The sequence below is a fragment of the Hippopotamus amphibius genome, chromosome 6 (assembly GCF_030028045.1).
Source record: "Hippopotamus amphibius kiboko isolate mHipAmp2 chromosome 6, mHipAmp2.hap2, whole genome shotgun sequence".
In the NCBI taxonomy this organism is placed as follows: domain Eukaryota; kingdom Metazoa; phylum Chordata; class Mammalia; order Artiodactyla; family Hippopotamidae; genus Hippopotamus; species Hippopotamus amphibius.
Window position 1 is genome coordinate 13,714,243 of NC_080191.1, and position 144,179 is coordinate 13,858,421.

Consider the following 144,179-nt stretch of genomic DNA (forward strand, 5'->3'; position numbering starts at 1 on the left):
CCCATCATGATAACTACATAAAAATTTGTAATCTCTTTGTGTCAGGATGCTTTTGGTTTTTTTTAAATTTTTACTTTATATTGGAGTACAGTTAATTTACAATACTGTTTAGTTGCAGGTGTACAGCAAGGTGTTTCAGTTATACATATACATATATCTGTTCCTTCTCAAATTCTTTTCCCATTTAGGTTATTAAAGAATATTGAGTAGTGTTCCCTGTGCTATACAGTAGTGCAATCAAGATGATTTTGATTTCAGCATGGTGTATTTTGTAATTTTAATTTATATTATGCATGATTAATATCATTTGGTTTATATTAGATATTATTCAGTATTTTTTAATGTGGAGAAGTCAGGAGGAATTATTGAAAATAATACTTTTTATTTATTTTATATTTAAGAGGAAAATTCAGATTGTCACATGTAATGCAAGACATGTCAAGCAGTGGTAATAATAATTACTGTGTAAAATCTAATTATACCAGAATCTCAAGAAAAAAGGGAGTGCTTTCATCCTGAAGTCTCAGGTAGATTCCAAACTTGTGAACGCTTTTGGTTATTCTGCAGGGGGCAGCAAAATCTAGATAAAATAAATACTGAAGGATTACTGACAGGAACTATTTAGTAGCTGGCTTGTACTATGAGCAAGTGGGTGGAATGTACCTGAATTGCTGCAAAATTATCATCATGCTAATTAAAATTCTTTAGGTTAGCAACAGGGGTTGCTTGTATTCCCCTTTATCTAATCTCTTCTTTTATATACACAACTACTGAAGCTGAACAAAACCAGTGAGATAAAATTAACACACAAATTGTTTTTCCTCCCTTTGGGCTGGAAAAATCCTGTTTACAAGGAAAATGATATTATACATAAATATTTATGAAAAACAAGACAGTCAAAAAATTATTGGGTTTTTGTGGAAACTAGCAAAAATAACATGAAGTAGAATACTTAGTACATTTATCTATTTGGAAGATAAAACAGTTTCTGCCATTTGCTATCAGTAATTAATTTTAGGTTGTACCAGGTGAGAGAAACTGACAACTTTATTAACTAGTATTATAAATTAATTCAAATTTCCTATCCATTGTAAATGCTTTCATTTTAGTATGTTGTCAAAAGGTGATCTCTGCATTTTCTTCATCCTCACGAAAATTTTGTTGGGAGGAAATTAAGAAAGCAAAGGGATGCATTATTTTCATTAGGATTCTAGGTGGAAAATTTGATCTGATCAGAGGTATAAGGGGCATGAGTTAAAGTAAATGGCAACATTTTTCATTTAATGAGACATTTCTATCAACCTATAAAATCATGTGATTTTCGAGACTGCAGAATTCATTATGTTTCAGAATTAAATTGCAGTATTTTATAAAAAAAGCCTTACATAAGAAGTTCTTGGGGCTGCGAAGTAGAGAGACGTGGAGTGCATCCCTCTCCACAGATGCAATGGGAATGCACGGAAGGACACAGTCATTCCCACAGAGAACCAGCTGAACACCAGCAGACGGCCTCGGACACCGGAAAGGGCTGCGGAGAACCTGACATAGCCGGTAGGGAGGCATCTACGAGGGCTCAAAGAGGGTGAAGCGGCGGAGCTGTGGCAGACGGGAGGGAGTGAGAAACATTCGGAGGGTCCGCAGCGCAGCTCAGCGTTCCCGGACCGAGACATCGATCCGCGGCTGAACGGAGGGTCCAGGAGCGGGAGCGTGGGAACCGGAGAGCTGGTTCAGGGGGAGAAACATTGTTGCCGGTAGGGTGACGGACCGAGAGGACAGGAGGGAGGAGGTCCGCGGAGAGGAGTGCCGATCTCTGAGAGCTGCCCGGCCATGATGGCGGCTGGAGGCTGCAGGCTCCCGGGCGGGGGGGAGGAGCCGCGCGCATAGCCTCTCTCTCTCTTTCTGCGCCTCTGCAACAGGCAGCGGAGAGACGCCCTGTGGGGCCACAGAAGGCGCTCAGGGATAACAAGCACCCTCAGGCGCTCGGGCGGGGCTAGATTAAAACTCCTTGCAACGCCAGCAGCAGGGAGGCTGCCGAGAGAAAAAAAAAAAAAAAAAAACCAGCATCAAAAAGAAAAAACCCCGAGAGAGGCCCAACTCTAAGACTTTCTGTGTACGCCTGAGCCACCAGCGCCCTCTGCAACAGGCACCTCCAAGCCTGACTGAAGCAACAGTGCGCCACTGCTCACTCCCTCCCAGGAGAAGGAGCCACTATTGCACCCTCTCCCTCCCCACACACCGAGGCTTACAGACGAACAATAAAGGAACCTCTGCTGGTCACAGAATAACGCAAAAAAAAAAAAACCCAAGGCAAGGAGAAGGACACTTACAGCTGAGACGCTAAGGAAACAGAAATAGTAGTATCAATACCTATTGAACTGGTCCATTCGGGGATCAGTTCTGGATTTTTTTTTTTTTTTTTTTCCTTTCTCTTTTTTTTTTTTTTTTTTGATTTATTAAATACGATCTTAGCCCTAAGGGATCTACAAGTTTTACAACATAATTTTATAAGGATATTTTTTACTCTTTTTTTTTTTTTTTTGCCTTTTAAAATACTTCTATATCTAGCTAAGTTTTTGGTAGTACGGACAAAATATCTTTCATACTTTCCTTTCATCCCTTTCTTTTATACACTTCTATTCCTTTCCTTTTCTTTGCATATTTCCAACCACATTACGCTCTTCTGTTCCCCTTTCTTCCAGCCATTTTAAGTTTATTTTATCTTAACATACTTATAAGCAACACTATCGGTCTGCTCAGACTCCTTGCTCTATTCTCCAGATGATGCACTGCCTTGGTATTAATATTAGGCTTTTGTCTTTATCTTAGTTTTTAGTACAGTTGTCGAATTACATTCTGAGAATCTCCATTCTCTCTGGTGGTACTCCAGCTCATTTCTATATTTGATCCTAGCTTACAAAATCTCCCTGGATTGATGTTTGTATGTGTAGGGTGTTATTTGTTGTTTGTTTGCTTTTGCTTTTGTCTCTGATTTGTTCTGTTTCAGTTGTCAATTTCTGCTGGGTTTCTCTCTGAATATCTGATAGCACACTGGGGTTCTGTCAGGTCTTTCTAGAGCCTTATGTCCTAACGGATTCAATAATTGTGTGTCTTATACATGTATGTGTTTCCTAGACTGAATATTCGTCTAATCCAATACTTGGACATTAGTCTGAGGCTTGGACAGTCTTCTATAAACACCTCTATCACCAGGACAAGCAACCCCAAAAGCTTGGACAACCATGAGGAAACAAAGAAACACCATGCAGGCAAAGGAGCAGGAAAAAAACCCACAAGACCAAATAAATGAGGAGGAAATAGGAAAAATGCCTGAAAAAGAATTTAGAGTAATGATAGTAAAAATGATACAAAATCTCAATAACAAAATAGAGAAAGTACAAGAAACAGTTCATAAGAACTCAGAAAAACAAACAGCAATGGATAACAAAATAACTGAAATTAAAAATACTCTAGATGCTATAACCAGCAGAATGACTGAGGCAGAAGAACGAATAAGTGAGTTGGAAGATAGAATGGAAGAAATAAACGCCACAGAGCAGGAAAAAGATAAAAAAATAAAAAGACTAGAAGACAGCCTCAGAGACCTCAGTGATAACCTTAAACGTACCAACATTCGAATTATAGGCATCCCAGAAGAAGAAGAAAACAAGAAAGGGTCTGTGAAAATATTTGAAGAGGTTCTAGTGGAAAACTTCCCCAACATGGGAAAGGAAATAATGAACCAAGTCCAAGAAGCACAGAGAGTCCCATACAGAATAAACCCAAGGAGAAATACACCAAGACACATATTAATCAAACTAACAACAATTCAACACAAAGAAAAAATATTAAAAGCAGCAAGAGAAAAGCAACAAACAACATATAAGGGAAAACCCATCAGGATAACAGCTGACCTTTCTACAGAAACTCTGCAGGCCAGAAGGGAATGGCAGGATATACTGAAAGTCCTGAAAGAGAGAAACCTACAGCCAAGAATACTTTACCCAGCAAGAATCTCATTCAGATTTGAGGGAGAAATCAAAAGCTTTCCAGACAAGCAAAAGTTAAGAGAATTCAGCACCACCAAACCAGCCTTACAACAAGTGCTAAAGGAACTTCTCTAAGTAGGAAACACAAGAAAAGGAAAACACCTACAAATACAAACCCAAAACAATTAAGAAAATGGTCATTGGAACACACATGTCAATAATCACTTTAAATGTAAATGGATTAAATGCTCCAACCAAAAGACACAGACTGGCTGAATGGATACAAAAACAAGACCCTTCTATATGCTGCCTACAAGAAACCCACTTCAGACCAAGGGATACATATAGACTGAAAGTCAAGGGATGGAAAAAGATATTCCATGCAAATGGAAGTCAAAAGAAAGCTGGAGTAGCAATACTCATATCAGACAAATTAGACTTGAAAGTAAAGACTATTAAAAGAGACAAGGAAGGGCACTACATAATGATCAAGGGATCCATCCAAGAAGAACATATCACAATGGTAAATATCTATGCCCCCAATATAGGAGCACCTCAATACATAAGGCAAATGCTAACAGCTATAAAAGGGGACATCGACAGGAACACAATTATAGTGGGAGACTTGAACACCCCACTTACATCAATGGACAGATCATCCAAACAGAAAATAAATAAAGACACACAAGCTTTAAATGACACATTAGACCATCTCGACTTCATTGATATTTATAGGACATTCCATCCAAAAACGACAGACTACACTTTCTTCTCAAGTGCACACGGAACATTTACCAGGATAGATCACATCTTGGGTCACAAATCAAACCTCAGCAAATTCAAGAAAATTGAAATCATATCAAGCATCTTCTCAGACCACAACGCCATGAGACTAGATATCAATTACAGGAAAAAAACTGCAAAAAAGACAAACACATGGAGGCTAAACAATTCACTATTAAACAACCAAGGAATCACTACAGAAATCAAAGAGGAAATCAAAAAGTATCTAGAAACAAATGACAACGAAAACACAACAACCCAAAACCTATGGGACGCAGCAAAAGCAGTTCTAAGAGGGAAGTTTATAGCAATACAGTCCTACCTTAAGAAACAAGAAAATGATCGAATAAACAACCTAACCTTACACCTCAAACAACTAGAGAAAGAAGAACAAAGAAACCCCAAAGTGAGCAGAAGGAAAGAAATCATAAAGATCACAGCAGAAATAAATGAAAAAGAAAGGAAAGAAACCATAAGAAAAATAAATGAAACTAAAAGCTGGTTCTTTGAGAAGATTAACAAAATTGATAAACCATTAGCCAGACTCATCAAGAAAAAAAGGGAGAAGATGCAAATCAACAGAATTAGAAATGAAAAAGGAGAAGTCACAACGGACACCTCAGAAATACAAAACATCATGAGAGACTACTACAAGCAACTATATGCCAATCAATTGGATAACCTGGAAGAAATGGATACATTCTTAGAAAAATACAATCTTCCAAGACTGAACCAGGAAGAAATAGAAACCATGAACAGACCAATCACAAGTACAGAAATTGAGGCAGTGATTAAAAATCTCCCAACACACAAAAGCCCAGGACCAGATGGATTCACAGGCGAATTCTATCAAACATTTCGAGAAGAGTTAACACCTATCCTTCTCAAACTCTTCCAAAATATAGCAGAAGGCGGAGCACTCCCAAACTCATTCTATGAGGCTACCATCACCCTGATACCAAAACCAGGCAAAGATGTCACAAAAAAAGAAAACTACAGACCAATATCACTGATGAATATAGATGCAAAAATCCTCAACAAAATACTAGCTAACAGACTGCAACAGCACATTAAAAAAATCATACACCACGATCAAGTGGGGTTTATCCCTGGGATGCAAGGATTCTTCAATATACGCAAATCAATCAACGTGATACATCATATCAACAAATTGAAGGATAAAAACCATATGATCATTTCAATAGATGCAGAAAAAGCTTTTGACAAAGTTCAACATCCATTTATGATAAAAGCTCTCCAGAAAATGGGCATAGAAGGAAATTACCTCAACGTAATAAAAGCCATATATGAGAAACCAAAAGCCAACATTGTTCTCAATGGAGCAAAACTGGAAGAATTCCCTCTAAGAACAGGAACAAGACAAGGGTGTCCACTCTCACCACTGTTATTCAACATAGTTTTGGAAGTGTTAGCCACAGCAATCAGAGAAGAAAAAGAAATTAAAGGAATCCAAATTGGAAAAGAAGAAGTAAAATTATCACTCTTTGCAGATGACATGATACTATATATAGAAAACCCTAAAGACTCTACCAGAAACCTGCTAGCACTCATTGATGAGTTTAGTAAAGTAGCAGGATACAAAATTAATGCACAGAAATCTCTTGCATTCCTATACACTAACAACGGAAGAGCAGAAAGAGAAATTAAGGAAACTCTCCCATTCACCATTGCAACCAAAAGAATAAAATACCTAGGAATAAACCTGCCTAAGGAGGCAAAAGATCTGTATGCAGAAAACTTTAAGACATTGATGAAAGAAATCAAAGATGACATAAACAGATGGAGGGATATACCATGTTCCTGGATTGGAAGAATCAACATCGTGAAAATGACTGTACTACCCAAAGCAATTTACAGATTTAATGCAATCCCGATCAGATTACCAATGGCATTTTTCACAGAACTAGAGCAAGAAATCTTACGATTTGTATGGAAACGCAAAAGACCCCGAATAGCCAAAGCAATCTTGAGAAGGAAAAATGGAGTTGGTGGAATCAGGCTTCCTGACTTCAAACTATACTACAAGGCCATAGTGATCAAGACAGTATGGTACTGGCACAAAAATAGAAAGGAAGATCAATGGAACAGAATAGAGAACTCAGAAGTAAGCCCAAACACATATGGGCACCTTATCTTTGACAAAGGAGGCACGAGTATACAATGGAAAAAAGACAGCCTCTTCAATAAGTGGTGCTGGGAAAATTGGACAGCAACATGTAAAAGAATGAAATTAGAACACTTCCTAACACCATACACAAAAATAAACTCCAAATGGATTAAAGACCTACATATAAGGCCAGACACTATCAAACTCCTAGAGGAAAACATAGGCAGAACACTCTTTGACATACATCAAAGCAACATCCTTTTTGACCCACCTCCTAGAATCATGGAAATAAAATCAAGAATAAATGAATGGGACCTCATGAAACTTAAAAGCTTTTGCACAGCAAAAGAAACCATAAACAAGACTAAAAGGCAACCCTCAGAATGGGAAAAAATAATTGCCTATGAAACAACGGACAAAGGATTAACCTCCAAAATATACAAGCAGCTCATGCAGCTTCATACCAAAAAAGCAAATAACCCAATCCACAAATGGGCAGAAGACCTAAATAGACATTTCTCCAAAGAAGACATACAGATGGCCAACACACACATGAAAAGATGCTCAACATCACTCATCATCAGAGAAATGCAAGTCAAAGCCACAATGAGGTATCACCTCACACCAATCAGAATGGCCATCATCACAAAGTCTGGAAACAACAAATGTTGGAGAGGGTGTGGAGAAAAGGGAACTCTCCTGCACTGTTGGTGGGACTGTAAGTTGGTACAGCCACTATGGAAAACAATTTGGAGGTTCCTTAAAAAACTACAAATAGAACTACCATATGATCCAGTAATCCCACTCCTGGGCATATACCCAAAGAAAACCATAATCCCAAAAGAAACTTGTACCATAATGTTTATAGCAGCACTCTTTACAATAGCCAGGACATGGAAGCAACCTAAATGCCCATCAACAAATGAATGGATACAGAAGATGTGGCATATGTATACAATGGAATATTACTCAGCTATAAAAAGGGATGAGATGGAGCTATATGTAGTGAGGTGGATAGAACTACAATCTGTCATACAGAGTGAAGTAAGTCAGAAAGAGAAAGACAAATATTGTATGCTAACTCACATATACGGAATCTAAAAATGGTACTGATGAACTCAGTGACAAGAACAGGGAAGCAGATACAGGGAATGGACTGGAGAACTCGAGGTATGGGAGGGGGCGGGGGGTGAAGGGGAAACTGAGAAGAAGCGGGAGAGTAGTACAGACATATATATACTACCAACTGTAAAATAGTCAGTGGGAAGTTGTCGTATAACAAAGGGAGTCCAACTCGAGGATGGAAGATGCCTTAGAGGACTGGGGCAGGGAGGGTGGGGGGGACTCGAGGGGGGGGCGTCAAGGAAGGGAGGGAATACGGGGATATGTGTATAAAAACAGTTGATTGAACCTGGTGTACCCCCCAAAAAAATAAAATAAAATAATAATAATAAAAAAAAAAGAAGTTCTTGGATTATATCCTTATCTTATGTTCTTTGGCTTTATTTTTCAGCTATTGATTTTGTGCTAGATGCAATCAAACAAATAATGTGTGTTAATATGAGACATTGGTCACACTATTTCTTAAGAACCTAATAAACTCTATAGAAGTAAATTAAAGAAATGCAACAATTTATGACCAATAGAGGATGTAGCCTTATGATGTTAAAAGGTAAATGAAATGAGATTTTATTAAAATGGCAAAATCTCAAATAATACTAGATAAAAATTTAAATTGTACTCATTTTTTCTTCTATTTGAAAGCTCATATTAATACTTTAGTGTCTGTAAAGTTTCAATACTAACTCTTTCTTTCTATTTTTTATTTCATATTAAAAATCTTTCTTATTGGGATATTGTATGAGGAATTTTATCCAGTGTACAGTGTATGATTAAATCCTAAATACTGATTTTCTTACATTACAAGAAAATGAAAGATTGAGAGATGGATACTATTTTTAAGCTGAGAAGGTAGATTGATTTATATTGATTCTCCTACCATTTAAGGCATTTTTCAGATCCAGTGTTAATTCTTATTCTGTTAGTTCATCAACATTTCAATGATTTATTAATATTATTGTCTTTTTTTAATATGACAACAAATTATAGAGACCACACAAAGAAAGCTATCTTTTATTTCTAAAATATTGTGCACCATTTTGTAAAAATTACATTTTAAGGGAAGGAAAACCTCCTATCATTAAAGGAAATAGAATTTTCCCAGTTTATATTGATATATTTCTATGTATAGGAGTGTTGTAATGGGCCTAAAAAGAATAAAACCATCTGATGCATTTTAACAAGGACTGAATATGGAAGCGGCTCTGCTAAATTATGAAAAATGAATTGACTTTGATATATTTACAGTTCTATTTCTATTAGGTTTTATTTTATTTTATACTATTGCAAATCTGCTTTTTAGGGCCTATTGGTTCATTTAAGTGAGCAAATTTATAAACCATATTTTCTTGGTAATCTATTTAACCAATCAGAAACTGCTTGCTAATAGCAATAATGCTTCACTGAACTCTTGTCAAAATGAGAAAAATAAGGTCACTGTAGGAACTTCTTCATAAAGCCAAATGCCAGATGTCATTCACTCCCCAAACACTATCCAATCTCCAGAGATGAGGACATACAGGTAAATTGTTGTAATGGAATTGTCTTAAGGAAGTACTCTCTCTGACTAGCTGACCTCGCTGTCCTAACTTAGGAGTTAAACAGATTTGTATACTGAGTGATGTAAGTTCTGATTTGAAATCATATCCTTTCTATGTTCTTAGTCTTAAAAATATGCTTTTGTTAATGACAGGGGAAATGTTCATATGTGAGTGTATGTGTGTGTGTGCATGCGCACACGCATTTCTGTGTTTGCTTTTTAGAATTCTTACTAAACAAGGTACATAGTTGACAAGTTTATGGTGGTCTCCATTTGGCTTAGAATTATATACAACTCATGGTAATGGAATTTAGAACGAAACCTTCATCGAGTTCCACTGATATTTACTTCTCCAACTCCCAGAATAGTATTAATTTAAAAATAATACCAATTCCTTCTCCCTCAATCGTCCCGAAGATTTTAGAATGATTTCTGTGTGGCAAAATGGATACTACTTGTTTTCATGTTTCCTTACTTATGAAACAGGTAAAGACTCACTGGTGTCATTTCTGCTACAGAGCACTTAAGAACCAATTATTCAGAAAGTCATAAAATTGTTGCTATCTCACACAAAAATCTTAAGGAAAAGCTTAGATAATTCTGAGACTCTTATTCGGAAAGAACACATTACTTAGACTATAAAATATACATTCAGCAGTTTGCCATTTGTTTGTGAAAATGCTACTGAAACACCTTTTTGATAGGCATGTGTTCTGAGTCATTTCTAGTGGTAGCTGTTAATGGTGTGCTAGGTTGCACTGAACAGTCTATAATCTTTTACTTTTGTTATTGTACCTATAACTTATAAACATGAATTGACTGAAGATAAAGTTGCAGTAGATCAAATAATCATAGGATAGTTATTTAGTAGCTCTTTTATGTGTACATTGCTCACATTGGGTGGAATTTTAAAACGTATTTCAGCCACTTTTTTTTTCAATTATCACAATAACTCTATTCTTTTAAAAAAAATTGTATTTATTTTTTGGCTGCATTGGGTCTTCGTTGCTGTGTGCGGGCTTTCTCTAGTTGCCGTGAGTGGGGGCTACTCTTTGGTGTGGTGCCCGGCCTTCTCATTGTGGTGGCTTCTCTCATTGCAGAGCATGGGCTCTAGGCATGTGAATTTCAGTAGTTGTGGCATGCGGGCTCAGTAGTTGTGGCACACAGGCTTAGTTGCTCCGTGGCATGTAGGATCTTCCCAGACCAGGGGTCAAACCTGTGTCCCCTGCATTGGCAAGTGGATTCTTAACTCCCATGCCATCAGGGAAGTCCCAGCCCCTTTTTAACAAGTAAGAAAAGTGAGAGTCTTTTAGAGACAGTGGATTACTCAGAATGACATAACCATATGTTTCAAGAACCAGAAACACATCTTAAGTCTCCTTTATTCCAGTCCAGCATTTTTGTTACTGGGAGGGTAGTGTAACACAACTGACCATTACTCAGGCATTTGAGGCTGAACAAGGAGCAAAGCAAATTGATGTTATCAGTGTCTGCCTTCAAATCTCTGACCTGTCACTCGTCAGTGTGACATTCTGTAGTTCACTCAACCTCTCTGATCCTCACTGTCTTATCTGCTAAAATAAAATTGGTTCAGCTACTGTGGAAAACACTACGGAGGATCTCAAAAAAAAAATTAAAAACGGAACTACCGTATGCTTCAGCAATCCCACTTCTGGGTACATATCCAAAGGAAATGAAAATCAGGTATTGAAGACATAGCTGCACTCCCATGTTGACTGCAGCATTATTTGCAATATCCAAGACGTGGAAGCAACCTAAGTGTCCATCAGTGAATGAATGGATAAAAAAGTTGTAATACACACACACACACACACACACACACACAATGGAATTATTATTCAGTCATAGACAGGGAGGAAATTCAGCCATTTGTGACAACATAGATGGGCACTGAGGACATTATGCTAAGTGAGATAAGTCAGGCAGAGAAAGACAAATACTGTATGATCTCACTTATACGTGGAATATAAAAAACAAACAAACAAACAAACAAAAAACTGGTAGAAACACAGAGCAGATTGGTAGTTACTAGAGGCTGGAAGGGTGGGGGAAATGGGGAGATTTTGGTCAGAGTACAAACTATCAGTTAGAAGATATAAGTTCTGGGCATCTGATGTGTAGCGTTGTGACTATAGATAACGATCTGTATTATATGTTTTAAAGTTGCTAAGAGACTATATCTTAAATGTTCTAAGTACAAAAAGTAAGTGGTAATTATGTGATGTGATGGAGATTTTAGCTAAAGCTAAAGTGGTAATCATTGCAATATATGTGTATCAAATCAACGTTTTAGGGACCTTAAACTTACACAATGTTATAGGTCAGTGATATCTCAAAAAAATAGCAATAGTACCTACCTGATAACGCATTAAAGCTTTTAACACAGTGCCTTTCACTTGGCAAATATGCCAGAAATATTTATTATTACTCCAACTATTAGTGCTATTACTATTTTTGGCTCGATTTATATAATGTCCTGGAGTAATTACCCTCTTCAATAAAACACTTAACACCAGTACTTGATTTTTATACCTAAGTCTAGAAAATTCTATTTTTTCCTATATGTGCAGTCTCTTCACTGTGGGTATATATGATTATGTATACGTGGTTACATAAAATAAGACCACATCAAAATTTTTAGATTAAATTTGTTGTCATTTTTTTTTTTAACATTCAGCTGAGTTGATCAGTTTCTCTACAGAGTTTGCTGTGAAATTCTTGGAATCGTTAGTTTAAAATATCTCCATTATATGTATTGCCCCTTGAGCTGTCACTTTTGTTAGATGACAGTTTCTCAAAGGGGGTCCTTATGTGTAGTAACGATTTGAGAAGAGAAACTTCTATGAGATGGCTTTAGTGATGATGGGTAAGCTTCAAAGGTTGGCAAATCAGGCAAATGTCACTTATTCTATTTTGAACCCTGCTTCCATCACTCGAATAATTTAGGTTTCTTTATTTTGTGGTCCCAGAGATCTGTGAAACTCCATTTGAATTAGGTGCTGTCAAAATCATTAAATCTGTCAAGAATTCAAATTACTTGCAATTCAGTATTAAATTTTACTTGTCATTAAAAAAACACTGAAGACAGTTTTCCACAAATGGGGGTGGAAATGTCAAAAACTTCTTAGCTGTAACATTTTGAATAGTAGATTAATGAGTGGCAGTCAATAAACTGCTCTCAGGTCATTTTTCCTCCATGAAGTATTATCTGGAAATAAAAATATTCTGCTACACCCTGAGATTACTTTGTAAATATTTGCATCCAAGAATGGGTCTACCCTTTGAATGGAGGACTCAGGAACATATTTCTGTTGGACAACTTTGTAGCCACAAAGGAAAAATTTGTAAGCTGAAAAGAGGAACAGGTGATCATTTATGTAGGAATGCAAGCTGGTATTTTAGGAGATTCCAAATAGTATCATTCTAAAAATTTTTTGTAATGGAGATCTAAAAGTACAACAGGAAATTCAAACTTCTAATCTTAGATTCAGAAATCCCATTCCTGTCTTTCAACCTCTCCTACTCTCATTTTCCAATGGACCTTTCTTTCCACCCAGTCAAAAATAGACAAGCTCTCGACTCCAGCTGTATCAAATTTTCCCTTGTAAGTTGTGAGGTCTGGCTAGTAAAACGCTTTTTAAATAATGACATTACAGTTTTATTTTCCTATCTCAGCTGTGATTCAGGGCTATTGCACATTTCATGTACTTTTCCCAATCACATCTCTTTCATCCTTTGGTAGTGCTTATCTGAATATTTCCTTTTGAATTTTACTTCAGAATTTGTTTTAAACTATTTGGCAGACCAGAAGTCTGTGAGCTCTTTGCCACTGTGCACCATAACATAAAGGTAGTGATTGAAAGCATTTAGAAACTTTTACAGCAAATTGGCAGAGTAATTTTATGTCAAAATTGAATGTAATAGTAATATGGAATTGATGGCTTGCATTTTTTCATCTAATTTTTTAGCGGTTCAGTTTTTATTTTATTTTCTATAAGTATTAGTTTGTACCACATTATATATTTTTTCAAAATAAATAACTGGTTCTTCACCATAGATAGTTTAGAAAGTCTGTTCTAGTTCATCTCCAGTTTGCTGACTCTCAAATAATGACATTGGATGTTTTGGTTTGTTTAGTTTTGTTCTTACTTCACAATAAAATAGAGACCTGAATGTTAAAACTACAATGAAGTATATCAGTAATCTAGGTCGGATTGAACTTTTTCCTGGACTTGAAGGCCTTGAGCCAAATTTGTAAATAAAATTGCTAGTCTCACCGTTCTTATCAAAGAAAAGCCTGGTTCAAATTATTTGCCCAGGGCCAGAGAAAAAGAAGGCAAAGCAAATTGAGATTGAGAGAAACCACAGTTGCTCATAATGTATAGGGTGGAGCTTGCTCAAAGCAGCTGTCCCAGACCTGCTTGAATTGATGCACTAATTCTAGGCTTTTCTTTTGAAAACTCTAGCCCACCAGTTAACAAAGATTAATAGCATCTCTATCTACCGAGTCTAAAAACAAGAGGTTTTTTTAGCTGCCCTCTATTTCTCCTTTCCATTCCCAACCACAAATAGGTCTCCTGATCCAATCCACTTTTTAATTATTTATTTCACTGATGTATGTGCTTTTTCCAGCTTAAGTCCAGACTCTCATCATTTCTTACATAGAGCATTGCCATATGCCCAACTCATCTCATTACTATTACCTTGCACATTTTCTGGGTCAAAGAATCAGAATGCAAATGTCTCTGCTCTGATTCTCTAGCATTACGGAGCTACTATAATCACTGATTTCTGTTTCTTAAAAGACTTCTCAAAATGATTGTATTAAAGGTTGTAAAAGTCAGAACAAGACATCCTGCATACTTTTGGAAGCTTTTAAATGGAGTTTGGTGTCAACATGGCATCAAACCTTATACCCTAATAATGTGACATCAGTGACAGCTTTAAATCTCATACTAAATGATAGGTTGAGAGGTACCAAGTGCTTTGTGAACATTTATTCTGCATTGCTGAGGAAAGCACAATTCACTGACAGTTTCAGCTCTACTCATCCATAGAAAGCCATTTGACTATAGAAAGAGATTCAGTCTCTCTTTCTCTCTCTCTTTTTAAGAATTGTGTAAGTGAAATGCAAAGAGATCCTATGATTTTTCATTCCAGTATAAATTTGGAAGGTCTTATGTGCAATTATTATTTTGCTGAATGACTCAATAATAGATTACTCTATCTTATTTTAAATTACCATCTGCTGTATATCTACACGGTAAGAGCCAAAGAGTCCTCCTGAAGAAAGACAAACTATTTCCGTATTCTACTAACCAATAATCATCAAGGATCAAAGACTAAAATGACAATGTGGGTGGAGAAGTAGGATGAGAATTTGATTCAGCATGTGTAAACCAATGGTTCTTTCTAGCTAGAGAGTGTCCTTAGCATTCTCCAAGAGTATGTGCTATGGTGGATGGAATGCTGGAAAATATGAAACTATTATTTATGTAGTGTTTATTGGTTTTAAACCAGAAAGCCTGACAAACTTTCTGATAATATGACAGATATTTTTACTCCACACTCTCATGAAAAATGTAGATAGCCTAGAACCTGACTTTTCTATTTATGTAAAAACTGTTTCCAAGTTTTTACTTTAAATTTCATTTCCTTCTATTGTTCACCTTATGGGAAATGGATTAAAGTAAGGGATTAGACAGAATTTCTGAGCTTTTATTGACTAATTTTGTTCATACCATGTAGCCAAAACAGTGGCCTGGAATAAAATAAAAGGAGCTTTTTCTGGTCCTGATTTTTTAATTCATATATTATCATACTGTTCTGAATTAAATTATATACTCTGGCTTAATTTTAAATATGGAAATGTTTTACTACCTTAGATTAAAGTGTCTTAGAGTATTTCAAAACAGTGTGTAGAATACCATGATGAAAAGCAGAAAATTCCTAATGAAACTTTGAAGTAGATGCCTAAAAAAATGACATTTTCTACAGTAATAACAGCAAGCATTTATTGAGCATTATGTGCTGACATTATCACATGTGCTTTACATTCATTAACATATGTAATACTCACAACAACCATGAATGATAGGTACTACTTTATTCCTTACTTTATAGATAAAGGTTTGACACAAGTAAGAGACTAAATTATTTCCCAAGGTCTCACAAATAGAAGAAAGCCATACTGAAAGGGAATGAAGCTTATTTTGGATTTTTATGTTGTGATATTCTTGTTCTAATGTCACAATTAGTATCCTATTTTATGAATATTTACACCTCTAAAAAACTACTTTGTTGTTTAACATGGCTTCATTAATTCAAGACTTCCTTATTAAGAGTAAGGAATGCCTTTACATGATCTGATTAAAACTGTAAGTAAGCCAAACAAGTTCTCTGCTCTTATTACATTTGGAGACATATCAAAAAGTCTGTCCCATTACAGATTCAGACTTAAATCAATTATTTCATGAAATCAATGAACTTGGAGAATTTGGGAAATCAGAATGACTTGTATCATGATCCCAAAATATGCAGAGCATTTGGGGGAGAATAACTTCCTGAGGATAAATGTCCTGGGAAAGTTGACATTTTTGAACAACAATTAAGCAAACAGAAATGAGAAGTATAGTGGTATGACCTGTATAACACAATTTCAGACGTCTTGACTTGTTTTGTAGAGATATTGTTAGGCACTGGTAGATTTTGAACACAAGCCTGTGGCAGATGTCTTGGTGCCGTCTCCTCTTATTTGGCCTGAGAAGCAGTGTGCAGTCTTCTCTCATTTAGCATAGGCTTGATTTCCTTTAGCTGGAGATTTCATCCTGTGGGTACCCACTTGGTATCTTGTCGTTGATATGAAGATTAATTTAAATTCAAGACATCTGAAATTCAAGAAATGAAAAAGAAGTCTTCTTAGATCTTCTCTTACCTGATTTCTGGGAAATGAATTTGCCATGGATTTCCTCTTTGGGGCAGTCTTCTCCCTGGGAAGATCAAGAAGAGTAAATCCACCACACATCTTTTCTCTCGGGGAGTTTCATGGCCATGAAGAAAGAAAGACCAACCTCATTTGCATTAAGAAACATTATCACAAATTTTCTTATCTCCTATTTGTTCTTCTAAAAATCTATTTGTTTTTCTTTAAGAGACCTGTTTGTTTTTTCTCATAGAAATCTTTTCTCCCCATTCCTGTTCTCTTTCTCAGTTAACTGTACATCTCAGAGTTTTAACTGTTTAGTGAGCTAGCTACTTCCTTTGTTATCTTTCATATCATACAAGCAAACCTTTTTACTTCAGTTAATTTAACTTTTATAATTGTAATTCAGAAGCCCCCACACACTGAACCTAAGATGGTAGAGGAAAAGTTTTTTCTCTCTGACAATCCCCACACAGCCAAACCAATATAGATTAGCTTCCAGAAGCAAATGTGTCTGCATATGCAGGATACATACATATGTATGTATGTGGTAGAGCAATGCGGCGTCCATGAGCCCTGCCCAAGATGCTAATTTTCCCTAGGGCTGGACTCCACGTTTAGTATTTTATTGGTCTGGGTAAAGTTTGAGCATTAGTACATTTTTCAGTTTCCCAGTTAAAACTAAAGTTCAGTAGAGAATGGGAGTCCTAAAAATGCCACCTGAAGTTTATCTGTCCTGGAGGCTTTCATATCAAATAATGAAGCTTGGGGCTGTAGAGTCTTATAATGTGCAATTTTGGCTCACCTGGACTGAGTGATATTGGTGACAGAGGAAAAACAATAACCTATCTGGCACTTCGTCAGGTGATAATGATGTAACTATGCTTAAATTACAGTCACTGCTCTCATGAAGTTCACAGTCTACTTGGGAATAGTAGTTTTACATGTGACAAAGTCAGAATTTGTGAGAAGGGGTATGATAGAGACAGATGCAAAGTACCAGAGTAATAAATGATTCTGTTACTCTGTAGGATGGATGAAGTGCATACAGGAAGGAACTCTTGACCCAGGACTTGAAAAAAAGTAGAAACTTGACAGGTAATAAAGAAGACAAGAGAGTAAAAGTTTTTAGGAAGTCAAGGACAGTATGTGCAATAGAGGGACATACATATTTAGATGACTATGGATTTAGTGTGGATGAAACATAAAGCAGAATATAGAAGAGTGACAGGTGATCAGGTTGGCAAAGCTGAGTGAAGCCAGAATGTGGGATTTGGATTCTACTGTAGTAGTTAAACCAGAGTAAGGCAACAATATCTTTCTCCTAGAAGAATCAGCACAGAAAAAATTTTAAAAAGCTTCCATGCTTTTTAGAGCTTCCTAGGTGGTGCAGTGGTTAAGAATCTGCCTGCTGATGCAGGGGACATGGGTTCTATCCCTCCTCCAGGAAGATCCCACATGCCGTGGAGCAACTAAGCCTGTGTGCCACAACTATTGAGCTTGTGCTTTAGAGCCCGTGAGCCACAACTATTGAGCCTGTGTGCTGCAACTACTGAAGCCCACTCACCTAGAGCCCGTGCTCTGCAACAAGAGAAGCCACGGCAATGAGGAGCTGGCACACCACAACGAATAGTAGCTCCCACTCACCACAACTAAAGAAAGCCCACGTGCAGGAATGAAGACTCAACACAGCCAATAAATAAATTAATTAATTAATTTAAAAAAAAAAGAAAAAGAAAGGACACCAGTCCTTTGATTTAAAAAAAAAAATTAAAAAAAAGTTTCCATGTTTTTCAATATTTATTTGAAATGTCAGCAACTTTAAAAAATCCACATGTTAATCTTCTTGAATGTGAAATATATTGAACTGACATATATCAAATGTTATTTAATAAAACAATTTCACTTGAACTCATGGCACACATTTATTTCAAGACTTTCAGAAAACTTTATATAGATTGTGTTAAATATTGTAAGATTCGTTATAGATTAATTTAGTTTAATAGATAATAGGAATTATCAAAGATGAAAAATACAACTCTAGCATTGCATAATGATTCTGTCAGTAAGCTTTTAATGAATGTTTGTCACATTAATTTAATTGAGTGATAATTGTTTACTCTTAAACTTGCTGAATTAATGGAAGAGGTTAAAGGTTACAAATAAATAATTGACAAAAATTTTAAAGTGAAAATAAAAATACTTTATCTCATACATCTGGAAACAAGTTTTCAGCGTTTTAAGATGAGGTTTACTAAATTGTGTTAATTTTCACTAGAGTAATACACTGGTAATGGCCTTTCAATGCATAAAATATTTATGTATAAATATCTGCTCTGTACATAAGTGTCTAAATGTACATAATAATTAAATAACCATAAATCACCATATACAAAAAAAAACTACATAATTGTTTGAAAGCATCAAACGGCTTTGACTTAAGAAACTGAATTTTTAGTTATTTTGCCTTTTCCCACTGGTAAATTTGAAGTGGTATATACTTCAGACAGGTAAAGTTCAATTGATAAAGTGATAGCAGTAATAGTAAATTGAAGGGGGAAGTACTACATACTATGGTAGACGTATCTTGTGCAAAGGAGGAAAATATGATCTCTATGAAAGAAGACTTATATGTAGTCCCAGTCTTAGCTCTTGATAGTATTTTTATAATTGTTCTATACACACAACTACACAAATATGAACTTCATCTAGGGGCCTTGTAATATTTCTCAAATCACATTTAAAAATTTGTACACTGAAAGATATACTTTAAACAAATCCATGTGGAACCACTTTAGTAATTTTCTGTCAATTATGGAATTCCAATGTGGGCATATCTATGATTATCTCTTTTACATTAATAAAAAGGAAGGGAGGGAGGGAAGGAGGGAGGGAGGAAAGGAAGAAAGAAGGGAGGGAGGAAAGGAAGAAAGAAGGAAGGAAGGAAGGAGAAAAGAGACACATTAGGTTTTTCTCTGCAAAATTCACTGAACCTGTACAACTTCACTAACCAAAGATAGTATTGTGTAACAACAGGGAATTCCCTGGTGGTCCAGTGGTTAGGACTCGGCGCTTTCAGTGCTGGGGGGTGCGGGCTCAATTCCTGGTTGGGGAATTAAGATCCCTCAAGCTGTACGGGGCAGCCAAAAAAAAAAAAAAAAGTATTATGCAGCACCATTATAGTGTATAAAAAAGTTTAAGAAAATTTTGAAAAAGGTTTTTTTTAATCTATGATTATCATAATTTAAGATGAATAAATACACTAGATGACCACTGAACTACACAGATAGTAGAAATGAGACAGATTGTTCAGTGTTAGGAAAACTTTGAAATTAAGAGTAAGACTCTGGGATACAACTAGGATGGTATTTTCTACATTACCAAACACACCATGTTAAGGAGAATATTTCAGACCTAGCAAAAACAACACACACACACTCAGCTAAATTGCAGGATAATACCGTGTACTAGGATCAAAGAGTTTCTTGCTAAATGAGGAAATGATTATCACTATGTTAGATGAAATATCTAGCCCAAGTACTAGCTCTTTAGAGGATGGGAAGGCAAGAGAAAAATTAATCAACATTTCTATATTTATTAAATATGTATTAAATATACATCATAAATAACCATATACACTTGGCTATATGGAGAAAATATTGATATGAGTTGAAATTTAGTACAGAGAACTTCTCATATTTAAAGGAAAGATAGTAATATCTTTCTACTAGTATATTTTATTTGAAGAGAAGAGAGGCAGGTCCATTACCACCTATTTTATGTCAACTATTAGCATATATGTGATCTAATATTCAGCTCAGGTGTTTAGAAAAGGACAGATGGTGGAAACAAACCAAAAATTAAGAAAATTGAGTTCAGTCATGTACCCGTTAGCAAATAATTTTACCTGAAATCTAATATAAATACAATAGGCTAAAAACAGAGCCAATTCAGAAAAACAACAATACATTTGGGGACATGGTAAAAGCGTCAGAAAGACAGAAGGCAAAAAAAGCAAGAAAAGTATTTGGAATGCCTGGCTTGAAAATGGTACTAAGCATTATATGCATTAAATTGTATTATATAAGTGAATGGGGTTGGTGATGTTTCATGCCATTACTTGGTGAAAGGAATCAAATAGCTCAAATGGGTTTTGAGAAATCTGTTCAAACCCTTTGCCTAAAGGCAGATGGGCAAATGGATGTGTAAGGTGCTTTTTTGTTGTTGTTGTTCTTGAATATTTCCAAAACCTACCTTACTTATTCCAGTATTTTGTTCTTTTCTGTGTTATCTTTTCTTTATATCTACTCAAAAATCATACCTGTGGACCGTTAAGCATCAGTATGTAGCAGACACTATATTAGACACAAGCAAAAACAGACAAAAATAATTAAATATATTTGACACAACCCTATGATACTTATGATCTAGTAGACTTGTAAAATATATTTTTACATTTGGAGTAGCTAGTATGTAAACCTAACATGTATTTGTTTTAGCTTACATAGCATAGAACTTCCAAGAACTCATTATTACTAAGAAGTGGATTTTCCAAATAAAGTATTTTATATTTGACAAAATGCATGAGCATTTTATAAAATACATTTTGTCACATATAAGATATAGGATTTTTACTGGATTTTTGGAATATAGATATGTGATTATTTCCCTTTAAATATTTTTCCATATTTTTTCATATATGGAAAAAATTGAAATCTGTGAATGACATTTTAGAACACCTAATTTTTAGTATATTGTCTTAAATATCAATTTGCCACTTTTTCTAGAGTATATCATATGTTGTGATATTATATCTATTTGATTTTATATGTAGATTGTATATCTATATATACATAGTTTATATATATGTGTGTGTGTCATATCTAATCACGCATTTAGTTGCATAAAGCCTTGGTAAAATTGGAATTAATCATAATTTCCTAATTTAGTCAACAGTTATTTCTAATACTGACTTTGTGCCAGGTACTGGATGATCAATGGCTCATGAGACAAAATTACCTGTTTTCCAAAATCATCTTAACTCAGAAATGTTATAATTTCTCTCTATGAAATGATTGGAAATTTATCTGGCATTGAATTCTGTTAGATAGAAAATTTTCCAAAAATATTCCAGATTCCAAATTTTAAAATATGAGAATTATTGATGTTTTGATTTCATCATTGATACTTCTAAATTTTAGAAAAGAAAAAAGTGCTACTTAAGTGCCAATACAAAAATAAAATTTTTGAGTTGTTAATGTAAATATTCCAATAAAGATACCCTTCTAGAGGGAATATGGGGATATGTGTATAAAAACAGATGATTGAACCTGGTGTACCCCCCCCCCAAAAAAAAAAAAGATACCCTTCTATAGTATGTTAAAGCAAATACACATTCACAGACACATATAACTACCTCAAAAATAAAAACATGATGTTACTCAGTGTGCATGTCTATAAGGGTGTGTGTAAAACAGAAGGGAGGATGAGTTCATTTGATGATCAGTTTTTTATAACAGTTATTGTATGAAAACATGGATTTTATAACACACCTAGGCTGTGTGATTTTTCTTCCCTCTCTGGAATTCCCTTCCTGCATCTTTCCTCATGGCATGACTTTTTTCATTATTTTTCTCTCTAATCAAATGTTACCTCCACAGAAATTTCTTCTTTGTTCAGTGTGACTATTCATAGCTTTGTTTCTCTTCATACCACTTACAGCCATCTGAAATGATATTTAATTTGTTTTTACTCAGTCTTCTCCTCAATTAAACTGTAAGGTCAATGTAGACAGAGACTGTCTTTTTATAAAATGTAGTGCCAAGAGGCTCACAGGTGGTAGATGCTCAAGTAATGTTACATCATGTGTCAAATATTAAATTAATTAGGGTAGTACTCTGAAAAGAATACACTATCCAGAATATTGACTTGATTCCAAGGCATATTTATCTGGAATGCAAGAGACTCCTTTGTTTTGTTATTAGCTATCTATTTAAGCTTTATAAAATTACTTAGTTTCTCAACTCTAGGTATCTCATATTGAACAGAAGGATTTAGGTGTATAATGGTATTTACTCTTTTTTTTTCTTTAAATTTTTTAACAGTTGGTAGTGTATATATGTCTATGCTACTCTCTTACTTCGTCTCAGCTTCCCCTTTGCCCCCTGCCCCCCCAGCCTCATGTCCTCCAGTCCATTCTCTGCATCTGCATCCTTATTCTTGTCTTGTCACTGGGTTCATTGGTACCATTTTTTTTTTTTTTTAGATTCCGTATATATGAGTTAGCATAAAATAGTTGTTTTTCTCTTTCTGACTTACTTCACTCTGTATGACAGACCCTAGGTCCATCCATCTCATTACATATAGCTCCATTTCATTCCTTTTGATGGCTGAGTAATATTCCATTGTATATATATGCCACATCTTCTTTATCCATTCATCCGTTCATAGGCATTTAGGTTGCTTCCACATCCTGGCTATTGTAAATAGTGCTGCAATAAACATTACGGTACATGTTTCTTTTGGGATTATGGTTTTCTCTGGGTATATGCCCAGTAGTGGGATTCCTGGATCATATGGTAGTTCTAGTTTTAGTTTTTTAAGGAACCTCCAAATTGTTTTCCATAGTGGCTGTACCAACTTACATTCCCACCAACCGTGCAGGAGAGTTCCCTTTTCTCCACACCCTCTCCAACATTTATTGTTTCTCGATGTTTTGATGATGGCCATTCTGACCGGTGTGAGGTGATACCTCATTGTGTCTTTGACTTGCATTTCTCTAATGACTAGTGATATTGAGTATCTTTTCATGTGTTTGTTGGCCATCTGCATGTCTTCTTTGGAAAAATGTCTATTTAGGTCTTCCGTCCATTTGTGGATTGGGTTATTTTCTTTTTTGGTATTAAGCTGCATGAGCTGCTTGTATATTTTGGAGATTAATCCTTTGTCCGTTGCTTCATTGGCAAGTATTTTCTCCCATTCTGAGGTTGTCTTCTTGTCTTGTTTATGGTTTCTTTCACTGTGCAAAAGCTTTTAAGTTCCATGAGGTCCCATTTGTTTATTCTTGATTTTATTTCCATGATTCTAGGAGGTGGGTCAAAAAGGATCTTGCTTTGATGGATGTCATAGAGCGTTCTGCCTATGTTTTCCTCTAGGAGTTTTATAGTGTCTGGCCTTACACTTAGGTCTTTAATCCATTTTGAGTTTATTTCTGTGTATGGTGTTAGGAAGTGTTCTAATTTCATTCTTTTACATGTTGCTGTCCAGTTTTCCCAGCACCACTTATGGAAGAGGCTGTCTTTTCCATTGTATATTTTGCCTCCTTTGTCAAAGATAAGGTGCCCATATGTGCTTGGGTTTACCTCTGAATTCTCTATTCTGTTCCATTGATCTTCCTTTCTACTTTTGTGCCAGTACCATACTGTCTTGATCACTGTAGCCTTGTAGTATAGTTTGAAGTCAGGAAGCCTACTGCCACCAACTCCGTCTTTCCTTCTCAACACTGAGAAGCCAAATAGCTTTGGCTATTTGGGGTCTTTTCTGTTTCCATACAAATTGTAAGATTTCCTGTTCTAGTTCTGTGAAAAATGCCATTGGTATTTTGATAGGGATTGCATTGAATCTGTAAATTGTTTTGGGTAGTACAGTCATTTTCACTATGTTGATTCTTCCAATCCAAGAACATGGTATGTCTCTCCATCTATTTGTATCATCTTTGATTTCTTCCATCAGTGTCTTATAGTTTTCTGCATACAGATCTTTTGCCTCTTTAGGCAGGTTTATTCCTAGGTATTTGATTCTTTTTTGTTGCAATGGTAAATGGGAGAGTTTCCTTAATTTCTCTTTCTGCTCTTTTGTTGTTAGTGTATAGGAATGCAAGAGATTTCTGTGCATTAACTTTGTATCCTGCTACTTTACTAAATTCATCAATTAGTGCTAGCAGTTTTCTGGTAGCATCTTTAGGGTTTTCTATGTATAATATCATGTCATCTGCAAAGAGTGACAATTTTACTTCTTTTCCAATTTGGATTCCTTTTATTTCATTTTCTTCTCTGATTGCTGTGGCTAAAACTTCCAAAACCATGTTAAATAATAATGGTGAGAGTAGGTACCCTTCTCTTGTTCCTGTTCTTAGAGGGAATGCTTTCAGTTTTTCACCATTTAGAATATCTCTCTAAAATGAATGGGACATATAAAACCTAGAAAACTGAAAACCTGAATTCTAATTCCAGATTTGCCATTTACTAAATCCAATTCTTCCAAGTGTAAAATGAGAATAATTAGACCTACTCAGTTGGATTGTAAAAGCACACAACTGCAGTGCCTAACCTCTGTATATACTCTACATATGTTATGTGTTTTTTTTTTTCTTCTATGGTACTTTCCAGCTCCAATAACTAATAATTGAATTATATAATTTTAGCACTAATGTAAGGATGAGGAAGCTAGGCATTATCAATCCAAGCCATATTGACAGATTTAATCCCTTCAGTTTGGGGGCTGTACAATATTCAAGACCCCATAGGACAGATTATAATTTCAAACAATGAAAATACCATACAAAGATGTACTTCAATGCAATACTCATTACAACTTCTTAAAATCAAACTTGTTAGTGATGTGCATCTTTGGAGACAACTCTACAGAAAAAGCCTGAGCCTGACTTTTAATGCTGACTCTAACTTAGAATGATTAGAAAAAAAACAACATTGGATTATATTGGCTGGTAACATGTGGTTTTTGAGCTGTCATTGAGTTAGCAGTGAGGTGCAGTGACAGGTGTATTGGAGCTGCAAGCAGTGTCAAGTATATCCAGGACATTATGCAATAATAAAGAAGTAGAAAGGTGTTCTCTCTGAATGTAATCTTTGCTTCTGCCTAAAATCAGAAAATATACACATGTGTATTTCAGCATACTGACAATGACATGACAGAAGTTGGTAAGATTTGTGCTAAGGCAGCCCCTGGCATGACTCTAAATTTAGTCATCTCTGACTGCAAGACACTGATGAGGAAGCTCTCAGCTTAGTTTGCATAGCAATCTAAATATTATCCCAAGGCAACTTCTAAATAGATTTTCTAAACCAACTTTCACCACCATGAACTTTCCTGTTCAACTTCCCTGTTGTCATCCACTTGTAAATGTTGTAACATACTTAAAATTAATTGGAATTTCATGTGTGCCTACTACTAAAACAAAAATACATACACATTCTTATTTTAACAGTACATTCCATATATGCACTAAGGAGAAAGTTGAAAAAAATCAAATAAATGTAAGGGAATTAACTTTGCTAATAGGTTCCAAAGGAATAATATGTGTAAAGTGTATCATCCTTTTTCCCACACCACAAGAGTATCTCCTATCTTGTATACATCAGTTCAATTGTGTTCAACTTTCCTTGATATTCAGTATAAAATATTCCTTAGAGTAAATAAGGTGTGGTAGTTGATAATGTTGTTGACAACTATTTTTGTTTCTCTTCACTTCTGGGCACATGGTTACACCCTCGTGCCCCTTAATACTAGATGTGGCCCTATAACTTACTTTAGTGATGAAATGTGAGCACAAGTAATGTGTTTCATTTCTGGGTTAAATCTTTAATAACCAGAGTGCCATTCACCACACACTTTCTTTCCTGCTTTTAAAACAGTGCTTTGTGTCACTATAGATTAGTTTACATTTTATAAAATTAGTATAAGTGAAATATTATGGGATATACTCTTGTCTGGCTTCTTTTATTTTTATTCTGCATATTTTGATATTCATCCATTTTGCTGAATATCTCAATAGATAATTTTTTATACTGATAGTATCCCATAGTGTAGATATACCACCATACATTTACCCATTCATTTGTTGATTGACATTGACATTGGGTCATTTCCAATTTTGCCTATTAAAAATAAATGTTTAGGGCTTCCTAGGTGGTGCAGTGGTTGAGCATCTGCCTGCCAATGCAGGGGACATGGGTTCGATCCCTGCTCCAGGAAGATACCACATGCCGTGGAGCAACTAAGCCCATGCACTACAACTATTGAGGCTGTGCTTTAGAGCCCATGAGCCACAACTATTGAGCCCATGTATTGCAACTACTGAAGCCCACACACCTAGAGCCCATGCTCCACAACAAGAGAAGCCATGGCAATGAGGAGATGGCACACCACAACAAAGAGTAGCCCCCACTCACCACAACTGAAAAGAAAAGCACATGCACAGCAAAAAAGACCTAACACAGCCAACAAAATAAATAAATAAATAAAATAAAAATAAAAATAAATGTTTAATGAATATTTACATACAAGTCTTTGCATGGATATGTGCTATTATTTGCCTTGGGTAAATACCCAAGAAACTATTGATTTATTTTCCAAAACTGTTGTACTATTTTACATTGCAACCCCAAATGTTTGAGAGTTTTAGTTTTTTCACCTCCTCACCAACAGTAACTCTAAGAAATGTTTTTAATTTTCATTTCCCTAATGCTAAGTGAAGTGGAGCATATGTCCACGTACTTATAGGTCATCCGCATATCTCCTCTGGTGAAGTGTCTCCAAATTTTCCCCCTATTTTTTATGTTGGTTGCTTGATTTCTTACAGTTGAATTTGATATTTCCTTATATACTGTGGTACAATTTCTTTATTTGATAAAAGATTTGCAAATATTATGTTCTAGTCTGTAACTTGTCTTTTCATTCTCATAACTGTGGGATTTTAAGAGCAGGAATTTGTTTTTTAATTTTGAAGATGTCCCATTTATCAATTTCTTCTTTTATGGATCATGTTTCTGGTGGTGTATCTATGAAATTTTCCCTTAGCCCAACATAACAAAGATTTTAACCTGTTTTTTTCCCTAGATGTTTTACATATGGTTATCATCCTCTTGAGTTCATTTTTGTTTACATTCCAAGATATGCATCAAAAAAGGATCTTTGGCATACATATATCCAGTTGTTCTAGAATAATTTGTTGAATAGCCTATCCTTTCTCCAGTGTTATTCCTTTGAACGTATATTAACGATTATTTGCCTTTATATGTGCCCATCTAGTTCTTGACTCTGTATTCTGTTTCACTGATCTGCTTGTGTATCTTTATGAAAATATCACATGGTCTTGATTACTGTAGCTTTATAATGTGTTTTAAAAACATTTATCCTGCAATTTTGTTTCTATTTTCAGGGTTGTTTTTATAGTCTCAGCCTTTTGCATTTTCATATGAATTTTGGAATCAGCTTATCAATTTATACAAAAAATTTTGTCAGGATTCTGAATGGGGTTATATTAAATGTACAGTTCAACGTGGGAAGAATTGACATCTTAAATATATTGAGTCATCCTGCACATTAACTTAGAATACCTCTTCAATTATTTTTATTTATTATTTTGATATTATTTTAAAATTTATTATTGAAGTTGAATTTGTGGGCTTTTTTATATTTTCAAATTCTCTGCTTTACTTTTAGAACATAAAAAAGTAAATTTATAATAACTATTTTAGAGAATTGTCCCTCTAATTCTAACCACTAGGTCATTTCTGGGTTGCTTTCAATTGATTTATTTTTCACCTTATTATGGACCATATTTCTCTGCCTCATTATATGCCTGGTAATCTTTGATTTTATGACAGATGTAAATTTTGATTCATTGTATGTTGGCTTTTTGTATTCTTATAAATATTCTGGACTTTTGTTCTGGGATTCAGTTAAGCTACTTAGACATAACTTGTTCCTTTAAAGTCTTGACTTTGTGATTGGTTAGGTAGCTGCAGAGCAGTGTCTAAGCAGCTAATTTTTTTTTCCATTACTGAAATATGGCCTTCCTGTGTTTTCAACCTACTACCTCATGAATTATGAATTTTTCCAGTCTTATGGGATGGAAACTGATGGGAACACACACTATTCCTGACCCTATGTGAGCACCAGGCACTGTTCTCTCTAGTCCTTTTGGCTGCTTCTTTATGCAGTCTCAGGTAATTGTCTCATATGTATACAGTGCTAGTTTGCTGACTATTTGAGATGGTTTTCTGTAGCTCTCTGAGGTTTTCTATTTGTGCAGTCTTCTCTGAGGTAATCTGTGCTGTGAATTCTAGCTCCTTAGGTCACCTGGAACTTTTAGCTCAAGCTCAACTCTTGGAGTATGCCAGGTTCTTCTTTGCATTTTATGAGAATACTCTTTCTAAACTGCAAAAATAATACTGTCATTTCCCCACTTGAAATTTACTTTATGTGGCTTGGCATGACTTATAAGAGTCATGATTAGGTTCTTGCCTACTCCTTCAATCTTATACTGTTACACTCTGACATAGAGCAAAGAAATCTAAACACTTTTCATAAAATCTCCTGGGTGGATTTTTATTTAATTTTTTTATTTTTATATATTTTCATACTTACAGAAAATTTACAAAAAATATAGGGGTGTCCCATATTCCGTTTATCAAACTTTCAATAATATTAACATCTTACATAACCATAGAACATAATCAGTACCAGGAAATTAGCATTGGCACAGTGCTATTCACTAACCGCCTGAGTTTACTTGGATTTGCCAGGTGAAATTTCACTAAACATTTTCCTTTTACAAGATCCTACATTGCATCTAGCTCTTATTCCTCCTTAGTTTTATCCTTTTTTTGATAATTGCCAGATCTTTACTTTTCTTTCATGACCTTGAGCACTTTTAAAAAGTAAACTGGTCAGTTATTTGCAAAATCTCTCCTAATTTGGGTTTGACTGATGTTTTATCATTATTAAAATGAAGTTGTGCATTTTGGGAAAGAATAGTACAAAAATGATAGTGTGTTTTTTTAGTGTATTTGTATCAGAAACTTTATGATATCAAAATATCTTAAGACTGGTGATTTTAGCCTTGATCACTTGCTAAGTTGGTATCTGCCAGATTTATCCAGTTTTAAGTTGTTATTTTTCCTTTTGTAATAATACATATCTTGGGGTAGATACTTGAGACTAAACAAATAGCTTGTTTCTCTTCAAACTTCCATTTACTCATTTTAACAACCCTCATGGCTCTTGTCTGCAGCAATTAAACTATGGTGTTAGCCTAAAGTTGGTTTCCTCTTTAAAAATTTTAAGTTGGAATTCTTCTGCGAGGAAGAGCTCTCCCTTCTCTCCCATTTGTTGATTAATTAAATATTCATTTGTATCAATATGGACTTATGGATATTTAATTCTATGGATTATAATCCAACACTGCCATTATTTTATTGTTCAGAGTGTTTGGCAATTGGTTTCTATGTTAGGTTGACTCCTCTATCCTTTTGTCATAACTCCATTCTTTTTTTTTCTCTTATGTAAATCATACATGATTACTTTATTTGATCTAATACTTATTCTAATACTTCTTTTGTGTGTGTGTATCTTTTTTTTAAACTTTATTTTATATTGATTAGCTATGTTGTGTTAGTTTCTGGTGTACAATAAAGTGATTCAGTATACATGTATTTTTTCTTTTTCAAGTTCTTTTCCCAGCTAGGTTGTTATGTAATATTGAACAGAGTTCCCACAACTCCATTCTTTTAGTGCTCTTACTAGTCATACAACATTTTAAATCCCAGTTCTGCCACATGCTATTTTTATGACCTGTGTGACACAGTTAACTTCTGTGTATCTCCAGTTTTAATCTGCTATAATAACTTCTTCATATGGTTGTTGTAATAATAAATTAGTTAATATTTATAATTAATTAATATATCCCATATAAGACATAAAATCTAATCATTGCAGAGGACTTAAAACTTAGTCCAAGCCCTGTCCATTTATTAGTTTTTACATAATTAAAAAACTGTTTCCAATTTCTTCTCTTTCTTTCAACTAGATAATGTGGATTTGGGGGAGTGGGGGTGGTGTTCTTGTGATTGTCTCTGCTGCCTAAAAATACCTAGAACATAGAATACTGTTCAACATATGTGATAAGAGATGACGGCATAAAAATTAAGGTCTACCTGTAGTAATCCAAAAGTTTTTTTTTTAAGATAAAACATAATTGTTAATCTACTAATTATCTGAAAGTCAAATTTAAAATGAATACAGAATTAAATATCTGCAATACTATATAAATATATCCTGAGAGAATAGTGTCCTTTTCATCAAAGAGTAAATCTCAGTAGCAAAACAATTTTTGTAGAGTGACAGTGCTTGTTTTTTCTCCTAAATTTAGAAAAAGTGTTAGCCTTTCTAATATATATTGAAGGTGAATCATTACATACGGTAAACTCCCTTTTCTCTGGCATCAGTGAAACAATAAACCTCTTTGGCTTTGGGATCCTCAGAGATAGCCATGGACCTGAAATTGATGCCCTTCTCAAAATTGGCTCCCGAGGAAATTCTGGAGTGAACTATGACATAAAGACAGTTAAAAAAAAAGTTTCTCTTAATCAGAATTCTTGATGTCATAGGGCCTGAACATTACTATATAGATATATTTGAATGTTCTACCCAATCATGATGTCACTGTCTATGGATGGTTTCAGGCCTTTTACCTCCTTCTGGTGTGTGTGGGTGGGGGAGACAAAGTAAACCTTTCTACACATTTAATGATAAGAAGGAACAGGGAAATGAAATAATATTTAAGTAGTTTTAATGCACCCTCTATCTATCTATAGCTATCTAATCATTTTGCAGTAGTAAAAGAACCTATGGTATAGCTGTCAATAACGAGTTGCTTTTTTAATCCTCTTTTTATTTTTCTTTTAAATCAAACACATTAGGACACTACTGTAGTAATAAATAATCAAGACCCTGTTCTGTAGAAGAGGCCACTAACAATAGCGGCAGCCACTAGGGGGAGCCAATCTTGCTTAGCAACTCCTGGCTCAGAGAAGGTCATTGTAGGTCCCCCAGTTGTTGCAGAACCCCTTCAGGTTATACCTGAGGCTCTTTAGTTTTTGAGACAAGTTGTGCTTCGTTTACTGACAAAGTCTTATGGGAACAAAAACAAGAACTAGTTACTGAACAAACATTCTGATGTACAGCTATTTAGAAATGAACTGCTAATTCTAGTAAAGTCAATTGCATTACTATTGGCTAAAGTGAGTTGGGGGATTCATTTCAATTAATGTTTTCAGTTTATTCATAATGCTTATTGTTCATAGAAGACAATTTAACCTCCATATCATCCTAATCCTTAAATGGCAAGGGTAATTGTGATTTCACATTCTTGTATGTGCAAGAAATTTTACCTGGTGTTTCCAAAAATAAAATTGCATCTGATTCAAAATATCAAATTAAGTATAAATAGTGTAAATTCTTTTCCAGTTACCAACAGATTATCATTTCTACCCCCAGATCATGCAAAAACTCTCTCTTGGGTACAGCAAAATATCAGAGAAGTTCTCGCAAGTCCACATGCATTGTCACAAGGGGCCAGAAGGTTGGCCCTTGAATTCAGTTAGTTTTGCAGTTTCTGTGCCACTTTTAATGACCCCAGGCCAGAAATCTGAGCCTCCTCTCTCTCCAAGTGTATTGAAAAACCAGCAAGGTTTTTATTTTTATTATTTATTTATTTATTTTTGGCTATGTTGGGTCTTCATTGCTGCACACAGGGCTTTCTCTAGTTGTGGAGAGCGTGGGCTACTCTTTGTTGCCATGTGCGGACTTCTCATTGAAATGGCTTCTCTTGTTGTGCAGCATGGGCTCTAGGCACATAGGCTTCAGTAGTTGCGGCATGGGAGCTCAGTAGTTATGGCTTGCAGGCTTAGTTGCTCTGCAGCGTGTGAGATCTTCCTAGCCCGGGGCTCAAGCCCGTGTCCCCTGCATTGGCAGGCAGATTCTAACCACTGCACCACCAGGGAAGTCCCAGCCAGGTTTTTAGAGGTTCTGTTGCAGACATCCTTCAGATGTTCCTGCTGTGGAGTTAGTAGAACCCCTTCTTTTCACATGGAGAGCATCAATACTTGCTTTTGCTCTCTCCATGGTTTTTCTTTGCATTTTATTTTATTTTGCTTTGTGTTTTGTTTTGGTTTTTTTGTTTGCTTGTGGTTTTTTTTTTTTTTTTTTTTTTTGTCTTGTTTATTTTTTGGTTCATTTTGGGTTTTGGGTATCAGCTTGTTTTTATTTTGTTTTCTCAATTTTTCAAGTATTTCAATGAAAAATTTTAGGTTCAGAGAAATTTTGGACAGTAACTATGATCACATAATTTTCAACATATTTGAAACACTGAAAAAAATGGTTAGTTTGTGAAACGCCTGTGTGTGGGACTGAGGAGAACTGCACCATTGTTTATTGACTTTAAAATAAAATTAGCAGGATGAATTGATTGATTGATTGATTGATCGACTGATTTTTGTTGTTTTGGGGGGCAGCAGGGGGGTTACACAACAGACAGTTATTGTGGAGGCTGGAAGTTCCAGGTCAAGGTGGCGGTAGATTTGGTTTCTGGTGTGAGCTCTCTTCCTGGTTTGTAGATGGCCACCTTCTCCCTGTGTCCTTATGTGATTTTTCCTCTTTCTCTTCTTAAAAGGACACCAGGCCTGTTGGATTAATGTTTTAGCCTTATGCCTTCATTTAACCTTTATTACCTTCCCACAGGTCTTATCTCCAAGTACAGGAACCTTGGGACTTAGGGCTTCAATATATGAATTTCAGGGAGACACAATTAAACCCATAACACAATATAAACTATTAATATCTTTTGTGAATCAAGTTAGGGTAATAATAAAGGCACACAGTGTTTTCATCCTCACTAGGAAACGGCAGCCATCACACAAATTTCCCATACTCCACTGACACCTAGAATGCAGAACCTGCCATCTGGCAGGCTAAAATGCAGCAGTGGCTATGCCTTATGATTTGATTAATTGTGCTTTATCTAAAAATATGTAGAGCAAGATCCACTAAAACTTGGCTCATTATTCCATAATCTGGCAGTATTGAAAAATCCTTAAGGCGCTCCATCATCCCTTCCCAATAGCCGCCCACATCCCTTCTCTCTTTGTTGGAACACGTAAACTTGTTGTCACTAAAAGAGCCATCCAAGGTGGGAAGGTCAAGGATCTGAGTAAGGTGCTGCTTTGCTGTCCTGGAGAGAATCACCGACATAAACACACAACACGGCAGCAATGGGGCCAGTTGTCTTCTTTGCAGAAAGAAAAGGCCTGAGGTCATATAGTTACCCAAGGCTGGAATCCAGGGCACTAATAGCTGTTCCCTAATTTGGACCTTTTTTCCTTTTGGAAACTTCTCTATACTTACCTTCCATGCTTCTCTGGCAGGAAGTGTACTGTTTGCCCAGCAACTGGCAAAGCATGTGGCATTGTTCATCTTTGAGTCTGCGAGCTCCATTCCTGCTCATCCAACAGTGTTTCTTCTTTTATTCCAAAATCATATGTCGATTCATTTTGAACTATCAGCTGTGCTGTGTCATCCACGTCCCACAGTCCTGCCTGCTAATTGTCTGAGAGGCGCCAGGTTCTCAGGGGCAAGCTTGTGCCCAGTAAAGAGGCCCACGGGTCCACATTCAAAGCTTTCACTTGCTGCAAATGGTTGTCCTGCCCATCTCCTCTTCTGCCCTAGAGCCACGCAGCCTGCCTCACCTGGCCTCCCCTAAAACTTGCTTCTTACCCACAAGAGTTGGCCATTTGAACTGTGGCTGTCATTTCCAAACCCTCGCCCACGATTCTATCTTGTGGACTCATCCATCGTAGTCATGATCTACATGCTCTTCCTGGACCCCCTCATAAGTAGAAGGAGGAAGTTGAGACACCATCCCCCAATTAGTGACATTAATCAAGAGATCACAGTATTTTTACCCCTGCTTATTTGTCATCATACTCATCACTTCTTGAGTGCTTCATAAAACATCAATTCTATCTTCAAGAAGCAAGAAAATACCTCCGACATAGCACTCAGCACCATTTACTTCAGAAGGGAAAATCATGACATTCAAATAGTTCATCTGATAGATTTCCAGATTGGATCAATGTTATTAATTTTCTGTTGTCAAAATAGAAAGTATCACAGGAATATTTCTCTCTACCCATTAACCGTTTTAGTAAAAGCTGGAAAACAAGATGGAACATAAACCAAGTGTAGCTAGTCATTAATGAGACTGTTTTTACAAGGTTGCTTACAGAATTAGTTTCACTGTAGTTATTTACAACAGAAATAAAGATGTATAAAAATCTATCCCTTTTAGTATCAGAGTTAAGACTTAACATATCTAATTCAGCCCTTTTGTTCTTACTTTAGCTAAATAACTATTTATTTGAGGTAAGTAACTGTAGAAACTTGGGCTAAATAGATGGTTCCTTGGCATGTCACTTCATAATTATGGATTTCAATAGATCTGTTTCTTAAAGAAGGTAAAATTTTCAGTACTCTATGTCTCTTTGAAAGTAGATCTTAAGTGGTCTCCCATCCTCCTGATTTACTCTGAAGCCAGGGTCTAAACTCTGTATTTCAGAGTGAGGAAAAGATTCAAGTCACATCAGAACCAGGAAAAGGTAATATATCCAATCAAGACATGGCTCATAGTGGACCCCACATTCCCATTATTTTTGAGATTTTTCTACTAAAATGGGACTTGGGGATGGGGTATTATTCTTCTAATCAGTAATTGTGGGAATTGGGTTTGGTAGGGCTGAAGGGATTAAGGATGCATTGATTTAAATAGTGTTCTTCTCAAAGTAGGGATAAAGAGGGATATTGGTAGACATTATCAATGAAGCAATTATTCCTTAAAATTTTTATCCCTTCTATTTTTTAATTGTCTTATAAAACTAGAGAAGGGAGTCAATAAGTTGGCATTGTATAGTAAATTCTCCCACGGCAAGATATGTAAAGTTACACATAAAATATTTTATAGTATGCAAATATGTATTTTCAATATAAACCCTTATCAATACCTAGGATGGAGCTTGCAAAAGTTATTGGAATTATATGAGTAAAACATTATGGAGTCAGTCTCATTGTTCATAGTTTAATAGTGAAGAAATATGAAATTCTAGACATGTAAATGTAACTTTACTTTTCTTACCACTGAAAACAAGACTTTAAATGTTGCCCAAATTTTATATATTTTAAATGTCTTCTTAAGAAGTTTAATAAGAATAAAATTTTCATTCAGCAGTGTAGCTCTGATGCTGAAGGAAATCAGTTATTAAATGTATGTAGTTTTAGAACAAATAAGATGCACTAAAATGCAAGATTAAAAAGAGTATAAATTACTTAATTCTTCAATTCATTTAGATACTCAGGCTATTTTTTATGACCATCAATTGCTTTTATATAATGCTTTAGTTATATATAGAGTAACAGAATAGGTAATTGTGTTCTAATCCTATGAGGAAACTTGAGCCTTTCTTATTTTAAAATAACTGTTATATATTCTTGACTAATTTTCACTATAATTTCACAATGAACCACAAATAAAACATTAAAATTTTTTATTAGATAGATTTTTGTCTGAATTTTCAGGTTCATGTACATATTAAAATATAGTATCACAATACCCTTTTCATTTCTGACTGAGCTTTTAAGCTAGTGAGAAAAAATAACTTGTGTATTAGCTCTCATTACCAATATAATTGGAGATCAGTTCTTAACAGTGCTGCTAAGTATATGTAACTGTCTCTAAAATTATTCCTTTTGCTAGACTCATTCAAAGTCTATTATAGAACTTAACTGATTTATCTCTCCCTACTGTTTGTTTATTTTTCCCTAATTAATTTTTCAAGATTTGCTGCGATCTTATGCTTAATTCTCACTAAACATCCAGATATTTGAATTGTTGTCTATTTTTGAAAAGAAGAAGGCTTGCAATTTTGTGTTAGGCTCTGAAGGTATAAATCAGAGAGTTCTAAGCAAACTTTTTTGCAAAACAGCTAAGGTAATGAAATGTATGTGTGTACTTAATGAAAACTTTTTGATAATGATGATGGTGACTTTTGCATGCATAAATACACATAAAATGTAATTATTTCATAATTTTTTATGAGGTATTTTACATGAGTGGCTTTCTTTTTTTGGTTTTAAAATAGTGAGTTCATAACTAAAGCATATAATAACATGGCTGACGTTGAATTCCTAAACTATTTACTCACCAGTGAAAGCAACATTTTTATAACAAGTCTGCTTGGGAGCACACGCCACACTGCTGGTCCTACCTTCTGTTCTTAGTAAGGAAAAAAAAAGTGATATTTTGTGGTTTTTTAATATGACACAGTAGGAAACATGATAGATGGTTCATTTGGTTATGAAACATACTCTTAGAATTTCAGATTTCTGGAACTTGTCAAAGACCTCACTAATTATTTCTACTTTTCTCCAAAACTGTCAAAACAATTTTTTAAAAATTCATTTTATCTATATTAATAGTCTTCAGATTTCATTTTGTTCAATAGTAAGATAGATCTAGTGACAGATTATACTGTTACATTTTAAGTATTTTATCTCTTCTTTCATCTTCATGTCTGCTTCTCTCCCATTCCTCATCTTTGTTAATAACATTGCCATTCTTTCTGTCACTAGAATAAAACCTTAAAGTCAGGTTTTGACCCCTCACTCACCCTCTAACCTTTATATAATCGAGTGCCAATTTCTGACAATTCTTCTTCTGTACTCTCTTCCAATTTCAACTTCTTATTTCTGTCACTACTGCCACACTTCAAGTCTTCTATACATTTTACCTGGATTCTTCACAATGTCTTAAATAAATTTTACGATTCAAAACTATACTTTCAAAAATCTGTAGACAGATTTTTCTTCTTAAATTATATTTTTGATTAGGTAATTCTTTTCAAGAAGGTAGAATTGCTCTCTACATAGCGTGAAGAACAAGGCACAGTTTTCAACTTTTCATCTGAGATAATCAAGAGTCTAACTCTAGTCCATCATTCATTGTTTCTGCTTTTTAAAATTACATTTACTGGGTGTTTTATTGGAAGCAAAATACTTGTTAAAGAAATTTGAGGATGTAAAAAGTATAAAAAAGAAAATAACCTAGATTTATAATTTTGCTCTAAAGATATACCATAATTCATACTTACTATGTACTTTAGTACTTTTTGTATGAATGGTGTAAAATATATTACCATGTAAAAGCACAATTTTTCTATTATTTCATTCACATTATATTGTTTTCTTAGAAAGCTTGATTTTAATTGGACAATATTAGAGTCTGTAATGATCATAAATTATCATAAAATAGTTAAATGTTTCTTCTTTATTTTATAAATCCTATTTTCTGAACATTATATTTTATGTTCAGATTTATTACCATAAGAAAAAATAGTTTAGTAACTCTGCACTGAATTTTTAGTGCTCATGCACCTGGCTTCTTATTACTTGGGTTACTGATTTTGATTTAGTTCTTCAAAGTCCAGTTTTCACAGCAATGATCAATATACAGTTTTCAAACAATTCTTTACAAAAAAACAAATAAGTTTTTGGTTTTCTAAACTCTTGTATAATATGTTTATTTTGATTGTATAATTAAAGTCATTTGTACATACAAAATCTTGGCGTTAAAAAATTGAACCTTAAAATTTTTATCAACTAATCTCATTGTGTTTTGTTATTTGTAGAGAGGAGTCTAAAGTCCTGCATGATTTCTGAACTTCTGCGTAACATTTTATATCTGCTTGATTGCTGGGTTTTGTTTGCCTTATTTTTCTTTTTGTTTTCTGATTGTCTAAAAACTTGATAAAGGATTTGGTCATGTATCACTTTTACTTGAACTTACATGAATCATTAAGTTTTCAATTTCCTTTCCCTTCTCTCATTTTTATTTCTTTCCCTGTATTCTTCTACCAACTGAGAGATGTCACACCTTTTCCTCTAAAAAATAACTGATATGTACTTGAAGTTTAATGTGTGAAGGATACCCTAAGTCTGAGATGCATTTTTATATAATATGGAAAGCAATTTGCTTACTCACTTTCTATTGCCTGTTATTATAATGAATAACTAGATGCACATAACATAGTATTGTGTTCAGGAAAACTAGCCATAAATATTTATGTAATTTTAACCCCTTTTTATTTGAATAGACTCTTAGTGATTTTTTTGCTTTTTTTTTTTTAACTCAAAATACTAGAGACTTTGAAAACATTTTTGTACATGTAAAGGTTTTCTGATTATTAGATCAGAAAATGTTTTAGCATACCTTGGAACTTTCTACATTAGGAAAATGAGGAATACTCTCTTAACTAACCAATATTTTAAAATAATACCCATAGCAAACTTCCTTAATACAGAATATGGTGAATGGATATAGAGAGTTTCCACACTTGGACATTGGTCCCTTAATTTTAAAGCTAACTCTGTTACTAGTATTTGCATGCTGCTATTTAGTCACTCAATATAATTGAATTTCAGAGTTCTCATCCTTAAAAATGTGAACTGAAGATGTTACAATGGTGTTCTTGCCCTAAACAATTTCAGTTATATTAAATAATTTCAAATGTTAACATTTAACCAAGTGGTTTCTTTGAATTTTTTAATTGATTTTAATTTTCTACTACTTTCACTCTTTTTTATTTATTTATTTATTGGCTGCATTGGGTCTTCGTTGCTGTCCCTGGGCTTTCTCTAGCTGCGGCAAGTGGGGGCCACTCTCCGTTGCGGGCACGGGCTTCTTATTGCACTGGCTTCTCTTGTTGGGGAGCATCGGCTCTAGGTGTGTGATCTTCAGTAGTTGTGGCACTCAGGATCAGTAGTTTTGGCTCACGGGTTCTAGAGCACAGGCTCAGTAGTTGTGATACACAGGCTTAGTTGCTCTGTGGCATGTGGGATTTTCCAGGACCAGGGCTTAAACCTGTGTCCCCTGCATTCGCAGGCGGATTCTTAACCACTGCACCACCAGGGAAGTCCCAAATTTCACTCTTCATGTTTTCAGCTATCTGCTATTAAGACATGCCATATGTTTTTCTAAGAAAATTAGCTCATTTCGTTCTTTTCTTTCATTCATCTCATATATGCTGGACAGCTGTAAAAAACTGTTTTTAAGTTTGAGTTCTAGAATTGGCTCCATTCACTAAGTAATGAGTTATCCTTCTTGACTTTAACTTATCTTGAAATATTATGAAGTGGAAAATGGCATTAGCTACGATATTTTAGAACACTGGATAAGGAGAAACAGAATAAAAGCTCTTGGATGGGGGGAAGCATATATTTCTATAACGTGAATTTGTCTATTCGGTTCTTCACTCTCGCAAAAATTTACTATAGATGTGGGCTGCATTGGTTCCCTATTTTTGACATTTGACTGTTTTATCCAGGCAGTGAAATATTAAGCAAACACTAAATATTTCTCTGTCACTCTATTTTAGTCAAATAAAAGACAGCTACCCCCTGTCTTAGTTAAGTTTGGATATGCCCCTTTCTGTAAATACTGCTAAGCCTGATCTAGTTAAGACAACATTGTCATACACTGCAATCACCCATGAGAGATTTATGAATGTTTTATAATAGGAATCATTTTATGCAATATTCAGATGCAAGTTACTCTCTTTTTCTGGCAAGCCAGAATCTTATTGAAAATTAAGATCTTGTCCCACAACTTTATATCAAGACATTTTATCAATAGAAAATAATGGATACTAAATATATAAGAATTAAGATGTAAACAATAATCATTTGATTTCCTTAGTTGACTTGTAATACAAAACTTTGTCACATCATACATGGAAAAACCTGGCAAACAGAGTCTCCTTAAGGGACACAAAACTTGGTCAAATATGCTCATTTTGATTTCCTAATTAAAACTGGTATAAAAATAACACTTCCACTGCTCCCCATTTTTCTGTATGCTTGCATTAAAAACTGCTCTATTTTATATTCATAATGAATCTAAATCTCTGCTATAGAGAGCGTTCAGCTGGACTCCAGGAAAGGAATTGCTGTTAGATATCTGGAAGTCTAATGATTGACGAACCTGACATTCTTCTCTGAACCACTTTTAGATCTGAGTTGATGGCTCTGCTACTGGAGCAGACACCTCAGGGCATAGATGGCACTTTCTCTCCAAATTTTCCACATATTAGGAGCAAGGTGCAGATCTGTCATTTGGAGAAGAGAAAGATTGCCCTATCCTTCCACATCAGGCTACAGCACTGTCTTTGTAAATTATCAACAGATTATATTCTCATATCTACATTTTTTATTATTATGCAGTTCTTTTCATGATATAATTAGTCTCTGATGAGTTTATACTTTCGGGGAAGATTGGCCCAAAATGCTTTTTTTTTTTAAAAAAAAAAAAAGGTTTTTAGTGTCACTTCATTACATAATGTGATTCACATGGCATATTTACAAAAAATGTTCACATACTTGAATACAAACACTATCTTGTTAGACGGGGAAAATGCTCAGCATAGATCACAATATTTTCAGTGTATAGTTGAAAATTGATAGTTATGATAATTTTTAAAAATTATTCCCTTAGGACTTCCTAGGTGGCGCAGTGGTGAAGAGTCCGCCTGCCAATGCAGGGGATACGGGTTCGAGCCCTGCCCTGCGAAGATTCCATATGCCACGGAGCAACTGAGCCTGTGAGCCATAACTATTGAGCCTATGCTCTAGAGCCTGTGAGCCACAACTACTGAGCCCATGTGCTGCAGCTGTTGAAGTCCACATGCCTAGGGCCCATGCTCCACAACAAGAGAAGCCACTACAATGAGGAGCCTGCACACCACAATGAAGAGTAGCCCCCGCTCTCAGCAACTAGAGAAAGCCCGTGTGCAGCAATGAAGACCCAACACAGCCAATAAAATAAATAAATAAATTTATAAAAAAAATTATTCCCTTAAAAATTAAACAAAAATATTGAATCCAAACACGATAAAAAGCAAAGTTAAAATTATTCAGAGAGTCAATGAAAAAATTTAGAGTAAATATTATGGTATATAGACAAAACCCCATTCAAAGGAAAATGTGTAGTGTTTTCTTTCTGATGGACAAGTGAAACAATAAAATGATGAGCATACTTCAATAAAAACTTTAAATAGTCTTAAGCATTAAATTTAAGCATAAGAAGAGCAGCAAAATAAACAGAACATGTGGAAATTTAGTTTTATTAAAACAAATTTGAAGTAATTAAAAAGCAGGAAAACAAAATATCAAATAAAATCAAAAGCAGTTTCTTTCAAAAAATGAATAAAACATACAACCCTCTGATAATCCTTTCTTGTTAAGAGCCTAAGATGTAATTCATGTACCACACAATTCCTTTATTTAATGTACAAAATTGACTTTTAATATATTCATGTCTGTGCAACTATCAACACACTGTGAATTTAGAACATTTCTTTTCCTCTAGAAGAAACCCCATGCACATTAACAGTCACTTCTCATTCTGCCCATTCCTCTAGGGCTGAGAAACCACTAATCTGCTTTCTGTCTATAGATTTGCCTATTCTGGACATTCAATATAAATGGAATCATACAATATGAAATCTAGTCTTTTGTGTCTAGATTCTTTCATTTAAATGATGTGTTCAAGGGTCATCTATTGACATCATCATGTGATTTTTATTCTTTAGCCTGCTGATTTTATGGAGTGCATGAATTGATTTTCAAGTGTTGAATAGCCTTGCATATCTATTCTATTAGTCATGATATATAATTCTTTTGATAACTTCATGCAATAATTTTGCTAATACTTTGTTGAGGATTTTTGCATCTATGTTCATGAAAGCTATTGATCTGTAGTTTTCCTTTCTCATCATGCCTTTATTTGGTTTGGGTATCAAGGTAATACTTGGCCTCAAAGAATGAGTTAGGAAGTTTTCTCTCTGCTTCTATTTTCTGGAAGAGATTGTGGAAAATGAACATAATTTCTAACCCAAGAGTTTGGTAGAATTTATCAATGAACCCATCTGGGCCTCATGCTTTCTGTTTTATAAGGTAATTAATCATTGATTCAATTCCCTTAATTGGTATGGGCCTATTTAAGTAATCTATTTCTCCTTGTGTGAATTTTGGTAGAGTGTGTCTTTCAAGGAATTGGTCCATTTCATCTAGCTGATCAAATTTGTGGGCATAAAGTTCTTCCTAATATTTGGTATTATCCTTTTAATATCCATGAGATCGATAGTAATTGTCCCTCTTTTTTCTGATATTGGTAATTTGTGTCTTCCCTCTTGTTCTCTTAATCTGGCTTACTGATTTTACTAATCTTTTCAAAGAACCAACTTTTGGATTCATTGAATTTCTCTACTGATTTTCTATTTTCAATTTTCAAAATTCAATAATAATTTTTATTATTTATTTTCTTCCATTTACATTGGATTTAATTTGTTCTTCTTTTTCCAGTATCCTAAATGGAAACTATTTTTATATCTTCTTTTCTAATATATGAATTCAGTGATTGATATAAATTTCCCTCTAAGCACTGCTTTTGCTACATCTGGAAAATTTTGATAAGTTGTATTTTCATTTTTATTTAGTTCAAATTATTTTTTTTATTCTCTTGAAACTTTTTTGATTCCATTGTGCTCTGAAAACATTATCAGTATGATTTTTATTCTTCTAAATTTGTTAAGTTGTGTTTTATAGCCCAGGATGTGGTCTCTCTTGGTGAATATTCTATGTGAGTTTGAGAATAATGTGTATTCTGCTGTTGTTGCATGAAGTAGTCTCTAATATTAATTACATTATGTTGATTGATGGTGCTTTTCAGTTCAAATATATCCTTACTAACTTTCCTCCTGTTGGATCTGAAAATCGGTGATAGAAGGATGTTGTCATCTTCAACGATAATAGTGGATTTGTCTGTTCTTCCTCACAGTTCTATTAGTTTTTGCATGTATTTTGCTGCTCTGTTGTTAGATGCACACATACCAAGAATTGATTTGTATTCTTGAAGAATGGATCTCTTTATTATCATGTATGACCTTTCATTATATTTTTGTTTTATTTTCTTACTGGTTACTCTAGGGCTTATATTCATACATCTTAAGTACTTACAGGTTTATACAGACATGCCTCCAGTGAAATAATAGAAACTTTACTCCTATATAACCACACCCCCTGACATATGTGTGCCATTACTTTTATACATATTATTATTTTTTAAGTTACAAATCCAGTGATACACTGTTCAAATTATTACTTTATGTGAACATGTTTTTAAAAAGCTGAAAGAAGAAAAATTTGAAAGATAGCTTTGCTAGGCCTGAGACTGTAGAGATTTGTTTTTATTTTCAGCACTTTGAATATGTCATCCTACCATCTTCTGGCCTTTACTGTTTCTGAGCAGTGACTATTAAGCTTAGTGAGTTTCCTTTGTATGTGAGGAGTCATTTTTCTCTGGCCGCTTTTAACATTTTCTCTGATTGACTTTCAAGATTTTAACTATGTTATGTCTCTGTGTGTATCTTTTTGAATTCCTCTTCTTTTGGGATTTGTTGGATTTCATGAACATATAGAGTAACATTTTCCACTAAGTTTGGTAAGTTTTCAGTAACTAATTTTTTGAATTTTATCTTTCTGTGCCTTTCTTTCCTGTCCTTCTGATGCACCTATTATGCATAAGATGGTGTGCTTAATGGTGTCCCACATTTCGCTAAGACACTCTTCACTTTTCTGTATTATTATTTTTCTCTCTGGTTTTCAGATTGCATAATCTCTATTCACCTTTTCAAGTGCACTGATTATGTCTGTTGAAATCTACTGTAGAGTCTCTCTACTGATTTTTTTCAATTTATTTATTGTAACTTCCAACTCCAGAATTTCAATGTTGTTAATTTTTTAAAATTTCAATATCTTTATTTATATTCTGTATTTGATGAGACACTGTCATCAGACCATTTTTACTTAAGAATGATTTTCTTTCATTCTTTGGAAATATTTATAATAGGTGTTTTGAGTTCTCTGTCAGATAAGGCCTGTATCTTGGCCCCTTCAAAGGCAGTTTCTATTGTCTATTATTTTTGTGTACGATGATACTTTGTGTGTCTTGTAAAATTTTTTGTTGAAAACTGGACATCTTACAAAATATATATTTGCTACTATGAATGCTGATCCTTTCTTCCACGTAATTTCTGTTGTCATTTGTTTCATTGATCATTTATTTAGTCACTTAGATGAACAGTTTTTGTGAAGTCTATTTCCCCTGCAATATGTAGCTTCTGATGTTCTTTCACCAATTTTTCTCATCTTTGTTTTTATCTCTTAGCTTAACTGCCTAGTAGTCATCTCTGCACCATCGTAATCCACTTGCTGGTGAAAGATTGTGCTTATGCTCATTTAGCCTGTTAGATTTTTACCTTTATAGTTGGGTGTGTATGCACTTAGAGTTTGTTGTCATACTTAGAGGGTTTACTTTTTTTTTTCTTGTTTTTCATCTTTTTTCTTTTTTTTTCCCCCCAAACTACCTTCTTTTTCATAGCTTTGAGATTCTTTCTCTGATTACTCCTTACTGGGTGAAAACTTCTGCGTGCACACTGTCTTCCAGACTGCCAGGAATAGCTAAATATGACTTTTAAGCCTGGCTTCCTTGCAGTCACCCCCAAGTCAAAGTAGCTTGTTGTTCACTCAGTGTATGGAAGTGGTTATTTTCAAGTCCCTTGTACCATGAGGCTTCAGCCCTACATGGACTGGTCTGTGTGAAGGGTGAGAAGAATTAAGAAGAGCCTCCCTTGAAGTTGCCAGCAAAGCTTCAGTGTTTTCATTGCTGAGTGGTGTCCTATAACCTTTCCTTAAGCAGTTCCTGTGAAAGCTGTGAAAATTACTTTTGGACCACACAGTTCTCAAAGACATCTTTGTCACAAATCAGCAGAATTAAAAATGCTGATGGATACATGACTGTCAAACATTTTGTTGTTGTAATAACTTTATACCTACAATAACATATCATCATTTCCTCACAATAGCTAATGTTTTCAAAAAGAACAAGTGTTTTATTACTATGAAGGGTAAAAAGAACTTAATGTTATAATAAAATAGAATCTTAAAATGTACAAGCATAATATTATGGGAAACTAAATACACTGCTGATGTCTTTTTCATTTTCCTTTGAATGGGGGGAAATTTTATCATAGCAATAATAGCCTACAGTCCAGACACTGTGAACCACTAATCTAGTCTAACTACCCACACGAAACTTACATTTTATTTCTACTAAATAACTCTGGCAACTGCTTGTCAGTGTTAAATTATTTATTCATAAAAGCAAATCTTATTGAGTACCAGATACCATGCAAGGTGCTTGGGATACGTAAATTATAAAACACAAAAAGTCTTCAACTACATGGAGGTTCCCTTCCAGTGGATCATAAAAAAGAAAACAAAATATATAAGTAAATTATACAGTGAATTAAAAAGTGGTAGTTGCTATGAAAAAATAGATCTGGGTAATAAGGCTTGGGAGAGTTGAAGCAGGGTGAGTGAAAGCTTGTTCAATTTTATATGGAAAGATCATTTTTATTTTGAAAGGTGTGTATATACACACATACATAAATGCATTCATATTTATGTGTATGTGTGTACATATACTAATGTGTATATATATATATATATATATACATGTTCATATTACATATCAACCTCCTAAACTTTTTTGAATGTGTCTCTCTGTTTGTGTGTGTATGTGTGTATGTATATATATGTATATATGTATATGTAAGCATACACAAACACACAACTCATCTTTTAAACTTACAACTATTTTCACTGGGACTTATAATCTCTTACTTTAAGGTAATTTATTTTTCTCTTCTTCACTATATGTTTGTCTTTGTGCCATCTCTTTTCTCTCTTTTATTTATTTATCTACTTATCCATTATTTATTTGTCTTAGTGCTGACATGTATATAAATTACTCTGGTCCCCCACTTTCATTTCAGCTGCTTCAGCTCCTTGGAGTTCTGTTTTCCATTTTCTTTCCTTTCAGATTTGACCTCTCACTTCTCCCTTATTAGCTGGCAGGCCATTGCTTTTATTTCCCTGCTCTTCTATATCAGTGAGCATTGAAGAGATGAGCAATGTCTAAAATTGTAAATCTTACACTTTCTTTTGCTAGCTTTTAGTAGGCCATGAATTTTAGATGAGCTTTCCTTCTTACAACATAACATACAGCTTTTGAACACAAACTTCATCCACCCCCTCTGCTGTCTGCCTAACTTCCCTCTAAAGTGCCTTTCTTACTGAGTATAGGTATTGTGTTGAGTTTAACCTCACAACTCTATAATGTCTGGGTAGTACTGTGTGAACAATTTTTATTAACAATTTAAAAAATCATGTCTTTTGGCTGTCAATATTTACATATATAGATATGCATACTGAGTAGTACTTTTAATAAATACATTTTAAATCTTTAACTTTCTATTGCATGTGTATGCTCCCAGTAGTTTAAGGAAGTACATTTTCTGTGACAAGTTATCATAGTATCTATCTACCTCTTTCCTTTTCCTCTTGGTCAAATTATTCCTTAAATAAGTTCGTATTACCTCAGTCAGTATCACTGATTATTCCCAATGCAATATATGAGAATTCCAATGGATACTGCAAGTAAGTTATTAGTTATTCCATAATACTTTCTCTTTGGCCTGAATCTGGATCAAATTTTATGATAATCATAATTTAAGGTAAAATTGTCTAACTAAATGTGTAGTATAAAAGAGCAGGAAAAGTTTTAATGGCAATAGTTCCATCTTTTATTTTCTTCAAACAATACTAATATACCCCATGGTTTTACATTATGCAAATATCCGCATATGTTCACTTTATGGCTAAACAGAAGAACCTAAATAATCTAAGGTCTACAAAAATTGGCTATAGTACTGTTCCCCATTCTTCATTTCATCTGGTGTTCCATATGTCAATAATATTAGTAAAATTAGACATATATTTACTTATTTTATTTCACTTCCTCAAGGATTTACACAAATTGTTAGTGTTTGCTTTGGATTTTTTTTTTTAAGCTACAGATATTTGTCCTACCTTTTTAAAAGAGAAAGTGGAACATTTTCCATAATAGGAAGTTGGTATTAGATTTTATCTGTAAAATATCATACTAAACAGATATCACAGGATTACCTTTATTTAATTATATTAGCCACAAAGACTATATTGGAACCCATTACTTTAAGGCTTCAATCTATTTTTTTAAGAAACTGCCATATATATTAAAAGTTTAAATTTGTTATATTTACAAGGATTTACCACCTCTGCTATAATGACCTCAAGGGCCAGGTGGGAATAGGAACAATTGATAACAGAATCTGACAGTGATATCTTATGATATTATGTATCTCCAATAAGCCTCAGGAGTCACAAAATGGATCAGATTTTGGCTGATACAGAGATACATTCACAGCGCACACACCGTGGTTCTCAATTTCCCTCGCACCAAATCCATTGCCTTCCTATCACAGTACTTTAGCCACTCACATCCAGCTAATAAGTTGATCATCCCCAAGGGTCCTGCTAACCTGAAGAAAACTGAGTGACTAAATGTTATTTTATTCATTGCTAGGCACCTCATATCTGAAATTTGATATTTTAAACAGACCTTGACCTGAACACTTGCCTCCACAAGCTATGCAACAAATATCCTAAGCAATCGTCACCATTGTTAACCTATAGACTCGTTGATAGGAACCATAATAAACTATAAGAGTCTGGCTCTCCTGATCTTAATACAGTCATTCTTTCTGAATTAGCTGGGAGACAAAGAAACAAAGGCTTTATGTGGATATTTGGACAAGCAGCACAGTTCTTGTTTAAAAATATCTTTTGATGACTCATGTAATAACTTTGAAAAAATAGCCTATCTCCTAAGAGCTTAATGTTAACATTAAGTCAGGTAATCAGATAGCATTATAAATGATATTGGGCCTTAAATTTTACCTCACATAAATCAAAAACAAAACAAAACTACTGTAGTAAGGATCATCTCCATGTTTCAAAATCAGCACTGAACTCTGATAAAATGCTCTCCCACAATGAATATTAAGGATATTGACTATTGTCATTATGTTATCTAGTCCATGGGTAATATGGTATTATGAGTTTTCCTTTGCATAATGAAGAGTATCTTGAAAATAACTGAATTACAGAAGCATTGCATTTATATAATATGCATCTTGGAATGAGGAACATCATGAGACTATGATCACACAATGTTGTGAGTGTGAGAATGTGTTGCGCATTCTGTCTCAGAGAGGTTAGCACTGAAAATAAGTGTCTTAATGTACGTTCATATCAAAGTGTTGTGGTATATTTATTTTTATTTTTTAAGCTCTTTATTGGAATATAATTGCTTTACAGTCTTGTACCAGCTTGTGAGGTACACCAAAGTGAATCAGCTGTATTTATACATATATCCTCATTTCCCCTCCTTCCAGCAACTCCCCCCCACCCTCCCCATACTGGCCCCTAAGGCATCACACATCATCGAGTGGATCTCCCTTTGTTATACAGCCACTTCCCACTAGCTATCTATTTTACAGTTGGTAGTATATATATGTCTATGCTACTCTCTCACTTCCGTGCCATCTTCCCCTTCCCCCCGCCCCAACCCCATGTCCTCCAGTCCATTCTCTGCATCTGCATCCTTATTCTTGTCCTGTCACTGGGTTCATCAGTATCATTTTTTTTTTAATTTTTAGATTCCATATATATGAGTTAGCATACAATATTTGTTTTTCTCTTTCTAGCTTACTTCACTCTGTGTGACAGACTCTAGGTCTATCCACCTCATTACAGATAGCTCCATTTGGAATGAAATGGAGCTATCTGTAATGAGGTATATTTTTAAATACACTAAATTTGTATTTAGGAGTCTGTGATGATAATCACAAAAAACAGATAACCATCTAAGGATGTAAGCAACAATCAGTTCATATCTAATGTAGGAAAGAAATGAAACAGTCACATTAATTTTTCTCCATGAATGCAATGAAAGTATTGAGATTTTGCAAATAGCTGTTGTTACTAGCTTATGGTTGTTAAAGGGTGTTATTCCGTCAGTAGAAACCTTCTGAATTCCCTACAGTTGTTGACAATTTACTACATTCATTTTTAGAAATTATAAGCATAAATCTAATTATTTCACCTGAACATACATAATGGTTTATTACTATAAACTACCATTTTAGCACATTATTGAAAACCTTTTTTTCCCCATAAAGTGAATTTCGTGCTTGACTGAAAATATTTCTTTAATTTTGAGTTATAGTGAAAACACATTTAAAGCAATGTAGCTTTAACATGAAATGAACTTTTTATCTGTAATAGCTATATTTTATAACATTTATCACTTGAATAATTCATGGAGTCCTAGAATTTAAAGGTTGGAAAGGGCATTAGAGATTATCTGAGTAAAGTATTTACTCCCAGCTATGCTAACTCTAGGGAAAAAAACAAAAGCAAAAAGCAAACATTGTAAAAATGAACATATATATATATGTATATGTATATACTCAGTCTACCAGTTCAAATGCTAATCTCTTCTATAGCTACCCCTACAGACAAACCCAGAAATAATGGAATTAATGTTTTATCAGCTATCTGGGCTTCCCTTAGCCCAGCCAATTTGACACATAAAATTAACTATCACAGACTAGTGCACATGTTTAAAAGAGTCATGAAAAACTGATGGGAGGCTCTCAGGCACATGAGTGAACCCTGTCTACTTATAGGTTTCACTGCAGGCTATTTGGTATGAACCAAGCACTTCAATTGATATTCACAGAATGGAATGATTAACAAACTTGTTTTCTTTAGATCATCCACCACATTTTTTAACCTCCTTCCTGGAAGTGTAAGCTTAACCTGGAAATTACATAGGGGAAAGTGGCTAAGTATCTTGCCATTCATCAGCAGATGTTCGTTCAATTACTCAGCGTCTGTCTTTTACATAAGCCCCACATGTCCCTGTGTCTGGTTTTCTCTCTCGTCCCTCATTTGTAAAGATTGAACTTCTTGTCTCCAGCTAGTGTAGTGGGACAAAGGCTCTGGCTGAATGATTTAGTAGGAAAGAAGTAGGGGTTTAAACCTCTTTTTGAAGATTATCTATCATCTCTCCTGATTTTACACCAAATTCTGCCCTTGCATTTAGAAGTGACACCAATTAGTGAAACTTTCTGGGCTTCCAAGACTCAAACAGGATACCTCTTGTTTAAATTTCTCTCTATAAACAGGTTTTGGATTTTGTCATTACCTCTTCATTTAGTTTTCATATTACTTCTCTCATTATGTTCTCAGTTTCTATAGATTGTTGTGGATTTATAACTCTTTGTTTCTTTGCTTTTATTTTAGTTGAAATTCAGAAATGAACATATAAATGTGAATTTTCAATGTCTATGTCTTCTATCTTAATAACAGATAATGCTGCATAGATAATGGATTTAACAAGAAATTTTAGCAACAGTACTGCCTTTAAATACAAAAGAAAGGCCTTAATAAGCTTCTTAATATTGCAAAAATATGTGTTTATTTCATTCAAAATTTCCGTGTAACTCTTTTTTAGTGTTTATCTTCAAATCATATTTTAATGTCAAGATTCTGGAGGTCTTACCAGAAATTGGTACATTGCTTATAGAGAAAATTTTCTCATTTATTTTAGAATACAACATCATTTCATAAACACGGTGGAATTAGGAATAGAATAATTATTGTATTTTTTGTATTAGCTCCTCTAATCTGTCTGACAGGAAGAATGGCATATTCTGTGGGTGGCTGAACAATTACATTCTTTCAATCTGTATTTTAGTGATTGTCCACTGATGACACCCTCCAAGCAGTCTGTTGTCAAAGTACAATTTCTCATGACAGTTGATTTTTCTAAGTTTTGTCAGAGACACCCCATGCTTCAGTGTTTAAGGAAAATCCAGCCAAGTAATTCACACATTCCACTTTTGCTTTTTTGACTACTAAGAATTATATATTATTGGACACGTGTTTACGCTATGGTATAACCTTTTTCCTGCCTTAACTTTGAAGTAAGGAAAACATTTCTTGGATTATATATCTGATTAAAGCATGGTATTAAGTGTAAAAATTAAAATTTAAAGGTGAACCAATTTGAAAATGTCACTTCAATATTTAGAAAAATATAACTGATGCATAGATTTCCAAAAGTTGAATATGCATAACTTGTTCACTTAAGCATTGCTCATTATTGAAGTCAGGTTTATTGGAGCTGGTTACAAATGTGGGAAGAGTACTAGCTTGCATAGACTTTTTAAAAAAATTGTCCCTCTGACTTTTGATATGGTTTGTGAAGAGTGAATCTGGTGTTATTTTGAGTGGCAAGTTAATACCCATGTCCAGGTGCCTGTCTAGATTTAGAGAAAGAGAATAATTTTCCCTATCAAGGCATCCTTCCTTTTATGACACAAATAACACTACTGTAGTACCAATGTGGGGACAAAAGTCTTGGTCAAGCCCTGCTTAGGGCAATTTTTAATGCAAGTAGCAAGATTATCTGTTTTTCCACAGCTGACTGGAAGCTTTCCTTCTGACTGTGGCAGAGCTCACTGGGACTAATGGAAAGATGTCTGGTCATCCAAAGGTTTGGAGTCAATTGCCAGAGCCATGGAGCACTGTGAGGCTTGTGAAAGTACACGCAATGACAATAGAAAAATTCTTGAGTATTTTGAAAATTCTAAGAAGAAATGTACAACTAGACAGAGCAATTTGAACATTCCACAGGCTCTTATTGTTGACATTTATCTGATTTTGTAAGTGTGTGGATGCAATTTTTTTCTCCTTTCCGCATTAAATATTGGTGACTAAAGACTTAAATAATTTTCAGGCAGTTCAAAGAACCCCCACAACTGTATGCAAACAAGGTTTGCATGCTTTGTTCAGTATACATAGCATTTATTTGGGGAGCAGATTGACATGATACATCAGATTCTCAAAGTGGTATTTATATTGAAAATGTTTAAAAAATGGACTTAGAGGTATTCTCTGGAAGGGAGGTATGACTATTGCAGTTTATCAAAAGGGATAATGTATGCTTTGTTCTGTTTGTTTTGAGCATCGAATCAGGCTTCTAGGCCTTCATTTATTGACTAATAGGCTTATTGACACTTGTATGCCACAACCTGAGTGTAGATTAAAATGTATGTTATAAAATGCAAAGAAAATAAGTTCATGGGACTTCCATGGTGGTGCACTGGCTAAGAATCCACCTGCCACTGCAGGGGACATGGGTTCGAGCCCTGGTCCAGGAAGATCCCACATGCCACAGAGCAACTGAGCCCATGCGCCATAACTACTGAGCCTGTGCTTTAGAGTCTGCGAACCACAACTACTGAGCCCATGTGCTGCAACTACTGAAGCCTGAGAATCTAGAGCCCATACTCTGCAACAGGAGAAGCCACTGCAGTGAGAGGCCCAAACACCTCAACAAAGAGTGGCCCCTGCTCACCACAACTAGAGAAAGCCCATCTGTAGCAAAAAAGACCCAATGCAGCCATAAATAAAAATAAATAAAGAGACAAAGAAAATAGGTTCAAATATCAAGACTTTTGCTATCAGAAGCAGTCTCATTTTTTGTCTTATTTTACCCTTTAACCACTACTTTTCTCCTCATTAATTTACATCTTGTGATTTTAAACAAAATTACAGATACTACAAAAATGTATGCCTAGTTTAAATGCAGCTTGATTTAGAAGAATGTCTTAATTTTTCTCTTATATAATCAATGGAATAATATGTAATTATCAGAGTTTTAAATGTGTATGGCTTTATCTTCCTCAACTAGGGATTTCTTGTAATTGTTTTATATTCATATTGCTTAATGAAACCTGTGAAATTAGGAAAAATGTGTTAGAAGTAACAGAACTTGTCCAAAGGGAAGTTTATATAAATATTACTAATGATACCCAAATTAAGAAATGAATGATCCTTGCCCAATATCTCAGTGTGAAAGGAATAACCTTGGAAAAGTAACCATTTTGTTGTCCCTTGTACTTTCTCTTGGCAGATAGATATACTATTTACAGGTGGAACCCAAATAGTGTGTCTTTAAACAGTGACAGAGGACTGATATAACAGGGAATCTACTTTTGCACATTTTTGGTCTCTACTATGTCTTTAATGAAGTATGTTGCAATGGAGAAGTCAAAGGAGTCAGAGAAAAGTAAAGTAGCAGGTCAAGAGCAAATTGCCCTTGAGAGATCCTTACTGTTCCTTACAATCAGAAAATTTACACTGGTAAAACAAAACAAAGGGTGTAAAACAGAACAAAGAGCTCAATAATGTTACATGTTAACTCTTAAGATGAGGAGCTGGTTTTCCAGAAAAGCAAGTAGGTTTATCAGAGTCCTAAAAGAGAAGGGAGTACACTGGAGTGCAAGTCCCTCCCTGCCTGTAAAGGAGAGACTTTCTACAAGTTACCTTACCTTTTGAAACTTCAGTTTCTTACTGTGAGATGGGAAATAAAGCAAAGCTTTCACCTCAACAGGGTTTTTATAAGGATCAAAGAAAATACATATGAAAGTGCCTGCAAATTATAGACTTAAAAGATAGCCAATATATATTGATATCAATTCCATGTAAAATATTTTACAATTTACATTTGTGTAATGATTTTCAATTTATATTCTTTTTTAAGTGCACTCTCACATACCTGACCATAACAATGTGCAATAGGCTTTATTATTCACACTTCATAGATGAAGAAACAAACTAAAGGGATTACTGGTTCAAAATAATACACGATGGAGATAAATCCAGCATTAAAATTAATATTGTCATTTAGTGTTACATGTCTCTCAATAGCATCATCACATTCTATAAAAAGTTTTATTATAGCCTTGCTTAGAATAGCTATGTAAAAAAGTAAATTAAATGATACACACACGGCTAGAGAAATAATATTTACTGAGCTGTAATTTATGAGACATTTACATATTCTATAATACCCAATGTCCCTAAAAGTTATATGAGTACATGTTTTTAAAAAATATAAATTGAAAGATGAAATTAAACTTGAGAATATTTAAATGACTATCCAAAGTCTCACAGCTAATTACATCATATGACAAGAATAAATTCACCTTCTGCACTATGAAAGAAGCATGACTTTTGCCTGTATAAAATGCCCTCCATACATGCTACAGTCTCTGGCCATGGATGGTGGTGTTTTTGTTTATTTGTTGGTCATTTTTGCTTTTAGCTCTTGGCAATTCACTTAAGAGCTCTGAGCTCCATGTTCTTGCTATTCTTCACACTTCTCAGGGTTTCTTTTGGTTTGCTTTGTTTGTTTGCTTTCTTTGAGGTAATATGAAGTCATAAAAAAGCATTTTTTTACATTACAAAGTATATTGTGACTGTAAATTCTGGCATCACAAATATTGCTCATGGAATGATATCAGGAAAAGAGTAACTGCTTTTATTTTCAACTCTACATTCATCATGCTGTTTTCCTGTGACTTACGCATTTCATATGATTCAATGAGGATTTTTGTATTGAAATATGTCTGCCATATAATTGTGTAAGTTTAAGGTGTACACCATGTTGATTTGATACATTTGTACATTGCAGTGATTGTCATTGATAGCCTTAGCTAGCACCCCTATTAGGTCACCAATTATCATGTCTTTTTTGTGGTGAGAATAATTAAGATCTAGTCTCTTAGGAAGTTTGATGTTTATAATACAATATTGTTTTCTATAATCACCATGCTGGACTTCTTTTGTCCACTAGTTGCAAGTTTGTACCCAAAGGCCCTGGCAACCCCAATCTTACTCTCTGTTTTCACAAGTTTGGCTTTTTTTTTTCCTGCATTTAAGTGACTTATTGGAGGCACATTTGAATTTAGATGGTTCTTTATAAAATGAAGCTTGTGTATAACTGTTTTTAAAAAAGGAAAATTACATATAACAAATGTAACTTTTCTCAAATGTTTTAATTTTATTTTTATGACAGAATCAATTGGGACTTGAATATCAGCATGTTGTGAACTATTGTTCTAACTACCAGCAATTAAGTGAAATGCAGTTCAATTAAGTGTAATTGATTTAAATGTACCTATTATTGTTTTGAATATAAATAAGAGAAAGCGAATGCATTTATTTCCAAAGAGAAAGGTAAATAAAATAATTTACAACTCTTTTGACTAGTTTTGCATAAAACAATGAGTTTAGACTACTTGGCTTTAATACAGTGAAATTCTAATTTAATCTTACCCAGATCTATCCAACTATTATTGAAAGATTCCATGAAGGCTATTAAATACTAGGTAGGTTAATAAATCCTGGGTTTTAAACATCTGGCATTTAAATTACAAAATGAAATGGCATGTTGTGGTTAGTTAATCAAAATTAATTGATGTTGAAGAAATCACGTTTATCTGTAACAGTTTCTTGATAAATGTAAACCTGAAAATAACTAAAACCAACACTTTTTAAACTGCAGCATTATTTTCAGAGGTATAACTATTTTCCTTCGGCTCTAAAATATCACATATCCTGTAAGTTAAATTTGATAGCAGTTAGATTTGATAATATTATACATTTTGGAGTACATTTAAATGACTGGGTTATAAATTTTAGTCATTTAGCAAATCCAACAGTAATGTAGAGAATGTTCTCCATTCCCTATTTCAGCATTAAATTCTCAACAATTTCAGCATTTAATTCACATTATGCCCTTCAACTGAAAACATGGCCCATGTACACACACGTATGCATACATACAAACTAATGTGGCAGTAGCAGGATTTCTACCCAATAAATATTGATGACCTTCCTCAGGTTTAGACATTTATCACTAATTTGTTCATCCCTGATCTGTGTCTATTCGATGTTCTTTAAAATTACCAATTGTCCTCCTGAAGTAGTATATAGATAAGTAGGTTCAAAATGGCCATTTCATTTTAATTTTTCCAAATAATCACTGTCAGTGTTTTCAGGCTGCTATGACAAATTATCAAAGACTGGGTGGCTTATAAACAACAGAAATTCATTTCTCACAGTTTTGGAGGCTGGAAGTCTGAGACTGGGGTGCCAGTACGGCTGGGTTCTTGTGAGCACCCCGTTTCTGGTTCATAGGCAGCCTCTTCCAAGTGTCCTCGCACTGCAAGAGAAGAGTGAGCGCTGGGTCTCTTTTAGAAGAGCAGGAATCTCATTCATGAGGGCTCCACCCTCACGACCTACTCACTTCGCAAAGGCCCTGCCTCCAAGTACTATCACTTTGGAGAATAGGTTTTAATATATGAATTTGGGGGGAACGAAAGAATTTAGTTTATAGCGACCACTCTACTACTACTAAAAAACAAAAACAAAAAATACATTGCACATTTACTATACTCCAGAAACTTCTCAGAGAGCTTCACATTTAATCTTTAAAATAGCCCTTTGCAAAAAGTCACTTTTGTCTCTATTTATAGGACATGAGGACTTACAGCAGTTAGCTAACTTGCCCAAGGCTACAAAACCTCAAAATATTTGAGCTGGCATTCAAACCCAGCACTCTTACCCTCCTAACTACGATCCTGCTTTTCCAGCAGAAGTTTCTCAGCTTCTGACAAGAGCACATGAATGTTGAAGAAAACTATAGCTCAAACAAGAAAATAAGGATGCCAATATTACTTCCTTCAACATCACAACCATCTGATTCCATATACTGTATACGTTTGCTATTTTAAGAAATCCATTTGAAATCATAAACATGATTAACTTTTAAATAATATATTGAATATAATTTAAATCCCCATGGTGTTTTACTCTCTTTTGGGAAGAAATCTACAAAAGTTTGCCTTGAGGGTATGTGCTGACAGACAAGTATTAAAAGATAATATGAAGCTAGACAGCTTCTATAGCAAGCTGCTCCACCTGTAGATGAGGTCCAAGAAAGTAATTGTCTTAAGACAGCATACTGAAATCTTTGAGTAGGTTGTGAGGACATCCAAAACATACCATGCACTATACAAACATAAACCTCATTTGCATTTTTCATATGGAGAGAACTATTTGAGAGAAATATATAGAAAATATTGAATTGCACAAAAGAACATTTCCTATAAAAATGCCATTCACTCAACCGAAGGATCTCAGTTTTAAGATATCTTTCCTCCAAAAGTATATTAAACCTTTTCCCAGTTATTATGTTGGGATAGAGGCAAAGTTTTCAACAAGTCTTATTTGATCTTGCAAACTGATTCTAGAGCCACTAAGCCATGACAATAACAGAAAGAACAGGCTAATCCCTTTATTGCTTTTTTTTTTTCTTTTAACTTGGCCAAAATCAGAGAAAATGGGAAAGTTCTTATTCCTAGAATCTTACAACTGCCTTTTTCCTGCAGATGTGATTGGCACAGTCAGTAGAGACAGTGGTGAGTCACAATATATGACTCAAGCTCACAGCTGCAGATGGCTCTGTGGTTTAGAGCAGCACTCCTCCCCCAGTGATTGTTAGAAAGTAAGATAAGAGAAAGTAGAGGAGTAAAGATAACGCAGGTAATAGAAGCCAGACTTAAAGTTGAATAAAATACCTGTATTTTATTAATCGGTGAGCTAAATGAAACTATAAGATATACTCATGTTCCAACTCAGATAAAGCTAGCCTCTAACAAAATGTCAAGGACATCTCAGTCAACATTATAAATCAGTTTTAGTAATGATGTTTTATTTGGTTATCATTTTTTTATACCAAAAGCTCCATTTAAACCAAAAATATAATTCTAAAGAAAATCTATCATCTCTCTCTCTCTCTCTCTACGTTAGGAAAACTGAGATAAACTAGAAATAGCTTTAGCAAGTTCTTAAGCTCCAAATAAAAAAGTTTTAGATTAAAAAAAAAAGGATTTTAGGGGCTATGTAGACATTGTTTCTTCTGTTTTAAAATTATGTATATTATACAAATAATTAAACAAGCAACATCTCTTTGTAAGATAAATGTTGCAAACAACTGACTTGGATATTTCTTTTTTTTAACCAAAATTTAGGGCTTAAGTGTTTTAAAAAGATGTTGACTGTCTCCCTGTCAGCAAGTCCTTTTCTGTTTCCATGGTTTGATTTCTATTTATTATATTAAATGTTCTCTACATTTGCTGAAGAAGAGAGAGAGTATAAGGGATACTGTAATAATGTAATGGAAAAAGAAATATTTTAATGGAAAGAGAATAAACATCCAGTCTGATAGAACTGGGCTTGAATTTGAACTGTGTTTCTTAATATGTGACTATAGGTAAAGTTGTAAACCACCTTGAGCCTCAAATTCCTAAATATGTATGATAGGATTAATAGTATCTATATTGAAAACCATTTACAGGATTTGAAATTCTGTTTATAATGCATTAGGATATTGTTGATGTTCTAAACCTGCACTCTCCAGTATGGGAGACACTAGCCACATGTGGCTATTAAGCAAATGAAATGAGACTATTGCCACTGTGGTAATGAATTTCTAATTTTATTTAATTAATTGATTAGTTTTAACTTATGCAATTGACTAATATTGAAATAAGTTGATTGATTTTAAAATGAAATTTTAATAAATTAATAAAATTTTTTTGATGAAATGATTGATAAAGTATCTGATGGAAAATTTAAATATGCTTGGAACAACTTAGATATGTGAATCTAATTTTTCATTTTTAAATTTTAGGAAATCAAAATACAGATCAAGCATTGCTGATGAAAATATATGGCCTGATTTGAGATTTAGTATGAGTGTATGTGTAAAACACACCAGATTTCAAAAACTTGGTACAAAAGACGATTGTAAGATATATCATTAATAAATCTGTGTATTGATTACATTTGAGGTGAAAATATTCACCTCAAATGTGTATATATATATATATATATATATAATGTTTTTATTAGGTAAAATTAAATATCTTATTAATTAATTTGACGTTTCTTTTTACCTTTTGAATGTGGCTACTAGAAAATTTAAAATAGTATATGTGTTTTGCATATATTTCTAGTGGTTAGGATTGGTATATAGATGCTATTTGTCAATAAACCTACTGAAAAATAACAAAGCTTTAATTCTGGGAGAAGAAAAGATGCTTTTTTCTTTTTTTAACCAGTCAGTGCACTTTGGCTTTGACTTCATATTAGGGTTATCTGGAGAGCTTAAAAAAAATCTCCCATGCCTGGCCTCAACCCTAGAATAAAACAATTACACCTAAGATTGAGAACCACTATTTTAGATTTAAAACAAACAAACTAACTAACTAACTAAAAACAGATCAAAGTGTCTCATTGCGAAAAAAATTCCTCACTTTAGAATACACAGTAAATCAGCACTATTCTCTTTTCTCAGTCTTATTTCATTTTTAATACAGTGAGATGGCCTATTTAATAGAATCATGAACACTTAAAGGTAGAAAGGTCTTTGAAGTCAGTCAGGGCAATCTTTCAGCCATTGCAGGCTATATTCAACAATGTTCGAGGTACTACCCAGATGCTGGTTGAGCACTTCTGAGAAGGGTGAGAGGAAGTGGTGCCTCATTTAATGTAGCCACATGAAATCACATGATCTCCCCCACAAACTGCATCCTCTTTCAGTTTCCATTTCTCAGTGAATGGCACCACCCTCTATCTAGTTAGAAAAGCTAAAAAGCAGGTAGCATACTTGTTACCCCGTATTCTTCACCTCACATTCCACTGAGACTCCCAATTCCTTCCACTTCCCTTTCTCTGCCTCATCATTCTAGTCAACATTACCATGCTTTCTGACCTGGGATACTATATAAACCTCCTACAATCACTCTGTACCCACTAGCACATGCTTGTGATCAATCCTTCACACTTCAGCTGACTTTTCCAGAATGCACAGAAATATGTGTCTCCCATGTTTAAAACCTTTAATTGTTTCCCACTTCTTATAAGGTAAAGTAACTTCCTGCAGAGATTCACAAGCCTTGCATCATCTGGGCCTGTGCCGTTTCATCTGGCACCTCACGCAGGGTCCCTCCCTCCACTCTAGCCTCTTACAGTCTCTCAGGCCTGCCAGGCCCCTTTTCGTGCATGGAATTTCAAGTGGAATTTGACCCATTAAATGCATTTTTGATGAGAATAAGAACGATTTTTCAGATTTTATAGCAAGGACACTAATCAAATCCTTTCAGGGGGATTGGATTAGCATTTGATATAGTCAGCCTCTGGCTATCTTCAGAACAGCTGGGCCAAGGTATACTTCTCTGGCTTTGTCCAGACACCTCCCCTGAGCTTGCCATGGGATGCTCTCCCTCTCTTCTTCCCTCATCCTTTAGGCCCCAGTGTCTATCAGGCAGGCCATCAGTACCTTTAATCTCCCAAGTGTGCTCTTCTGCAGCATTTTGTATTTCCTTCACAGCCTTTGTCCCAACTACAATCATTTATGATATTTCTCGATTAGTCATCTTCTTCCTCATCAGACAATATGCTCCATAAAGCCAAAGATTGTGTATATATTTACTCACTAATGTTTTGAAAAACATGGCATGACACCTAGTAGCTTTTAAGTATCTGTTTAATGAGTTATGTTAATACATAAATAAATTAGCGTAAGTTGTACATTTATAATTCTTACTTTCTAGGAAATATGGGGAATTCCTACCCACATGTGATTAAACAATTTTTTTTTATTTCTAATCATGTCTTCTTTTGATCATTCTCATTCCTGGATCTTCTATTCTTGGCAAGAAAAAAATATATATTTATTTATCGTATATTCCTTACGCATGCATTTATTATAATAAATATAAATTTATTACTTATCTATTATAATAAATATTATACATGTGACTATATTTTAGAGCAGATTTAGCTCCACAGCAAAATTAAGAGGAGGAGACAGAGATTTCCTATATACACTCTGCCCCCACATGTATAGTCTCCCCATAATCAACATCCCCCAGCAGTGTGGTGGCTCTGTTACAATTGACGAGCCTACATTGTTACCCCAAATCTATACTTTACAGTAGGATTCACTTCTGGTGTTGTACATTCTATGGGCTTGTCTAAATATATAAAGACATATCCATCATTATAATATCATACAGTATTTTCACTGGCCTAAAAATCCTGTGTTCTGCCTATTCATCCCTCTTCTCCTATCCCCCAGCCACCACTGATCTTTTTACTGTCTCCACAATTTTGCGTTTTTCAGACTATTATATAGTTGGAATCACACAGCTGCTTCATATTGAATTCTTTCACTTACTAATATACATCTTAGTTTCCTCCATGTCTTTTTAGGACTTGATGCTCATTTCTTTTCAGTGCTAAATAATATCCCAATGCCTGCATGTATGTACCACACTCCATTCATCTACTGTTTTGGTTACTTCAAAATGTTGGCAGTTATAAATAAAACTGCTATAAACATCGGTGTGCAGGTTTTTATGTGAACAACTTTTCAACTTCTTTGGGTAAATACCAAGGAGCTACATTGCTGGATCATATGGTAAGATGATGTTTACTTTTGTGAGAAGCTGCCAAACTGTCTTCCAAACATAGTTGTACCATTTTGTATTCATATTCTTGCCAGCATTTGGTATGAACAGTTCAGAATTTGACCATTCTAATAGCTGTGTAGTGGTATCTCATTGTTGTTTTAATTTTCATTTCCCTGATGACATATGATGTGGAACTTCTTTTCATATGATTATTTTCCATTTGTATATCTTCTTTGGTGAGGTGTCTGTTAGGGTCTTTGGCCCATTATTTAAATAATTTCTTGTTTTCGTACAGTTGAATATTAAGACTTCTTTGTATGTTTTGGATAACAGTCCTTATTAGATGTGTCTTTTGCAAATATATTTTCCTAGTCTGTGGCTTATCTTTTCATTTTCTTGATACTGTCTTTCACAGAACAGAAATTTTTACTTTTAATGAAGTCCAGCTTATCAATGATGTATTTCATCGATTGTGCCTTTGGTTTTATATCTAAAAAGTCATGGCCATACTCAGGGTCATCCAGGTTTTCTTCTATGTTATCTTCTAGGAGTTTTATAGTTTATAGTTTTATGTCTTATATTTAGGTCTGTGATCAATTTTGAGTGAATTTTTGTGAAGGGTATAAGGTCTATGTCTAGATTCCTCTTTTCTTTTTGCGTGTGGATGTCAAATTGTTTCAGTATAATTTATTGAAAAGATTTTGTTCCATTTTATTGCCTTTGCCCCTCTATCAAAGATCTGTCGACTATGTTTATGTAGGTCTATTTCTGGGCTCTCTATTCTGTTCCATTGCTCTAGTTGTCTATTCTTTTGCCAATAACACACTGTCTTGATTACTGTAAATTTATAGTTAGTCTTGGAGTTGGGTAGTGTTAGTCCTCCAACTTTGTTCTTCTCCTACAATGTTGTATTGGTTAGCATGATTTTAATCAAGATTTATTATACATCTTAGAGAAACTTTAACTTTTTTCTATCACTAACTGTAGACCTGAACCATAAGAAAACTTTATTTTACACCAGGATGAGCTGAAAAAGAATTTTACCACTTTTTTATGTCACATAAAATGGCACATCTCCCTGTGTACAAGATGACCTTACAATACACCATCTGCTCTCTGAATTCTGTGCTTGCAGTCAGTTGCCCCTGTCTTTCTAGTCTTTTACTTAAAGTTATTTTACTCCATATTGTGAGGACTATTTAAAAAGGATATCCTCATTGGGTAGAATGTTATAACATTAACTATATACACCCAATAAATGTTCTCCTCTATGAGAACATATCAGTATCTAAGAAATTGGCATTCAATGATGTGTTTAACTAACAGCAGCCTTGACTGAGTCTCTATAATTTAGATGTTTAGCTCATTTATTTTCATTTGTTCTCTTTTCTTAAAATAGTAGACTAAAGTTTATTAGATATTCTGTTTACCTTTTTGTTATTGTGTTTTTTTATTGAAGTATAATTGACATAACATTATATTAGTTTTAGGTGTACAATGATTCAATATCTCTATGTAGTGCAAAATGATCACCACATTAAATCTAGCTAACATCTGTCCCCATACATACTTATATATTTTTTTTCCTATAGTGAGGACTGTTAAGGTCTATTAACCTAGCAAATTTCAAATATGCAATACATTATTTCTAACTACAGTCACCATGCTGTATATTGTATCCCCAAGACTTATTTATCTGATAACTGGAAGTTTGTACCTTTTGACCCCTTTAACCTGTTTGCCCACCTCCCACTCTTTGCCTCTGGTGACTACCGATCTGTTCTCTGTATCTATGAGGTTAGTTGGTTGCTTAGTTGATTGTTTATTTGTTGTTGTTGCTATTATTTTGGTTTTTAGATTCCACATATAAATGAGAACATATATTTGTCTTTCTCTGCCTGACTTATTTCACTTAGCATACTGCCCTCAAGGTCCATCCATATTGGTCATAAATGGCAAGATTTCATTCTTTTCTATGGCTGAATACCAGTCCAGTGTGTGTGTGTGTGTGTGTGTGTGTGTGTGTGTGTGTGTGTGTGAGAGAGAAAGAGAGAGAGAGAGAGAGAGAGGGAGAGAGAGAGAGAATATTATTTATCCATTCATCCATCAGTGAACACTTGTTTCCAGATCTTGATTATTGTAAATAATGCTGCAATGAACATAGGGGTGCAGATACCATTTTGAGTTAGTGTTTTCATTTTCTTCATTTAAATACCTAGAAATGGAATTGCTGGATCATGTGCTAGTTTTATTTTTTAATTTTTGAGGAACATTCATGCTCTTTTCCTTAATGGCCACACTAATTTACATTCCCACCAACAGTGTACAAGGGTCCCGTTTTCTCTACATCCTCACCAACACTTGCTACATCTTGTCTTTTTGATAATAGCCATTCTAACAGGTGTGAGATGATATCTCACTGTTGTTTTAATTTGCATTTCCTTGAGTATTAGTGATGATGCATACCTGTGGGCCATCTGTGTGTCTTTTTAGGGAAAATGTCTGTTTAGATCTTCTGCCCATTTTTTAATTGAATTTTTTGCTATTGAGTTTGCCACTTGCTATTTTTATGTTTGCTATTGAATATTTAATATGTTTGTTATTGAGTATTGCTGTTTGATGAATTTTTGCTATTGAGTTGTCATTTAGCATTCTTTATTATTTTATTATATTAACTAGTTATATTTCATGTACATAAAAGGTAAATATTTTAATAGTTTCCAATTGAATTGACTCAGCAATATGAACACATATACATACACAGAAACATAAATACACACATGTACTGCTATATATAGTAAAGTTTGGTCTTAAAGTTTATTTGATCATATATAAATACAGTTATACTATCATCTTTTGATTAGTATTTGCCTACCACTTATTTTTCACATATTCACTTTGAAGTTTATACCCTTATATTTTTGTTTTCATTTTTTAAAAATGTAGCTAGATATTTTTATTTTACTGTTATGTAATCTTCATCTTTTAACTGACAGTATAGTTTATATATAATTTGGTAATTAATGAGATGCATAGTCATTTCTGAAATTACAGTTTGAATTTGATATTCATCTATTTTCTATGAATATTATTGCCATTTCTTACTCTGTTATACTTTATGCACTCCTTTCTAAGCTAATCTTACACAGTTATTTATATCCCCTGGAGAATAATTTAGGATGGCTATATATTATAGATAAAAGTAACCATTTTGCAATTAAGCCAGCATAGCAGATTTTCTTTTAGGATCAGAAAAAATCATCATTGTTTATCAGGACATCAGATTAAAAAGTTAGATAGAAGTTTGAGGCTTTGATGGAATTTATTTTTATGCCTCATATTCTAGCACAAATTGGAGGGAACCTTGAACAAAGTGAGTTTACAGAAATTACCTATGACAAGATCATTCTTAACCTTATGCTAATTTAGTGGAATTGAAATAATTGTTTCTCTTTTGGTTTAAATTTTTCATTTTGCTGTGGTTTGTTTTGATGCATGCCAATGGGCCATAGTTGAATCTGGGGAAGCTAAGAGTTCATATAGTGTTATTTTTACACTATGATCCATGTTCTCTTTCTGATTCCTCTTGTGGTTCTTTCACCAAGATTATATTCATTAAAGATTATATACAAGGCATGAATCTTTTATCTTGGTATCCTGCTGCTTTCTCTTTATACTCAGTTCTCAAGTACAGTACCAATTATCACACCTAAAATCCAATCAAGTTATACTAACCTGATGACTTTCACAAATTTATATTTAATGTGCTCTCACAAGCACTCTCATTCTGTGTTACCTACAGACATGCTTCTGAGCAATATGTTATCAAAGTCTAAATATCAAATCAATTGATTTCACTCCCAGATTCACACTTGAACTAAATTTATGATATTCCCTGCCTTGTTTCAGCATTTTTCTATTCTTTTAGCCTGTATAATTATTAGTAATTTTGGCTTTTGATTATCTTTCTATGCCTCCTCTAAAACTCATAATTTACTTTTTGAAAGTTTCTATATACCATCTCTTTATCTCCATAAACAGTACCAGAGCTTCTTCATCTTTTACTTGAATTATTTCAACATCATCTAACTGCCTTTCTGTTTTGTTAAATAAGCAAAGATTGTTTTAAAATTCTTCAGTAATTTGAATTACAAATTTTACCACCTTTACATACTTTTTGTGTATTTTTCTTTCTTTTTGTCATTTTAGTATTTTGTCAAAAATATACCTAACTATTGTTCTTTACCTAAATTCAAATTTAACTATCATTATTTTATAGTAACACAGAGGTGCTATGTGCAATTTATTATAAATTTAACAGTTTAAATACTCATTTTGCAACATAAAAACATATGCTAAAACTACCTTGTGTTTAAAACAGTGGATTATTCCATGTACAATAAAACTACCTCTATTCTATGGTGTGTCTTATTTTCATAGAAATAATTTTCCCTTATCTGTCTTCACCAAAACTTATACTATTTCTGTTCCTGCACTCATCATCTTCTATAATGGCCAGCTGTTTATGTGTCTGCATTGCACGAGACTGTTATTGCCTGCAGGGCAGAGACCTTGCCTTATTTACCTTTATTTCCCTAACATCTAATACAGTGCTAGGTAGATAGTATTTATTTGGTAATTGCTTGTGAATTGAATTGAAATCAGTTTACAAGTGTTTCTCAAAATTAAAAAGCCAATAACACATGACTCTCAAGTGATTCTAATAATTGAAACTGAATATGTTATATATTTTTCCTTAGATTATCATCTATTGTAATATAAACATTGACTTCTCCAATATTTTAACAGGTACTTGGGTAGAGCATGTTATTGCAGTCTTGATTCATAACAATCAGACATATTTTGCATGACTTTTGCATAAACAAAACCAAAGGAGCCATTAAAATTACTATTTATTACCACATTACATTAGGTATTGGGCATGCATAATGTTGCATTATATTTCTAATTGTTTTTGATAAAAGGAATGTGAGTTCTGTTTACTGTGAGATTTTCTTAGGAAATATTATGCCTAGTATTATCTTATTAACATCTTCCACTCAAAGAGAGGGTTTAAGAGAGGGCCTAAGCACTCAACTCAAGTAATCAGGGTTGATTAATAGGAACATGTTTATGCCTGGTAATTTAGTAGATTTTAACAAATTCATATAATTAACAAAGAGAGTAATTTTAAAAATTGTTTCTAAAGGCTGATAAAAGACTACATTATTAATGAAAGACATTCTGCAATGCAAATAAGTTTTAATAAAATATAAACTTTTCTAAAAGAAATAAAATACAAACAAGGGTTTGGTTAATTATTAAGTGTACCTGATTAAGTGTATTAATTCAAGATGTTGAATACATTTCTGAAATTTTTCTCTCTCCTCTGTATCCTTTAATAAAGTCTTTAAGTACAGCAGAAAATTAGCAGAATAGTTTGCTTCCTAAATGTCCCTATGATGGTAGGGAAAAGCCATTTCATTCCTATTATTTCTAAAAAATGATGGAGAGAAATTTTTTAAAATATAGTTCAATTGATTAAAAATTATATTCCACTGACAGTAGCTGCTTCCAAGCATGTTTCTGTCTTACTGCTTCCATTTGTACCTGTCTTTGAATCTATTATTCACTATTTCCTGCTCTGGTTTCAGGATATGCATCTAAGAACAGATGTATAAGTAGAGTAATTGGGTGGGACGGAAACACTCTGGGTATAGGAGTGTCAAATTGTACAGTGGTAGGGAGGAGAGTGAATACAATTTGTATTGGTCCATGAAGTGATGCCCCTGAAGTTTGCAACATGAAATCTGCATACGCAGACACTATGGGCCTCACTGGGCAAACCTTGGTTCTTTCTAGCTGAGTTTACATGAATAAGGACTTTATTATGTGGGCATGGGACTTCTGTGTTTAGAGTTAGGCTTACAAAGTAGATGAGTTAAAGACAGTTTCTGTGTTTATGGGTCATAATTATCTTTTCTCTCTTAAAATATGTAATACATGTTTTAACATCAAAGACTATTTTCCATTAGCAGTCTAGCTAATATGTTTGCCTGAGTTTTATTTTCAATGGATCTATTTATTTGTATATTACATGCTATTTCCCAGACAATTTCTACTAGCCTTAATCTTACATTTACTTTGCAATATCTATGCCAATAAGTGAATTGTTGCTTGCATTCCTGAGCATTTTAGGATTAAACAATAAAAATAGGTCTCAGGATTCCTTTGGTAGGCATGAGCATGGGATTTGACTGATATAGCCCAAGAAGAGGTAGAGAAGGCAATTACTCTTCCTCCCAAGTTCCAAGATTCGTTCTGTGACCAAGTGAGTTCTGTGACCTTGGATGCTGCACAAGGGATCATATCTGTTCTACTACTATCACTTCAGATGTCTACCCCAGGTGTTGAGGATGTGCTTTGGTGGTGGAAGATAAGAACATGGTATTTTTTTAGACTTCCTGAATATCACATGTTATCACAGGTCAAAATAGCAGAAACCAGTTTATATTTCTAACAGTGAGGTCAAAGCAGAGCTAACCGTAGCCTAGGAGTAAGGAGTCTGAACATATAAGGAGAGAGAATACATGCTGATAATCTGGGTGGTGAAGTGCAGCTGCTACGTTTCAGGGCATTGTAGGGATAGTAATCATTTGTACACCAAACTATGAAGCAGGAAAACTTCTCATATATGTTGTATTAGAGTATTATAATACTTTTCTACTATTATAAGATTTGTAACTAATAGAGACAATACACACATATATGATATAGTGGAGAAGAAAGCCAGCAATCAATAAATCTTTAGTCAAAAATAAATTATTTGAAAATAATAATTATATTATCCTCAACTTTATGCATTAGATCAATTATAATTCCCAAGGAATTGCACACTTATTGTTCTTCAGATTGTGTCCTGTACTATGAGAGAAGTACCTATTCACAATTTTGTTGTTTACCATGAGGGAAAAGTGCTCATTTTGTGCTTTCTGAAAATGCAAACTAAATTATGCTAAAGGAGATATAAAATTGTGTCATCTACATGTAAATTGGTTTTGGAGCCTGAGGGAGGGATGAGTTTTGTATATATTATGTTAAGATTCTATCATAGTATCTACTAGATTAGATTTTATTAAGTACAATAAAAACATGCTTTTTTTTTGCAGAAACTAAATTGAACTGAAGTAGATAATTAATTACTGAAACTCTTTAATTCCTTCACAATAGAATTATAAAAATAGTAAAAGTGTAATGTTTTTGGAACATTAAAGTATACACCTTTCTCACCTAATGAAGCTTTTAACCCTCTAGCTACAGCATAAATGAAGGTTTTAAATTTCAATTATACCTTAAAGTGCTTTCAAACCTGAAACCAATAATGACACAAGATTGTTTTTACTGCTCTTTTGTCTAATCAGAAAGAGCATTGCCATTGATGATTTCTTGAAAAGGTCTCAATTTTAGGAGTCTTTAAAACTCTAACTATAAAAACCTTTGCAAAAAATACACATAACTCACTAATTTCCTTGAAATTAAAAGGAAAATATTTTTGCTTCAAAGTATTTTAGCTAAAATACTTCAAATATAAAATTCTTGAATTGTGAAGATAATACATTCTACAAAATATTTGTCATTGGGCCAAGATCTGAGGGTGGAAATATTTATATTTTAGAATATCATCAAACTGATAACATGGATATAGTTTCTAAAATCATTTTATTTTCAACCCTTTGTTAAGAGTGATAAAGGCATCACCTGGTGGTTAAAAATACACACATACCCCATTAGAACCTCTGCTATACATAGTTTATTGGTGACTGGAGAGGTAAATAGTTAATAAACAATTTAAATGTATAACTATAAAAAATTGGAGATTATTTAGTTCAACATTTTCTTATTTATAAATTAGGAAACTAAGGTTAAAATCTGCTATAAAAAGTACATAGGGTTATTAAGAAGCTACAACTTTGAACTTACAGCAACATAGTAAACCATATCTTGCTGCTGAAATGGCCAGCCATCCACCAAAATTTCTGCTCCCCTTCAACAGTACAGAGATGCTATGGAGAACCAACTACCTCGTCAGCCTAATCATCCAGATGTGGTCATTTGACTAGTTCTAGCAGTGCACTGAAAGCGAAAATAATCTGTGTTATTTCTTGGTCAAAGCTTTAAAAACTCGATATGTCTTTAACAGTCCCCTTGCACCAGCTGGACACACACAATGATCCCAAATGGATGACAAAACCCCAAACTCAAAGACTGGGTCTCTCAATCACCATTGGGAGGAAGACTGCCTTTTAACTTATAGCTTCGACCTTGTTATCTTGAGTGAGAAATAAACTTTTATTCTGAAGACACTAAATTCTCAAAACATTTGCTAATGCAGCTTGCTAACCTAATACAATGCTTTTTCACATGTGAAATAAGATGTTTAAATATAATTAACTCTACTAGCTTTAATTTCTTTAATTTTTAACTTATTCATATGTTGTTCTTATTAAGAAAGGCATAGAATTAGGATGAATTCTTAACTTATCTTTATTTTTTCCTTAGTTACCTTTGTCTCATGCCTTAAGTTTTATACGGTGAGGAAAGCATACACATTTATTCTTTAATATGTACTAGAAAATATGGATTTATTTTATTTTGTTAATGAGTATTTTTGTCTTTAAAGTTATTTTTTACTGATATGGTTTTTTACTGTTATAAAGTTATTTTTATATTTATATATTTTAATATACTTCTATACATATATTTGTGTACCATTTAGGGCTTGTTTATTATATAAGTATTCTCTGGGAACTAGTACACACCTATCAATAGATTCTAAGTTTTTATCATAAACAACCCTAAATGAGGGATATTCTAAATGAGGGACATTCTGTATTCTACTGTGATAAGGGTATTCTAAAGACAAGAATCATCCTCCTAAAAGACATATTCAACTTACTTACCAGGTGGTGTAGTTATTAGTATGTTTATAGGGAGACTACTCCTGCTTTCCTACCTTCTTCCTCCACCCCACTTCTAGGAAATTCTAGGAAATGTATGACAAAATGGATCACAGGCCAGCTATTTTAACTATCGCACCCTTTTCAGGGACCTCAGTCAATACCATCTTGCTACACGTTACTCAGGTATCTTTTTTATAATATCCTTATTACATATTCTATAATAACTCATATAAAAGAATAAGCCAACAGACACCCCCAATGACCAGGATTTGATCTTTTCAAAGGGGAGTACACATCCCATCTACAAATTATGTTATTTGTGATCATATCTCTTCACATATTCCTTGATATTCTTTTTTCTGTTTGATCACTGATTTTCCTTTATCATTGAAAGTTATTAGGAAGTTTTAATATGCATTAATGATGACATTCAAGTTTATACTATTTTAATAACAAGTTTACTTATTGGTTTCTATGGATTTTTATATCAATTGGATGTAAAAATTGATATCTTAGTTTTTCCAAAGTACTTTTTCACTTTGGAACTCATCATTTACATAAATCTCATTTTTATTTAATTTATCAGTAAATCTGCACAGGCTTTGTTATACTTTCGTATGCTATGTCAGAGGTAATGAGGTAGTAAATGACACACAGTTCCATTCTCTTTCTCACCTCATCAGGAAAAAAAACAAAAAGTGTTTTCACTGTACCATACATTCCTGATGTCCCGTTCATAATAACAGTTATTACTTGTATTTAGTAAATTCTGATTTTTATTTGGTTTGCAAATGTATCCATATCCAGATATCATAGTACGAGTTTTCACAGACACCTTTAAGTGTCAGATATACCACAGTTAGAGAACAATAAAAAAGACCACATTTTTCAGTTACACACTACACTGTGATAGCTGACACAACTCGGTTATTTGCCTTGATGCTCTAGTGTACTCAGCCACTGGCTTTTAACAATATAGATTCCATAGTGATTAGATATCCAGTAGTCTCCTTGGAAGGGATAAAAACCTGCTAAAAGCAACATTGATGGGAATGGTGTTACATTACAGTCATTATTCAATGGGCCATTTAATTGAATCTCTGCTGAATCTCCAGCTGCACTGCTCTCCTGGAATTGAGTTTTATCAAATATCCCTATTTGGGTTAACAATAATGATGATTATTTGGTCCTGATGATGAGCCTACAGAAATGTTATTTCCACCTGATTCAATACCATAAACCCAGATCCTAATATTCCCAAAGAAACTGGCATAGTAGGGACAGTGCTGATCAAGCCAACATATATTTGCCACTGAGCATTGATGATATTCATGCTCTTTGGGAAAATGTTTTATTTTCAAAACTATTATCTGCCCCCTGATGGCCAACTGGGCATATTCAACCTAAAATACAGCTCTTTTTAGGTAAACCATACATTTCCCATAAATATTCTTTGCTTGCACCTGGAGTGGAGTTGTCTGTAATTTCATGCCACCAAGTCACACTTAGAATCATCTAACTTGATGCTATCTGCTTTCAATTTATTCTTTTCTTAAATGAAATCCATCCAATCTTTATTTGACATGTTTCCTTAAAAGGTTGGTAGAGTTCACCAGTGGGATGGATGCCAGTGTCTTCTCTCACTTTCCCTTGATTAGCTAGGCTAGAGGTTAACCGATTTTATTTATGTTCTGGTTCCATTGACTTTATTGTTTTCTTGTTTTAATTTTATTTATGTCTGCTCTCATTTTTTATAATTACTATTTTTTTTTACTTTCTTTAGACTTAAATTGCTCTTCTATTTCTAGTTTCCTAAAGTGAAACTTAGTTTATTAATTTTGAATTTGTCTTCTTTTATAACTATTTGATATTACAGATTACCCTCTATACACTGCTTCTACTATTTCCTAGACATTTTGGTAAGTTTTGTTTTAATGTAGTTCAAAATATTTAAAAATTTCTCTTGCGACTTCTTTGACTTTTGTTATTTAGACTTGTTTGTCTCCAAATATTTGGGTATTTTATACCTATCTTTCTATTATTGACTTACAATTTAATTGCAATGTGGTCTGGAAACATATATTTTTATCTTTTTATTGGAGTATAATTGCTTTATGCTGTTGTGCCAGTTTCTGCTGTACAACAAAGTGAATCAGCTGTATTTACACATATATCCCCATATCCCCTCCCTCCCATGACTCTTTTCCACCCTCCCTATCCCACCCTTCTAACTCACCACCAATCATCGACTTGTGATACCTGTTCTTGTAATTTGTAAAGGTTTGTCTTATGTCCCACAGTGTGGTTTATCTTGATGAATGTTCCATGTAAGCTTGGAAAGAATGTGCGTTCTGCTTCCACTGGAAGGAAAATACCCATATATATGTATATGTATCCATATATGTTAGATGAAGTCAGTTGATAAGTTTCTATGTCATTTTGGTGATTTGACTCCTTTGCCATTATGTAGAGCCCCTCTGCCCCATGTTAATTGTATTAACCCTGTTGTCCTAATTAAAGGCAGAAATAGGGTGAACTCATATTTATTTTAATATATTGTATATTCAGATCAACTGATACAGAATATAGATATATATACATGATTTAGTTGACACACAATTTCCTTATGCAAGTTGCTAACATGTCTTAGAAGCAATAGCAGCTTAGTAGCAATAAACACACCTAATACCCAGATCTTGGTTTCCAATATCATTTTCAGAGATCCTTGGAGAAATGGTTGATTTTGGCACTAGGGAAAGAATTATACAAACAATCCTGGAGCATCTTGTAGTTCCAAATGTAAGGGAGCTTAACGACAACACAAAAGGCATATTAAAGTGGACACTAAAGCCAATCTAATCTTACAATGATGAAAGCGGGCACAATTTGAACAGCAAAACGAATAACAGTATTGTTGGATTTTAGCCTGAAGAGTAAAATAAATATCCATGCATTCATAATGAGAGATATTAATGATTGGAAAAACAAAAGAGGAAGAAGAGACAAATCTTTCACGAAAAATTCCAAATAACATATGTATCTATGTTTCTTCTTCTAGAATGCGTCTTCCTCCAGGATGCCTCCCCTCCCCTCGAATATATGCTTGATTTTATGATTTGGTTTCAAAGAATAGGTAGGCTCTGAAAAACTTTTTCTTTTAGGAGCAGAGAATAAATAATTTAAGCTTGGCATTCCATAGATCTCTGTAGGAACTACTCTGCTGTTATAAAAATATGTGAAATCAGTCATATTACATAATACACACATGAATAGATGTGATAATGTTCTAATAAAATTTTATTTTCAAAAACAGATAAAAGGCCTGATTTGGCCAGTGGGCCATTGTTCTACAACCGCAGTACCACAGAACATGAAAAAGGAAAAAAAGTAACTTTATAGTAGAGAAGCCTGTCAAACACTACCTTAACCAAGTGATGGAGATTAACACTAATGGTGATAAGGGTGTAGATATTACACATCCCCAAAAGGATGCAGCCAGAAGGGTGCTTCAGCTTGTGATGTTCATCCCCAAAACACATAATTCCAGTCTAATAATGATAAAAATCAGACAAACCCAAATTGAAGCATATTCTATGAAATACCTGAATTTTACTGTTCCCAAACTGTCACGGTCACAAATGACAAAGACCCAGAAACATACCTCTTGAAGTTCCCTGTTAAAATAGTTATTTATATCCCATCTTGAATAAAATAGTATCTAATTATGAAGATTTAATTGAGAATGAAAAGTGTTTGAATCACAATGAGCTCTTAAAAAGGTTTAAAAAGGGTAGAATAGGATCCATTTTCTCCCACTTGGGGTGGGGGAGACCCAAGGCCTTTTGCAATCATATGGGCCAAATAGTCCCAGGTTTGTGTGTAGAGTTTTTTGTGATTACATTGTGGGCACTCCACATGGTCCAAAGTTGAAACTTGAGGATACCATAATGCTATGATCTAAATGTTGTGTCCCTTAAAAACCCTTTGTTGAAACCTAACTCCCAAGATAAGGGTATTAGGAGGTGGAGTCTTTAAGAGGTAATTAGGCAATGAAGATGAAGCTCTCGTGAATCAGATGAGTGGCCTTATAAAAGCTGCCCTATTTTTAGTTTTCTGAGGAACCTCCATACTGTTTCCCATAGTGGCTGTACAAACTTACATTCTCACCAACAGTGTAGGAGGGCTTCCTTTTCTCCACACCCTCTCCGGCATTTGTTATTTGCAGACTTTTAATGATGGTCATTCTGACCTGTGTGAGGGAAAGACACTCATATACAGAGAGCACAGCCTTGTGGTTGCCAAGGAGGAGAGAGGGAGGGAGACAGATGGACCAGGAGTTTGGGGTTGGTACATTCAAATTATTACATTTAGAATGGGTAAACAACAAGGTCCTAATATACATAGCACAGGGCACTATATACAGTATCCTGTGATAAACCATAATGGAAAAGAATATAAAAAAAAGAATGTATATATGTGTATAACAGTGTCACTTTTTCTGTAGAGCAGAGATTGGCACAACACTGTCAATCAACAATACTTCAATTAAAAAAAAAAAAAACTGCCCTAGAAAACTCCTTTGTCCCTTCCACCATGTGAGGACACAGCATATTGTTGCTGTCTATGAACCAGGAAGTGGACGCTCATCAGACACCAAGTCTCCATGCGCCTTGATCTTAGACTTGCAGTGGGATTTAGACTTGATGACTTTCAAAAGTAAGTTTTTGTACTATAATGCTGATATAATAATTCCTTAGAGGAAGAATCACAGGATTTAAGAACTTAATCTCTCATAACATCACTAGAGAGTGGCTCACATACCAGCTAAATTCAAAGTTCAACCCAGTCTGTGAAATGTTTGCCAACTGCATGGGCAAACTAGTAACTAGGAGTATCCCTTGTACTGTGAGACATAAATTATTATTTATTACTGACAGTGCCACTAAATAAGAACCCTAGAGATGGTGAGACTGTTTGAGTTTGGGCAAAACCACATTGCTCACTTAGGGATACTGCTGGCCTCTATTCACAAAGTCACCAGACAGAGATAGGAATTTGAATGGGGCTTTGAGCAGAAACAGGCGTTAAATTCTTCATAAAGTTTTGTGGCCAAGAATTCCCATTGGGATCTTATGACCTGACTTTTCAGATGATTTTAGAAGTGTCTGCAACTAGAAAGCATAGCACAAGGCTTTGGCAGAAATTGAATAATGCTACTCAGCAGAGACCACTGGGATTTTAGAATCAAAAGCTATCTGATGCAGTCATTCATTGTAGTCCTTTGAAAGGTAATTGCTAGCTTTTTATTGAACATTTGTAGAAAATGCCCCCACCATGGAAGTGCGTAAAATAGTCCTGAGAGAGGTAATACCCAGAGTGTTTTGGGTAATGTAAGAGAAACATCCAAGTACAAAAAGAAACTGATCAGCAGAGCTCATTGAAGAAATGGAAATGTCATATCGAGATCATGAAAAGTAGAAAAGATCAGGGGGAATTTGCCACATACATAAACAGATTGCCTGAAGGGTCATGCCAGAACCCTCTGAGGGTTTGCCTGCTCATTGCTCTGTTTCTGAATCCTGTGATCATCTCCCAGCCATGACAAAACAAGCTGCTTGATTCTCTGTTGGGAGCTCCCAGATGGAGGTTTGACTTGCTCTTTTGAAACTGGCTTTGATATATCCTATAGTTCATCAAATTCTGGTAAAAGAAAGCAAGTCAAATTTGCACAATGGGTGAAGCTGTGGGCTACTTATTTAGAGATGGAGGAGGCATTATTTTGTACCCCTGAGCCGAGTGGCTGAGCAGTGGTCTGGTGGCCATTTAGCACTATTGACTCTCCTTTGATGCTTCTGAGGAGCCATGTCCAGACTGAATTGTGCCTGGGGCTAGCATATCCCCAAGTAACAGTTATATGGAGTACACAGCAGCTTTTTGTGTACATAGTCTACTCAAGATATGGTTTTGTGTACACATGAACACTCAAACTGTACTCAAGCCAGGGTTATACAATGTCAGTAGTACATGTAGGTGATTAACCCAGGTCCCACTGTGCCAAAATTTTAGACCTAGTCTCAGATTACTATATCAAACAAAACTTACATTCTGGATACAAATTATCAAATTAAATAGACTTGCTTACTCATTAGGGACCTCCCTGGTGTGGAAGTAAATTTTATATTAAGCAAACAAATATTTATGCAGCACCTACTCTGTGCCTGGCATTGTACTAGAAGTTGGAGTGATAAAGCCCTTGCAGCAGAAGCTCTGACGTTCCTCCTGGGTCCTCATGGTGATCACCGAGCTCTAGCTTGATCATTAGATCTTTTCTAAGATATTGGCCACAGTTGGCAGTCAGCTTGGGAGATTAATAAAGTACAAGAGGACTGAATGTGTCACCCAAGTTGATAGATTACCACAACTGTCAACCTTGCCTAAAGAGGGCTGCAAGCTCACCCAGGAGGAACTATTGGATATTTGATCATTCTAAAATTTAATGTCGTTACAGAGTTGATTTACAGCCTAAGTGGGAATGTTCTCTCTTTATCTCTGGGCACGCCTGGATATCTGGCTTTTTCACTCTTGGCCAAGATGAGTGCAGAGGGATTTATGACAGGCTTTTAGAGTCTGAAGCCTCTGTTGATCCTCAGGGTTAGCTTCTCTACTGATGAGTTGCATCTGGGCTAGTGGGTTAAAAAACCCTGTTTAGGCTACTTAAAGCACCACTGAGAGCTTTTTTCTGGCTGTTCTCTTCAAGTCAAGATTCCTGCCACAGATCTTGGTAGTTCAAGCCAGAGACTTAGCGTGGTCCAAGAACACAAAATATGGACCTATGTGTAATGTGTGCTTTGGGATGTCTCTCAAAACTCTGATAACTGCTTGCACTCTCTCTCTCTCACTTTACTGTATCCTTCACCTTAAATGAAAAGCTTTATTTAAATGTACTCTTAAGAGTCTGGTGAGGCCTTTCAGATATTCAAACTTGGAAAACAATACAAATGTCCCTATAAGTCTGTGCTAGAAGCTCAAGTTATCAGGGTGCATTTATGGGAAGGATGCTATGGGATAGTGTGGCCTCATTCTTATTTTCTAATGACAGGGACACCATGGATAAAATAGTAAGGTGTCTGCCTTGTCATAGTGATAAAACAAGTAAATTATCAATTCAGTCTCTCCCTGTGGGGGTAAAGGGGATATTACATAATGATACTTGGAAATTGATGTCACTAAAAACCTGTGTATGATACCCGGAACAGTTATGTTCATAAACCAAACGGGGTACAGAATTTAGTGAATAATATCCTCTACTTACATCCCTTGTCACTGAAGATGGGTGATAAGTAGGGTGAAGAGATTTCCGTTGGGAAGGAATGTAAATGATACTATAACATATGCTATGTTAAAATTTACTTTATTTGATGAGGCTATATGATATAACAAGGGACTATGGATTTATTAATAGAATTAAGTGAAAATAAAACATATGTAGCTAGTGATTCCCAGGATTAGAAAAGATTTTGGGAGGAGGTGTGCAATTTGAAGCCCCCAGCTGATTTGATAGCTATGGAAAATAATAGAGCGGGGAAAAAAAAAAAAAAACATGAACTAGGTCTTAGAAAATTTAAACACATAATTACATATCATCATCAATACATGTATAAAAGTGCAAATAGCTATTGATGCTGGAATAAAAGAATAATTCAGTGGTTAAGAGAACATCAAAAGTTCTGTGAAAGGGATATGGTTGTAATTAATATGTTACGTAGAGGTAATTACCACTCTCTATTGAATGGCTCAAGTCCAAGCCATCGTTGGAGGCTTAGTAGGTTATTATTTAATATAAAATATCATAGAACATCTTGTAAGACAAGATGAAATGATACCTTTTCGTCACTTGTGTGAAAAGATACCTGAGAAATACGTGGCGAGGAGAAGTTGATTGAGGTCAACAGGGTGAAGAAGGGCCTGTAACTTACCTCTTCACTGCTGAGAGAAGGTGGAGGGAATTGAACAACCTGAACAAAAACCATCTTTGTTAGCATTTCAACAATCCTAACAAGATCACTTTCTACATGTGTTACTGGTATTTAATAGTGGAAAATTCCAGGAGCCCCATCTATAAATTATATGTAGCATGACATATCTGGTCTGCCTTGATCACTTATTAAAAACAAAAACAAGAACAAACCTGCACTTTTTGGATTTATGTGGCAGGGCTAACTGGTTGATGAGGGGTAGGCACAAAAGCTATAAAATTAGTGGGAGCGCAAATGGAGTTAAATTAAATGGCTTCATTTGTGTCCGTGTTTTCTCATAAATTGCTCAAATATATCCTGTTAATTTGAAACAAAGAAGAGTCCCAGTACAGGAAAAATATAAATTTGGTGAAATTGCATTTGGCAGTTTCTTGATCCTTTAGGAAAATAATGTTTCATATGTTTCTGGGAATTGCCTTATCATTTGAATCTTTCATAAAGGTTGGTGCTGGGTAAGATTTATGATTTCTATTGAGTCTGCTTTGACAATTCAATCATTTGAAGTAACACAAAATTGATATCATAAGAGGTATACCTTAACAATCTAACTCAAGAAATAATTTAAAACTATATAAATATATACAATTCAATTAGAAGCATAATATTGGGAAAATGAATTTGTAGCTTAAAATATACCCACCAACATATACACAAATTCACAGAAAAGAGTCAGTTTCTTTCACAGCCAAGTTTTAAGAAAATTTCAAGCAAGCACATATACATGCCTCAAGAAAATCTAAAAAGTTGAAAATAAGAAATGCTCTCCAATAAGCACAACAAAAAGAAAATTATAAAATAATCTCAATTAATATAAAATTAAAACCTTGCAAATATTAACAAACATTCAATCAATATTAAATTCACACACCCACAAAGACATAACATGCACACATCATGCATCATAGGCAAATTAAGTTCTAATCATAAAATGATGTTAGTTTCACATTAGAAAATGTACTAATGCAAGATAGCATGTTAATAAGTTAAAAGAGAAAGTAATATGATCACATTAATACATGCATCACAGGTCTCATACAGCCAACAAATAACTGTAAAGGATTGAAAGTTTACCTCTAAGATTGGGAATGATCCAAAGATATCCCCAACTGCCACTTCTCTTTAAATTATGTGGTGTTTCTAATTAGTACAGTAAAGTAAGAAAAAAATTAAAAGTTATGTGAATAGGAAATAAAGAAATAAGACTGCTATGATCTGTAAATAATTGGATTGTAACTATTAGCATTCGAAAAAGTAAACATTTTCGCAAGTTTGAAAACACTTATTGGCATCCAAATATCAACTCTCTTAGAATAAATTTAGGAGAATGGTGCAAAATTTGATTGTAAACCTAACATTCATTTGTCAGTAAAATAATTATGAATTATATGCATAATGTATATAATTTATATATAATTACTTTGCATAAATATATACAGATTATACTTACTTCATAAGTGTATTATAATTAAAAATTGGGCCCATGAACAAGCCCTCAATGTGTCAAGGGTAGAGACTATGCATGAATTCAATAATGTGAAGCTTTCTTTCTGAATCTAAGCTAATAGCACTGCTGCTGAGTACTCACTTTGCTTGTGAGGGTATCTCTGTCTTAATGCCAATATGATACCTCACCAGCAAGAGACTAGCCAGTTATCTGTTTGTATAATATTTATAATGAACTCTTATTTAGGCAGAACACTTACATATGCAACTCACAATTACATATGCACAAAATAGAATTTATCACCTGATATTGAAAATTCCATCGATAAACCTAATTTCAAGTATATCTGATTCCGGGTGCTCATGCTGTCATCATATATTTGTATATTTTCATATCATAGTTTCTTTGTTGATTTCATTGTCAGGCCTCTGCTCTTCAGGTAGCCCTAAAAATTGTCAGTGACAGCTTACCATAGTACCTAAAGTTGAAGATCACTGAGATGGTCTGAGATTCTTTCTGCTGTGGCGTTGATCTCTATGGTTGAATTTCCCTGCTTATGTCATGTCTCTACCCCTGAGTAAAACTCTATCCAGGTATATGTGATTCCTTGATGGGCATGCCCAAGAGCATTCGTCATTGTGACGGTGAAATGTGGAGGTAACTAATTGGTAGTTCTGATTAAACCACTGTGGTTGGGGAGGGGCAGTTCTAAAGTGAAAAAATGATGAGAAAAAAAAAAAGAATGAAAATAGTAGACACACATTAGAAATAGAGGAAGCAATGATTTCTCCATACTATACAGAAACATTTTTTATTTAGATTTGCATTCTCAGCCTGCTCTTTCTCAAAAAAAAAAAAATTCAAATTTATCATGTCTTAGATTATGTCCTTATATCTTATATAACAATGCTTTTGAGTTAGAAACCCAGTTAAGTGAAAATAATTGAAATAAGTCCATGAAGAAGACATGGACATCTCCCATGACTGTTATGATCTGATTTCCCAAGGATGCATAAAATTCTGATACATAGAAAAGTAGAAAGCATGAGAGTCCAAGATAAAAGAATTTTGTTATGAAAGAACTTAAGTTAGACAATAGGAAACAGGCTGAAATGAATTGAGCCTACTCATTACTCTTAACAAACACATTCATATTCCAGATCTTTATAAATTGATGTCTAAAAATTCATTTATTCAACAGCATTTCATGAATTCTAAATTTACTTTTCAATTACAATCTAAGTTGCTCTGTAATATTCACTGTATTTTGCATGTAGGGCATGACTATAAATTAATTTGAATATATACATGTATATATGTTTTATATATATATATATATATATATATATATATATATATATATAACTATCCAACCATGAGATAAATAATCATTAATTGAACCTGGATGTGTCAATTGTGTAGAGGAGGTTCAACCTGAAAGTTGTATGTTTATTGGTAGCATAAATTGACACTAAAATCAAATTTTCTTCCCTTATTCTTTGTTTTTTATAAAAGCAAATCTTCATTGCTTTTGGCTGCATATTTGTATATTTTCAGTATTTTTGTTGAATAATTATATGCTGCATTTTGTTTTCAGTATGTCTGGTGAGACTACAAAAGATTTTTATACATTTTTCTCAACTTTATGTGTTTGAGATTTATTCTTCTTTATGCATTATATTGTTTTGAGTCTTACTTAATAAAATGAAGTCTCTATTTTATAGGAACTATTTGTAAAATAGTAAATTGTTCTTAAAAGACCATTCTTTTCTATTCCTTTTAAAAAAAATCAGGGCTGTTTGAAAATTTTGTCGTCCAGGGAGAGGTGGCTCTTTACAATTTTGATGAAATTAGAAATTAAAATTTTCAAAATCAATATGAAATTGATTTTTATAGGAAATTTGATTATTTTTGTTGGACACTAAGAAACAAAGGTTATAAGGAAGCATCTGTAAGTATTATGAGATTTTTTAAGTCCACTTATTTAGTGAATTATATCTGAGTGTCTATTTTTAACTTTATAGCTTAGAACCTACTATTAGCAGTTGTGAACTAAATTGGGTCAATACTTGATGAAATAAGCTCCTTGATGTTTCTGTACTATTTCTTAGAAGAGTACCTGAATCAAAGTAGGCACACAATAAACATTCATTGAAAGATTGATTGAATAATGGTGATGACTCTTCATTTGTACTGTTTAAATCCTCAGTGAACACTAGCTCTCATGTGCAACTCTCAGTATATCTTAAATGAAGCCCCCTATTTTTTGATTGGGTTTTTTTTTTTTTTTTTTGATATTGAGCTGCTTGTATATTTTGGAGATTAATCGGTGGAAGACCTAATAGACATTTCTCCAAAGAAGACATACAGATGGCCAAGAGGCACATGAAAATCTGCTCAACATCACTAATTATTAGAGAAATGCAAAGCAAAACTACAACAAGGAGCCACCTTACACTGGTCAGAATAGCCATCATCAAAAAGTCTATAAACAATAAATGCTGGAGAGGGTGTGGAGAAAAGGGAAACCTTCTTGCACTGTTGGTGAGAATGTAAATTGATAGAGCCACTATGGAGAATAGTATGGAGATTTCTTAAAAAACTAAAAATAAAACTACCATGCGACTCAGCATCCACTACTGTGCATATACCCTGAGAAAACCATAGTTCAAAAAGACACATGCACCCCAATGTTCATTGCAGCACTATTTATGATCACCAGGGCATGGAAGCAACCTAAATACCCATCCACAGATGAATGGATAAAGAAGATGTGGTACATATATACAATGGAATATTACTCAGCCATAAAAAGGAACAAAATTGTGTAGAGACGTGGATGGACCTAGAGACTGTCATACGGGGTGAAGTAAGTCAGCAAGAGAAAAACAAATATCGTATATTAATGCATATATATGGAATCTAGGAAAATGGTACAGATGAACCTATTTGCAGAGCAAAAATAGAGACACAGACGTAGAGAACAAATGTATGGACACCAAGGACGGAAAGCAGTGCGTGAGGTGAATTGGGAGATTGGGATTGACATATATACACTACTATGTATTAGATAGATGACTAATGAGAACCTACTGTATAGCACAGGGAACTCTACTCAATGCTCTGTGGTGACCTAAATGGGAAGGAAATCCAAAAAAGAGGGGATATATGTTTACATATAGTTGATTCACTTCTCTGTACAGCAGAACCTAACACAACATTGTAAAGCAACTATACCCCAATAAAAAAAAATGAAGCCCCAAGAGAAATGATTGATGAATTGGTGCTGTGTGAAAAACTTCATGTCTTGATTAATGCAAAGAGAAAATAAAAATTACCTTCCTGCTGGTAGCATCTTCTCAGATGATTCTCTATTACTACTTAATTGTTCTTGCTTTGAAGGACTATGGCTTCTCCTGCTTTGTCATCTACTTGCCAAAGTACATTATCATTTCTTTACTTGGCTTATAGCTTAAAAAATAACTAACCTTGTTTCCACAGTCTTAAATGTCTTTAGCTGAGAGAGATTCTCTTTTTAGTAAAATTTAGTGCCTAGGTCAACAAGTAAGTTGGATTATTTACTGTGTATTTCTGTTTGATGATCGGGGCTGAGTTTCATTTCTCTTAAGGTTTGGATCATTACAATTTAGATCAAGTTGGATGGAAAGCCAAAAACTCTCTTCTTGTAACCTCATATGTCCTGGAGAACATGCGCCTAAAGGAAGAAACAAATGTGGAGCAACAAATGCTGGATATTCCATTAAATTTGTTTCCTGGGGTAGCAGTTCTTAAAATTTGGCTTGGAGACCTCTGGGGTTCCCTAAGATTTTTGAGAGGATCTGCAATGTCAAAACTCTTTTCAAAATAATCCTAAAATGTTATTTGCCTTTTCACTTTCATTCTCTCAAAAGTGTGGAGCTGAGTTTTCCAGAGGCTATAAGATGTATGAATTCACAGTAGATGGGAATTAGAAATAGAGATTCTAGATGTCTTCTGTTTAGCTAGACATTAAAGAAATTGGCAAAAACATAACAAATGGTTTTTTTTTCCTCACAATTTTTTTTTTCTGGGACATATTGCCACTTTTCATTAAAAGTGTTATTTTTGTTAAAACATAATAGGTTTATTATTGTTATTTCAAATAAATTAATAATATAATAGTTTGAAAGTTCTCAGTTTTAATTTCTTATCCAGTGATTATCAATGGATATAATGGGTTTCCTTTATCATCCACTAAGAATAATATTATTACTGAGGAAATGAAGGTCATAGAAGTTTAGGTTAAGCTAAATTGAAACAGAGAATTTTACAGCTTCCATATTATATTTGTGGGCCATTTTAAGAATTCAGCATCTCTGCTGGTCACTTGGTACTTGAAATATACTAATTTCTATTGCCCATCATTGCATTTTGCTTTAGCTGCACATGTTTATGTTCTGTAAAAAGACCATGCATATGACATCTTAAATGTAAACTATTTTTCTAGTGAGTAGAGTGTGGAATGATCTTGTTAATGGAATAAACAATTTTGGATATATTCTTAGAGAATAAAGCATACTTAAGTGCCACACTGATTTATCATCCATAAACTGAAGCCTGAATATTTGGAGAAGACAACTTGCCTATGAGATAATAATGGTTTCTAAATGTTTCAATGGCATTAATATAAATAACTTTAAAGTAATATTTATAAGCCTCTTGAGAGTTTAAGGAAAGATACTCTATTAGATTATTTCCTAATCACTCAAGTTTTTCTTCTTAACTTCCCTTGCAGCTATAGGATATAATTTTACAGGTATGTACCTCCCAACAGTTAATGTAGAATTCACAAAGATTCCCAGGTGAAGAGCACTCAGTATAGCAATTCACTGTGTAACCTACACATCTCATGTAATTTCCTTGACTTCCCTTCTTACATTATTGTTAGGTTTAGTGAGAGGTAGCCTCTCGTGTGTATGTGTGTGTATATATATAATTATATGTAATATTATATGTTATACATATAAATATATGTATGTATGTATATAAATATTATTACATTAAATATTATATAAACACATACATATTACTCTGTACTGGTTTTTGGCAAAGAGTCTAATTTTTCATCCTTCTCAACTCTTCAATATTGAGAATTTGGCTAGTATTATTTGTTCAGTATTTCAATTGATATTTCTCCCAAGGAAGAAAAACGGTCCTGCTATTCCTTGAAAATGTACCATTATTCTTCACAATTGGAGACACTTGTGCCATAGCCATCTTGAAGAATGCACTCAAAGTCTCCCACAGAGCCATGCACACAATATTAATGCATCTAACACTAAAAGGGGAACTGTGCAGTTGACCCCCTTAGGATTTAAGCCTATGACTGCGTTCACTATGATTATTGTGGCTAGATCAAGATCCCATGAAATAACCTCTTCCAGCTTCAAACTGTTTTATCACTCAAAAATATACACAGGAAGGAAAAGCAAAGAGACTAACAAAACCCCAGACACCCTATTCTGGACTGGTTCGAAGCATTAAGTTGTTCATGAATTGATATTACAATAGCCTTTGTTAAGTAGAAACACATTCTTTCTTAATGGTTAAAACATTATTGAAGCTTTTAGCAAAATAGTTTCATAAGCACAGTGGGCTGCAAGGAGCTTGCTTGGGGATGATATTGTTTCATCTTATTTCTTCCCTTAAAGAATTGCATTTATTTATTTAAAACCTCACCACATCATGAGATTAATTGATTGAACACTGAAGGCACCACCAACTTCAACTTAGATGTTTCTCAACATCTCAGTCTGTTGTGCACAGTGAATTGGAAACATGTAAAGGATTATTTGAACTTATTTCCAGGGGCTTATAAACATGGTCTGTTTCACAAATAAACAACTTTTCCTAAAAAGTCATAATGACAGATGAGTCTATGAAGATGGAAATTATTGAAAAGCAGTTTGTTCAGTGTCCTAGGTGGAATGAACAACTGGTCAAGCTATAAAGGGCTTTGATACGTAGGTCAGTGAGACCAGATTTTCTTTTTATCCATATGTATGGAGGTGGAGGTATAGGTAATAATCCTTGGCTCATTTTACAAACTATAATTATTTCACAGAGCAATGTACTAAAACCAAAATCAATTCTATTTTACTGATTAAAAAGGTTCATTGTCTGAGAATAGAAGTGTAATTTATAAATTGACCTTAGAAGTAGAAATATTAAAATCACGTTAATAATACTATTATTTGTAATAAAATAGATAAAATTAGCAATATAGAACTATTGGAATATACTTCACAAGGTAATTTGGTCATTATCTGCTTATTAAGGAAAAGAAGTAAACATTGATTTAATAGCAAAACACTATATCATCATTATACATTTTAAAACAGAACACATATGAAGCAAGGCTGCAAATTTACTTTTCATAGTCTTTATTTGGCAAATTTTCAAACTATAGCAAAGTTTAAAGAGCAGTACAATTGTATCTTTGCCTAGCTTTAGCTTTATTCTCTATTAATATCTTTCTGCACCTCTCTCTCTCTCTCCCTCTCCCTTTTCCTCTCCGCATCACTCTCCCTCTTCCATTTAACTGAGGGTTATGTCATCTGTGTTCTCACCTTCTGGGCCACTGTTCACCTCCTTCCTTTTTGGGCAACTTCCACCTGAATTTCTGCTAGGCTCTGGACCTGGCCAGATGGGTACAGCAATGCGTTTCCACGTGGACACATAATTTGAAATTCACTGTACTCTTCTAATTTTCCTGTAAGTGAAGACTATTCATTGCTTTATTTGTTCTTAATCTGTGCTAGATTTTGTATTGAATGTTTATCATTAGTTTATAGGAAACTGGCTGAAATATTCTCTCCCACTTCCTCTCAGTCAAGTCATGTACTTCAGTAGTAAAGATTGTTCAAACTGCAACAAAATAATCCCTCTCAGGGCCTCTAATACTCCTCCAGTTGTTCCTCTGTTTCTATTTATAACCAAATTTCTCATTTTCTCAATTCTCTTTCAATTATTCTGCCTTATTCTGGCTTTACCTTAGCTTACTTCACAGAAATAATTCATGCTATTTCTGCATCAGTTACCTTCCATATTGCATGTCTTTTCCCTTAATTTCTCAGCAGCGCTCAATACTTTCAACGTTACTATCACTGTGAAAATGTTTTTTCCTTTTTTGTCTTTTCTGAACTGTCTTTTGATGTGATACCTGCTTTCTGCCCATACCTTCTGGGTCTCCTTTGTTGCCTTATTATTTCCCATCCAGCCTTTAAACATTTTGCTAATTATGTTTTATCCTAAATCCTCTTCTCTTTTCATGCCATGCATTCTTTAAGAGATGACAATTGCCTAAAACAATGCTTACCACTTTCTTAGGAATTATGCACAGTTAACATCCAGGATGAAACCCACCATACCCAGATCCCTCTGGATATCTCAAAAGTACTTTCTTCTTTGGTTGTTCTAATCCAACCTTATTACTGTATCCCACCTGCCTTTAGATTTATTTTTTCCACTTTTCCCTGCTGAGTACACAATCATTATTTATCAAGCCCAAAACATCAAAAGTGTCTGTGATATCATTTGTCTTTTTCACAGTATTATGCAATCATTCACCAAATCCTATGATACTTACATCCTAGGTATCTTTCAAATTCATATGTTTTCCTCTTTACCCCTCTACTCTATTCCGAGTAGTCATAATCTCTTTTCTGGACGCATACGCTGCTATCATATCTGCTCTCCTCATATGCAGTTATGCATTCTTCTAATTTATTCTCTACATTGCTTTCCAAATAATTTTTTTGTTATCTAAATCTGATTATGTCATCCCCTCACAACAAGATGACAATAAATGGAAAGCTGACCTTTGGCTTTGCCTAAAAATGGTACTCAACTGTGATCTCCAACTCCCTGCATTGTTTGACTTCTCTCCAACTCTTTTACCCCATCTCCCATTACACCACTTTCTCTGTTTCTCAAGTCCAGTTTCTAGAGTTTTCCATATTTGATGATGGAAACCATGGGGGAAAACAACACTGTACATCTATATTTATTTTATATCAACTCTTCCACAGTAGAATTCGGTAGAGTAAGGTGAATCTTTTTCAGACTATAAAGGAGAATATATGTGATGCTCAGTATGAATACTCATTTCCAGTGTATGACTTATGGAGTGGGCAGATATTACACCTGCCTGACTATGTAACTGATATCTGACCTATGGTCCTCTGAGTCTGTTAACATAGTGACTATGGATCCCACTTGAGCCCTGTAAGTGTCATGTTGTTCCCATCTGTAAATATCAGGTTCCAAAGGCTAGAGTGCACAAAATAGCACTATGTCTCAATGCATTCCAGAGGTTTCATAGTGAATGGTTTTATTTTACAAAGTTATAATAGCAGGAACAGCAGAAGGGAAAACTGTATGACCATCAGTGTTTCTTTGTGTTTTGCCAGCAAGTTAAGGAATGACCCACATTCAATATTTAATTCCAATATCTATTATGCTAAAGAATTAATAACACCATTGCACAATGAATATATTCTCACATATTTAAGTCTCAACTCAATACCCCAATAACAGGTCTAAATATAAAACATCACCTTAAAGGAATTAGAGACCCTCTTCCTGTTTCCAACTTGCTCTAGAAGCATAATATAATACAATTTATCTAAAATTGCCATAATATTACTACTAGTTAAAAACATCAGGTTGGCCACAAAGTTCATTCGGGTTTTTCCATAAGATATTATGGAAGCCTGAACAAACCTTGTGGCCAACCCAATATGTTATACCTTTGGGGAGGTTGGTACAAAATTGTGGAACAACCTGGGGGTAAGTTGCACAGCAAACAGGGAATCTGGAGAGGTCGTATTTAACAGCTGAGGCAGAATGCCTGCTATGGGTCCTCTAAAGCTTGTTATGGAAATGACTTTTGGTAACTCTAAACACTTACTATCCTTCTGTAGATCAGGCAGTTGGGAGAGATCAGTTTTGTAATCTATCTGTTATGTTTTAGCAAGGAAGAAACAAAACAATGATTGGCACTCCACAGGCATATTTGGTTCTCAAAGCTATTTCATAAGCTTCAATCATAAACTGTACTCATATTAGCTTTAAATGACACAACATGATTATCCAAAAGACAGGCCTGGAAAGCAGCCTGTGATAAGTGATTCTTGTCACAACATAGCTCTGCTTCAGAAGTTGTGTGTAGGGGAGATGACAGCAAGATGCCCCACAGCTGCTGGCTGCTGAACTAACATGAGATGACACATTGGTGGCAGGCAGGATAAATTCTTTCAAGGATACGCTGCAATGAACCACAACTTCAGTTAGGTAGAAAGGCTAGGAAATAAAAAGATCAACTTAAAACTGAAATAGTTCTTAAAAATCTTAGAAAGTATGACTAGACTAACTGTCAGTAAGATCTGTAAAATTGAGATAGCATTTGTTTGCAGAGGAAGGTTTTTGGTCATTCATTTTTTTAAAAAAAAATTTTATTGGAGTAAAATTGCTATATACCTAAAGCATGTCCATGTATATACATGATTTTTGTTTTGAATGAAGAACATTGTTGATTTTGAGATATTTTTGGTTTCATTATTTTAGGCATGTTTACTCTCTGTTGAAGCAAAGTAAATAACACTGAGTTAAATTTGTTTTAGACAAAAACAGTATTCCTGCAAACCATCCTAGAACACTAATCTGTTTGTGCCCCTTCATGATTAATCTTGTCAATGATAAGGCTGTCTTTACCTGACAGTTACAGTTTATCTTTTCAGTAAATGCATTTTTTTCATTTGGAAAATCAACAAGGAGCACATCCACATTGCTTGTAGCTAATGGCTGTTATCACTTTAGGTTTACAGATGATAGATTTTCTTCTAAATACCCTCAAGGATGAACTTCATTGTCAGTACTGTCATCCCTTGAATTTGGATATAGTTGATGGAATTATACCAATGCAGCAATGAAGTTTTCCCATGACCAAGATTTTACCATATTTTATACTGATAATATTCTCAAATAAATATATTATGCTCTTTTCTACCAAATTATTCATAAAAGCTATAGAAGTATAAAAATACATAAAAGAATAATAAAAATATATCTAAAACTGATTTCCTTTCATGATATTGAATAAAATAGGTGCTTTCAGCATCAAAAAATAAAAATCTGACCAATCACTTAAATGTTACATTTATAGTAATATCTCTTAGCTGAACTATTTTTTCATTGAGATGAAAATGAATGTAAAGGAGAGTGCAATCTAATTTAATGTTTCCATTTTAATACAAACTACTTGAGAAACCATGGTGATATATCTATTTTCTATTACTTTGTCAAAATATTTCCTTAACCTGACTTCTTGAATATATTTATTATGCATGACAAAAACATCACCTCTTTTTAATAATAATCTCTAAAAGTTCAGGTTGACAAATATTTATTCATGGAAATCTTATGGTGTAGTGTCTGTGAGTTCCCAGATAAGAGCATAAATCTGTAGTATAACAAATACAGTAGTTCACATAAGATATAAGAAAAGTAAAGCTACTGAATGTTACTGATAGTGTTCAAGCCCTCATGGTAACATTATTAAGAAATAACCTCAACTTTGTGAGAGAAATTTATTCTGAAATACTCTAGATTAAATGTATTTTTCAAAACATATCCTGAACACTCTATTTGAAATGGTCACACTCTTTTCCATGGCAGGCAGTCCAGAATAGTGGTAATATTGCCTTATTCACAGAATATCTTGACTACATAACTTCCAAACTCTCTTCCACACTGGAGTGTATCAGCCTTTATATATAATATGATCAGAGTCAGAGTTTTGTTGTAGTGGTATTGCTGACCTCAATTTGTTTTAACACAATGGAAAATAGTTCATGCTATTATGTGCATCTGGATTCTAGTCAAGTTTCAGTTTGTTGAAGAGCAGAAAGCAGAAATTGATAAGCAGTTTCAACAAACATCCCGTCACACATTTTTAAAGAAAATTTAAAATTTAAGTGCAAGTATGTTTGTTTCATATCAAACTTTAATAATCCTATATTATGCATGTATAGTTCATATACCCATATCACTTTCAATGTATTATTACTTTTAATTTGTAAATCAGCATGTGAAAGCATAGGTTTAGAAATAAAACTTAAACCAGAATGGAAGACATTAGTATGGATGTACCTAGGTTTACAATATCTATAGGTCATTCCCATAATGCAAAAGAAAATGCTCATTATGGAGATTATATCAGTTAACTATTAATGTATTCAATATTCCAATTTAAGGAAACATGGGTCTTTGAACATATGTAAAAATCTAAAATTTTGTCTTTGTATAACTTTGAAATCAGATTATGATTTGTAAACGTTCATAAATGCAAAAAGCATTCAGCCATTCACAGTGGAAAACATTTATTTTATATGGATGAATAAATGTATAACACAATATTTTACAGTGGACAAATATGTGCTTATGGATAAAATCAGTTTATGTGAGACAGTTATTCAAAAGGTAAACTATTATTTCACAAAGATACAAAAATATATTTATGAAGTGTAAAAATGCCATTGCTCAGAATAATTGTAATGCCAATGAATCTCTCTTTATGAATAATATAACTATCTATTTTTGCTAATCTAATTAGGAGTGTGTAGCACAGCATCCTCTGACAAGTCCATTAGTGGGTTGAATTCCTGTGTCTAACTTTCACATAATCTAGTATATTTTTATGACCTATCTTAAGGAAACACAAGCTACAACACACACAGTTCTAAAGGATGATTGGGAACTTATTTAGCAAGTTGCTGAGACATTCAAACACCAGTGGGCACAATTTAATTCTCTGCAAAACTCTTATCCTTCAATATGTAAAGTACAGATGACTGCAGATATGACTCAATCCTTCAGGCAGGTGAAGAAGAATGATACAATAAAAAGATCTTGTAGTATTTGTTCCAAGCTGACCGTATTCAAGGTGGAGTCCACGCACCCTGATTTGTTCCAGACTCCTGTGCTCTTTTTCCCCTATTCTGGCCCTAACTGGGATTTTTAGAGACATTTACTCAAGACCATCCTTCTGTAGCAGCTAATGGAAGCCTGAAATGATGCCAGACTGGTAGTCACCACCAATAATGACTTTCTATAGCTTGTATTATATGATGGAAATGGGAAAGAGAAGGTGGAGAAAAGCAAGAATATTTATTCTAAAAAGCATATTAATATTAGAAATGAAAGTAACATTTATTAAGTAAAAATATTTCAATTAGTATTATTTGAGGGAAGCTGTTGATAGATTCATCATGGCTTTCAAAATGAGAAGTTACATTCTGCTTATATTTTCCTATATTCAGACTTTTGTTTATGAATTTTGAGAAAATATTAGATTCTCAAAACATGAAATTTAATAAACTCTCATGTGCAAATAGAAGAAAAGGCATCTTAATGAAGAATATAGAAGAAGTCTTAGTGTCTATCCCTGCATTGTGTTGGCCAAATTCAGAACAGAACTTCAGAAGGTATGGCTGCTCACAAATGTTTTGTGTGTGTGTGTACCTGTGTGTTTATGTATGTGTGTTGCTTTTTATTTCTTAAGCTGTGAGATAATAGGGTTGGATTCTAGAAATTCTAAACTACCTTTGCATTCTAAACTTTCATATATCTGATAGAACTATGTTAATGAAATTATTGCTAAATGCTGATAAAATATTTTGATGTTTTGCTTCTAATGGCTGGTTTGGTTAACTGCTTAATGGAGCTCTGAATGTACTTCTGTATGTGTGCATGTATGTTTATTTTGTAATCATTACAAATAAAAGTTTACTTTCACAAAATGAATTCAGCTATTTAGGAAAGTTTTGACATCCATTGCAAAATTTTAACATCCAATTTACCCCTCTCTTCAACAGAAAACTGAGACACAGCAATGGTATATTATTCTAAGAAGGAATTCATCATCTTTCTCTATAAACGGATAAAGACTTAGTATGACTATTATGGCAGTACAAATACAACACAGGCTTAGGAGGGTTGGACTTCTTTTTAAAAAACTTTTAATTTGGCAGAGATTCTTTGCTACTATGCAGCTGCCATGAAAATGAGGGGGCTGGATAGAGGTTAACAAAATCATATAGTCATCCTGAGAAGGAGTGATTTTAATGTTTTATTTACCTTATAAAGTCACACTGCAGCCCTCCTCCATTGATCTAAGATTTCTTTGAATGGTTTGATGATCTGGCTCAAGGGTTAATTGCTTGCCTGTTATTTTCACAAAGTTATTGCTTTGGTCATCTGGCATTGTGATTGCAGCCTTTTTGAATGTTGAATTGCTGACATTTATTTCCTCCTGGAAAGTAATGCATTTATATTTGATTTTTTTGACATGTGAACAAAAATGGAACAGAACAGCAGGATAATGAGCATCCAATTCTAAGTTAATTGTGGCACTGTACATAATTTGTATACATGAATTCTGTTTCAGCATGTAATTTGATCTGAGCTGAGCTTCACTAAATCTAAACGAGGTGTCTCACATGCAGAAAAAATCACTCTATTCTTATCCATTGTAAACAAGCCAATTTTTGAAGGCCTTTGGGAAAGTGTACAGAAATAACAATATAAATTGAAATAAGTTCAGGAGGTAAAATTTTAAATTATTTCATAAAATAAAATATGTAGAATCATGTCTTAGTAAGGTTTGGAACAGAACAAAGGTTAAGTTTATCATAAAGTTAATATCCGAACTGTTGCACCAAAGCAAATGGGCTGTATTTAAGCACTAGAATGCATACTAGATTCTACCAGCTCCCTGTTCTTCATCACATTACCTACACCGCTAAAAAGATATAGATCTTCAAGTATTATTTGTGAACCTATCATACCCACAACACTTATCTGGTCCATTATTGTCAATTGCATATTTTTGTATATTCAAATAAATTAATAATCTGGTCAAATGATAGATTAGCTACAAGAAAGATTCTCATTTTGTGTCAGTTCATCTCATAAACTGCTTGGTTATAAGAAGTCTCACACATAAATATTAATAAGCCTCTTCCTGTTTTACCGATAATTTGTGAGGCAGTGTGATATCGTGGAGGCAGCTCATGATACCAAAATACCTGGGCTTAAAACCTCGATGCTGCTCATACCAGCTGCTTCATCTTGGATAGATTACTTAATCCTTCAGAACCTCAACTTCCTTGTTTTGTAAACTGGGATTGAGGTTGTGAGTGAATTTGGAATGTGTAAAGTATCTGGATTAGGTAAAATGTTTAAATTGTTTAAAATGCTACTTACAGTTGTTATTACACACAAAGTAAACTAAATAGAATAGAATAGTAAAAAGATGTTCAAAAAATGACATTTCACAGAATTTAAATTTTGAAAAGATATTTAAATATTGACACATTGCATTAACCTGTACATTTAATAAATACATGACTGTTAACAGAATGAGCAAATAAGATATCCTTAACTCTTATAGTGTATTTTAGAAAATCTTGTAAATTATAAAAATTGTAATCATAATATAACAATATCATCTCCACTTATAAATTGATATATACATAAAGTATATAAATTTGACTACTGTTAACATTTTAGGGAACTTTTTAGAAGCTCTTTTTTGTTTAAATATCAATCAGTCACCTATCCAGATATCTGACAGAATTAAATGATATTGTACATGCATGTTTATTTCACATAATATTATGATAGAAATTTTGTTTGTTTTGTTTTTGATAGAAATGTTTTGTAAACATGAATTTCAATAACTTTTTCATTGTATGGATAAATGCATAAAAATGGAATAATTCCACTAAGATGTCACATTTAATATTTTGAAGTTATTTGCTAAAGCAGACAATGCTGCAATAAATGTTAGTATAAAATTATTTGTATTTATCTTAGACTAAGATAAATTACTAAGGATACTATATGTGTTTTAAAGTGCACAATTGAAAACTTTTCATATACAGATGTCCCTTTAGAAGGGTACAACCATTTTATACCAACATTAATTATCTTGCTGATATAGCACACCTTTATCAATGCCATTATTATTATCATTTTTTAAAAGCGTTTCATATTTTAATGATGTGAATTTTGTTGATACTTATTTGTTAGATAGTGAAGTTATGTCCATTTTTCATTTGCATTTATTATTTTGTAAATTTCATATTCTTTTGTCTTGCCCAGTTTTATATTTAACTATAAGAGCTTCTTATAGATAAAGAAACAAACCTTATAAAGATATAAGCCTTGTTACTGATGCATCATGCATCCATAAGCACCTTTAACAAAATTGAATGCAGAAAAATATATGATAGATTATTAATTCAAATTCACCATGACTCAAATGAAGCTTAAGATTTAGTGCTCCTCTCTTACATGGAGCCTACTAAGCTCTTAAGATAGACACTAGCAAAGTGTTCATATGTTTTGTGATTTTGGAAAGTTTACAGATATAAGACTTTTACTGCTATGTGTTGATTCACCTCTGTTTCTCTAGGGCACATTTCCCCACCTGCTGGGGAACATTGTAGAAGCTTTGGCATTTTTTGGACCTGGCTAAGGAAAAGTCACAGTGGAATACATTTAGTTTTGCTCTATTAGAATATCTTTACATTGTTCACTATCTATTTTGTTTATACTTGTTATTTTATTTGTTTTCATAATTGTATGTTCTTTTTAAGAAATTGCGAGCAGAAGGGCCTTTGGGTGAAGACCTGGAAACTTGGAAAGGAGTTCTTACTCTGTTACAAGTAAAATATCAACCCTATGGGGTGACCTGTCGTTTGTGAGGAATTGGTATCCTTCTCAGTGTAAAGTGTACTGACCTTCTGCCAACTTAAAGATGACTTTACCTACCTAATGTCATCCTGCTGCACGAGCTATCAAGGGATACCATTCTCATCGTTCATCTCACCAAGGACAAGCAACCCCAAAACCCTGGACAACCATGAGGAAACAAAGAAACCCTATGCAGGCAAAGGAGCAGGAAAAAAACCCACAAGATCAAATAAATGAGGAGGAAATAGGAAAAATGCCTGAAAAAGAATTTAGAGTAATGATAGTAAAAATGATACAAAATCTCGATAACAAAGTAGAGAAAGTACAAGAAACAGTTCATAAGAACTCAGAAAAACAAACAGCAATGGATAACAAAATAACTGAAATTAAAAATACTCTAGATGCTATAACCAGCAGAATGACTGAGGCAGAAGAACGAATAAGTGAGTTGGAAGATAGAATGGGAGAAATAAACGCCACAGAGCAGGAAAAAGAAAAAAAAAATAAAAAGACTAGAAGACAGCCTCAGAGACCTCAGTGATAACCTTAAACGTACCAACATTCGAATTATAGGCATCCCAGAAGAAGAAGAAAACAAGAAAGGGTCTGAGAAAATATTTGAAGAGGTTATAGTGGAAAACTTCCCCAACATGGGAAAGGAAATAATTCACCAAGTCCAAGAAGCACAGAGAGTCCCATACAGAATAAACCCAAGGAGAAATACACCAAGACACATATTAATCAAACTAATGACAATTCAACACAAAGAAAAAATATTAAAAGCAGCAAGAGAAAAGCAACAAACAACATATAAGGGAAAACCCATCAGGATAACAGCTGACCTTTCTACAGAAACTCTGCAGGCCAGAAGGGAATGGCAGGATATACTGAAAGTCCTGAAAGAGAGAAACCTACAGCCAAGAATACTCTACCCAGCAAGAATCTCATTCAGATTTGAGGGAGAAATCAAAAGCTTTCCAGACAAGCAAAAGTTAAGAGAATTCAGCACCACCAAACCAGCCTTACAACAAGTGCTAAAGGAACTTCTCTAAGTAGGAAACACAAGAAAAGGAAAACACCTACAAATACAAATCCAAAACAATTAAGAAAATGCTCATTGGAACACACATATCAATAATCACTTTAAATGTAAATGGATTAAATGCTCCAACCAAAAGACACAGACTGGCTGAATGGATACAAAAACAAGACCCTTCTATATGCTGCCTACAAGAAACCCACTTCAGACCAAGGGATACATATAGACTGAAAGTGAAGGGATGGAAAAAGATATTCCATGCAAATGGAAGTCAAAAGAAAGCTGGAGTAGCAATACTCATATCAGACAAATTAGACTTGAAAGTAAAGACTATTACAAGAGACAAGGAAGGGCACTACATAATGATCAAGGGATCCATCCAAGAAGAACATATCACAATGGTAAATATCTATGCCCCCAATATAGGAGCACCTCAATACATAAGGCAAATGCTAACAGCTATAAAAGGGGACATCGACAGTAACACAATAATAGTGGGAGACTTGAACACCCCACTTACATCAATGGACAGATCATCCAAACAGAAAATAAATAAAGACACACAAGCTTTAAATGACACATTAGACCATCTCGACTTAATTGATATTTATAGGACATTCCATCCAAAAACGACAGACTACACTTTCTTCTCAAGTGCACACGGAACATTTTCCAGGATAGATCACATCTTGGGTCACAAATCAAACCTCAGCAAATTCAAGAAAATTGAAATCATATCAAGCATCTTCTCAGACCACAACGCCATGAGACTCGATATCAATTACAGGAAAAAAACTGCAAAAAAGACAAACACATGGAGGCTAAACAATTCACTCTTAAACAACCAAGGAATCACTACAGAAATCAAAGAGGAAATCAAAAAATATCTAGAAACAAATGACAACGAAAACACAACAACCCAAAACCTATGGGACACAGCAAAAGCAGTTCTAAGAGGGAAGTTTATAGCAATACAGTCCTACCTTAAGAAACAAGAAAATGATCGAATAAACAACCTAACCTTACACCTCAAACAACTAGAGAAAGAAGAACAAAGAAACCCCAAAGTGAGCAGAAGGAAAGAAATCATAAAGATCAGAGCAGAAATAAATGAAAAAGAAAGGAAAGAAACCATAAGAAAAATAAATGAAACTAAAAGCTTGTTCTTTGAGAAGATTAACAAAATTGATAAACCATTAGCCAGACTCATCAAGAAAAAAAGGGAGAAGATGCAAATCAACAGAATTAGAAATGAAAAAGGAGAAGTCACAACGGACACCTCAGAAATACAAAACATCATGAGGGACTACTACAAGCAACTATATGCCAATCAATTGGATAACCTGGAAGAAATGGATACATTCTTAGAAAAATACAATCTTCCAAGACTGAACCAGGAAGAAATAGAAACCATGAACAGACCAATCACAAGTACAGAAATTGAGGCAGTGATTAAAAATCTCCCAACACACAAAAGCCCAGGACCAGATGGATTCACAGGCGAATTCTATCAAACATTTCGAGAAGAGTTAACACCTATCCTTCTCAAACTCTTCCAAAATATTGCAGAAGGCGGAACACTCCCAAACTCATTCTACGAGGCTACCATCACCCTGATACCAAAACCAGGCAAAGATGTCACAAAAAAAGAAAACTACAGACCAATATCACTGATGAATATAGATGCAAAAATCCTCAACAAAATACTAGCTAACAGACTGCAACAGCACATTAAAAAAATCATACACCACGATCAAGTGGGGTTTATCCCTGGGATGCAAGGATTCTTCAATATACGCAAATCAATCAACGTGATACATCATATCAACAAATTGAAGGATAAAAACCATATGATCATTTCAATAGATGCAGAAAAAGCTTTTGACAAAGTTCAGCATCCATTTATGATAAAAGCTCTCCAGAAAATGGGCATAGAAGGAAATTACCTCAACATAATAAAAGCCATATATGACAAACCAAAAGCCAACATTGTTCTCAATGGAGAAAAACTGGAAGAATTCCCTCTAAGAACAGGAACAAGACAAGGGTGTCCACTCTCACCACTGTTATTCAACATAGTTTTGGAAGTGTTAGCCACAGCAATCAGAGAAGAAAAAGAAATTAAAGGAATCCAAATTGGAAAAGAAGAAGTAAAATTGTCTCTCTTTGCAGATGACATGATATTATATATAGAAAACCCTAAAGACACTACCAGAAAACTGCTAGCACTAATTGATGAGTTTAGTAAAGTAGCAGGATACAAAATGAATGCACAGAAATCTCTTGCATTCCTATACACTAACAACGGAAGAGCAGAAAGAGAAATTAAGGAAACTCTCCCATTCACCATTGCAACCAAAAGAATAAAATACCTAGGAATAAACCTGCCTAAGGAGGCAAAAGATCTGTATGCAGAAAACTTTAAGACATTGATGAAAGAAATCAAAGATGACACAAACAGATGGAGGGACATACCATGTTCCTGGATTGGAAGAATCAACATCGTGAAAATGACTGTACTACCCAAAGCAATTTACAGATTCAATGCAATCCCGATCAGATTACCAATGGCATTTTTCACAGAACTAGAGCAAGAAATCTTACAATTTGTATGGAAACGCAAAAGACCCCGAATAGCCAAAGCAATCTTGAGAAGGAAAAATGGAGTTGGTGGAATCAGGCTTCCTGACTTCAAACTATACTACAAGGCCATAGTGATCAAGACAGTATGGTACTGGCACAAAAATAGAAAGGAAGATCAATGGAATAGAATAGAGAACTCAGAAGTAAGCCCAAACACGTATGGGCACCTTATCTTTGACAAAGGAGGCACGAGTATACAATGGAAAAAAGACAGCCTCTTCAATAAGTGGTGCTGGGAAAATTGGACAGCAACATGTAAAAGAATGAAATTAGAACACTTGCTAACACCATACACAAAAACAAACTCCAAATGGATTAAAGACCTACAGGTAAGGCCAGACACTATAAAACTCCTAGAGGAAAACATAGGCTGAACACTCTTTGACATACATCAAAGCAACATCCTTTTTGACCCACCTCCTAGAATCATGGAAATAAAATCAAGAATAAACGAATGGGACCTCATGAAACTTCAAAGCTTTTGCACAGCAAAAGAAACCATAAACAAGACTAAAAGGCAACCCTCAGAATGGGAAAAAATAATTGCCTATGAAACAACGGACAAAGGATTAACCTCCAAAATATACAAGCAGCTCATGCAGCTTCATACCAAAAAAGCAAATAACCCAATCCACAAATGGGCAGAAGACCTAAATAGACATTTCTCCAAAGAAGACATACAGATGGCCAACAAACACATGAAAAGATGCTCAACATCACTACTCATCAGAGAAATGCAAGTCAAAGCCACAATGAGGTATCACCTCACACCAATCAGAATGGCCATCATCACAAAGTCTGGAAACAACAAATGTTGGAAAGGGTGTGGAGAAAAGGGAACTCTCCTGCACTGTTGGTGGGACTGTAAGTTGGTACAGCCACTATGGAAAACAATTTGGAGGTTCCTTAAAAAACTACAAATAGAACTACCATATGATCCAGTAATCCCACTCCTGGGCATATACCCAAAGAAAACCATAATCCCAAAAGAAACTTGTACCATAATGTTTATTGCAGCACTATTTACAATAGCCAGGACATGGAAGCAACCAAAATGCCCATCAACAAATGAATGGATACAGAAGATGTGGCATATATATACAATGGAATATTACTCAGCTATAAAAAGGGATGAGATGGAGCTATATGTAATGAGGTGGATAGAACTACAATCTGTCATACATAGTGAAGTAAGTCAGAAAGAGAAGGACAAATATTGTATGCTAACTCACATATACGGAATCTAAAACTGGTACTGATGAACTCAGTGACAAGAACAAGGAAGCAGATACAGAGAATGGACTGGAGAACTCGAGCTATGGGAGGGGGCGGGGGGTGAAGGGGAAACTGAGAAGAAGCGAGAGAGTAGCACAGACATATATATACTACCAACTGTAAAATATTCAATGGGAAGTTGTTGTATAACAAAGGGAGTCCCACTCAAGGATGGAAGATGCCTTAGAGGACTGGGGCAGGGATGGTGGGGGGGACTCGAGGGGGGGGCGTCAAGGAAGGGAGGGAATATGGGGATATGTGTATAAAAACAGTTGATTGAACCTGGTAAAAAAAAAAAAAAAAAAAAAGAAATTGCATGCCCAGATATATAAACCTTGACATCCATAAAACTTGTATCCATCATGGATGATATTACTGTAGGTGATTGACAAATTACCTGAAAGATAATTTTCAACAGGGAACAAACTGAACCAAAAGCATCATGCCAAGATGTGAAGGGCACTCGTTTTTAAATGTTTGAACTGCAGGTCTCTACTGAGGACTATATAATGATCTCAGAAATTCCAGCTCCCATCATCATCCCAGATCAAGTAGGCCAGTTTAGAGTAAAAGTGACAAAGCATTATATATTCCCTCTCTACTCAGGAGCAGGACAACGAGTAGGTTTATCTTCATCCTACTACTGTTTATGTGTCTTTGATATTAGAGAAAACTCCAATGTGCTATAACACCAGTAATACCCCCACTCCCAACATTCTTCTATTGTCCTGAAGATCTTGTCCTTGCTTAGCCAAGCATAGTTTCTCTCCAGAAAAGCTAAAGAGAGCAGCTCTTTTTGTAATAGACATATACCACAGTGGTGGTAGGGTGGAGTTAAAGTAGGAGGAAGGCTTACATTGGATGCTGTGTTCAAGTTCATCTTTTCTGGTCACGTGACTCATTCCCTATGTCATATATAGACTTCCTCGCTTGGAGCATAGTCTCATTCTCTTGCAATCATGGAAGTAATAAAGATAACATCAAAGAGAAATATGAACATTTCATAGAGATATAAGAATAGGGATGAAACGCTCACATCTCAAGTCAGGATAAAATATGGGTGAAAAGAAAGAGAAAAGATAATAGAAGAAAAAGGCCATTTAGCTATAGGTAGCAATGTGTGGCTGGATGGCCAATTGATGTATTATGCAATTCTTACATTTTTTTATATTCCACTTTTGCATTATATAATATTTAAAAAGCATACCTTTCAATGAAAAAGTGAGACTGCAAGAAGATTGGCAACATATTTCTTAATTTATTTTAAACACTAAGAGAGTAAAAGGCATGTGCATAATCAATAGTGCTAATAACAGCTAAAGATTGATATTTGACTTGGAAATGTGTTACTACTGAATATGAAGATTGGAGGTAATAAGAAAATGAAAAAAAAACTGTGCTATTGTTCAACTCAACATATTTGACTTTGTGGTATAGTGATATCTAATGTTCAGAAGAACATCTAAGAAAGTTACTGAGTGTGCTAATGAGTATTATCTGATATAAACCATAGAAAACTTTATGGCATTATAGTAGGACATTTATTCAGAATATAAACATCTACACCAAATAATAATTACAGATTTTTTCAGAGGATTAATACAAAAGCAAAGGTGTGATACCATAACAAATATAATGAATGAAATCATTTGCTGATTATTTCTCAATATTTTTAGCCATAATTCTGAGGAAAAGCCATGTAGGACAGACAACAGTTATTATTGGATTTGTAATTTTCTTCAATGTAAATATTTCTATTAGTGAATATATTGTAGAGTGCACAAGATTTGTCCAGAAGATGATAAGACTGATGAGGATAAAATAGATGCTCTATAAACACTGACCCTAGAAAAAATAATTTGAAGGGCTATGGATGAGAAAATGTCACAGGTGTGCATGCAAATATTTCAAATTGCCACTGATGATCCTCCAACAAATTCTAAGGATTCCTCTGTTCCTTGGGAGCATTCTTTAAGCATTGTGGTCAGTGAAGCTACAATATTGATCTTTGCATGACCAATGTTTTAATAACCATTTAAAACTTTAGACCTTTTAAAATATTTGTTGATCAAATATTAATTTGAAAATACTGTCAAATCATCATAATAAAACATACATTATAAAATGCAAGAAAAATTTACTTTGAAACTAGGTTATCTAAAATATACAAATTTCAATACAATTTTGTCATTATACTTTAAATTAAATAAATGTTTAAAGAAAAATAATATAGTAACAAATATTTACAATGTAAACCTAATGGCTTATAAAACAAGTGAATGACTAAAGATTCTTTGAGGAAAACCAAAGTGATAGTATTTATTTTAAAAATGTATACTCTTATTACTAATCAAAGTGCAAAATCTCTTGTCATTGGTGACAACATCCATTATAGATTACTAGATAAACAATGAAAATGATTTATGTTGAATTGCAAATCTCATGATCAGCCCATCTCCTTTCCAAAATTATATTTTAAAATCAATTTCTTTTAATTTTTGCATTAAAGCAAATTAAATTAGAAACATAAAGTATTTTGGCCTTTCCATTATTCCAGATGGTATATGTAATTCAAATAACTATGATGTATATGTGACCTGAACTCTAGTAAATATATAGACATAAAATGATAAAAAAGCATATTATATTGATAAAGTAATTATTTATAAGAAATTCAAACTTTAAGATATTTTCTTAAACCCATCATGGCTTTAATAAAAGTATTACAGAATATTTTCAATAACATATGAGACACGTTTGTGAGTAAATCTGTATCCATTAGAATGTGTTTTATTTTGCCAAGAATGATTGACAAATAGAATGTAGGTCAGAATTGATAATATCTGTACCATTTTCTTTATTCTAATTATTTTCTCTGAAATGTACCGAGTCTCTTTCTATTTGTGTTAACATCTTTGTCAAACCGAATGAAACATGCAGTGCAATAGACTGCAATGGTATAAAGTTCTTCAACAATGCATTCTTCTGAACAAAGAAAAGATAACTACAAAGAATTAATTTATTTTTCTGGTAATTGTGAAATTACAGAGTAATGAAAACAGAATAAGGAACCAGATGTATTAGTCCAGTTACAAAGGTTGAAAGGAAAAGAGAAAATGGTTAATAATTAACCTATACTTGGAGTCCTAAGGCCTTGTAACTCCCTTCTAATGCCATACATTAAAAATAATCTAAGTTGCACTTGACACATCAGATAAGCAGGTACAATTATTATAATTTTGATAATGATTTAATTTGCCTTTTAAAATTATTTCTAGCTGATGAATATGAGCAGAGGCAAAATTTTTTACACTGATCTGTTTAGAACATTTTATTATTACATTAAATCTTTGAAAAAATCTGATGGCTATGAATACAGAGCAGATAAAATCTAGAACTCAAATTTTATTTTCAACCAAAATGCTATATATTCATTGAATAGACCTAATAATTATAACTTTATATATAAATAGATATAGATAGAAATTTTCATATTAGATAAAATTTAGAAAATTATAGATAAAATTTTCATATTATGTTGTGCTGACATATGTTAAAAAAATGACTTATGGAACATAAATTTTCACAAAACACTTTATTTTTTATCTTCTCATCATTCACAGCAAATAATTATGGTATATTTAAAGCAGTAAGGAATTAATTGAGTTGTTTTTCCACATGATTACTCATAGGAATACTAGTATACATATGCATATTGACTTGTACCATTTATCTCTACTACCTCAATGTACAATTATGTTAGTTGAAATTTTGACGTTTTTGTGTAGAAAAATTAAATACTACCAAAGTTAAAATGTATTCAAAAAACACTCTTTTATAAATATATAATCTATGTTCAGGAACCCAATGTGTTGTTAAATAAGCCTTATGTTATATTTTAAATTGTTTCATTAAAATTTTACCTTGATATTTATTCCTTGTGAAAAATCTGCAGTTATATGGCAAAATATGGAATAAAACACTAAAGTCCGTCTACTAAAAAGCAAACAAAAAATCTCAATTCATTCCCATCCCCAGAAGTAATACCACACATATTTTTCTGACAATTATTTTGTACCTTGAGTTCTCATAGAGATCTTTACTGCCCATAAAGTTCATTCTTTCTAATGCCTACTTCCATTTCCATAGATTGGATTATTATATACATTTATTTATATTATAAATAATGCAATACAGAATATGATGATTTTTGTAAACAGTTCTGTAATAAGCATTCTTTCCTTTTTTTAGATTTTTTTGCTCCTATAAGCAATGTTCTAATGAACCATTTTATAAAAACTTATATTTTATTGATCATGCTTGTAGGATAAAATCCTAGAGTTGGAAATGCTGGCTCAATGAATATGCACATTATATTTTTTGACTGATACATCTAGGTTGCTCTCTTAAACACAATATTAGTGTTCACTCCCGACAACAAGATATGGGAGTACTTATTTCACCACACCCATGCTTTTGAAAAATTAAATAGGTGAATGACATCTCATTTTTATGTTAATTTACTTGTTTCTGGATAGTAGCATGCTTGAATATCAGAACATATTGTCATTTTTTAAAATTAAGTATGTTTTATCTGGCTGCCTTTCTTAATCATTAATAATGAGCCTGAAACAAATGGCATTCATACTGTCAAGCAAGAAAAAACTTTTTCATGAGAAAGAGAAAAAAGAGGGCAAAATGATTCAATTATTTTTTGGTAGAACTAGTGTGAATCAATGCAAGCTGGTCAGAAGGGCACTACTACAACCCAGAAACAATCTGTTCTGAATGTAGATAAAGTGTGTTTGTGTTTGAGTAATTAGTTCAATGTAGATAACTTCTATGTATCCTAAAAGAGGCTTTCAACTAATAAATTTATAAACAGATCTGACAGGCTTATTTTTGCTCTGGGCAAGGGCATTTTAAGTCATGGCAGCCATAAGAGAAGGGGAAAAAATTTTAAGTCCACTCAAGTGATGAGTGTAGTGTGACTTTATTTTAAAACATGTGACACAGCTTAAGCTCTAAAGAGCATATCCACATTATAAAGGCGGTAAAATACACATTTAAAAGCACTGGATTAAGGCATTCTAATGTAGTAGATGGATATCAGACTAATATTAATACATGCTCAAATTATAAAGGTACTTGAGAAATTTATCTCTCTGTAGTGAAAACTAAAATCACCTTTGTGCATTACAAAATGTTAATGACATTTGAAATTCAGCTTATTTTTCAATTTGATCAGAAGCCAGATAATGGGATATTTTCACATGATAAATAAATTATCAACTTGCCTAGTTAATTTGGAAATCAATACCTATAATAGGAATTACTAGGGTTTCATTAACCTCAGATTCAAGAATGTCACTTGATATCCATTTTCTGAGTATAGGAGATTCATATAAAATGTTAGAAAATTATTCTAGTAGTTGAGACATCTGAGACACTAAATTCATTTTTAAACTATAAATTCCAAGTAATCTTTTTTGACCTTATCAAAAACAGAGGAAGGAAAGTTTACCTTAATATATATTACCTAATTAATACATATTACCTTTACCCAAAAGGATAATATGTATTCCTGAACCCAAATCTTATTTGTATGTATGAAAATATCCTTGTATTTTCCTCACGTTACATTTCAAATGACACTTACTTAAATAGTATACTGCAACCATCATTTATATATTTAAGAATATGAATTCACATACTAGTAAGTGCCTCTCTTATGCATCCAGAATAAACACAAATTCTTTGCTTTTTTTTTTTTTTTTTTTCTGGCTGGAATGGCCAGTTTGGTGAACCCTTCATGGTCAGAGTCTTTGCTGGTATAGTTTTAGCTGAAAGCATTTAACAGCACAGTATTGCTACAACTATTACTTTTTTAATAAATGACAAATAGAGGCATTGGTGAGGATGGTGGAGTAGGATGTGGAATGCACCTCCCCTCACAAACACATCAAAAATACATCTACATGTGGAACAATTCTCACTGAAAACAAACTGGAAACTGGCAGAAAGACTCCATTACCACCAAGGCTGAAGAAAGATCCACAGGAAATCATGTAGGAAGAAAAGAGAAGGGATCAGGTTGGACCTGTGCCCCAGGGAGAGGACACAGAGGAAAAGGGAAAATACAGGGGTGGAGTTCCACCCTCAGGAGTGAGCAGTTAGAGCCACATATTGGATGCCCAGTCCTAAGGTCCAACAAAGGGAAGATCAGCACCCTTGGCTGGTTGGAGGGTCTCTGGGGCTATTAGCAGGGCTGTGGAAGCCTGGAGTCTGTTTGTTTGTGAGAAGTGTGTGGGTGCTGGCTGGCTGCCAAGGCAGGGAGGAAAGGATGGATTGGAAACTCATGAGGAGCTGCCCACTTTCCTGTGGGCACCCCAACATGTGACCCAGCCTGAGCCAAGCTAACACACTAGCCTTTCTTGCTTCACGTCGTAACCCACCACCAGAGCAAGGGCTAACTTGAACACAGAGACAGCTTGGTCCAGGGACACAGAGGTGACTCTGACTGACTTGGGGCAGCATCTGAGTGTGGGGGAAATAGCCATTGCTGGTGCTTTCACAGGGGTAGTCCCCGATCTCTGATAGTGGCCAGACAGCCCCAGCCCATGCCCTACCTGCACTGTGGCACAGCTCCACAACAGGGGGGTAGCGGGGCTAGGCTTCGGGGAGTCATCACCTGTGAGGGACAAAGGGGATTCAGATGTAGTGGGGGCAGCTATTGCTGTGTAGCACAGGCTACACATTGGAGGCTGCCCAAACCTCTGTCTTCAGCTGGCCTGCTGCAGCCTGTACACTGTCATGAACTGAGGGCTCCAGCCTTTGGAGCAAGGGTACCACTGCTGGGAGAGGGAAGAGCACACACTTAAAGGGAACAGAGCCAGCTCAGACCAGATTCTCAGGTCTTCAGCTCCATCATATTGGGATCTAACATCACCCTTGATAGGAAGGTAATGGCCACTGAGCAAAGGGGAAGCCCCACCTCCTGCCTGGCTCTGGCCCATCTCCAACCCCACTTCCTACCAAGGTGATAACTGCCAGCACACCCTGAGGAAAGACACTGGTTCTGTTCATGTCAAATCCAGCGATCCCACCAGAGACAACGGGCACATGCTGATGGTATAAGGATGCTCACGCGTAAGGAACCTCTTCAAGATTCAACAGGTAACCGTTTGACCTAAATTCATAGAAACAAAAAAAGTTAAGCAAAATGAAAAAACAGAATTGTTCTTAATTGAAAGAGTAAGAGAAAACTCCAGAAAAAATAATGAAAGAGAAATAAACAACTTACCAGATAAAGAATTTAAAGCATTACTAATAAGAATGCTAAATGAATTAGGGCAAAGAACAGATGAACACAGTGAAAATGTTACCAAAGAACTAGGAAATATAAAAACCAGTCTAAACTGAAGAATATATTGATAATAACTAATGAAAAACATACTAGAAGGAATGAATAGCAGACTTCAAAAAGTCTACAAGTAACATATGTTGGCAAGGAGGTGGAGAAATGGGAACTCTTGTGTACTGTTGGTGCGAATGTAAATTGATGTAGCCAGTATGGAAAACAGTGTGGAAGTTCTTGAAAAAACTAAAAGTAGAACTCCCATATGATCCAGCAACTGTACTCCTGGGTATATATCAGAAGGAAACAAAAACATTAATTTGAAAAGATGCATGCACTCCAGTGATCACAGCAGCATTATTTATAATTGCCAAGATATGGAAGCAACCCAAGCTCCCATCAACAGATGAATGGAGATATATACATACATATACATATACCTATGTGTGTATGTGTGTGTATATGTGCATATGTATGTATATGTATGTATATGGCTGAGTATATACTCAGCCATAAAAAAAATGAAATTCTGCCATTTGCAGCAAAATGGGTGGACCTAGAAATTTTATGCTTAGTGAAATAGACAGAGAAAGACAAATACTGTACGATAACACTCATATGTGGAATCTAAAAATAAAACATACAAATGTTTATAACAAAACAGAAACAAGCTCTCAGATATAGAAAACAAACTAGCAGATACCAGTGTGGAGAGGGAAAGGGGAGTGGCAAGATAAGGTTATGGGATTTAAAGATACAAACTACTATGTATAAAATAGATAAGCAACAAGGAAGATATATTGTACAGCATAGGGAAATACGGCCATTATTTTGGAATAGCTTTACATGGAGTGTAACCTATAAAAATATTGAATCACTATGCTGTAATCTGTAACTAATATAACAATGTAAAACACCTATACTTAAAAATAAGAAATGTATAAAAAGAATAAATTACAAATTTAGAGAAGTAAATTTTTGTGTTTAAACCAATACGCATTTAAATCACAGCAGTATAGACTGCTAGAGACTTTCAAGAGCACCTATTCTGGGAGGCTGATGAGTCATGAATATGTTTATCTGTTTTAATTTAAACAATAGCTTTAAGTGAACAAGACATTTTAAGTTTTGAAAATATCACACCACCTGTATTTCACCATTATTTATTTTTTAAATTTACTGCAAGAAATAAAACAAAGACAACATTTCCCTGTGGGTTTTACAGTCAGAATTCCTTTTACATCTATTATTTGTCAAGTTCTGTGCTCACACACTATGGACGAAAAGCACCACACTCAAAATACAAGGTATGTATTTAGAGGTACTTCAAAAAATAGTTTCAGTAGATTATTTTTTAATCTGTCAAGACTACACCAGCAATGTAAAACAATTCAAAAGTATTCAATAAATTGTCTCTTTTCAGCTTCTTAGCCCCAGGTCCCAAAAACCTTTTCCAGAGACAATAATAGTGTCAAAAAATTTTTGTGTATCATTCTACCAGCAAATGTGCTTGTCTTTATGTCCTAGCTTTTTTTACTCAGGATGTCATACTATTCACATTCCTCTGTTTCCAGTAATAAAACTTATAGTTTTACTAGGTAGAGTTTCTTCTTGGGGGTGTGTGTGTGTATGTGTGTGTATGTGTGTATGTGTCTGTATATCTGTGTGTGTTTGTGTGTGTATGAGTGTATGAGTGCACAGCTATGCACATGTACCCACATGTACACAACTGTGTATGTTCTTTCTGATATTTGGAGGACTGTTTCAAGTTAGTATACTAGTTATCTTCAAAACTCAGTATTTTATTATTCATCGTAAACAATCGTAAACATCTTTTCTTAACTTGCATATTCTGATTTATGTTACTTTATTATTATTTCTACATCATCCTTATGTGCTATAATTCTGCAATCAATATTCTAATTACTTTGAACCTTAGGTTTATATTGCATGACTTCAAAACTTGCTGTCAATTTTTTACTGCAACTGAACTGACTTTCTATCACTTGGCTAAAACTTCAGCTTCTATAACCTGCTTATTAGTAATATTTTCCTAGAATTCTTATATATTTGAAAATATTTATTGCTTACTTTTATAACTGAATAACAGTTTAGCAAAATATATACTAAGTGGATCATGCCAAAGATTTCTGAAGACTTGGTAGACAGTATTTCATTATATTGTCACATTAAATCCTGCTTTAAAGAAGTCAGGGGCCATTTCAATATTTTCCCATTATCAATGACTCTTCTTTCTTTACTGCCTTTTATTTTTCTTTGTGAATACATATCTCAGTAACTCTACTAAACACATCTCAATATTAACCAATAAATTTCCTGGGAGGTGTTGTGCTCTTTTAATCTCTAAATTCAAGTTTTGTTTACTGAGAAAATGTTTTTTTAAAACAATGTTTTAAATATTTTTCTATTCCATTTATTGTTATTTTTCATAACATTACCTATATGGTTTATTTCCTTTAAGAGTTTTATGTCTTTTCATTTACTAATAATTTATTTTAAAATTATTTTAACTTTAAAAATTTAATTTGCTTAGGTTTCTCAAGCCTCTCTTCTCTTCCTGGATATAACTCCTCAGCAGTGTCTCTTCTCTATCATTTGTTCTAATATAGGCTATATTTCCATGGGTGGTCATATTTTTCTTTTATATGTTTTCAAGACTCAGTTTTTCATTCTACTGTCTTCCTTAGCTCATGTTTTAAAATCATCAATGTTTTAAATGATGTTTTACTTCTTTTGCTCTTGATTTCAAAATACCAACTTTATTTACCTGGATCCATGGAAATGTTCTTTTTTTTTTTTTTTTTTTACAATTCTCCTCTAAAGCAAATTTTCCTATGTGTTTATATACTTTATGTCTTGTTTTTTTACATTTTTTTCACTTTGGTCTTTTAGTTTTATATCTTTTTAAAATTAATACTCATGTTTTGAACTAGGATTTTTTTTTAATGTGATCTACATAGAAGAAGAACATGGATGAGGTCACAGAGGAATTCTCTGGGCTTTCAAAGGGTCACTTACTCCATATATAACCCTTTATGATACAGAGTTTTGTAAAGGAGAGTACTTGTTGAGGGGGTAGGAGTCTCCTTTTACTTTGCTTAATTTAATAAATAGCTAAGGCCAGGTTACTACCACCTGCTAAATTTCTTCTTACAAACGTACTGCTTCTGCAAACTTCCTTGTTTGGCCCTTTCTAACTTTTCATTCTCTGATATTAATGAGATTCTGAGAGGATTCCACAGCTAATCCACATTCTCAACAAGAGATTCTTAATGCTGTCTCTCAGGATGTGCCTCTTGATTTGCAAAATTCTGTGCTTGCCAATGTTACCTATGATCTATAGCTTCCAGCCTCTTGTTTCACTCTGGTCAATATTTTCTGCTTTTATCAGATCATCTTCATTTATTTATAGATTTCATTTATATTTACATTTAAAAGTGTTTTCTGATTTCATTAAATGTAGTTTCTGTTTCTTGAACCTCTTACTTTTGGTTGATTTCAGAGAAAAGAAGGAAACAAAGGTTTGCCTTGCTAGAAGGAGTGTGTTTTCACCTGCAATACATAGGAACATAGGGACATTGTTGAAAACATAGGATTGTATCTGTTTATCTTAAAAATATGCATGCTAAAACAATAAAGCTATTTTGGAGAAAGCCATTCTATCCATTCGATAAAAAAATGTTTTAGAGTGATGTCAATCTAATATTGATGATGTAGTGATGGTGGCTTAAGAATGGGATTTGATATTAAAAAGCAGATAAAGGCATAAATGAAAATACTTTGAAGCTTAGTGCCTTAACTGGGGCCTAAGAATAGTTTCATAAGGATAGAATGTGAACTAAAAAAATGAGTTCCTGAACTATGAATGGAATAAGTATTCAAGGAGCAGGGGGAACGATAAGCAGGCCACTTAGTTAACGGAGGAAGATGTGTTTGCTTACATAAGAGACAAGATATACAATATGCATTTGATATTTTCCTTCAGTGTTATTGAAACTTTTTCTATTTACATTTTTTATTTAAAATAAGATATGACAAATTGGCCAGTCTAATAAGCCATATTTATAATTCCAAGTGATCTGCCTACTTTAACCTTTTAGTCTTAAAAAATCCAAAACCCAGACTGATTCTAATTGCTGTACTTAAGCCCACTTAATAAGACACCTGGTGAAAGAGTCCAAATAAAAGAAAAAGTGATGAGACATATTTAAATTTTGCTCTCATTCTTGCACTAAATTCCTTAACTTCATTTAAGTGAATGATATGACACCAAATTCTTGAAAATGATATAGCTAGATATTTTGAAACTCCTGGAATATTTATTTATCTCTTCATTATGTTTTACTAATTGCAAAATGAATAGCTTTTTAGTTACATGAAATTTAATTGAATTTTTATATCTATTGAGGTAACTGTGCATTTCATCTATGTAGATAAGTCACCTTGGAGAGAAGGACTCTCCATCCAAAAGGTTCTTTTTAAAACCTTCTTCTACTACAAAGAAATGAGAAGAATAGGAATCTGACCTTGCTTACCCTAAGGAGCCTATTCAGTGTTCATGGAAATATCATGTGCAATGTTGATGGATATATAATCACCCATGGAGTCAACACTTGGGCTTAAAAGTTCTGCCGTTAACTATTTGGGTGAGACTACTCAAGGTACCTGTTTGAACCTTGTTAAGCAGCATGACTAAAATAGGATTATAATATATGCATCATCAATTAAACTCTTCCAATTTCTTTAGTCCTTGGTATAACATATTTTTGAGCATTTGTTCTATTTGGGGCAAAGTTTTAAGTTCTATGAGTACAGCTGTGAGCACAAACACCACAGCTAAAGCTCTGCTTTTAAGACCTACATACTGGGGACAGAACAGCAATAAAGTCACAAATAAATAATTATCAGAGAATGGTGTGTGATAAAAGGACAATAAATCTAGGTCATAGGAGACAGTAACTGAGAGGAGAGGGTTGATCTCAGATGTCCTAGTTGAGGAGAACTCTATGATGAACGGCACTTGAGCTGAGATCTAAATGGTAATTCAAGTGAACCATGTGAAATCCTGAAGGACTCAGTAATATCCAGAAAAATAAAGTTGTTCAGGGAGGGTTGGGGAAGTGAAAAATGTGTAGTGGCAAGGGGTATGAAATTATAATTTTTGATGGATTTTAATGAGATCAATGTGGCTGGACAAATTAATGAATGTGGGAGTATAGATTAAGATGAGGCTTGAGGGGAGGGCATGGGTCAAGTCATACAGAGTGGTCTGGTAAAAGTTGGGGATTTTATTTTGGTTACAATATAAAAACATTTTTTTATTTTGATAAGATCACTGGTTCTTATATGGAAAGGAAGGAATGGACACAAAGTGAATATTTTTTTATATATTTTCTCATGTAGTAATTTTGACTGGACATAATTTATAACAACCACCTGCCATTTGCAGACCTAACTTCTTTATCCTTTAATCTATCCATTTTGGACTGCAATATTGAAAAGTGATAGGGCTTTGTGAGGAAGAAATTAAAGACTAACAATACATATTCATCAACTATTGCTGCATCACAGAAAAATAAACAAACTCTCATTTGAATACCCTGATATATCTCCCACATGGCTATGGATAAGTTGGAGAGGTTCTTCTGACTCAGCTGGTTAAAAATCTCTAAGGGACAGATGGAAGTGGGTCAGCTGCTGAGTCACTAATATCAGTGGGCTAGCAAGGACATGTGCTACTCATGGCAATGACATAGGTGCAAGAGTGTAGGCTCTAAATGGGCACACTGTCTCTTTCACATACATTTTACAGGCAACAGCAAATCAAATAGCCATGCCTGGAATCAAGAGACAAAGGAATACGCTCTACCTTTCAAAGGAGAAAATGCAAACTTATGTGGCAAAGAGAGTGGATACAAGTAGAGGGGAGAATCGTCCAATCTATCAGGGATAGAAAGGCTCTATTTTCCAGAGTAGCACAAGAATATTAAAAAAAAAGTAAGAAAGAAAAGCCCTGAAGAGTTATTTTTTTTCCTTACAACCTACCTTTTCTCACTCAGAAACCTCAGGGTCAGACTTCATGTGTGTAATGTTGCTTGCTATCACGTATTCAAGCTCATACTTGAATAAAATTTTGTGTTCATCATTTTGTACCTCCCTGAAAATCTATACTCCACACTCACTATGTAAAGCATTTTAACAACTCTGTTTGTAATTAAACACAAGCATGATTTCCCACATCACAGTTTAAGCTTAAAATACTCAACTTTCTCTAGCTTCCTGCATTGGTGTTAACCATGCCATTTTATACCTCTACACATTTGTTTATGTCATTTCCTCTACTACAAAATTTCTTCCAAAAAGTAGATATTCAGTACACATTATGGAATTAAAGTACTAAAGAGATAACATAAGGAATGGAATCTCATTTCATATACTAAATGAAAACACTGACTTAATCATAGCACAAAATCAGTATTACCAATTTTAGCACACTGGGTGATATTTGAAACAGTTTCAGTAAAACAAACCTATGTTGCTTTGTTCTTGTTCCACAAAAAAAGATAATTCTTATGAGTGAAGAACTGGGAAAGAATTCTAGCAAATGTCATATAAAATATTATTTAAATCTTTCAAAGAGGTAAAAATGTAAATGTGAAGTGTAATTCTCCAATTATAAGGGGAAAAATGACATAAAAGAGCCAAATCAGATGAATTACAACTAAGAGCAACTTAAAGAACAAATAGGAGGATGACAGACTTGTGAATGCTGCATGTTGCTCTACCATGATCACCATAAAAGGATTATCTGTATCTAATTTTTACTTGGATTTACAACAATTCTCAATAAGACAAAACAGTAATTATAGAAACTTATTTAAATAAGTCTAAAGGCCCCATCATCTGGTGACAATGACAGCATAAAGTACTATAGCTCTATCTATGTGTAAAGTATACACAAAATATTTTATAATATCAAGATATCCAAGTTAAATACCTTATTTAGTATCTAGTTATCAAAGGAGATAAAAATTAAGAAAAAGATTTCTCTGCTATGGGAAACTAAAATTAGCCTGGGCTGGTTTGTTAAAGTCAGAAATGTACTGACATGGAACGGATAGCTAGATAAGGCATGCAGTATATTGATAAATGATTTTTTTTTTTTTTGTAACCGTGGATCCAAGGAAAATTTCAGGGAAGTTTGTACTGGGTTGTTTGCATGCTTTATTGATAACATTGATATTCATGATTTGAACCTAGTTTTAGTGAAATTCACAGAGCTCTGTCATTGGAGCCATTCATGTAGCAAGAATGTGCCCATCTGACCAGCTGGGTATAAGTCCTGACTGAGAATCCATGTTGAGCCTCTTGGTCCCAAGGTGTTCCATGCATACATACTTGGCCCCCAATTCGAGAGAGAAAGTGTGTCCTTTATTGCCCAACAGAGAGAGGACAAATGGAACCTGTGCCTGGTCTTTTGGATTATTTGCTGTGAGACAACTTCTGGCAATGAGGAGTATCCTTACTATAACACTTTGCCTTAAACTGTAAACTGCAACTTTGGAGGCATTGCCATTTAAAGTCCTGTTAATCTTCTTTAAGAATCAGATTTGTTTGACTGCCACCCTAATGCAATTACAAGTGTTATTACAGTAAAGAAAATGAACTTCATTAGTGAAGTCAAAGTGTGTCTCTCCAGCAGGCGGATTTCTTTAGTGATGGGAATTTGGGTGCTTACATTTTAAGCAAATGTTTCTTTTGTTCCACACTGATTGTGCAAATTACCTTGCACGTCATGAACTGGATTTCTGAATGTACTTGGAGGGACTCTGGATGTATTTCTTGGTCATTAAAAGTGTTGTAAAACTGAAATTATTGCAAAGACATGTGACTACTTTGTTAAATAATGAAAGTGTAATAAAGTTAAAGTCAATTCACCCCTACAAATGAATTTTGCTACTCTCCCAGTATAAGATTAAATATACCCTTTTAAAAAATTGTTACGTCATTTTTGTTTCATATGTTTAAAATTTATTATTTTGTAACTTGAAATGAACTTTTTCCTTTCAAAAAGTTTTCCCTAACAAATATATGGATGGATTAATGGACAAACCCCACCTTTCCTCCTCCACTTTTTGTCTAAGACAGGTCTTCATATTTTCTGAATAGTTCTAATTTTAAAATTATATGTATGTACTTAAGATCTGCATACTTTTTGTAACATTTTGTAACACATTTAGTTATTGCCTCATTTTCCTATATTCTTAAGATTTTTCAAAATAAGGTTAAAACTATTGAATGTATCTCTGTAGTCTAAGTCAGCTAGTTGAGACATCTGATCATGGGAATTAGGACACAGTTACATTTATAATCCAAATACTAAACCAAAATTTAAGAGTCACAGGGACTTCCCTGGTGGTCCAGTGATTAAGATTTTGCCTTCCACTGCAGGGAGTGCAGGTTCAATCCCTGGTCAGGGAGCTAAGATCCCATGTGTCTCCTGGCCCAAAAACCAAAACAGAAGCAATATTGTAATAAATTCAGACCTTTTAAAAATGGTCCACATCAAAAAAATCTTTAAAAAAATCATATATGGTTTACTGTATGTTCGCTGCATTGTTAAAGAGGGATCATTTGATAACTGACTCTTTTGGAAATTTTACATTAAAACAATTAGTATCTATCTATATATCTATTTATTACTTCATCTAAAATAGCCCTTTAAAGGATGCCTTCTAACAGGAGGGCAATGTTTGTCTGCTTTCTCATTTTACCAGCAGCATATTCCCCATGAAAAATAAAAAGTAAAAAATCTACTGCTTTAAAATCAGATTGTTTCCTTTAATGTACATGATAGACTCAAGTAATTGTGAATATAAGAGGATGTGCATTTTTCAGAGCAAAAATGTATAAAGAAATCTCAGGAGATTTAATTTCTACTTCCTGCTTGAGCTGTCTGCTAGGTGGTTAAAGTCAATGAATTTTCAAAATGTGGTACTGTGGAGGTGATCGCATAATATTTTAAGTATATATGTATTTCTTTTCCTCAAATCTTACATTTGAATTGTGGACTCGTATATTTTCATGCAGGTTAAGAAGATATCTCTGAAGGTCTATGAACATGCATGATAGCATGATTATTCAAAATATTTTCCCTGATCCAAAATTTGTGAATCCACAGGTGTATGTTTTCTGCCTATCCATATCTTGACAAAATGAACTTTATATGTAAGATCATTCTACCTAGTTAATTATCTCTTCCAGCTAATTTACAACTATGATTCCTCTCATTTATTGTTACTTCTGGTCCTGATTGATTTTACATGTTACTTGAACTGAAGTAGAAAAATCCTAGGCAAAGGCTTTGAGTTTATCTCAGATTATTCTATCACAGAGCTGTGGTTGTGAAACTCCAGGTACCATATTCCCCAGTTTATCTTCCACCTTAATGGCCATTAATCCTTGAACTCCTTTACAGTTTCATGCTTTTCTATCAGACTAAAAAAATAGTGGAGTCATTTGTCCCCTCTGTCCCCTGCACTTTTATTTTATTACTGTGTTGTCACTCTTGACAATAGCTTTTACTTTCACTACTTTAATCCAATCTATGTGCAAATAGCTCTCAAATTTATAATTCTAGCCTTGAACTCTTATTCAAGCTCCAGACACGTGTCTTGGAGTTCTTATTTGTTCACTACTATGCAATGTCTCTAAGTTTGCTCAAATTCACATCCCAAACCAAAACCAAACCCTTGATCTTTCTTTCAATCAAATCACGATGTTTTCAAGAATTATTTTATAGTTTTCTGTAGAACTTTACAGTTCCTTCACACAGAATCAAAAATTAAAGTTATACATGCATTTTCATTATTTGATTGATGTTTGTCTTTGCTCTATTAGTATAAACCTCTTAAAAAAAGAAGAATATCTCCTTCTGGTCAAAATTTGCATCCCCTTTACTTAACAGAATGTGGGGGATGTAATAGGCATCTGGAATATATTTATTGAGCACTGAATGAAATGATTCTGGAGGATGAATAGCAGTAAGAAAAAAAAGATTATAAAATACTCCTCTAAGTTTCTGTGACTCCAATTGTCTAAGAATTATGATTTTTATCAAGCAGTAAGAGAACAGTTTTGCATAAAAATTCATTAGTCATATCAAATACACAATTCCACAACATTAAATGTGCCTTTAGCATATGCACATATATCTGTAATAGGTAGAGATGGATAGATACATACATACATACAGACATAAACACATACATGCTTATATACATAAGTAATTTTTGCAAGAGAAACCTTTAGTTTGGAGGCATGTGGTAAATTTAGGAAAGTATTGGAGATTCTGTAAAAAACACATTGACAGTGTCAACACTGCTTTTGATTTGTGCTCTTTGAATCTTCTTTAAAGAAAAAAGAAAAAAGAATGTGATAATTCTCAGTGCATGGCCTAGGAAAAATGATGCAATGTGTGATTGATCCCTTGTTTTTTAGGTTTCAGCCACGCACTGGACATGTATTTTCTCTGTCAAATAATCTTTGTTAAGGGCGTGCTGGTGTCTGTCTTTTAAAGAGGTGAAAAGACAACTTAAATCAATAGGTCTCTAGCGCTCTAAAGAGTTTAATTCCCTCATGTGGTTAAACTCTTTATCCCTAAAGACTTTATTCCCTTGGTTTTAACATGGAATGAGAGTCAGCATTTATTTTATATATATATATCTATATATACACACTAGCATAATTATAAAATCATCTCTATTTTAAATAAAATATACATATTTTTAATTGTTTTTCTTTTTGCTCTTTTTTAAAAATTAATTAATTTATTTACATATTTATTGGCTGCTTTGGGTCCTCCTTGCTGCCCATGGGCTTTCTCTAGTTGCAGAGAGAGGGGGCTACTCTTCATTGCGGTGCATGGGCTCCTCATTGCGGTGGCTTCTCTTGTTGCAGAGCGCAGGATCTAGGCATGCAGGCTTCAGTAGTTGTGGTACATGGGCCCAATAGTTGTGACTCACAGGATCTAGAGCACAGGCTCAATAGTTGTGGTGCACAGGCTTAGTTGCTCCACGGCATGTGATATCTTCCTGGGGCAAGTATCGAACCCGTGTCCCCTGCATTGACAGGTGGATTCTTTACCACTGCACCTCCTAGGAAGTCCAAGGCTATATATTTTTAAGGAGTAAATATTCAACCTTAAGAAGAAATAGTATTAGAATTTACAATTTTATTTCAGGAAAGTGCAGGACACATTTACTAAAACAGGAAGTTTTGTTGCATTATTGTAACAAAATGTCCATTTAAAAATTAGCATGTATCTCAGACCACAACGCCATGAGACTAGATATCAATTACAGGAAAAAAACTGCAAAAAATACAAACACATGGAGGCTAAACAATACACTCTAAAACAACCAAGGAATCACTAAAGAAATGAAAGAGAAAATCAAAAAATATCTAGAAAGAAACGACAATGAAAACACAACAACCCAAAACCTATGGGACGCAGCAAAAGCAGTTCTAAGAGGGAAGTTTATAGCAATACAGTCCTACCTTAAGAAACAAGAAAATGATCAAATAAACAACCTAACCTTACACCTAAAACAACTAGAGAAAGAAGAACAGAGAAACCCCAAAGTGAGCAGAAGGAAAGAAATCATAAAGATCAGAGCAGAAATAAATGAAAAAGAAAGGAAGGAAACCATAGCAAAAATAAATAAAACTAAAAGCTGGTTCTTTGAGAAGATTCACAAAATTGATAAACCAATAGCCAGAGTCATCAAGAAAAAAAGGGAGAAGATGCGAATCAACAGAATTAGAAATGAAAAAGGAGAAGTAACAACGGACACCTCAGAAATACAAAAGATCATGAGAGACTACTACAAGCACCTATATGCCAATAAACTGGATAACCTGGAAGAAATGGATACATTCTTAGAAAAATACAGTCTTCCAAGACTGAACCAGGAAGAAATAGAAACCATGAACAGACCAATCACAAGTACAGAAATTAAGGCAGTGATTAAAAATCTCCCAACACACAAAAGCCCAGGACCAGATGGGTTCATGGGCGAATTCTATCAAAAATTTCGAGAAGAGCTAACACCTATCCTTCTCAAACTCTTCCAAAATATCTCAGAAGGCGGAACACGCCCAAACTCATTCTACGAGGCTACCATCACCCTGATACCAAAACCAGGCAAAGATGTCACAAAAAAGAAAACTACAGACCAATATCACTGATGAATATAGATGCAAAGATCCTCAACAAAATACTAGCTAACAGACTCCAACAGCACCTTAAAAAAATCATACACCATGATCAAGTGGGGTTTATCCCTGGGATGCAAGGATTCTTCAATATACGCAAATCAATCAACGTGATACATCATATCAACAAACTGAAGGATAAAAACCATATGATCATCTCAATAGATGCAGAAAAAGCTTTTGACAAAGTTCAACATCCATTTATGATAAAAGCTCTCCAGAAAATGGGCATAGAAGGAAATTACCTCAACATAATAAAAGCCATATATGAAAAACCAAAAGCCAACATCGTTCTCAATGGGGAAAAACTGAAAGAATTCCCTCTAAGAACAGGAACAAGACAAGGGTGTCCACCCTCACCACTATTATTCAACATGGTTTTGGAAGTTTTAGCCACAGCAATCAGAGAAGAAAAAGAAATAAAAGGAATCCAAATTGGAAAAGAAGAAGTAAAATTGTCACTCTTTGCAGATGACATGATATTATATATAGAAAACCCTAAAGACTCTACCAGAAACCTGCTAGCACTCATTGATGAGTTTAGTAAAGTAGCAGGATACAAAATGAATGCACAGAAATCTCTTGCATTCCTATACACTAACAATGGAAGAGCATAAAGAGAAATTAAGGAAACTCTCCCATTCACCATTGCAACAAAAAGAATAAAATACCTAGGAATAAACCTGCCTAAGGAGGCAAAAGACCTGTATGCAGAAATCTTTAAGACATTGATGAAAGAAATCAAAGACGACACAGATGGAGGGACATACCATGTTCCTGGATTGGAAGAATCAACATCGTGAAAATGACTGTACTACCCAAAGCAATTTACAGATTCAATGCAATCCTGATCAAATTACCAATGGCATTTTTCACAGAACTAGAGCAAGAAATCTTACGATTTGTATGGAAACACAAAAGACCCCAAATAGCCAAAGCAATCTTGAGAAGGAAAAATGGAGTTGGTGGAATCAGGCTTCCTGACTTCAAACTATACTACAAGGCCATAGTGATCAAGACAGTATGGTACTGGCACAAAAACAGAAAGGAAGATCAATGGAATAGAATAGAGAACTCAGAAGGAAGCCCAAACTCATATGGGCACCTTATCTTTGACAAAGGAGGCACGAGTATACAATGGAAAAAAGACAGCCTCTTCAATAAGTGGTGCTGGGAAAATTGGACAGCAACATGTAAAAGAATGACATTAGAACACTTGCTAACACCATACACAAAAATAAACTCCAAGTGGATTAAAGACCTACATGTAAGGCCAGACACTATAAAACTCCTAGAGGAAAACATAGGCAGAACACTCTATGACATCCATCAAAGCAACATCCTTTTTGACCCACCTCCTAGAATCATGGAAATAAAATCAAGAATAAACAAATGGGACCTCATGAAACTTCAAAGCTTTTGCACAGCCAAAGAAACCATAAACAAGACTAAAAGGCAACCCTCAGAATGGGAAAAAATAATTGCCTATGAAACAATGGACAAAGGATTAACCTCCAAAATATACAAGCAGCTCATGAAGCTTAATACCATAAAAGCAAATAACCCAATCCACAAATGGGCAGAAGACCTAAATAGACATTTCTCCAAAGAAGACATACAGATGGCCAACAAACACATGAAAAGATGCTCAACATCACTCATCATCAGAGAAATGCAAGTCAAAGCCACAATGAGGTATCACCTCACACCAATCAGAATGGCCATCATCACAAAATCGGGAAACCACAAATGTTGGAGAGGGTGTGGAGAAAAGGGAACTCTCCTGCACTGTTGGTGGGAATGTAAGTTGGTACAGCCACTATGGAAAACAATTTGGAGGTTGCTTAAAAAACTACAAATAGAACTACCCTATGATCCAGTCATCCCACTACTGGGCATATACCCAAAGAAAACCATAATCCCAAAAGAAACATGTACCATCATGTTTATTGCAGCACTATTTACAATAGCCAGGACATGGAAGCAACCTAAATGCCCATCAACAAATGAATGGATACAGAAGATGTGGCATATATATACAAAGGAATATTACTCAGCTATAAAAAGGGATGAGATGGAGCTATATGTAATGAGGTGGATAGAACTACAATCTGTCATACAGAGTGAAGTAAGTCAGAAAGAGAAGGACAAATATTGTATGCTAACTCACATATACGGAATCTAAAACTGGTACTGATGAACTCAGTGACAAGAACAAGGAAGCAGATACAGAGAATGGACTGGAGAACTCGAGGTATGGGAGGGGGCGGGGGGTGAAGGGGAAACTGAGACGAAGCGAGAGAGTAGCACAGACAAATATATACTACCAACTGTAAAATAGATAGCCAGTGGGAAGTTGTTGTATAACAAAGGGAGTCCAACTCGAGGATGGAAGATGCCTTAGAGGACTGGGGTGGGGAGGGTGTGGGGGTCTCGGTGGGGGAGTCAAGGGAGGGAGGGAATACAGGGATATGTGTATAAAAACAGATGATTGAACTTGGTGTACCCCCCAAAAAATAAAATAAAATAAAATAAAATAAAATAAAATAAAAAAGGAAACATAAAAAAATTAGCATGTGAGTCTTATCAAATAAATAACCCATTAATTTATATCAAGTAACAGAACAATAAAAGATGTACACTTTAATAAGGTGATGATAAAAGACATGATGTAATAATGCTAATACACTTACGTGGTCACCTTTCTTCTGTTTATTGCTTGCCAATGTACTTAATGAAACTGAAGTCTTAGAATACGTTTTGAGAATGTATACTTCTATCTGTAGATATTTTCAGTTGCTAAAATTCATGCACTAAGTTGAAGTTTTAAAGCTATGTTATAGCTATTATGAAAGAACACTATCTGGTTACATTGTATTAACTATCTTAAAAATATCAAGATAATAACAGTTGTTGACTAATTCTAATCCACTCACAGATTACTTTCTTAAATCTATTTAAAATTCAAAGAATTCTTAATTTTTGCATTCCTTATGTGCTTATTCAATTTTTTTCCTTTTTTGGGGGAACTTATGTTTCTTCAGTATTTTCCTTTTTCCAAATATTGTGCTAAAAATGCATGTGTTGTTCCACTTAGTCCTCTCAACTTTAGAACATAGATAATGGACTGTCCTAACTTTATAAACAAAGTTATGGAGATTTAGAGACTTGGTCAGAATAATAAAAAAAAATCACACACACACTAAAAGGGCCAAAATACTTTTATCAATGACTGTCACCAGATGCATATTTTACTCTCTACATTCCTTTATACCTTCAAGCATTCTTTTCAAATTGTGTTTAAGAAGCATTGTGATTAATTTTTTTAAAGTTGCTTATTGTTTAAAACAGCACTGAAAAACATTGCCTTAGAGGGAGCGTTTCGGATAAAAATAAAATACATCATCCTAATTTCCTTTGAATATCACTAGTCTGATTCCAAATCCAAGCTTGATTGTATTATGCAGAACTCCCTACATTTGTTGATTCATTTTCATTCAACAGGTATTTTGAGGTAAATTCTATGCTAAAACAATGTTTGAATTCTTAATGTATTGTTTTTGAAGAGATTCACTGTTTTATAATAAGTTAATATTTTACAAAGAAACTGTCACCTTTTAAAAATTCATAAAAATATCAATAGGTTAATTGATTTTCTATTGTTTTCAGATATTTAAACAACTTAGAGTGAATTTTTAAAATATAATCTAATAGTTTAGAATCATGTGTTTCTGTAACATGGATATACTGATCTCAAATAATTCTTATTCATTGATTTGATTCTATCTTATATGGTAAAGCTTTTAATCAGACCTGATTGTGGATGTAAATCCTGAAAAGTAATAAAGCTGAATTTTTAAAACAGCACTGAAAAACATTGCCAAAGAGTGAAAGTTATAGATAAAGATAAAACACATCATCCTAATTTCTCTTGAATAGTCTCCAGATTCAAAAATAGCTACTAATTTCTTATTATGTAGATACCAATGTGATAAATGCACAGATAAATCTTCCACCCTCAATAAATTAATAATTTAATAAATCAGAAATGACATGTGTCTTAGTCTGTTGAAACAGTCATATCAAAATGCCATAGATAGCAAGCTTACACTGCAAGAATTTATTTCTCACAGTTCTGGAGGGTGGGAGGTCCAAGATCAAGGTGCCAGCTCGTTCTGTCCCTGGTGAGGGTTTTCTTTCTAGCTTGTAGACAATCGGCTCTTCCTAAGGCCTCACATGATGCAGAGAAAAAGAGAGACAGAGAGACACAGACAGAGACAGAGGCTGAGAGAGATTTATTATAAGGAATTGTCTCACACAATTATGGAGACTGAGAAGTCCTAGACTCCGCAACTGGCAAGCTGGAGACCCAGGAGAACAATGATGTAAGCTCCAGTTTGTGTCCAAAAGTAAAAGATTGCTATCCCATCTGTAAGTCAATCAGACAGAGAGGGCAAACTGCCCTTATCCTGCCTCTTTCTTCTACTCAGCCCTTCAATAGATTGGATGAGGTTCATCCACAATGGGAAGAGTATTCTGTTTACTCAGTCTACAGATTCCAATCTTAATCTCATCCACAAATACTTTCACAGACATACGCTGTATAATATGTGAGCAAATATCTGGTACCTTGTGACCCAGCCAAGTTGACATATAAAATTAACTATCACAACATGGGCCTAAATAAGCTTCATGTCAGGTAAAAAGTACCAAATGTCATAAGTTAGTTGCAAAGATTTGATAGATCAAAATCAACAGGAAGAATATATTACTTTTTGTTTTCCAATTTAACTGTTAACTCCACTTCTTCTTTACACAATAACTCTCAGTTCATGTAGCTGAATTTTATCTGGATGTTTAGATAACATGTAAAGCTGGGAACTATATTTCGTGAATGGTCTTAGTTAGATTTAGCCAAGAGGGGACCTTGTGTAGCATTTGGAAGTTGGGAGAAAAGCAAAGGCCATTATTCTTGGAAGGTTGTCATGGTCAGACCCTGTGATGGGCAGAGGTGAGTCTCAGCATTTTCTTCTCCTCTATTTCACGTCTAGCATGTCTCCACAACTGCTGACCTGCTTGGCAACAGCAACCCCTGGTCCATCACCAAGCACTCAGTTGAGGCCCACAAAGGCAGCAGATGAAATGGCCATTTTCACCCATTTCTCCATCAGCTCCCACTTTACCAGCCAGATTGGTTATTGGATATTCCTGTAAACTCTGACTTGTTCACCCTTGTGATGGCTGCAGGTAGAAAGTAGGTGATTTTTTTTCCCTTCCAGACTTTAACTTCCCAGCATCTTCTGAATTTCTGTAACCTGATTTCTACAATACATCTCTCATTCTTAAAATATCTGTGGTGGTGTGCATTCTTGACACTAACTTATAGCAATATCTACTGTTCAAAGAGCACACACCATGTTGTAGCTCACAGGTCCACCTTGTATTAAACTTGCCCTGCTGGATAGGCATTATCATCCTCGTTATGCGCATGAAAAAAACTGAAACTAAGAAATGTTACAATTTTTTAAGCTTTTTATCTTGGAGAATAGTTGATTAACAATGTTGTGATAGTTTCAGGTGTATATCTATTCTTTTTCAAATTATTTTTCCATTTAGGTTGTTACATAATATTGAGCAGAGTTCCCTGTGCTATACCATAGGTCCTTGTGGGTTACTATTCTAAATATAGCAGTGTGTACATGTGGACCCCAAATTCCCTAACTATCCCTTCCCCCACCCTTCCCTCTGGTAAGAAAGGTTACAATTGTTTCCCAAGCACACAGAGATCATAGGTCATAGAGCTAGGAGTAGAACTTTGCTCTTCCTGTTATTTTTCTTATCTGCTGTTACAGTTCTCTATGTAAAAATGTGGAATAGCAAAAAGCAAACTAACTTAAAAGCAAGATACTTTAACAGTGTGAGGTGAATGTGTCCCTGACAAAAACTATATCTAATCCAGTAAAAAAGTTGGCAGTTCTGCTATAGAAATGGAGCTATCTCAAAATGCATGAAGCAGATGATCTCAGTAAAACAGCAATTTCTACCCTATAGTTAGTTTGCTCAAGGTACTCGAAGAATAGAGTATAAAATATATTTCCTAAGATGCTTCTTCTCTCATTTTAGTGGACAGCAGATTCTTAGTATTGTGCTGTATTCTGCTTTCTGTTATATGCTGACAGATCTAATCCTCACCAGAGCAGCATTTCCCATCAAAGATATTTAGACAGTGTTTTTACTATGAGGATACTTGAGTCTTAAGTTACTGACCTTTGTCCTGATGCAGAATCAAAAATGTTTCCATACTACTGTCTCCTGGACTCATCTCAATTATAACAAAACAAAATAAATCTTTAAGACAGAACTGCACTTAGGATAGCTGATTTACTATTGTTCTGAGCTAACAAAAATCTTTTTCTTTCTTTCTAGTGCATTTCAGATGTGATAATAACAAAATAAATCTCTTAGAAGCAAACAAATCTCTTTGGGAGCTAGAGAAAGCTCTTAAAAGAGTCATTTTGAGGTACCCAATTTCCTGTCTTCCATATTTGGATGCTCAGATATGTTTTGGAGAAAAAGACACTTAAAAGACTAGATGTCAGACACCTTGTCTCCTTTTTGGGACACTTTGTGAAAAGCAAACCACTTAAATGTGCTGCCTAGTAGCTCATTTTATTTTTATCTATCACTCTCATTTCTTCCAAGTTGTCAAATGTGTTCTAATGGATTCATACTTAGACTAACATTTATATATAATGAAAGGAAATGACTTTGAAAAAACATAATAGTGTTTATCCTATACAACTCCAGAGAGAAACAGACAAATGTGTTTCTTTCCACACTACTTTCTCATTTTTTCTGAATTTGTACTTTACCAATCATCACCTCCACTCTGTGATATTACCATTGTCCTGTAGAAAACCTATTATGGTGGAAACCAAACTCCGCATTCTCCACGCGACTCCAAAGGCTCTTTTCAAATGCTTCCTTGTCCTAGCTAACAAATGGCAGTTAGTTCCCAGAGTCTTTTTGCCGCTCCCCATATACCCCCACAAAGCACACAAGAAACTTGTCATTCTGAACCACCCACAGGCACAGACTAAAGCGCCAATGAAAGCGCTTGTTCCCCCAGCCAAAGGGCCAGAAAAAGTGTGGCTTACCAACAGGAAACCTTACTGGCAATACTTACCTCACTCCAGCCAAACACCAACAGCAAAATGGTATGCTTGGAACTTCCCTAGTGGCTCAGTGGTTAAGAATCTGCCTGCCAATGCAGGGGACACGGATTCAATCCCTGGTCCAGGAAGATCCCACATGCCCCAGAGCAACTAAGCTCACACACCACAACTACTGAAGCCTGTGTGCCCTAGAGCCTGCATTCCACAACTACTGAGCCCACGCACCGCAACTACTGAAACCTGCATGCCTAGAGCCTGTCCTCTATAACAAGAGAAGCCACGGCCATGAGAAGCCCACGCAATGCAACAAAGAGTAGCCCCCACTTGCCACAACTAGAGAAAACAACGAAGATCCAATGCAGCCCAAAACACCCAACAAAAACCCCCACAAAAAACAAAAACAAACAAAAAACAAAACTGTACCTTTCCCCAACATCCCTCACTCCTGTGACTTCAGCAGGGCCCAGTGAGAAGCTGATTGTCAAACTCCGTCCCCGTCCCCAACCCTGGAAGCAGAGTGGTGTCTATTGGACCTAGCAGGGAGATGGTTTTGCACCCCTCAGACAGAGAGGCAGGTGGTGGGTAGCACTTTGATTTCACTCCAGGGCAGTGTTAGTAGGCTTCACAGACTGAGCTATCCCCACCACTGGGCAGCACAGAGGCTTAATGAGGCAGGGCAAAGAGGGGCGGCTTACCACTCTGCTCTTCCTGCAGCACCCACACTCATCACCAGCAATGAGGAAATGAACCTCCACATCCACCTGGCATCCACAAGGCAGAACAAAGTCTAATTTGGGGGCAGAGCTGGTTAACACTCTCAGCGTCTCCCTTCCTCACCCCTAGTGTCCACAGGACCTTGCTGGGAATTGAGGCAGAATGAGATGGTACAGCATTTCAAGTACTAAAAGAAAGGTCTACTCCAAATTCTATATCCAGTGAGATGCATCAGGAGTGACAGAGAAATATAGACAAGTTTAGATGAAAGAAAACAGAATTTGTTACTAGCAAAACTATTCTTGAAGACTGGCTAAAGGAATTCTCCAGATAGGCTTGGAACCTCAGAAAAGGAAAGAACAAATTAGGGTAAGAAATGAAAGAACAACAACTCTACTATCTTTCATTTTATGTGTTTCTTATATCATATTTGATGATTGAGGCTAAAATTATAATACCATCTGACATTATTCTCAATGTATGTAGAGGAAATACTTAAGACACAATTATATTGAAAAAGTAGGGACAATGAAGGTGGCTTTATGGAAGTAAATGCAGACCTAATCATTTGACTGCCCTACATAAATGCTTTCTGTGGTTAAAACTGCACTTATGATAACATTGAAATTCTTACTAAACTTGAGGGTACACATAGACTCGGGTGACACTACATCTTTTGTCTTCACCTTAAACCACTCTCATCCTCCCTTTCTGCACTCCTCCTACTCTTTCTCTCACTTTCCCACCCACGACTTTCACACATATTTTCCTGTTTCTGAAACACTTTTCATCTAGCTTACTACTACTTACCCTTTAAGTTACAAGTCAAAAGTCTTCTCCACAGGGAAGACTTCTCTGACTCCAACCCAACCAACATCATACTTGTATTATTTTACTATGCCATTCCAATTCCTTCATAGCATTCAATAATAGTTCCCATTATGAGTTTGGAAAAGTACTTTTTATATCTCTCCTCACTCAAATCTTTGCTCCATAGGGGCTGAGGCCATACTATTTTTTTATTATTACTGAAATATAGTTGATTTACAATGTCATGTTGGTTTCAGGTGTATAGCAAAGTGATTCACATATATACACACACACACACATATATATTCTTTTTCAGATTCTTTTCCATTATGCATTGTTACAAGATATTGAATATAGTTTCCAGTGCTATACAGTAGGTGCTTGTTGTTTATCTATTTTGTATATAATAGTGTGTATCTGTTAATCCCAAACTGCTAACTTATCCCTCCCCACCTCCCCCTTTCCTTTCCCCTTTGGTGACCATAAATTTGCTTTTTATGTCTGTGAGTCTGTTTCTGTTTTGTAAATAAGTTCATTTATACCCCTTTTTTAGCATACAAGTGATATATGATATCTGTGTTTCTCGAGGCTGTTCTCTTTTCACCACTGTCTACTCACTGCCAGCACAGGGCAGAGCCTGTCCCAGAGGAGGAATTCAGTAGGGATTTGTTCAACTGATGAATGAAGTAAAGGTGACTGTTCTCAGGGATTTGTTTTAAATACATTTAACATTATAGGCACAATATCTGATGTTTAGGTATTTATTAACGCTTTAAAATTTTTTAAAACCTGAATGAAACATTATTAATTCAAAAATATGTAATAAAATACATTGCAACATTTAAAAAAATGACTGATTTGTCCTATTTAAAAATACCAGGATCATGTATGTCAAACAAAGGCAGAAGTACTATTTCAGAATAAAGAAAACTTTACTTTCATGATGACTAATTGAATTGTATGATTCTGAATTAAATCATGGGCCAAACATTTAAACAGCTATTGAGAATATTGTTGAGAAAATCAACAACATTTGAATATAAAATAAAGATTAGTCAATAATAGAATTTTCAATATGATGTCAAATTAATCTCAAATTATTTACAGGAAACAAGAAAATAAACTATTTGTGTATGAATGGGGAGAAAAAGAGTGTGAATAAAAGAGTGAGCACAATGGATGTGGTGATGAGGCTACAGAAAACCAACGTCTGGCACACTGGAATTATATATTCACATACAACCACTGAAAATTTTTTCTTGAAGTTATAGTCTCATTAGCAAAGAGATCAGTTAATACTAGAAACTCAAAAATAATCAGAAAATAAATAATGCATAAAAGATAAGCATTTGAAGTGACATTAATTTATGATCAGTGAACCTATGAATAGAGTATGAATCAAGTTAAGTTTCATTACATGTTCACAGATATGGAGTATTTTTTTTCATCATTGGCACTAGATATGCCAACAATGTAAACAAACAGAGAAAATATTTAAATATTTTGGCTGGGAAGACCTTACCCTGCTGACACAGAGTCAAATGACTGCTTAAGAGTTAGGCTTAATCAGAACAATAAAAAGAGGAGAAAAATAAAACTAACAAAACAGAGTATCCAAGAACTGTGAAATAATATAAAAGGGGTTAACATCTTTATAATTTGGAATGCCAAAAGGAGAGGATAAAGAGAACATCACAAAAAAAATTTGATGAAATATCAGCCATATTTTTTTCCAACATTAATGACAGACTGTTACAGATTTAAGAAACTTGAAAAATATCAAACAGTATAAATATCAAACATATACTCCCCCACACACAGTCATAGCATATTGAAATTGCTTTAAAGGAAAGCAAAAGCCTTCATTGCAGCCACACACACACACACACACACACACACACACACACACACACACACACAATTTTTTTTAAGGGAAACAAAGGGATGAATGAAAACAGACCTCTTATCAGAAGCTATGCAAGCCACAATGGAAAGGAATGAGGTTTTTTACACTCTGAGAGAATAAACAAAACAAAACTGTGCAACCAGTATTCTATAACCAGTGCAAATCCATTTCAAAATTGAAGGGAAAATAAAGACCCTTTTAAGTAATCAAACATTGAGAGAATTCCCTGGTAACAGACCTGTAGTTTAATAAATGTTAGAGAAAATCTTCAAGCAGAAGGAATATGTTATTAGATAAAAATCTAATTTTTCTACACACAAAAAATTAAAGAGCTGAAAATAAAATCAAGGTAAATATCAAAATCACTTTTTTTTAGCTTTAATGAAATAATCTTAACTGTCTAAAAAAGAGGTAGTAGCAATATATTGTGTTTATAACATATATAAAAATTAAATGTATAACAAAGAAATGAAAGGGGAAATGGGAGCGGACCTCTGTAAGCTCCTTAGCCAACAGAAAAGCACAAGAACTAATAACTGAGTTTGGTAAAATTGTAGGAAAAAATCAATATGTAAAAATTAATTTTATATCTATGCACTAGCAGTGAAAATTTGGATATTGAAATCTTAAAAATCACATTTACAATAGCACCAAAAAAAAGGAGTTGTAGGTATAAAGGTTTGGTATTGATTTTGTTACAATTCCCCCAAAGGCAGGTAAAACTATGTTTGCTTAAGTCTTTCCTGGGAATATAGATATAGATATAGAGATATTGGGTTGGCCAAAAAGTACATTTGGGTTTTTCTTCAAGCTGTTATGTATGGAAAAACCTGAATGAAATGTTCGGCCAACCCAAGAGATATAGCTATGTGTCTGTCTGTCTATCTATCTATCTATCTATCTATCTATCTATCTATCTATCTATATCTATCTGCCATATATAAGCCATAAATATGTATGTATGTATATATATATTTTGCTTTTAACATAAGGTAAGTAATGTCTTTTTCCAAGTTTTTGCTTAAGGATGTAGAAAATTCAGCTTTAATTGCTGAGAATAAATAATAACACATTAGGTAATGAGGGATTTAAATATATCAGGTGTTTCTGAAAAGCCTTATTAATCTGGTTTCATATTTTCATTTGTATAACACATGAGTTCTAAGACTTTTGAGATTCACTTATTCCACATGCTGAACTCGAAAAGCAGCACGTGCATCTGTTTGAGATATCAAATGTATAATCTTGGAACAGTATTTGAAGTACAAAATGCATTTAATGAACGAAAATGATTTAAGAAGAGCATATTGCACTTATAACACGTTTACTCTATACTACAGGCAACTAAAGAGAGGTGGGTGTGATGCTGTGAAGAAAAGCAATTCCAGTCTCAGTAGGTTATCACAGTGTATTTTAGAAGTTTCTAATTGAAGGCATGCTTCATTTGCCTTGGCTATAAAAAAAAGTACATTTGCTCATGATTATGTCTGTAAATGCCCTCATAAAATGTACTCTAGCAAACACGCCTGCACACTTGCATATGTGCACACACATGCATACAGACACAAACATCTTATGGTTTACTAAAAAATGTTCTCATGTATATTGCTTCTTATTCCTTGTGTGGTTTTGCTGAGATCTTTAAGAAAATAGAAAAGTTAAAATTAATATGTTAATTTGAATGTATTGAAACATTAAATAGCCCTCATTTAAATTTATTAAATTTTATTTAAAAATAGGAGAATGAAAAAAATAAAATAAAAAAATAAAATAAAAATAGGAGAATGTCAGAAATAATCTCCTAAACTATGTATCCCATACCTTTTTTCCAAAACAATTCGAGTTTTTAAAGTGTTTTTCTTTGTTTAGATTTTCTTAAAAACATTGATACACACACACGTACACACATGGGAACAGATAATGTATATTCAGTATGTTCGTTGTTTCACTTCATCTTGTCATTTTCTAGTTCCTTGTTCGCTTCCTATTGAGGAATAAGTGGTGTTTCATAATATGCTCATGTAGTTTCAAAATAGTTGCACAGGATTAGAATTATTATTACAGAAAAGTAGAAGGACTGAATTTGGAATTGAATATTACTAGTGCATTTAAGAACAAAGGTCATCCAGTCAATTGATGGTGTAGTTGAGTTCTTCTCTGCTTCTCTCTAGACAGAGGAGATTAGAGCTCACTGGACACAAACTCTTCACCCTGAAACTCATTCTCATTTACAGGACAGGTTATTTGCTATTTATGAGACATTCTCTCTAACAAATTCTATAGCTTCAGAGCTGCACAATCCAAAAAAGTAGCTACTAGCAACATGTGGATACTACCATTAAAAGAAAACTAAATAAAAAATTCAGATTTATCTTTCTTTTTAGCCACTATTCAACAGCTCAGTATCCAAATGTGGCAAGAGGGTACCACATATATTGAACAACCTATAGAATATTTCCTTCACCAGGGCAAGTACTTTAGGACAGTGCTGCTATAGCTTAAAGGTGAACAAGATTTGCCAGTGATAAAATTTTAAAGTTTTTTGAAATTCAGAGGGAAAACAGTGGCTATTGATAAATAATATAAAATAACAATTATGATAAGATATCTAAAAAGAGAGTATTGAACTTAAGGCAGGAGAGTTAAGAACAAAACTCTACAGATGGCTCAAAGCAGTAAGAAATGGCAGAAATCGTGATGGAGATAGGAAAAAGGAGAGAGGAGAAAATATGAAATAATCTTTTGTCATAGAAAACTAAACAAAAAAATAGTTTCCTAAAGGATTAGGCAATCTAAAAAATAAACAACCAATTAAAAAAAAACCTAACAGTTATTGAAGACTACAGATGAAGAAAAGATGACTAAATTTGTGAATTAGTAACTAATATATTTGTGTACATTTGTATTACTTTTCTTAAGCTAGAAGATTTGGAGATGAGAAGAACTTGGATGGGACTCTGAAGTATGGATTTTAATAATAATATATTTTAATAATTTTGGGTAGCAGTTTGTAATAGGAAATGAAATGGTTTGACATACATAATGGAGCATGTTTCCCATAATATATTCAAGGGGAGATTAAAATGTTATGCCTAAGCAGAGGTTGGTTGTCACCTTCATATATTACACACACACACACACACACACATGCACATTTGATATGAAAATAAGAAAATAAGGTGTCTTGGAATCCCTAATGCACCTCTAGGATATGATAAGAAATAATAGAATGTCATTACCAAGGGTCTTCAAGTATCTTTGTGCAAGATACAACTCCCAAAAGGAAGTTCACTATCAGTCCAAGGAATGTATAACATAAAATAGTGAAAATGCCAGTTTAGATATTGCTTAGAAAGGATGCTGCTACACCAGCCAACAAACAGGACCTCCTCGGGATTATTGATATTTATCAAGGAAAAGAGTGGCTGTGCCCAGGCTAAGTAGGCATTCTTAGAAAGTTGGCCTTACAGGAACCAGTTGTTATCAGCAGGCAAGTCTGACTTTGAAATTGTAAAATTAGTTGTGTGCAGCCTGTCTGGGCAGGGGTGTTTTTTCCTGTCCTTTAGGATAGTTCTCACTGAACTGCAGTTGCATTGACGCTTACCTTACTCTCTCCTCCTGTCACTGTTGGTGTGGCTGGTGGTCTTCTATTGATGACCCCTGGAGAAGAGGAGGAGGGACATAATAGCTTCAGACCCATTATTCTAGCACTCATAAGGACAGTCTGTTCCCAGGAGATCCTGTCTTAGTAGCTTCTGCCAGACCATACTAACATAACTATGATGGGGATGCTTGGTGTTTCTTACTGGAGGATGGTGTAGATCTCAAGCATGTGTATTGTGTGAGAGGAAGAAAGGTCATAATTCTCTTTAGTTTAGGGCCTGCCTTATATCACGTAAAGCAGACATTACCAAATTATAACCATCTAGTTGAAAACAGAAGGTGCTTTTTGGAATCCAGCTACCTCTCAAGATCTCTCTGCCTCATTCAGACCTTCAACTGCTCTTTCCTTCTGCCCATAATCTACTCTTAATATTTTTCCGTCAGCTGCAATTACACCTACCCTGTGGATATTACATTTCTCTTCAATGAAGGTATATAATTTGTCTCTTGGTTTTTTGAGCATCATGGCCTGGAACAGAACTGAAGCATTTAGGTAATGAGGTTTGCCTTTGTTTCAACTGGAAGACCTCATCAGGGGAAGATGGGCTCCAGTCCAATGAAGGTGCCAATGGGACTTTGAACTTAAGTTCAGTCTCCCTCCAGAGAGAGCCATACCTGTTTTCTCTCTAGATCACATAAGAAGCAAACAAAACACAGCTCTCCAAGAAAGTCTATTTTTTCTTCGTCATAACAGTAGGCCTTTTACACTAAATGATAAGAAATATTGACACATTTTTTATTTTCTTTCTTGTAATACAAAAGATATTATTTTAACTACAAATGGCTTTCTCTTTGATGTCCAAAGGTGATGACAGTGCTATAGATTATTTAAAACATGCTCTTTTCCTGATGCAAGTGGGGGCAGCAACACTGGAGATATGGTTTAGGCAAAATCTGATAGTAAAGCAAATACTCATAGCACAGTGCATAGACAGCCAATAAAAAGAGCAAATACATTAAATATTCATACAGTAAATTTATATTTTTATTAAATTTAATCTTTATATCATAAACTTTACAGTTACCTGTAATGGTACAGGCACTGATTTTCAGAACTATTCTATACATCAATCATTTCCTTGGCTACCCTGTGGCAAACTGAATTATGAATATATTAAATGAAACCAGAAATCACATTTTTTGAATGGAAAACACTCAGCTGAAGTATGCCTCTTAAAAAGCCTATTAGTTAACTTTAATATCCATTATCTCCTTCTTTTTTACTGATAGAACACAAGAATTTTAGCTAAACACATGGCTGCCCCAAATAAGCACTACAATTCCTCAGCCTTTCTTGCAACCACTTGTAGTCAAATGCATAAGCTGTGGAAGTTGTGAGCAGCAGTTTCACGCACCATTTGTGAGATATGCCCTTGTATAGAGAGCACATATTCTTCTGTGGTCCACCCTTACTCCCCCAGGACGGAATGTGTGTGTGATGTGTCGAACTAGGATTGCCATCTCCTATCGTAAGAAGTCTGTGGACTGCAAGGCAGCTAGAAGTAAGATAGGTCCACCTGGACTGTGCGGCTGCACTACCAATGATGCATATTCCAGAATGTGATAAAAATTATAAAATTTTGTCCCTAGAGAAATGTAATCTATTTTATGATACTTTTTAAATATAAAATGTGAATTGTGAGCACCATGTAGCATACTTGCCTTCCTGCCTTTCTTTGTTCATAAGTTAAATGGTTAAACAGTTTTCAGATAAGTGTGTTCTTTTTCTAACAACCAGTCACTAAGTAGGTAGTTTTATTGCTTATAATATAAAGAACTTGCTAAGTAATTTAAGAGCAAGAGGTACAAACTTTGTTGCTTTTCAGAAAGATTGTTCAGTCTTGGAAGAGCAGCTTCACTAGCTGTGTAACCTGAAGCTGATTAAGACACCTCTCTAAGCCTCAGTTTCTTCAGTAGTAGGAAGAAGATAATAATATTACTCACTTCACAAAGCTATTGTGATAAATATGATATAAAATAAAATGCTATTAATATTGTGCAAGATATTATTTAAAACTGTCAGTTATGACCAGTATAATGATGAAATGATAATGGAAATGATTGACAAATAGGATGCGACTATATGTGAATAGTACAACACATGTTTAAGGTATATCTCACTCATTATTTAGGTATTTGCTTCATGTAAACTTCAAAACAGGATAAAAAATGGAGACTTTTGTTTGGTAAATCACTCAAAGGTAAATCCTATATTAAGGAAGATTCGAGGAACACTATGGGGTTATACAACAAAATATAATCTAGCCCAAGTGAGATGAGTGCTTCTGAAAAATTATTTTCACTCCATATTCTTGCAGAGCCATCTTAAAATCTAATGCGTCAGGACTAATTTAGTGTCTCTAGTATAATTTAATAAGATTAGGTTTTCTGGTCTTCCCCCCTAGAATTAGACTGTACACACAGTTAAAAACTTACCATAGATAACTTATTACCTGGAATTTATGTAAAAATTGTCATGTTATATGTTAATACGATCTAAACTTTATAACATATAATTAGTTGAATGATTTGAAAAACAAACTGAGTTTACTACAGTAGTAATATCTGGAAATTTAGCTCACATTTGATTCTAAACAAACTGAAGTTTGTCAGATCATGGAGTTTGTGTGCATGTTGACTAATCCCAGGCAATCACGGCTACCGACAGTACAACATATGCAACTTAACGACTCAATTTTCCAAAAATGACAAAAAATGGAACTCCTGCTGAACACTTTTAAGTGGGGTACCTATCTTCAGATGTTCTTAGTTTGCATAATGGCTTCCTAGTTGAAATAACATCGCAAGAAGCAGCAACTACTCACTAGTAATGCTTGACTTATTCTGATTCCTTGTGAATTAAAAGCAGCTGTGGACAGTGGGAGGTTGGCCTCTCCTTAAACACCATGTTAGTAACATGGTTAAAGATATGATCTCTTCTTTGGTGCAGAATGTTAAGAATCATGAAAAAAAGAAGCAAAGGGCTTATAAGTGTGATGAAACATTTCAGTGAGGTAGTTATATTTCAGGGATATTTTAAAAAATTTTAATCATTTGATTTCATCTTATTAGTAACCTTTTTCAAACTACTTTTAAATCACTGCAATTATCACACATATCTGAGCTTTTTTTTTCCACAACAGAAGATCTGAACTATATTATATAGTAATGTAACAATAGGGGATATTTTTATACTACTTTGTCTTACACAGTCAATATTTTCAGAACTCAGGTCCTAAAAATATTTTTTTATTATTTCAAAAAGTAATACTTAACACAATTGTCTGTGTCATGACTGTATTCTTGCTAACATTTTTGAAGATGTTTTGAGTTTGGGCAGGTGTGTGCATACAGATATTATTAATAAAATTCACAGTTCAGTGAAACTGTAGCATTACTTACAGTCAGATGTTGCTTTGTTTCTGGAATGTAACATAGAAATACAGGACTGGCATTTTGCAAATTGAAAAAAGAGAACATTTTTTCAAAGGATTAATAGTAGTAACTAATTTTATGATTCAATAATTCCTATTCATAGACAAAATGCACAATTTCCCATCTGTTACTTTTTTTCCTCCTCAGTTGTTAAACATATATCTGTGTAAAACATGTTATCTTCTGGAACATTTTTTTTTTCTGATTTGGAATCTATGTGCTATGAACAGTTAGTATTCTTGGAAAGGAAAGGGGCCACTGTAATCGATAAACAGCCTGGTGGCTGCTCACTGGCTTTATGCTCAGGTTTAGAAAAGACAGAACTGTAGGGACTGAAGGGGAGAATTAAGTATCTTAGCTAATTATGTGTCCCTAACCAGCTCTCAGATCTTAGAAACTCTTGTTAAGATTTCATTTCCTCAGTAAGAGTTAGACATCACAACCTTGGATTTAAGAATTTTAAGAATTTAAGAATCTATAACCTAATTTAATTCTTCAAAACACCTAATTAAAAAAAAAGATTAGCCATCAGGAAGCGATATCAACAACTAAAACAAAGAACTAAAACAACTAAACCCTTTCTATTTGGAGGTGGGGTGGACCACGCCAATTCATCTCAGCAGTTCTGAAGGTATTCAAGGTTTAACAGGTAATATGCATATGTACAAAAGGACATATGCATGCATATGTGAAAGTGTATATGCATGCATATATATAGTGTATATGCATATGACTTAGATTAATAGTAAGCAAGAAAAATACATTATTTTTGCATTTTTTGTGCATCATAATTTCATTTACTAGAATGTGTGTGTCAGAAAATAGAAGGCAGAGTTTTTTTTAATTAAAACTTGGAACCATTTGAAAGAATGGTCACTATATTGTTTATATATTTTACTTCTAAAATCTCTTCCTTGTCACCCACACTCTGATTTCAATCATCACCTCAATGCTAACATGCCCTAAATATGTATCTCTCTTCTTTAGTTCCATCTCATATTTCAAACTGTGTACTGAATATTTAAAATCTGTAAACTTATTATCACCTAAACAAAAATCTCTGCTCTATTTTTTACCCTAATTTTCCCCCCTTTCCTCTTTCAATGAAAGATCACTGTTCTACCAGTTGCCCTGGCTCAAAGTTTGACAATTATGTTTATTGTTTTTGATGGAAGTATAACACACACATAATTTTACAATTTGATTAATTAACCCAGATGAAAAGAACATATAATTATCACTCAGGTCAATAAACAGAAAGCAAAGAGATTAAATGAAGTTCTTGACAGCCAAAGAAGCCAGGAATCAAATCATTAATCCATAACTGCCCCCATGCTGAGAGGCATTCACTCTGCTTGCTATGAAAGCTTGGCTCCTGAGCAGCTGATAAAACCTGGAGAATACCTCACAGTTGAAACTGAGGGTTTGTGAGAGGTGACCCCAGTGAAAGGTGGCCTGGACCATTTGATCAACTAAGAGCACCTTTTCCAGGACAAAGATTCACATGGATGAGAAATCGCTGAGAACACAATTTAATTTTGTCAGGACAAAGAAGTTAGAGGCAAGGAAAGAGAACACTCAGATATAAATTGGGGAAAACAGCTGAGAAGGTAAATCTTGTGAATTATAAGGTCAAATATTTGAACACTTCCTGATACCAGTAGAAGAGGGATTTCTCATTTTCTGCCGAAGGTAAATAACATACTTTAGAAAATGTAACATGGCAGAAAGACAAGCATATACAACAGGTGAATGTTTTAGTTTCACAGTTCAATATGAAATGAAATGAATTTAGGAAAATGATAGAACTTTGAAAGGACGTTGTCAGTTATTGAACTATGGTCTCTCAGCTCCACATCCATCTTCCTATACTTTGCATTATAATTCTAGAGCAGGGAGTCTGCAAACTACCTGTTTTCATTGTTATTTCCCCCCTTGTCATGCTTGGCTAATAGCAGGTACTGTGCTTCCAGTTCTGGGAGGCTGAAGGAGAGAGAAGAGATATGCGCCTCCCTGTTTACCTCCCTTTTCTGTTTTTAATTCCACTCTGTCAGTACAACTCTGTGAATGTCTTAACCCTGACAATTGAAGTTTATTGCAGTAGCAGCTGTTGATCCTAGTTTGCAGATTTTTCAACCATCACAAAACTAGGTTTATTGCACCCCCTCAGAGATTTTAGCATCAGCCCATTCGTACCTCTTTCTCAGAGGTCTGTGCCCCAGTCCCATGGGGTCTCTCATATGAACTCAGAAATTGACACCAGCCAAGCAGTGCAGATGCCTCAGAGATCTGAGTTTCAGCTCTGCAGGAACTCTTTCTACCTTCAAATCTTTAATAATTCTAATCTCTCCCTTTTGTTTTCTGAGATCTCAGGTGGTAACTACTTCCTCTTCTGTGATAATGCAACACTTTCTTTTCATAAAATTTTAGTTCCTGAATACCTAGTTAACATGTTTATATTAAACTATGTAGAGGGGAGAAAATTTGTAAAAATACACAGTTAAGAAAGATAAATTGGACTGAAATTTGGAAATTAGAATGTGAGTGGAACAGGTGTTTCCAAAACAAACAGAATAGACAGTATGCAAAATTATTAAAAGAAAACTTTCTAAACATAAAACAAAACTTGAAACAGCATGCTGAGTGGCATGCTAGATTCCTGGAAAATTTGAACAGATTGGCCAATATTGAGACATAATCTAGTAAAATTATTGTGATTTATGAAAGGTAGAAGGAAGCCCCAAAGCCAAGTAGGAAGACAACTATAATAAACACTGCATGCAGTCCCACTCCCAGCCAGATTAATAGATATCTTCCAGTAAAGCCCTAGTTATCTTGGTATCAATGATCTAATGTAACATGTCCAACTTTCACTGAAAACTACAAGTCAAAGAGCAGAGGGGAAAAAAAAAATCATTCACAAGAAACAAATAAATTATCAGAACTAGACTCAAATATGACAAATGTTGTAATCATAAGAAAAGGAATTTAAAATAGCTGATTATTATGTCAGGAGTTCTAATGAAAAACTACCAACATGCAAGACTAGATGGGTAATGTCATAAGAGAGATGGAAACCGTTAAGAAAGAATAAAAATTAAAACTTATAAATAAAAGACAACAAACAAACAAACAAAACACCTTTGGTATTCTTGACAAAGACTGGGCACAGCCTATAAAAGAATCAATGAATTTAAAGACAGAAAGAATACAAACCTCTCAAACTGAAGAATAAAAAGAAAAAATAATGAAAACAAATACAGAATGGAACATCCAGAAATTGTGGGAAATATCATAAAGTGTAACAAATGCATAATTGGGTATCTAGAAGAAAAAACAAAGATGAAGTATTGGAAATAATAATATTTGTTCATAAAATTAGTGGCAGATACTAAATGACTCACAGACTTCAAGGAAGGTAAATCCTTCCAGAAAACTCACAGAACATCAAGGAAGATGCATAAAAAAACAAAGAAACAAAACAAGCAAACAAACAAATTAAAACACAACTAGGCATATTATATTCAAACTGTAGAAAACCAAAAACAATGAGACAGTCTTTTGAAAGAAGGCTGACTGGATTTTATCCTGAAAAGGAATCTTATGCAGAGAGGAACAAGGATAAAAGTGATAAAGAACTTCTCTTCAGAAACCATGCACAAAAGAAGACATTGGAATAAAGTCTCTAAAACTTTGAAAGAAAAAGCCCTGCAAACCTAGAAATCTATATGCAGTGAAATTACCCTTAAAAACTGAAGGAAGCTCACATGATTTCCTTTATAACTTGGAAATCAACAGATATCTAAAAATAAACACTCAGTCCAGGTACCTACCAAAACACAGTTTTCTAATTTCTTATTTTGTCATCATATTTAAGAAAATGTGGTATACTATACATACAATGGAATATAATTCAGCCTTTAACAGGAAGGAAATGCTATGATCTGAAACACCATGGATGAACCTGGGGGATATTATACTAAGTGAAATGTCAGACACAGAAGGACAAACATTACATGATACCACTTACATGAAGAATCTAAAATAGTAAAAGTCATAGAAGCAGAGAGTAGAATGGTGATTTCTATGACCTGGGGGAGTGGGAAATGGAGACATATTAGTCAAAGTGAACAAAGTTTCAGTGATGCAAGATAACTCCTAGAGACCTAGGGTACAACACAGTGCCTATAGTTAACCATATTGTGTTGTGTGATTAAAAAATTGTTAAAAGCATAGATTTTATGTTAAATGGTCTGAAGGCACAAAATAATAATAATAAATTAAAGAGAGTGGAAGGAAAGTTTTGGAGGGAGTGACTATGTTTATGGCATAGATTATAGTGATGAATACTTACCTCCAACTTATTAGGTTGTATACATTAAATACACACAGATTTTTATATGTCAGTTATACCTCGAGGAAGTGTTTTTTAAAATGTACATTGTGTTTTGTTTCAGTCTAAAGGATTGCGACTCTATAAACAATGCATCCAAGACATATGTCTATATTTAAAAAAAAATAGAAAAAGAAAATTTGATCTTCACTTGAAGATATGTCAGTTGTTTAATTTTAGAACAAATTGTTTGCCAGAGAAAAAATATATTGCTTCATGTGACAAACTGCAGTTTAACTCTGATGATCCCACAAGTAATTTTGAAGTAATCTTGTCACAATATTGCATTAATTTGGAAGTATAATGTATGTTGGATGCTAGGGACTGTTTAGAAAGCAGAGCAATGTTTTGCTAGTTAACAAGATGTGGATTCTATTTTTTTAATTGAAAGAATATCTGATCTGAATATCATTATTAGAATATCTACTGAGAAAAGCAATAAAATTCTATTGTAAGCCATTACATCAAGAATATAAGACACTCCAATTATATTTTCCCCCAAATATCTTTTTATAACTGGTTTAACTTGGGATGAATACTTTAGAGACAAATTTAGGGATGTAAAATATATAGAAATATCCAGTATTGCTTACATATTTCTTGAATTTTTAAAAAGATTTTATTAATTTTAGCATATATGTCCAGTTCTACAAAAATCTGTAATATTGAAATAAATTGGGAGAAATAATTATTCACTATTTTATAATATGTAATTCATATCTCCATTTTATATAGATACCAAGATTGCTGATTCATTTGATTTATAAATAATGATTTGTAAATTAACACAAAATGAACATGCCTGTTTTACTGATACTCTCAATACAGAAACTTTCACACAATCCTAAAGCCCTTCTCATGTCCCTTCCCGGTAACAACCAACTTCTTTTTCTTAAAAGTAGCTACTACTTTACTTCCTTTGACATAGATTTATTTTTTGTTTTTAAATTTGATACAAATGTAATCATACCATATATGTTCTTTTATGTCTGGCTACTTTTACAGGGCATTGCTTGTGATATTCACCATGCTCGTCTGGAGTCTAATCATTTTGATTGCTATATATTAGTCTACTGTTAAAATAGGCCAAAGTTTGTTCATCACTATTACTATTGCTGGACATACAGTTTTCTCTAGTTTGGGGTTATTATGATTAAAGTTGCTATATACATCTTGGTGCATGTTTTCAATCATCATATATGGACATATCTATTGGATAGATACATATTGGTGAAATTTTTGAGCACAGAATATTCATATCTTCAACTTACTGTTAAACAGTTTCCCACAGTAACTGTAATTCACAATTGCCCCAGAAAATCATGAGAATCTAAGTGCTCCACATCCTTGCCAATACTTGGTACTGTCAGCCTATCCAGCTTTGACCACTATGAGAAGTGTGTAGTGGTATGTCACTGTGGTTTTAATCA